This window comes from Entelurus aequoreus, linkage group LG06 (assembly GCF_033978785.1).
Source record: "Entelurus aequoreus isolate RoL-2023_Sb linkage group LG06, RoL_Eaeq_v1.1, whole genome shotgun sequence".
NCBI classification, from domain to species: Eukaryota; Metazoa; Chordata; class Actinopteri; order Syngnathiformes; family Syngnathidae; genus Entelurus; species Entelurus aequoreus.
Window position 1 is genome coordinate 45,980,061 of NC_084736.1, and position 144,179 is coordinate 46,124,239.

Sequence of the window (144,179 nt, forward strand, 5' to 3'; positions counted from 1 at the left end):
TTTGGTGTATTGCTGCACCATATTGAGGCCATTCAGAAGTGTAGTTGTCTGTGGCTTTATATCAATTTTTGCTTGTACTTATTTGAGTGATTCTTTTTTTTTTTTAATTCTTATTTTATTATTCTTTTTTTGGGTAAGGGGCAAATAACATTAGATTTGTATTGTATTGTACTTCTGTTAACAGTTTCGTCCAAAAAATTTCAATAAACATGTTTTAAAAAAGCGCTGCATAAATCTAATTCATTATTATTAAAGTGGGGTTTTACTTATATTCCTAATCATTGTAGCGACCTGGCTTTTTTTGTGATTGTCTTTTGCACCACAGGGCAAAAGAAATGTGTGTGTGCACGTGTCTACAGTGTGGCACAGTTAAGCTAGTTGCTGTTTTGTACTTTATTATTAAAGGGACAGTTGATCCATCACCCTCATATGTTTTTTTATATGAAGTATTATATAGCGCTTTATATTGTGTTCAAAGTGTACAAACTTTTACTATAATACGGACTTGTTTTGCAACTTATGGGCAAATGTTCTTCAATATACAAACTTTTCTATTTACGAACACTGTTTAAGAACCAAAAACCCGTAAATCGAGGTTCCACTGTATATTATTTGGTATATAAATTTAAATAAAACCTTTTCGTAACAGGTAACAAAAGCCTCTCTTGGCTCCTGACATATGACAAGTAAGCGCTGAGATGGCCTAAAAAACGTCTTTTTAAAAATCCATTTTTGGATTTTTCAAATTGATTAAGAACCGTAATTTAAAAAATAATCACAATTCGTATATGAATCAAGTTATTTCAGGCACCTCTATTTGTTTGTGATCGCTATGCTTCTTGTCGCTACATGATCAGTACCAGAAACACTATCAATTCTGTGTCACTTTCAATTTTTACCACAGAGCTTCTGTGACGTCGCATGCTGTGATATTGGAATTTTTTATTTAGCTTCTTTTTTTTTTTAAACACACATAATAAAAAAAAGAACAAGATAATATCAAAATGAACATGTGGGTGGATAAAAATAAATTATCATATATCAGGCATTTGGGTTTAATGATTCAGAACACCCAGAACCTAGTTTCTTTATCCATTCGCTACATTTCTATTGGGAGTAGTATTTCCACAATTTCCATCACTCCTTTCACTTTAATGTCATTGAACTGAAAGACGCACTCAGGCGTAACTGAATTCTAACAAACGAGGCTACAGGCTGACGCAAAAAGTCGACTTTGTAATTGCCAATATTTTGAATTGACATATCTGATGTCAATACTGTAGTATAAAAAGATTGAGAACATTGTCATTTGTAGAATTTAAAGACTGCCATGCACATTTACAGTCGTCCCTAGCCACATCCCGCTTCAAATATTGTGGCTTCACCACATCGAGGATTTTTTTTAATTTTTATAAACAGTCGTGGTAAAAAGTTTACATACACTTGTGAAGGACATAATGTCATGGTTGTCTTGAGTTTCCAATAATTTCTACGACTCTTATTTTTTTGTGATAGTGATTGGAGCACATACTTGTTTGTCACAAAAAACATTCATGAAGTTTGGTTCTTTTATGAATTTATTATGGGTCTACTGAAAATGTGACCAAATCTGCTGGGTCAAAAGTATACATACAGCAATGTTAATATTTGGTTACATGTCCTTTGGCAAGTTTCACTGCAATAAGGCACTTTTGGTAGCCATCCACAAGCTTCTGGCAAGCTTCTGTGTTGAATTTTTGACCACTCCTCTTGACAAAATTGGTGCAGTTCAGCTAAATTTGTTGGTTTTCTGACATGGACTGGTTTTTTCAGCATTGTCCACATGTTCTCAATGGGGTTTAAGTCAGGACTTTGGGAAGGCCATTCTAAAACCTTAATTCTAGCCTGATTTAGCCATTCCTTTACCGCTTTTGACGTGTGTTGGGGGTCATTGTCCTGTTGGCACACCCAACTGCGCCCAAGACCCAATCTCCGGGCTGATGATTTTAGGTTGTCCTGAGGAATTTGGAGGTAATTCTCCTTTTTCATTGTCCCATTTACTCTCTGTAAAGTACCAGTTCCATTGGCAGCAAAACAGGCCCAGAGCATATTACTACCACCACCATGCTTGACAGTAGGAATTGGTGTTCCTGGGATTAAAGGCCTCACATTTTCTCCTAACATATTGCTGGGTCTTGTGGCCAAACCGCTGAATTTTTGTTTCATCTTACCACAGAACTTTCCTCAAGAAGGTCTTATTTTTGTCCATGTGATCAGCAGCAAACTTTAGACGAGCCTTAAGGTGTCGCTTCCTTCTTGCATGGTAGCCTCTTAGTCCATGGCGACACAAAACACCCTTGACTGTGGACACTGACACCTGTGTTACTGCAGCTTCCAATTCATTGCAGACCTGCTTTTTAATGGTTCTCGGTTGACTCTTGATCATCCGGACCAATTTTCTCTCAGCAGCAGGTGATAGCTTGCGTTTTGTTCCTGATTGTGGCAGTGACAAAACTGTGCCATGCACTTTATTCTTACAAACAATTGTATGCACAAATGCTCTTGGAACTTTAAGCTTCTTTAAAATTGGCTCCAAGTGACTTTCCTGACTTGTTCAAGTCAATGACTCGTTTTTTCAGATCTGTGCTGAGTTCCTTTGACTTTCCCTTTGTCGCGTTTGTAACCGAGTCTAATGACTGCATCACATGAGCCCTATTTAAATGGGCTCAGAGAAGTCAACAGGTGTCGTTTATCATAATCACTCACATGAAGTTAAGAGGCCATGCCATGAAGCTAATTTGATTTGATTGTAACTTTTCTACTTCACCAAAATTGATAATGTATGTTGCTGTATGTATACTTTTGACCCAGCAGATTTGGGCACATTTTCAGTAGACACAAAATAAATTCATAAAAGAGCCAAACTTCATGAATGTTTTTTGTGACAAACAAGTATGTGCTCCAATCTCTCTATCACAAAAAATAAGAGTTGTAGAAATTATTGGAAACTCAAGACAGCCATGACATTATGTCATTCAAAAGTGTATGTAAACTTTTGACCACGACTGTATATTTTTTTAAGCGTATTTGGTCCTAAATGTATACTTTTTCAAGCATAAATTAATTAATCTTCTTTGAGTCCGTACCAATCTTAAATGTTGTTTTGCCAGTATCTCCTGGACTGCACCGGGGGGCATCGGCACATTGCAGTAGGTGGGACGTCCACAGCTGCGGTGTAGTTCCAGCCTTTCGTTACCTCCCGTGTTCCACACGCAGTCTATCACAGGACTTCCGGATTGTCTGGCCAAGGTCGTGGCGACACACGAGGCTTTCCGATGGTGTGATTCCTCTGTCCAGTCATTCCAGAGTTTGTGTGAAGTGAAGTGAATTATATTTATATAGCGCTTTTCTCTAGAGATTCAAAGCGCTTTACACAGACAGTGAAACCCATTTATTTATATATTTAAGCTACATTTAAACCAGTGTGGGAGGCACTTGGTTAAAATGTCTTGCCCAAGGACACAGCGGCATTGACTAGGATAGTGGAAGCAGGGATCGAACCTGGAACCCTCAAATTGCTGGCATTTCCTTACTTTCTTTACCATTCATCTTCCCAGATGTTGGTCCTTGCAACTTGTCTGCTTGTCTGGAGGGGCAGGACTTTAGCGATACTTAGTCTTCTGATGTGTGTGAGATGAATAATATCAATACTACAGTGGTATTGTGCACTTTAGGACACCAAATAAGTCAGAGCGTGCTGTTCAGTATCGTGGCCACTGATTGGCTCAGCCTCAGGCAGCATTGTTAAATTAAATCAAAAGAGTGTAAATGTGACTAAAGGTTGTTATTTCATGCCCAAAGTGCTTTCATTATGTTGAAAAACAACTTTGAGTATGTCATAAACAGTTTTTAATGCTATCTGTGAAAACATTTGATTTATAATGAATGATTCCTACTTTGCGACATTAATTTATCGCGGTCATGTCCTGAACCAATTAACAGCGATAAATGAGGGACGACTGTAAATACAGATTGGGTTGTGACAGTCGATTGTCACCAGGGTGACAGTGATCGTTGTGACAGATTGTATACTTAATATATGCTTAGTACATAGGGTTGTGTATTACATTGTTATTCAATGGTATTCTTGATATATGCTTACTATATAGGGTTGTATATTACATTGTTAATAAATTTGAAATTATTTGTGAAAAATTAAAACCATTTTAACAGCGAGAGAAAGTACGATCATGAACGAACATAACTGCCATAAAATAAGTCAACAGGAAGCGAAATAGACCTAGCGCATGCGCAGAACCAATTGTGTTTTTGGAGTGATACTTCTTCGTACTCCTTTTCGGACGTGTGTATTTTGGTATATGATATTTGTAAACATGAAATGTACTCCAATGTGACCTTGTATGTATGTGTTCATTTCTAGATTATTTCCAATCTAAAAGTGTGTTTCTGTGCACAACTAAAAAATGAATAAACCAAGTCACCAACAATTGGGCCGACAACCAGATTTGGCAACCGAGGACCGGGTCACCGAGGCATTCGCCTTTGACTGCTACCCAGTACACATAGCACTGGGGGGGTGTTCTACGTCTCTCTTTCGGGCTGTGCTCGGCCGGGCTCTGTGGAGGAAGTCCCGGCCACCAGGCGATCGCTGACGAGCCCCTGCCCTGGGCCTGGCTCCAGAGTGGGGCCCCGGTGTACCTCGCCCGGGCGAGGTGCGGTTCCTTGATTTTCCTTTCTTCATAAGAGTGTTCTGAATCGCTCTTTGTCTGACCTATCACCTTGGACCAATTTGTCTTGGGAAACCCTACCAGGGGCATATAGCCCCCGACAACATAGCTCCTTGGATTATTTGGGCACTGAAACTCCCCCACCACGTTAAGGTGGCGATTCATGGAGGAGCTCTCCTGTACGCCTCCCTGGTGAGGTGTTTCGGGCATGTCCAGCCGGGAGGAAACCTCGGACACGTTGGAGGGACTATGTCTCACAGCTGGCCTAGGAACGCCTCGGTATCCCCCTGTAGAACTACAGGAAGTGGCCAGGAACAGGGAAGTCTGGGCATCTCTGCTTAGACTGCTGCCCCCGCGAACCGGACTTGGATAAGCGGCGGAAAAATGGATGGATGGATGGATGGACCAACAATTGGCAATTAATACAGTATCATAATCATGAGGTCCATTTCCATTCTTTGTCCAGCTGAGACTGAGGGACTACTTCCTTGAAAGCCACAGCAAAGCTCCAATTGGCCCTGACGACATCATCAACATCTTCCCTGTTGTCAAACACGTCCACATGCCCACCACTGACGCTTCCAAAGCTTTCTATGCCGGACAGGACTCCCTCCAGAAAGGTGGAACATCCGAGATTGACATGCTGAAATTTGTGTGTTTAAACATTCACTGTAAAATTCATGTTTTCCCTCACTGCAGGTCTGTTGGATCGCGCCTACGAACAACTAAAAGATGCTGCGTATCTGTTCGGGAGAGTGTGCGATGACCTCCATCGCGAGGCATGTTACTGCCACAGCCTGTTGGCCAAGTTAGCTTTTCTGCAGGGGAAATCCACTGAGGTTGGTTAAAAATCCTCCTGCAGTAATGTGACTGTTATCCAGGTTTTCACTGTGAATTTTCCCTTTTGTTCTCAAGGCACGTAGTGTCCAACTGAGAGCCGTGGTCATAAGTGAGAGGGTGCTTGGATTTGACCATCCCCATACAATTTACCAATATGTGAGTAAGAAAAAATGCTTAATGAGGACTTGCACTTTTGTCTGGGAATTTTGCCTATCATTTATAAGACATAAACACATGTTTTTCTTTTTTTATACATTCTAAGTTGTAAAATACGGCACGTACGAGGTGGCTAACGATGCAGCTATTGGGAGTACACTATTCCGCCTATAAAGCCTTCTAAAAAAAACATCCAAAAAACGAATACTCAATTTATATCTCGTGACCTGGATATTAACCAAGTATTAGTGATAATAGTATTACAAGTGCTAACGTAAACAAACAATTTTTAGCCGCGCCGTGATCACAGAAAGCTAACTTGCTTATGCTGCTATATTGACGTATTGAGCCGGTGTGCTGCTGCGTTGCCTATGAGCTGGTGAAAGGTAATTCTACATTGTAAATCATGCCTATCACCTGGATAGTATAGAAGGTTGTTGCAATAAACCGAGAAGTTGGTAAACTTTGACATTCAACTACGACCCGGAGATGGCGAGAATGACGCGAAAAAAACTTTTTTTTTAACCCTTTGTGGGGATTATGATTATTTCTTTATCTAAACGGGAAGATGTGACCATCCCATCAGTCGGCATCCCAGTGAGAGCAGATATTGCACAGTAAGTGATTGTTTTATTACATTTGTAGATTGTATTTCTTGTTTAGCACTTAGTAATATTGCTATGTGATGCTTTGGTGTTTAACTTGAGCTGGATCTGTTTAGCACACAGCTTCTAAATCTTGGAGATCATCCTTTTTACATTCAGGCTCAAACATATAAGGTTCTAAATCATCATTTGTCCCAAAGTAATCGTTTTTGGCTCTCATGAAGTCTGCATGAGTAGTAATCAATTATGTCGTTGGAGGGAAAAGTGTCTGTGAAATTAATATGCAGCCTTATGCTTAAAATGAGCAAATATGTAAATATTAGATGCTTTGAGACTTGTTACTACATTACATATATACTTACAGCATGCATTTAACACAATGATGGAGTTTTTATTTTAAAGCGCTTTATATGCGGAATGGAACTACGCCCATCTACTCCATTGTTAGCTGACTTTTGGTAACATTTATTTACAAGTTAGAATGCATAAAAAAAGAAAAACATACAGTACAGGCCAAAAGTTTGGACACACCTTCTCATTCACAACACAACTGATGGTCCCAACCCCATTGATAAAGCAAGAAATTCCACTAATCAACCCTGATAAGGCACACCTGTGAAGTGAAAACCATTTCAGGTAACTACCTCTTGAAGCTCATCAAGAGAATGCCAAGCGTGTGCAAAGCAGTAATCAGAGCAAAGGGTGGCTATTTTGAAGAAACTAGAATATAAAACGTGTTTTCAGTTATTTCACCTTTTTTTGTTAAGTACATAACTCCACATGTGTTCATTCGTAGTTTTGATGCCTTCAGTGACAATCTACTATGTAAATAGTCATGAAAATAAAGAAAACGCATTGAATGAGAAAGTGTGTCCAAACTTTTGGCCTGTACTGTATGTTTTCTTGTCTTGCATAAGGATTGCGAATGTAAGGCAAAATTCCTAAAAAAAAATGCAGTTGCCCTTTAACTTTTTTATAATAGGAGAGCAAGTGTTAATGGTTTATCTGGGAGGATGGATGGATGGATGGATGGATGGATGGATGAATGAATGAATTGTATCTAAATGCAGTGACTGTGATTTCTGATGTAGGCCTTCTTAGCTGTGTATGTTTATGCTGGAGGGGAGACAAGCCTGGCTCGGAAGTGTCTGCTCAGAGCCCGCCTGCTCCTACTAACCATCCATGGAGAGGACCACCCATACATCGCCACGCTAGATGTAGGTTATCAAAACTGTATTCATGTCACCATTGCCAAATTAATGGCTGAATCCTGATGTTACTTTCCTGGCAGAGTTGTCTGGGGTTGCTGCTAACGGGTGACCAAGCAGGGCAGTACCTCAAAAATGCCCTTCGACTCAACACTTCCTTCTTTGGCCCAATAAATCTGAACACTGCTCTCATGTAAGACGTTTATAGCTTCATTGTTTGGCCACGGCATCACCAACATTGTTTCTTTATCCTCTTTCCTGTGCAGTCAGCACCTGGTGTCCCAGTGGCTGTGCATCAAAGGCGACTACAGAGGTGCTATGAGTCACGAGAAAGAAGCCCTTACTGCTTTTACATCCCTGGTCCGCATCATTTTCTTAGCGAGGATGATTAAAATGCAATGGATTTGCTATGTTTTTTGAATTAATAGCATTTGTTTTCCCCTCACAGTTTGATGAGAGTCACCCTCAGACAAAATGCAGCAAAGATTTTTTGTGCACAATAACCAAGCAGGCAGTGCAGGTCGAACGTTCTCTCAGACAAGCTGGAGCGGATGCGACAGAGCAAACAGTGGAGGTCAGACGCAGACTTTGGTCTTTGTTATTTGAATATAATCCGTTAAACTTGTTGCTCTTTACCTTTTTAGTGCCTATTGCCGACAAGTGAGACTGTTCTGGAGCAGATGGTTCTGATCACAGGGATCAAGAAGATTGCAATCAGGTAAATGGAGGTCTTGTGTTTTCGTATCAGTTATTTCAGGGGTGTCCAAACTTTTTCCAGCGAAGGTCGCATACAGAAAGATTTAAGCATACGGAGGCCATTTTGATGCATATATTATATTTAAGTTACTTAAATCAATATATTCATTCACAATCAATATATGTTAATCTATCTGAACAAAATATCCACATCTTAGCTTTGTGATATAGATAACAAAGCGAGTAAGTTTAGTATCTAATTCAGTGATTCTCAAACTGGTACGTGGGCTTCATCTCGTGGTATGTCAAAGAATAAGGGAATTAAAGTACTGTGTTTTATTTTCCTGTTTTATTTTCCTATATTCAAACACAGTGCTAATGTTCAAACTGTGTGTAATGTTACCGTGGTAAAAATATGAAATATACTTGTTAAATAAAGCATCCGTCTTGTTTTAATGAATACTTAGGCCTACTATGCTACTGTATTTTAATGTTGGTCATTATGGTGGTACTTGGACAGGTAAGTGTTTTCTGAGGTGGTATTTGGTGAGAAAAGTTTGAGAACCACTGATCTAATCTAACCCCCTTAAAATAATTTAATTTCTCCTTATTGTTATTCTTTACCAATATTATTATTATTCCGATCACCAAAACCTTTTTGATGTGTACACATGTTCATTATGACAGGACCCACGGAAATCATCAAAAACTATAAACAGTAAGATGTACATTTTGTTTTTCAGGTTGTATTTTTTGGGGAAGAGGTTAGGGCCAGTTCTAATTTGTTATGAGTTTTTTGCGTAATGTTTCAATTAAGGATGTGTTTATTTTGTCTTTAAAACTTGTCACCGGCCTATAAAAAATTAGCTGCGGGTCGCAAATGGACACTGAATACTGGACACCCCTGAGTTATTGTCCAGTACAGGGGACGGTAACCTTTTACTATTTTGGCCCCTCTACCACAAAATCAAAATTGTCTGGATCCGCAAAATGTAACACAGCCTATACAATAAAAAAAAACTATTTAAATAAAAAAAACAACATTCTAAATGATTCTACAGGCAAAGAAATCTGTCCATGCAGAATTAAATTGTGCCGACATCTCTTACTGCACATACACACTCTTCCCTTTTCCTTGCGCTCCTCGCATTCATTCAATCAGCAGTCAGGACACATTCACTGCCTCGCAGACAGTTGATACACATTTCCCCTGTATTCGTATTTAAAAATTAGCTACATGGTCTATTCCGCGCTCAATAATAACAATTTAACGAGCTAAATAAAACGATAAAGTGAAGACCAGCATGACTTATCAGTCAGCTAGTGGGACACTTTCTGGTTTCATTGTGACTCAAATGGCAAAAAGAGAAAACTAGCTCCCTCATTAAGTGTAGGTCTCCAACGAGCAATCGATTATATTGATTAATCCAATTACGGGGGAAAAAATGAAGGCTATGGCAAGCAGAAAAATGTTGTTTATTTCAACTACCTAAAATACGTATTGAACCTATAAAGTGTGTTTTATCTAGCTTGTCAATTACTTTAACAAAATAATCGATAGGTTACTCGATTACTAAAATAATCAATAGCTGCAGCCTTAATAGAGCGCTGTATCTGTGTCAAGTCCTTCCTTATGTTTGCAAGCTACTTCCTGGTTCATGGAGAGTGATGGCGGGCGTATGCCATTTTAAATTATTTTGCAAGGGAACAGTTTTATCTAAGTCAAACAAAACTACAGGTATATTTTTTTTTCTAACACAAGTGTATCGCTTGGTGTCCATATCTCAGCTAGATAACAAACCACTTTCTGCTTGATGGAGAATGATGGAAGACAAGAGGGCCATAATATCTTTAATTGTGACTGACACTGCCAAGATTTATCAAACAAAAGTGAAAAGAATAATGGAGCCATTTGTTTGTCCATATGTTTGTGAGCAGGCTACTTCGTAGTTTATTGAGAATACATAAAACGTCGGAATTAGACGGTCAAAATCGTTTGCATTTTGGATTGCAGAGACCTTCCATCCATCCATTTTCTACCACTTATTCCCTTCGGGGTTGCGGGGGGCGCTGGAGCCTATCTCAGCTACAATCGGGCGGAAGGCGGGGTACACCCTGGACAAGTCGCCACCTCATCGCAGGGCCAACACAGATAGACAGACAACATTCACTATTATACTATTATAACTAAAATGGCGAAAAGACAATCACAAATGTATAGTCTTTTGGCTTTTATGACAATAAAATTAAAAAATCTGACTGAAATGGGGTAGTTTTTCCCATTGGAGATTATTTAAATTCAATTCAATACATTCAAGAACAGAATAATTTGTGTTTTGCACACAGAAAGCAATGCAAATTGCATATAATTGACAAATTAAATGGAGGTTGGGGACAGCCTCACGAACGCCAGCTCTGTACTTTCCTACGATGTCTTTTTTGGATTCAATAGTGTTTCTCACCTTTTTATCAGTGCTGGCCCTTGTGTTATACGATATCCAAGAACGCACAGACAGCAGCTGTGTGTACACGTAACTTATTTGTTCAACTGATGCAACTGCTTGCATGCGTGACGTCACACATCTTTCGGAAGACTCTGAGACTCTTGCTGACTCTGATTGGACTTTTACTGTATGCCACAACTTTGGTTCTATTTGTCTATATATTTGGTTCTATGGTGGATTATTTTGCAGCTGCACTTCATTTAAAAAGCACAGAGACTGTGTCACTAACATGTGCATGATCTTACTAAACAAACATATTTTTGGTGAAAACCTTTGCCTAAAGCTGAATCATACTAAAACCGAGGTGTATTAAAACCAGGATACCTCGATTTACAAAGTTAATTAGTTTTTTAACAGTGTTTGTAAGTAGAAAAGTTTGTATATTGAAACAAAATTCTCCATAAGAAACAAACTGACATAAAAAATTTGCATTGGCAAAAGTCCATATTTTAATAAAGGTTTGTACACTTTAAACATTATAGCGCTATATGTACCCTGTATTAAACAAACATAACAAGATGGTGCTGGATCAACTAACTATTTAATAACAAAGCCAAAACAACAGCTTGGTGAACAGTCCTCCTCGTATTCAGCCGCCCTTCCGACACGCACACGCACTGTCACTAGCTTTGTGGTGCACTCACAGTTTGAAAGGAGGAAGGGGAGACAGTGTCGGCAACGCTGTGGATATTTCCTGAATGTTTCAAACCACATATTGCTTGTCCATTGCTTTCTTTGGACTCATATTGAGCTAGCATAACTAGAAAACTGCTGTAAAAAAGCTGAAAAACACTTAAAAGCACACAAAGTAGCAATGAGCTGTGCTTCGTAAATTGAAAAGTTTGTTTAATTAGGGGTTTGTAAATGGAGGTTTCACTGTATTTATGTGTCCTCTTGTTAGCAGCCCACTTGCTGGTTCTTAGAGGCTGTTGACAGACAATGAGACAGTACCATTTGATTTGCGGCTAAATTCAATGTTTAATCCCTCCGCAAAATGTTGTGATTACTGGTTTGTCAAATTCTGTTAAATAACATACTGCAATTTAAACAATACTTCTCATTTTGCACTTGGCAGGCGCATGAAGTCACTTTAAAACACTTTTTATCTCAGGCATCTGTATTCAAATCTATTCACAAATCTATCGTTGCATTTTTTTTTAGTAACCGGTTCCAAGAGTTGAAGCAGAAACATCAGGAGCTGAAGGCGGCAGTGGCAAAAGAGCTGATGAGCAAAGCAGCTGACGAGTTCTTGGAGGTCATGAATGGCGAGAAGAAGGAGCAGCCAGCTCAAGAAACAGGAAGTGGGAAGGAAGTTCCCACTGAAGGAAGCCCGGCTGAGGAAACAACAAGCGAGTGCCAGCAAGAACAGTCGGTTGAAGAAACCTCAGCTGAGACTGCGGCTTCAGCGATTGGTCACACAATGAAGGCTGAAGAGAAAACAGAGCCCAAGATGGAGAATTGTGCTGATGGTGAATGCATCACAGCCAATGGCGTCAAGACCGACGAAGAGATGCATTGTGATCAAACAAATGAGATGAAGTCAGGGTCAGCCCAGGTCACAGAGAGCCTCAAAAGTAAGGCGACTTGGGCGGATATTGTAGTCTCCAACACAACTGCGGTCAATGGAGAGGTAAACATATCCATCAATGGAACAGATCAAGAGTGAAAACATCAAGTAGCCAATGAGTGTAAGATAATGCTTTACTATGGGTTGATGCTGGGAGAAGTCTGTATGGTCCAGTGCTGTTTTTCTTTCAAAAATAAAGTTTTTACCATAAGGATTCGTCCTTTATTACAGTTAAACTATGACACAAGTCTCTACAAATGTATGTATCAGATAATCCAATCATTTTCAGGTATTTACTGATAACAAGCACTTTCATTTTGGGTTTTTGCTTGTAATATTAATAATTATACATTTTATTTGGTATAGCGCTTTTCAGAGTACTCAAAACAATCATAGCTGTTACTTGCCAGCACAACAATTTCCACAAAAGTATGTGGTATTTCTCAGTGAGTTTAAATTAACCCTAAAATATTATCTTAAGGATCTTTGAAATTTGTATTTAAGGGTAATAAACATTCCAAAGATCCACCAGAGCACCGTTTCAACTCTTAAATGAATTGGAAATCAAAATATTGAGGCAAATGGTAATTATTCATGATCTAATGTTGTCAACCGAAAAAAATTAGAGGCAACACACCCTCGTCTGTCTAACTCCTGTAAAACAAAAAGAAACGGTTTGCAAAACAAACCAGGCCTGTTTGTCCAACCCCAAAAATGTTAAGATTGCTACAAGATAAATGTGACTAAAACATTAAATACACTAGGAGTCATACAGACTGAGAAAATATACTTTTAACTCATTGCAAAAAACATCATTTTAAAAAAATACACCTGCAATGCCTCAGGTTTGCAATATTCTTTATAGTATTAAGTAGAAATAGTATTAAAATAACCATCAATGCATTTTAGAAAGATACAATCCCAAAAGTTTGACAGGGCCAAATTGATTTTGGATACAGCGCTTGTATTGGAACACAGTGGATTGTGTACATCAGTGCTTCTCAATTATTTTCTGCCACTTTTTTTCCCATGTTATTGAGAACTTGATATTTATTTCTCTGAACAATGCTCTGTGTGAGTTGCATTCTTTATATAATCATCTTATTATCAAAGTAGATGAATAAAATGAGCAGACATCTCTAACAAACCAATTTCCATGTTAAGTTTATCAAATCCATTTGTTACATCTCGACATTTCAGTCTCATCAATTGTCAATACACACAATTTAAAAAAACAAATAATTTAGTGTATTTTTCTAAAACATTAAAAATGTTTTAAAACTGTAAATATTGGTCAATTGTCAGCTTTAGCAGCTTATTTCTTATTAAAAAGAGCTATTGCCTTCTGCTTGTTCTGTGCAACATTATCAGAAGGGATAAAAATAGCCATTTTTACACTTTCCCTGAACATATTATCTATCCAGAAGACAATTTTAAAAAGCCTTCAACCCTAAAACATTTCCAACTGTCAACTATATCAATTTGAGTATTTTTTATTAAACACAAATAACTACAGTTATTTTGTATTGTGTGGCGATTTTTGCACCTTGCAATGCGGTGGGTGACTTTATGAGGGCTTTTTTTATTTATTTACCAATGTTGTTCTTACAAAATGATATTCATCCAGTTTTCGCTGAAAATAATTGAGTGTCCTATTGATAAAAGTAATGTGTATAAGCCGTCTTCATTTGTTTTGTTTTCATGCACACAGGTATTTCTTCATATCCTGTTATACATGCGGTGAATCCAAACCTGTGTGAAATGTGCCCCACCCCCACACCTTTCCCAATGGTTTGTGCGGCATAGATTTTAAGTTATTCTAAAATACATTTTCTAACTAGTAGAACACTTGTCGAAATCACCGCAAACTTGTCCCCCATTCGTTGGGAGAGAATTAAGTCTCTGGCTTGTGTCAAAATTAATTGATTTATGACCCGTGACGGTCAAAGGTCAAGTTCAAAGGTCAAAGTTCAAGGTCAAGTTCACGGTGTTAAATGATTTATGACCCTAGGGGTCAAGTTCAAGGTCAAATTTCACCCGGAAGCGGTTAAGACCGGAACCGGAAGCTAAAACCGGAACCGGAAGCGGCTAAGACCGGAACCGGAAGTAGCTAAAACAGGAAGTAGCTAATACCGGAAGTCGCTAATACAGGAAGTAGCTAATACAGGAAGTAGCTAAAACAGGAAGTGGCTAAAACCGGATGTTGTTAAGACAGGAATTTTGAACATGAATGGGTGTATTGTTGACGTGTGAGAAGCATGTGGTTGGGGGTAACAAAGGAGGAGGGGTGCACGCGGATGCAATTGACGAGTAAAGACTTTGTGAGTACGCTACGGAAACTCGATTTAGCCATGATTAACGAAACTCCGGTGACCATCTATAAAAATAGCGAGTCGAAAACTTACCTCGACGCCCCGCAGAAAAGCAGGATTTTTTTAAATTGTACTTCTTTTCCCTCTGAATGCGGGGTGTTTACACCGGTTGTGGTCGTCCCCATCGTGGCATGGCGCGAGCGTATGGGGGAAATGAAGGACGAGATAGACAACTTGTTTCAAAGCGGCCGGAATTGGAAAAGCATGCTGACGTTGAAAAGAAAATTGTCCTTTGAGGACACCCCCCGCTTCAGTTTCGAACAATCCCCTTTGATTTTAACACAGAGACCAATCCATAACAGATCTCCCGCTTTTTTGGATCGGTAAAGAAAATGCCAAACAATTAGACGCGTAAAGACCTGCCTTATAGCACAGACGGACAAACTCGAACCATCCATGAACATGACTAATGAACCATCCACTTCCATCACGAACCAATAAATTTAGATTGGGGTATGTTGTTTCTTTATGGGCAAAAATGTTAATGTCTCTTGTTTTTACGTTAGCATTTCAGCTTGCATGCTGGAACCAGTCATTCCGGGCAGTTATCAATAATTTTCATTTAAAATGGTAATACTAACCGTTTTAATATGGTTATCAATTATACCCTTTATTGTTACATCCCTAGTGCCAACTAACAATAAAGATGGCAACTTTGTTTAGAAATATTTATTTATACCGTAAATGTGCTGTTCGTTACGTTGTTACATGAATACTAATTACTCTCAAAGTTTTGTCCATTTTATAGCAATGAAAAGTGCTGATAAAAAAACTAGTAATCAATGTTTTGAGGATGGTCAAAATAGCGGCAATAAATACAAACAACACCAAAGCTTTCTTGATGTGTTAAGAAATGTAGAGAAAATTAGCCGGCAGACTTTGACTAAAAGTTGTTTTTTTTGTTTGTTTTTTGACTCAACAGTACATGTACATAGCTTCAGGAATCCATCAGAAATACAAAACACATTAACGTCTTACAAACAACACACGTTTTGCCTCTAACAATAAACGCTCTAAAACATTTACAAATTAAAACATATAAAGAAAAACATATTTTAAAACTCATTTAATAGTAGAAAAATGTTTATAATGTTTGTTCTGCTAAAGAAAGTATATTATATAGGTGTGTTGCTAATGTTTTATACATGTGTTTATTTATTTTAAATAACACTTTGTTAAAATATTTCAAGGTATTAGTTATTTTCGAGCACATTTGACAATTGATGATAACCGTGATATTTTGGTCACAATAACTGTGATGTGATTTTATTTTTTAACATTTCTAATTCACATAAACTTGTTGCAATGCCTCCATATTTGTTTTGTGTTTTAACATTAGGGAAAGTCTGTATTGTTTATTATTGTTGTTTGGCACAGTTTATTCCCAACACGCTGAGCGTTTTATTGAAGTACATCACAGATTAACACTCGGACACGTCCGAGAAGGAGTATGAAGAAGCGTAGCTAATTTACTGTTTTTGACCAAATTGCAAGATTTTGTGCCATTCTTTCCAGACAGACCCGTGATGAGCTGACATGGGCTACACTCCATATGTTAATGTGCATGGTGTGGTCCATCATCCTGTGTAGTAATCTGGTCCGTAATATTTCGGGGTGGATGTAAAAATGACAGAAAATAACACCGCACTACAATAGGAAAATTCAATAAGACATAAAGGAATGCTGAATAAATGTAGAATTTATTTTAATTTATATGTTGAGAGAGTAAATGGAGTACGGGGGTTGGGGGAATCCAACAGTTATGTTTATTGTGCAGAATTTTTATTTTTTTTAAGGAGTAGCTGATGCCCCATCTGTATTATGTTCTCTGAAGAGGCTTACTGTGCCAACCCCTGATCTATACTCTTTTGAACTCCCCTGGAAGTTGAGACATTTTAGTCCTCAACTTCTTCTAAATTCTTAACTTTGAAGGCCCCGATTCAATGAGTTTAAATACACTAACACCTTGCTCTCCGTCGCTAACACTTAACGATGGCATATTTTTCTCATGTTTAATTTCTCATTTAAAACCGCTAAATATGTTTGGACCGTGGACCAACCTAAATCAAGATGACTAATAGCCGCTCCACAAACAACAGAGGTGCCCCTCCCCAGAAGCACACCGCTGTCATGGGACGAACAATGAACTTTTTGTTTAAGTTTTATGGACTTTTAGGACCCATGATGTCTTTAACAGAATCTGTGAACAAATGTAACCCCTTTTTCCCCCCAGTAACACATTAATGACATCCTACGGTATTCACACATTAAAACTGGATTTTTAGATAGCAGGTCGGGAGGGGAGTTATTCTTATTGATCCGTCTATTAATGAATAGAAAAAACACACCGTCTAGCCTCAATGTGACTTTTAGGGAAAATTGTCGACATAAACAAAGATTTATTTTTATTTTTATTTTTTTAATGACTGTCATTATGGTCATTCTCCCCGGGGATACTTTCCACAGGGGAGCTTCACTATAGATTACTTATATTAAAAAGAAAAAAGTTTTTTAAAAAAACCCGGTGGAACCAGATGCACATGAATCAGGTAATAGATACGTTGAAGAAAGAACCAAACCAAACAAAAAGATAAAGTACGATGAATTGAGTTACAATGTATTCAACAATTACACATACACACATTTAAAAAAATGTTTTTTTTTATTCATCTTCCTCTATCGACACGCCGCTAGTATTGTCCCCATTCCCGCACACACAAACCATTTAGTCATGACATACGGTAGCTAGAAGCACTCCAGCGTCCGTGTATTTTACTCATTAAACAAATCATCGCAGTAACAAAATACAAATGGATGCTTTTTTTTTTTTTTTAAATCGAACGAATCAATTTAATCGACGAATCGTTGCAGCCCTTGAGTTTTTAATTATGTTTGTGTACACTCTAGTAATCGTGTTAGAACAATACACAAGACTGCGGCTATGTGGTAACAACGGTCAATATAATCAACAGTCTGCCTGTTCTACCCGGTAGAAGTAGTAAGTACACAGGAGCTAACATAGGCAAAAAGATGAAAAAGAAAAAGAAAAAAGAAGTTGTCGTCAGCAGAAAGCAAAACAATTGACGATAACCAGAATGAAAAGACCCGGAAGTACGACAAAGCATACATAGCCTTTTGGGTTTACCATAAATACGGTAGGAAATGAGGAAAGGCGGGTGTGTGTTTTATACCATCTACTACACTTTGTATCATCCTATCTCTTTGAGATGCCTTTTTCTTCCGTTGCCGCAATAAAAACAGTACAGATCTAATCTTAATACAGCGTTTGGTTCAGGAGAGAACCCACAGAAGCTAATACAAAAATTAAGAGAAGAAATACCGCTAGTTTGACAAAAAACAGACTATCCTTAATCCTCGGTAAAACTAAAATAATCTTATTTGGTAACAGTATAAGGAAAGTAAAACACAAATACAAATAGACGGAATAGACGTTGAAAGAGGAAATGAAATAAAATTGTAGGCGTAATGATTGATGATAAAATGAACCGGAAATCTCATATAAAAATATACAACATAAGGTGGCGAGACATACATCCGTAATGAATAAAGCAAAATATGTATTGGACCAGAAATTACTTTATATTCTTTACTGCTCCCTAGTCTTACCATATCTGAGTTGTTGGGCAGAAATATGGGGAAATAACTATAAAAGTATGCTTTAGTTATTAACCGTGTTACAAAAAAGATTAATTAGAATAACACATAATGTTGGATTTAGAGAAAACTCAAACCCATTATTTACTGAATCAAAAATATTGATATTTTTTGACATATTAAATTTGTAAACAGCTAAAAGTATGCACAAAGCAAACTATAATTTGCTACCCAAGATCGTACAACAATTATTCTCAACAAAAAAGGAGAAATAAAACTTCTGAGAAAAATGTAACTTTAAACCTTTGTATGCACATACAACACTTAAAACTTTTAGCAAATCGGTATGTGAAATTTAATTATGGAATGGATTAAGCAAATAATTTAAACAATGTACTAATATGATCCAATTTTTTTAAATAACTTTAAAAAATACAAATAAAAATTTAAAACTTTTTAAACTCTGTGTTTACAAAGTACATAGAAGAATAACCATGATAAACATTCTGAATTTATTGATAATCTTATTTATCTCACCATATGAAATGTAACTTGTAGAGTATATTGTGAATACATTGAGAACAGGAAGTGAACAAAAATGTTAGCAATTGCTATGTAATGGAAAAGGGGTAGGGTTATATAAGCTCTGCTTCTTTCTACTCCTTTTGGAGCATGTTGTAAAGGGAAACTAAAAATTGTGAAGTATCATGTTGTAATTGTATGCATGTTCCAAATAAACTCTAACCATAAACATAGAAAGAGTTAGGAGTTTCAATATCAAGTTTGAAGCCCAGATTTAAAAGCATGTGCAGTGCAAAAAAAAAAAGGTTTACTGCAGACTGAACTAAATACAAGCAAAATCATTATTTTGATGGCAAATTGCATTCATAATGAATGTGTTTATACAAATAAATATGTTCCTATAAATTAAACACTGTTAAAAAAGTTTGAAATAATTAAATTGTAATTTGGGTTTTATTAAAAATGCTCAAACTAATGCAGTGTCTGATTGAAATGTTCATGGGTCAAGCTTTTTAAAATTGTATTTTGGAAAAATTAAATGTTCAGGGAAAGTAAATGCAAAGATGCACATTTATTATGCAGGCTAAGCTACGATATAGGCTATATTAGTGCAAATTTTGCATTAAACAAAATAAAAAATAATAACATAGCTCTTTTTAAAAAAAAAAAAGGATTTTAATGCTACTGTGTTATGTTTAAAGAAGTGCACAACTTACTGAATCATTTACACTTTTTTTTGTGTATTGAAAATCACAGACACGGGGTCTGGTTTAAATATAGGGATGAGGGTCTTTAATTTAACCCGGTGTTGTACTCTGTCTCAAAGTGTTTACATGTGCTCCATGTTTCCTTACCATTATTGCTATGTTGTCTATTACCATTATTGCTATGTTGTCTATTACCATTATTGCTATGTTGTCTATTACCATTGTTGCTATGTTGTCTATTACCATTATTGCTATGTTGTCTATTACTTTTATTGCTATGCTGTCTATTATCATTGTTAAAATATTTATTATTCTCACATTGTTGATATAAATGATTGTTAGAGTGTAATAATTATTGTCACCTGTAGTAATGCCACTATGATACAACATTTGTATTATAATCCTTAAACAAAGTAAGTGCAAAACTCATATAAATAATCACTAAATGGAGAACTGGGGGTGGGTTTAAATAAATTACCTTTTTTTTTTTGTTGCTCTCTTTTAGGTAAAACTAAACAATCATGCATTACATACTATACATTACCTTTTGTTTTTATTTATGAAAAACAACACAGTACATCTAAAACATTTTGTTTTTATTTATGAAAAACAACACAGTATATCTAAAACAATTTGTTTTTATTCATGAAAAACAACACAGTATATCTAAAACAATTTGTTTTTATTTATAAAAAACAACACGGTATATCTAAAACATTTTGTTTTTATTTATGAAAAACAACACAGTGTATCTAAAACATTTTGTTTTTATTTATGAAAAACAACACGGTGTATCTGAAACATTTTGTTTTTATTTATGAAAAACAACACGGTGTATTTAAAACATTTTGTTTTTATTCATAAAAAAAACAACACATGTATCTAAAATGATAAATGATAAATGGGTTATACTTGTATAGCGCTTTTCTACCTTCAAGGTACTCAAAGCGCTTTGACAGTATTTCCACATTCACCCATTCACACGCACATTCACACACAAATTTTTTGCGCTCAATGAAGCATCTCCTCCTAACTATACGAATGCGCATGTTGCCCGCCCTCTTAAAAGGGGAGGGGGTGTCGCACTAATATACAATGAAAATTTCAACCTTACCCCTAACCTAAATAATAAATATAAATCGTTTGAGGTGCTTACTATGAGGTCTGTCACACCGCTACCTCTCGACCTAGCTGTTATTTACCGCCCCCCTGGGCCCTATTCGGACTTTATCAGTGAATTCTCAGAGTTCGTTGCTGATCTAGTGACGCACGCCGACAATATAATCATAATGGGGGACTTTAATATCCATATGAATACCCCATCGGACCCTCAGTGCGTGGCGCTCCAAACCACAATTGATAGCTGTGGTCTTACACAAATAATACATGAACCCACGCATCGCAACGGTAATACAATAGATCTAGTGCTTGTCAGGGGTGTCACCACCTCCAAAGTTATGATACTTCCATATACTAAAGTAATGTCCGATCATTACCTTATAAAATTTGAAGTTTTGACTCTTTGTCAACAAGCTAATAATAATAATAACTGCTATAGCGGCCGCAACATTAATGCTGCCACAACGATGACTCTTGCTGACCTACTGCCTTCGGTAATGGCACCATTCCCAAATTATGTCGGCTCTATTGATAACCTCACTAACAACTTTGACGATGCCTTGCGCGAAATTATTGATAGTATAGCACCGCTAAAGCAAAAAAGGGCCTCTAAAAGGCGCACCCCATGGTTTACAGAAGAAATTAGAGCTCATAAATTATCATGTAGAAAACTGGAACGCAAATGGCGCGCGACTAAACTTGAGGTTTTCCATCAAGCATGGAGTGATAGTTTAATAACTTATAAACGCATGCTTACCTTAGCTAAAGCTAAATACTACTCAAATCTCATCCGCCTCAACAAAAACGATCCTAAATTTCTGTTTAGTACAGTAGCATCGCTAACCCAACAAGGGACTCCTCCCAGTAGCTCCACCCACTCGGCAGATGATTTTATGAATTTCTTTAATAAGAAAATTGAACTCATTAGAAAGGAGATTAAAGACAACGCATCCCAGCTACAACTGGGCTCTATTAACACAAATACGACTGTATATACGACGGACACTGCCCTCCAAAATAGTCTCTCTATTCTTGATGAAATAACATTAGAGGAATTATTACAGCGTGTAAGTGGGATAAAACAAACAACATGTTTACTTGACCCACTTCCTGGGAAACTTATCAAGGAACTGTTTGTATTATTAGGTCCATCAGTGTTAAATATTATAAACTTATCACTTTCCTCCGGCACTGTTCCCCTAGCATTCAAAAAAGCGGTTATTCATCCTCTGCTCAAAAGACCTAACCTTGATCCTGACCTCATGGTAAACTACCGACCGGTCTCCCACCTTCCGTTTATTTCTAAAATTCTCGAAAAAATTGTTGCACAGCAGCTAAATGAACACTTAGTGACTAACAATCTCTGTGAACCTTTTCAATCCGGTTTCAGGGCAAATCACTCTACGGAGACAGCCCTCGCAAAAATGACTAATGATCTATTGCTAACGATGGATTCTGATGCGTCATCTATGTTGCTGCTTCTTGATCTTAGCGCCGCTTTCGATACCGTCGATCATAATATTTTATTAGAGCGTATCAAAACACGTATTGGTATGTCAGACTTAGCCTTGTCTTGGTTTAACTCTTATCTTACTGACAGGATGCAGTGCGTCTCCCATAACAATGTGACCTCGGACTATGTCAAGGTAACGTGCGGAGTTCCCCAGGGTTCGGTTCTTGGCCCTGCACTCTTTAGTATTTACATGCTGCCGCTGGGTGACATCATACGCAAGTACGGTGTTAGCTTTCACTGTTATGCTGATGACACTCAACTCTACATGCCCCTAAAGCTGACCAACACGCCGGATTGTAGTCAGCTGGAGGCGTGTCTTAATGAAATTAAACAATGGATGTCCGCTAACTTTTTGCAACTCAACGCTAAGAAAACGGAAATGCTGATTATCGGTCCTGCTAGACACCAACATCTATTTAATAATACCACCTTAACATTTGACAACCAAACAATTAAACAAGGAGACTCGGTAAAGAATCTGGGTATTATCTTCGACCCAACTCTCTCGTTTGAGTCACACATTAAGAGTGTTACTAAAACGGCCTTCTTTCATCTCCGTAATATCGCTAAAATTCGTTCCATCTTGTCCACTAGCGACGCTGAGATCATTATTCATGCGTTCGTTACGTCTCGTCTCGATTACTGTAACGTTTTATTTTCAGGCCTCCCTATGTCTAGCATTAAAAGATTACAGTTGGTACAAAATGCGGCTGCAAGGCTTTTGACAAAAACAAGAAAGTTTGATCATATTACGCCTATACTGGCTCACCTGCACTGGCTTCCTGTGCACTTAAGATGCGACTTTAAGGTTTTACTACTTACGTATAAAATATTACACGGTTTAGCTCAGCCTATCTCGCCGATTGTATTGTACCATATGTCCCGACAAGAAATCTGTGTTCAAAGAACTCCGGCTTATTAGTGATTCCCAGAGCCAAAAAAAAGTCTGCGGGCTATAGAGCGTTTTCTATTCGGGCTCCAGTACTCTGGAATGCCCTCCCGGTAACAGTTAGAGATGCTACCTCAGTAGAAGCATTTAAGTCCCATCTTAAAACTCATTTGTATAATCTAGCCTTTAAATAGACCCCCCCTTTTTTAGACCAGTTGATCTGCCGTTTCTTTTCTTCTCTCCTCTTCTCCCCTGTCCCTTGCGAGGGGGAGTTGCATAGGTCCGGTGGCCATGGATGAAGTGCTGGCTGTCCAGAGCCTGTGCATCGGTTGGGGACATCTCTGCGCTGCTGACCCGTCTCCGCTCGGGATGGTTTCCTGTTGGCCCCGCTGTGGACTGGACTCCCGCTGATGTGTTGGATCCACTGTGGACTGGACTTTCACAATGTTATGTCAGACCCACTCGACATCCGTTGCTTTCGGTCTCCCCTAGAGGGGGGGGGGGGTTACCCACATATGCGGTCCTCTCCAAGGTTTCTCATAGTCATTCACCGACGTCCCACTGGGGTGAGTATTTCCTTGCCCGTATGTGGGCTATGTACCGAGGATGTCGTTGTGGCTTGTACAGCCCTTTGAGACACTTGTGATTTAGGGCTATATAAATAAACATTGATTGATTGATTGATTGACACTGATGGCGGGAGCTGCCATGCAAGGCGCTAACCAGCAGCCATCAGGAGCAAGGGTGAAGTGAGCTATATTTGAGCTCATTTAGTTTCCTTTAAGTCATCTCAATTCAATGTATATGTCATGACACACTATTTGTATGTAATATGGCTTTTAATTTGTTGCGGCTCCAGACAAATTTGTTTTTGTATTTTTGCTCCAATATGGCTCTTTCAACATTTTGGGTTGCCGACCCCTGGTCTACCCGGCAACCGTAGCATTCGCTCTGCATGAACTTGTAGATGGCCTGGCTGAGGAGATGAAACACGGCCGTTTTCACCGTGGTGGCAAAAAACAACCACAGACCCCCATCGGTTTCATCGTTGATGTACAATGTGGGGTCCAAGAGTAACGGGGATGGTGGCTGGGATAATGGGGTAGTTATGTTTACGAAACAATTCTCCTTTTCCACCACCGTATCGTTGTCGGGCAAAGACTGTGTAACGTCGTTGGTTTTCATCCCTCGTCTGCCGAAGCATCTGCTGAAGCGACACGGCGGGATTGAAGGCGTTTTTTCGTCGTTCACATCCTCCGTCATCTCAGGAGGGTTAAAAATCTCTCTCAAGGTTGCTTCATCAGTCATGTTCACGGATAGTTCATCAGCCGTGTTTACGGATGGTTTAAATTTGTCCTGCGGTATAAAAGAGGTCTTTACGCGTCTAATGGTCTTGTTTGGCATTTTTTTGTTTGAGAGATCCGTGCGTTCAAAAAGGGAAACGATGTGGCTTAGTCAAAAATTGCAGGGTCGGTTTGTTTTTAAAGAAAATTTAAAAAAGGAAAACCGATGTGGATTGGTCAAAAAATTGCGGGTTGTTTTCAAAGGGGGAGGAGTCCTATAAAAAGTCTCGACCAATCAGACTATCGGAAGTGTTGTAATTTTTATTTTTTATTTTGTTTACTGCAAAATTTGCACTAATATAGCCTATATCGTAGCTTAGCCTGCATAATAAATGTGCATCTTTGCATTTACTTTCCCTGAACATTTAATTTTTCCAAAATACAATTTTAAAAAGCTTGACCCATGAACATTTCAATCAGACACTGCATTAGTTTGAGCATTTTTTAATAAAACCCAAATTACAATTTAATTATTTCAAACTTTTTTAACAGTGTTTAATTTATAGGAACATATTTATTTGTATAATCACATTCATTATGAATGCAATTTGCCATCAAAATAATGACTTTGCTTGTATTTAGTTTAGTCTGCAGTAAACCTTTTTTTTTTGCACTGCACATGCTTTTAAATCTGGGCTTCAAACTTGATATTGAAACTCCTAACTCTTGCTATGTTTATGGTTAGAGTTAATTTTACAATTACAACATGATACTTCACAATTTTTAGTTTCCCTTTACAACATGCTCCAAAAGGAGTAGAAAGAAGCAGAGCTTATATAACCCTACCCCTTTTCCATTACATAGCAATTGCTAACATTTTTGTTCACTTCCTGTTCTCAATGTATTCACAATATACTCTACAAGTTACATTTCATATGGTGAGATAAATAAGATTATCAATAAATTCAGAATGTTTATCATGGTTATTCTTCTATGTACTTTGTAAACACAGAGTTTAAAAAGTTTTAAATTTTTATTTGTATTTTTTTAATTTATTAAAAAAAATTGGATCATATTAGTACATTGTTTAAATTATTTGCTTAATCCATTCCATAATTAAATTTCACATACCGATTTGCTAAAAGTTTTAAGTGTTGTATGTGCATACAAAGGTTTAAAGTTACATTTTTCTTAGAAGTTTTATTTCTCCTTTTTTGTTGAGAATAATTGTTGTACGATCTTGGGTAGCAAATTATAGTTTGCTTTGTGCATACTTTTAGTTGTTTACAAATTTAATATGTCAAAAAATATCAATATTTTTGATTCAGTAAATAATGGGTTTGAGTTTTCTCTAAATCCAACATTATGTGTTATTCTAATTAATCTTTTTTGTAACACGGTTAATAACTAAAGCATACTTTTATAGTTATTTCCCCATATTTCTGCCCAACAACTCAGATATGGTAAGACTAGGGAGCAGTAAAGAATATAAAGTAATTTCTGGTCCAATACATATTTTGCTTTATTCATTACGGATGTATGTCTCGCCACCTTATGTTGTATATTTTTATATGAGATTTCCGGTTCATATTATCATCAATCATTACGTCTACAATTTTATTTCATTTCCTCTTTCAACGTCTATTCCGTCTATTTGTATTTGTGTTTTACTTTCCTTATACTGTTACCAAATAAGATTATTTTGGTCTGTTTTTTGTCAAACTAGCGGTATTTCTTCCCCTTAATTTTTGTATTCGCTTCTGTGTGTTCTCCCCTGAACCAAACGCTGTATTAAGATTAGATCTGTACTGTTTTTATTGCGGCAACGGAAGAAAAAGGCATCTCAAAGAGATAGGATGATACAAAGTGTAGTAGATGGTATAAAACACACACCCGCCTTTCCTCATTTCCTACCGTATTTATGGTAAATCCAAAAGGCTATGTATGCTTTGTCGTACTTCCGGGTCTTTTCATTCTGGTTATCGTCAATTGTTTTGCTTTCTGCTGACGACAACTCCTTTTTTCTTTTGCTTTTTCATCTTTTTGCCTATGTTAGCTCCTGTGTACTTACTACTTCTACCGGGTAGAACAGGCAGACTGTTGATTATATTGACCGTTGTTACCACATAGCCGCAGTCTTGTGTATTGTTCTAACACGATTACTAGAGTGTACACAAAAATAATTAAAAACTCAAGGGCTGCAACGATTCGTCGATTAAATTGATTCATTCGATTTAAAAAATAAAAAAAAAAGCATCCATTTGTATTTTGTTACTGCGATGATTTGTTTAATGAGTAAAATACACGGACGCTGGAGTGCTTCTAGCTACCGTATGTCATGACTAAATGGTTTGTGTGTGCGGGAATGGGGACAATACTAGCGGCGTGTCGATAGAGGAAGATGGCTCAAAAAAAACTTTTTTAAAATGTGTGTATGTGTAATTGTTGAATACATTGTAACTCAATTCATCGTACTTTGTCTTTTTGTTTGGTTTGGTTCTTTCTTCAACGTATTTATTACCTGATTCATTTGAACTTGACCTTTGACCGTCACGGGTCATAAATCAATTAATTTTGACACAAGCCAGAGACTTAATTCTCTGTTGGGTGCTGCAAATTTTTTTTGCCAGCCGATTATAGTTTTTAAGTTCTTAACGTTTCAAAATTCATAACCAGACCCCGCACCTTGTCAACATCTCCCTAAACCAGTTCCAATCGTTTGTGCTGCAAAAATGTTTGGCCTATTAGTTTTTTTTTATAGTTATTAACATTCTAAGTTTTTTTGTTAGCAATGATAACTAGACCCCAACTATGTCACAACCTCCCCAAACTTGGTCATTGGTTTGTGCTGCAAAACCTTTTGGTTTATTATAGTTAAGTTATTAACGTTTTGTGATTTACCTGTGTGAAGTTGCCGCCCCCCACCTTGTCCAAATTTCCCCAAACTTGTCCCAATCGTTTGTGCTGCAGAATTTTTTGTTTGTGCCGTTACGTTTTTTGAGTTATTTATGTTTTTTATGGTATTAATGTGTTATTATTCGTTACCAGCCCTCCAACTATGTCAAAATCTCCCCAAACTTGTTTGAATTGTTCATGCTGGAAAAAGTTTAGGTCTAACTAATATAGTTTTAAAGTTATTAACAAATTATAATTCATAACCAGCTCCCCCACCTTCACATAAAGTCCCCAAACCAGTCCCAATCGTTTGTGCTGCAAACATATTTGAACTAACTAATAATCGTTTAATGTATTAACATTTACTGTTTTTTATGTTATTGACGTGTTATGATTCATAATAGTCAAAATCTCCTCAAACTTGACCCAATCGTTGGTGCTGCAAAAAGCTATGGTTTAAATATGATAGTTTTTCAAGTTATTAACGTTTTATGATTCATGACCAGTGGATTGGTCAAAATCCACCCAAACGAGTCCCAATTGTCTGGCGACTTTGTGCAAATATTTTGGGTCTACTATAGTTTTTATGTTATCAACGTTTTATGGAGCTGGTTATGAATCATTCATTGTTAGTAACTTAAAAATTATGATGTGTGGGTTTTGCAGACAATTGGAGCACAAACGAATGGGACAAGTTTGGGGAGATTTTGACATGGTTAGAAGGCCGGTAATGAATAATTTCACGTTAACATAAAAACTATAAAACATTAATAACCTAAAATACCTAACGGAACAAACAAACATTTTTGCAGCACAAACCACATCAAACATAAGGTGGACGCAGGCAAATACTGCGGCATGGTCATGCTGGACCTTCAGAAGGCCTTTGACACAGTTAACCACGCTATACTGTTGGATAAGCTCAGAGCAATCGGATTTGACAAAACCTCATCGAGCTGGATGCAATCTTACTTGGAGGGGAGGGAACAGGTGGTTGAGTTGAACGGCATTGTGCCCCCCCCCCCTGTCAGTAAGCTGTGGAGTCCCCCAAGGCAGTATATTAGGGCCTTTACTGTTCCTAATATACATAAACGACATGTCATCAGCATGCGACTGTGAATTGTTCTTGTTTGCGGATGACTTTGCCCTGCTGGTATCAGACAAGGACAAGTCACAGGTGGAGAAAATCCTCAGTGCTGAGCTCTGTAGAACTTGCACCTGGCTCGCTGACAACAAGCTACCCATACACTTGGGTGAAACGGAATCCATCCTGTGTGGGTCCCACATCAACCTTAAGAAAGTCAATGACTTCACTATAAAAGTGGGTGACATTGTTATCACCAGGAAAGATGAGGTCACCTACCTAGGTTCCATTCTAGAGGCTAACCTTTCCTGTGATAAAATGGCAACCAAGGTAATCAAAAAGGTCAACCAACGAACGAGATTCCTCTATAGAATCTCCTCTCTGGTCAACAAAAGCACCATGAAGATTTTAGCGGGAACTCTCGTTCAACCCTTTTTCGATTACGCATGCACCTCCTGGTACCTGGCACCTCCAAACCCTCAAATCTAGACTCCAAACATCCCAGAACAAGATAGTCAGATTACTTCTAGACCTCCACCCCAGATCACACCTCACTCCTACCCACTAAAGTGGGCTGGCTCAGGGTGGAGGACAGAGTAAAACAACTTGCACTGAGCCTCGTCTATAAAATCCGCTACACTTTCCTGATACCGAAGTACATGTCAAACTACTTCCTTAACGTAAATGACCGCCATAACCACAACACCAGGGGGAGCTCCACTAACCACGTTAAACCCAGATTCCGATCTAACAAAGGTCTTAACTCATTCTCTTTCTATGCCACATCAATATGGAATGCGCTCCCAACAGGTGTAAAAGAAAGGGCATCTCTATCCTCCTTCAAAACCGCACTAAAAGTACACCTCCAGGCAGCTACAACCCTAAATTAACACCCTCCCCGGTTTGTTAATAATCAAATGTAGATATTTTTTCTTATACTTTCTGATCTCTCTCTCTCTCTCTCTCTATGTCCACTACTTACTGTACTTATCCTACCAAGTCAGACCTACACTGTTTCAATGTACATTTCTCTGATGATACAATTGTTGATGACTGAAGTGATGATAACAACCAAACCTAACCCTCCACTCCTCCACATCCCACACCCCGGATTGTAAATAATGTAAATAATTCAATGTATATACTCTGATGATTATCTTGTGTGATGACTGTATTATGATGATAGTATATATCTGATAGTATATATCTGTATCATGAATCAATTTAAGTGGACCCCGACTTAAACAAGTTGAAAAACTTATTCGGGTGTTACTATTTAGTGGTCAATGGTACGAAATATGTACTTCACTGTGCAATCTACTAATAAAAGTCTCAATCAATCAATCAACAATTAGGACAAGTTTGGGGAGATTTGGACAAGGTAGGGTGCGGGGAGGAGTTGTGGGGGGAAACTTCACACTAGTGAATCCAAAGGCTATGTATGCTTCGTTTTATTCTGGTTATCATCATTTGTTTTTTGTTTTTCTGCTGTGTACTTACTACTTCTACTGAGTAGAACAGGGAGCATGTTAGTTAGACTGAGCAATGCTGCCACCTAGCTGCAGGCTTGTGAATCGTTCTAACATGAATACTAGAGTGTAGTCACAAACAATAAAAACACTGGTCACTGTTGTGCCTATTATTAGAACTACTGTAGCACAGATAAACCTATTTTGCTTAAGCACTTTTTTCCTTTATTTAATTCATTATTTTGGGTAGGTTTAAAAAAAAAAAAAAGATACTGCTTCTCTAAATGTCCATGGTTATCACATTGCTGCTCTGGTGCATCTATCTATCCAGCAGTGCTTTGTGTCCACCATATTAAAAGAAAAAAATGCCACCCTTAACTGTCAGTCGTTTTTATGGGTTCGTTCTGTATTATCTCCAAATCCGGGCAGTGCTGATATAATGGTTCAGGCGTCTCTGTCCAAGTAGACTGTGGCAGACCGATAAGGGCGCTAGACTTAAAAGTGATGAGTGCAGTGTCACCGAAGACGTCCAAAAGACGAGATGGACAGGTTAGCGGTCTGTCCTCACATACAGTCACTGCCTGGCTGATGTATCTGTAGTCCCTCTGAAATTCTCTCTCAAGCATCCTGTTGGCACAACAAAATCAAATAAAATGCAAATTAACTTTTTTTTTTTTTTTAATCCAACATGTATTGTGCAAACCTCTCTCTCATGCTGCTAAAGCTGTTTCCTATTATCATCAAGAGGGGCAAACATTGTGCACTCCAGTTCTTCCACAGCAGGTTGTTGTACAAGGCTTTCCCACAATGCATCAGGTAAAAGAGGGTAGGTCTGGTGGCCAGTCGCTTCCCCTCCTACACACCATTGGGACAATTACTAATACTAGTAACAGGGTAGGTCACAATTTTAACAAAATATGCAAAAGCATTAGAGGAGGGGTGTCCAAACCACAGACCCCCGCACCAATAAGCAAATTGGCCGGCCATACAATTTACATATAGTCAGCAGTCTGATAGCTGCCATTTTGTCACCATTTAATGGCCAACTTGAGTACTTCAACTTCAAGTCAGTGGCCATTAATTGTACACCAATGTTTCTCATTGATGAGAGCTCAAACCACGCGTAAACGTTTTTGTGTGTCTGCATGCGGAGTAAAACTATGGAACAAACTGGACTGGACTTACAACACAAGCAATGCCAAACTATTAGTCGATTTAAACTACTATACAAAATCGGGTCTGGTTCAAATATAGAGATGAGGGTCTTTAAATTGACCTGCTGTTATACTCTGTCTCAAAGTGTTAACATGTGCTATGTGGTCTATCTATTAACATTGTTTGTATTTTGTCCCTTACCATTGTTGGTAAGGGATGTTCATTCTTCCTACATTGTTGATACAAATTATTGTTACAGTGTAATAATTATTGTTACCTGTGGTAATGCCATCGTGATACAACATTTGTATTATAATCCTTGAACAAAGTAACAGTGAAACTCAATGTATTAATCACTGAATGGAAAACTGGGGGCGGGATTAAATAAATTATCTTCTTCCCACTCCCTTTCAGGCAAAACTTAATCATCATGCTCACATACTCTATATTTATTACTAGAGATGTCCGATAATGGCTTTTTTGCCGATATCCGATATTATCCAACTCTTAATTACCGATTCCGATATCAACCGATACCGATATATACAGTCTGGAATTAACACATTATTATGCCTAATTTTGTTGTGATGGCCTGCTGGATGCATTAAGCAATGTAACTTGACCATGAATTGATTAACGTGGATCCCGACTTAAACAAGTTGAAAAACTTATTTGGGTGTTACCATTTAGTGGTCAATTGTACGGAATATGTACTGTACTCTGCAATCTACTAAAACAAGTTTCTATTAATCAATCAAAAACAAGGTTTTCCAAAATAAGAGAACAACTTCAACTCCAGTTATGGAAAAAAATGCCAACATGGCACTGCCATATTTATTATTGAAGTCACAAAGTGCATTATTTTTTTCAACATGCCTCAAAACAGCAGCATGGAATTTGGGACATGCTCTCCCTGAGATAATCCTAATTCCCACTACAACTATGGGAAATACTATACTTTGACTTTCACAAAGTGCATTATTTTTTATCTTTTTTAAACATTCCCCAAAACAACAGCTACAAAAACAATGAAGGCACACAGCTTCAGTCCAGAGTATACTAGACAATCCTACGTCCGTGTTTACCGGATATGTACCGCTCCGTACAGCGGCGTTTTAAAAAGTCATTAATTTTACTTTTTGAAACCGGTACCGATAATTTCGATATTACATTTTAAAGCATTTATCGGCCGATAATATCGGCCTGCCGATAATATCGGCTGACATCTCTATTTATTACCTTTTGCATTATATTAATTAGGGTCCGCATGTACCCTGTAAAAAGGACTCCCCCAGGGAGTCCTTTGTACTGGTTACAAAGGAACCTATTGAAATTGTAATGTTTATTATTATTATTATTATTATACCGGCCGCCTCTTCGAACAGCAATTTGACCCACTTAACATGCTCCAAAACTCACCAAATTTGACACACAAGTCAGGACCTGCGAAAATTGCTTGTTAATAACAAAACCAAACCCCAAAAATAAAAATTGCGCTCTAGCGCCCCCTAGGAAAAAAAAAAAACAAACTGCCTGTAACTCCCACTAGGAAGGTCGTAGAGACATGAAACAAAAACCTGTATGTAGGTCTGCTCTAGACCTACAACTCATAATGACACATTCTCGGGCGAAAAGCAACAGGAAATTGGCAATTTACCATTTTTGACAAAAATGTCCTAAAAACACTGTTTTTTACATCTTTGACCTCTAATTTGACCCCCTTAAAATACTTCAAAACTCACCAAACTTCTCACACACATCGGGACTGGTAGAAATTGCGCTCTCAAAAAATAACCGAACCCCGAAACTCAAAATTGTGCTCTACAGCAATTTTTTTATAAAACTGACAAAAAACTGCTCCTCAGAGGAAAACTCTGACAAAACTGCTTGTAACTTCCGGTAGGAACGTCGTAGAGACATGAAAAAAATACCTCTACGTAGGTCTCATTTAGACCTACATTTCATACATTGACACCCTTCAGCAAAAATCAACAGGAAGTTTGTTATCTCCATTTCAAAACAACATTTTTGTACCAAACGGTCACCAAACATCAAACATTATCTCCTCTGAGCGCGTTTGTCGTTTCGGCTTCAAACTGCTACAGGAGAGAGATTGAACCCTTCTGATTAAAAGTTGACGACGGATAATGATTAAGTGCTACCGTTTTGATTTTACGAGCCTTCAAAGACCCGCAGCACTGATGCTGCTACGGTGCCAAAAATGACAACGAAACTGCGATTAGACCTTCTTTGGCCTCAATACACACAATAGCCTATAATGACAATGTGAACTCAGACTCAACTTCATCTAACTCCCAGTACGAATATCGTAGAGACACGAAACAAAAACCTCTATGTAGGTCTCACTCAGGACTACCACTGGACAAAAGTATTGGACACCTAGGACTAGCACCTGCCAGAAGGCGGACCCGACCAATGCTGCTTGCAGCTTTAATTTATATTATTATGTGTTGTCTACCTTGCACTTTATTTTATGTCATTGCCTGAACTAAATACCATCCATCCATCCATTTTCTACCGCTTATTCCCTTCGGGGTCGCTGGAGCCTATCTCAGCTACAATCGGGCGGAAGGCGGGGTACACCCTGGACAAGTCGCCACCTCATCGCAGGGCCAACACAGATAGACAGACAACATTCACACTCACATTCACACACTAGGGCCAATTTAGTGTTGCCAATCAACCTATCCCCAGGTGCATGTCTTATAAATGAAAAATGAAACAGCATTCACTTATATGACCCAATCCAAACAACCTTCCATAGTCATGGTGCAGAAAAAAACAATTCTACCAGCACAAAAAATCAACAAACATGGTCACACATAACACATCCTGCTCATTGGACTTTGTGGATGTTATAAAAAATGTCCAATTAGCATTGAAAAAAAATTCCAAACTACACCCATCCAATATCCATTACAAGGGATGATGGGAAAAATGCAAAACACTCCCTCCACATTTATCCATGTTTGGTGCATTTTTGCTGCTTGATATTTCTGATTGATTTAAAAACTTTAAGGAGGTCGTTATGGAAGCAAACTCTTAATATTCTTAATAACCAATTATAATAATTACTAATTATACATCCATTATATGATTATAACAATATGTAATCATATATATATATATATATATATATATATATACACACACACACACACACACACACATACATAGTATGTATGTATTACATACATATAGTTATTCTGCATGCAGTCGGCTTTCGGCCCCAGACCAAATTTTTTAAGCCCAATGCGGCCCCCCCAGTCAAAAGGTTTGGACACCCCTGCATTAGAATCTACTCAACTGGCCTCATTTTCTGTGAGAACAGTCAGACCCAATGCTCTCAGGACATCTTTTTCTCCAGGGGAGAAAGCTGGATCAAAAACAAAACAGTCTTTGAGTAGAATCTGTTGGAAGAGAGACATTAAAGTTAAAGTACCAATGATTGTCACACACACATTAGGTGTGGTGAAATTTGTCCTCTGCATTTGACCCATCACCCTTGTTCACCCCTTGTGAGGGGAGAAGTGGGCAGCAGCGGTGCCGCGCCCAGGAATCATTTTTGGTAATTTAACTCCCAATTCCTTTGGTCCCATTTTTATAGTCTTTGGTATGACTCGGCCGGGGTTTGAACTCACAACCTACCGATCTCAGGGCGGACACTCTAACCACTAGGCCACTGAGTAGTAAGACATACACTTAGGATCAGGCTGTTCCGATCAGGGTTATACGCTGCCCATTCTGATACAGTTCCTCCATGAGTGAGATTGGCCAATACGGATCACATGTATTAAATAATGGGGCTGTTTGCAACATTTACACAGATGCCTATAGTGGGCGCACACTTTCCAATGTATTTCACAGTTTATCCCGCCCTCTCACGGTTTCAGGGACGGAATGATGTAACTATGTACCTACGTAACACAGGCACGCGCATTAGCTTTAAGTGTTGTTAGTTAATAATAGCAGTTATGGATAGCTAGCGTTAGCTGTCATTGAGTGTATATTCTATCATAACAACAACATGACTGCAAATTGGTCAGTGGTTCTCTTGGACTGTTTTTGTATGTGTGCACGCACACTCAGCGTGTATATGTTGACAAGCCAGGGTGAGTGACCGCCGTAAATAATTGTATCCAGGCCGGTAGAAAATTGTTATCACATAAACTTAGTAATTGTGAAAAATATAGACAATTGTTAAACAAATGTGTGTTGTTAAATCACTAATGGGAACATCCATCCATCCATCCATTTTCTACCGCTTGTCCCTTTCTGGGTCGCGGGGGGTGCTGGAGCCTATCTCAGCTGGTTTCGGACGGAAGGGGGGGTACACCCGGGACAAGTCGCCACCTCATCACAGTAATGGGAACATAAGCTAGCTAATTTAATATCCACACAATATTTAAAGTAGTTCCATATTCACTTTATTACATACAATTGTTTAAGCAAAACAAAGTCAATAGTACACAATAACTAAACAAAAGCAAAAACTACTATCTACTACAAATTTTATATTTTTGTTTTGCCCTCAAAAGTCCCTGTGTGTTCACGGAATTATTCCCCGAGTTTGTAAACTTGAAAGAAACAACAACAAAAAAAAGATTTTGAGAAAATAAAATGATCGACTTAATCACTGTAGTACCGAACATAAACTGATACTACCCATGGTATTGATGCCAACAACTTATGGACATCCCCACGCTCCTCTTACATGTTGTGTACTGATTGCGATAATGCAGACACATCAACAGTAGTTGTTATAGACTCTTATTAATCTACTCGTTAATTTCGTGCTAGTGTCTGCTTACTTTCTGCTCTAAAGTGGTTCTATCTACACTTCTTGACCTTTAGCAAGCACTTTTATCTAGGTATTGTTTCAAGCTATCTTAGGGGTTGCTTAGCTATTAGCATGCCATTAATTTTCTTGAAGGAATCAATAAAGTACTATCTATGCCTGCTCCTGGCTTGCTCTCTCGTTGTGTAACCTTTTTAGCCTCTTGATAACGACACAAAAAAATCTAGTTTATTTGAATTATAGAGGTGATTATTATTAGCTTAGGGGCATTGCTCTACACTGTGTATGTAGATACACATGATTAGCTGCCAGCCACTAAAAACAAAAACAAAAACAGCGCAAGCTAGAGGGGATCGATCGCCGTTTGTGAACGGCAATGGCGATCTCATACTTTTATCACAAAAATCGGCTGATACTGGTCGGTGGCCGATCGATCGACACGTCCCTCAATTAAGAGTCATTTGTTTGGACACAAGAGTGACAGCATTAATACATTTTACCTTTCCTGCATCCAGGAGCAAGAGCATCATGGCCAGCTGGTAGCGTGCAGACACACACGAGGAAAAGGTGCCCAAGCCATAACACACACATTGAAGTGGACTTATTTTGTCATCCAAACTCTCGTGGAATATTTCCGCTGAATCCTTATTGTTCTTGTGGTTCAAAGATGGTAGGATCTGATCTGGAAGACAAGATGGTTACAAGTTTACCAAATTATGGTTCTGACTGGAAAATGTTGCTTTGTTGTTTGTCTAGGCATGGTGCAATCATATGTGCTCAGTATTTGTTGCTTTTTTTGTTGTTTGTTGTGCTTTACTTTTAGTGCAATTAACTGTGCAATAACAGTGCAATACTTTTTCATAACATGGTCACTACTGCCTAGTTTCTCTTGTTATATTCTTATTTTTACTGTTATATTTTTATTCTTATTGTCGCTTTTTATTTTTATTCTTATTGTATAATTTTCCATTTTATTTCCATTTATACCCCCATTATTTACTTTTTAAATTCGATCTCAAGTCTGTACACTGCTGCTGGAATTTAAATTTTCCTGAGGTAACTCTCCTGAAGGAATCAATAAAGTACTATTCTATCTATCTACTTTTGTAGCTGTATGTACAAATGTCACCACTGAAGTGGCTGCTTGTTGCGTCATCTCCGTGCTCTTGAATGTCCTTTGATGTTTCCCTCTTGTTTTCAAGTGTTTTACTTTATTTTGTGGATTTTTTTTAAATCTGCAATATTTTTTACTCACCTTTCCATTCTTTCCAAACTTCTTCACATTTGAGTTCAGCCCTGCAGGAAAGAACGTGGAATTAGAATAGTTTAATGCAACTGAACAATTGCAGTTTTATTGCATACAATTCTTACACGGTTTCTTTGATCCGCTTGATAGTTTTACCGACATCCAACGGGGTTTGACAGCATGTTGGAGACACACGTAAACTCTTTAAACTTTTGGACGCACCTTTTCGTCGGCGTGCGACCTGCCACTCACCCCTTGTGTCAGACATCTGGATTAATTTAATTAGAATACAAAAATGTGAGGAATATATATTTTAAAACAGCTCTTTGCTGTTGTTGTTTAGCAACTGTATGATGCATCGGAATTCTTTACGTGTGGCACAGTTCTTCTACTTCCGGTGTTGTTATGACTTTGGCATTATTTTTCGCAAATAACTTTTAAACGTTTTCCTATTTTTATATATACTTTTATATAAACACTTTTACCGAATTCATTTTTATTTTAATCAGAAGACTTATTTTTTTGCAAAAATTGAGGCAGCATTTTAATTTTGTACACGTTTTTTCTGGAACATTTGAGTATACAAACAAAAAAAAGCTCTTTATTACCAATCTGACCATTTTCAGGATTGACAGTTTTACATACAAAATTAAAGTGAGTAGTAACTAAAAAGATACAATAAACCAAGCTTGTCTAAATCAAATTCATTGATTGATTGATTGATTGAGACAGTACAGTACATATTCCGTACAATTGACCACTAAATGGTAACACCCGAATAAGGTTTTCAACTTGTTTAAGTCGGGGTCCACGTTAATCAATTCATGGTAAATCGATCTACTTTTATATTTTGAAATGTTTCTCGTTTTTCTCAACAGCCCAATGTAAAAAATTTGTTTTTACTCTAAAGAAGGTATTTTTATGAACGAAAAATGTTCCTGACAAAAGAAAAATATTCTTTTTTTTCCGAAGACGTTCAACACCGGAAGTACTTTTCCTACCGGAAGTACCGGAAGTAGTTCACGTGTGCCGTACGTCAAAAAGCTAGCTGGTGTTAGCTATAGAACCTTATTTACTTCTACAAAAGAGAATATGCTCATTTAATCTACAAATAATCAGGTAATTGAAGAATACGTCTAAGCAAATCCTTATAATGTTTGTGTACATGTACTGGTTACGCTTTTTGCTTGTTCGTCACGTTATACTTGTTGGTGCTTTATAATATACTGTACTGTGGGTTTACTAATAATTCCACTTTTACTGTTAATGATAACAATCACGTTAGGTCTTATACGTTTTCTTGATTTGTACATTTCCAATTTAAATATATTGAACTTAGACGTTGGTTGATTGAGCTGATTATAGATGGTTAAATTGTTCACATTTGTAATAATCTACATAACATTGTAATATTTTAATCTTGATATCTGAATGCATTGTTCAATTGCATTTGTTACGTTTCCTGTGCTTTTTTTGTTGTTTGCCCTGTCAAGTATCTGTTGAGTTTTTGAAAAGCGCTCTGTTAATAAAATTATTTTTTTAAATTAATTTTAGCCGAAAGTGGGCAACATTATTATTAAAGTTACAAAATCTTTGGAGATACTAAGCAGATTGCCCATCAACTGCCTGTGCATGTTTACTGTTTTCCAGAATGTCAATGTCGCACCTGTATGGACGGAGAGGGGAGGCAGAGGAGGAAGGTGTGGAGATTGAAAGTTTCGAGATCACAGATTGGGACTTGGCTAATGAGTTCAACCCAGACCGCCGCAGGCACCGACAGACCAAGGAGGAGATGACCTATGGCATCTGGGCGGAAAGGGATTCTGATGATGATGAGAGGCCCAGCTTTGGAGGCAAGAGGTAAATTATGGCTTTACTTACATTGCAAGCCTCATTAACCTAAACAATCAACTGGTTTTAGATGTACATAATAAACCAGATGTATGTTTTTTATCTAGATCTAAAGACTATACTGCTCCAGTAAACTTTGTGAGTGCTGGGTTAAGAAAATCCGCAGCTGAGGAAAAACAACCAAAAGAAGAACTTGATTCTGATACATCAGATGACACTCCATTAGCACCTCCACCACCTCGAAGCTCAGCGCCCAAAAAGCTTCAAAAGGTACATTATACTGTACAGTGGAACCTCGATTTACAAACGTAATTGTTTCTTGAACATGGACCCTCTAGCTGCGGAAGCTGACTCTCCAATCAGCTAAACTGATTCAATAACTCCACCGTGATGTCTTGGTGAATTTACGAAACTGAAACAATAGAAAAAGAATGCCATTCTAAGTTAATATTACTAACACAGACACTGGTAAACGTGTTAGCATATTGAAAATGCTAACAACGCTAGTTTGATTACGTGGCGAAGTTGGTAGAGTGGCTGTGCCAGCAATCGGAGGGTTGCTAGTTACTGGGGTTCAATCCCCACCTTCTACCCTCCTAGTCACGTCCGTTGTGTCCTTGGGCAAGACATTTCACACTTGCTCCTGATGGGTGCTGGTTAGCGCCTTGCATGGCAGCTCCCGCCATCAGTGTGTTAATGTGTGTGTGAATGTGGGAATACTGTCAAAGCGCTTTGAGCACCTTGAAGGTAGAAAAGCGCTATACAAGTATAACCCATTTATCATTTATCATTTACATTACGATAGCACATACAAATATGCATGAAAACACTCCTATCACACAAGGGACGGTTTCGTAAGTATGCATTTTTTTAGTTATATTGTAAAACTTACAAACGTTGCTTGGAGTGATGAATGAAGAATCCTTTTGAGCAGAAATGCTGTAGACGAATAGTAGGCGAAATGGGATATATATTTCCAGTTCAAGGCATTAAACAGAAAGTACATTTTCAACCTGAAGCAAATTCATCCAAAAGATGGCACAAACAATAACACTTTTTCAGTGTTTTATGAAAAATATTAGTTGAATACAAAACATTATGGCCGTTTGCGGAAGAAAAATCCATAAATTGACTTCACCTTTTTGTAAGCCGCAGGGTTCAAAGCGTAGGAAAAAAGTAGCGGTTTATAGTCTGTAAAGTACAGTAGTAATGTACTGCACAGGAAGTGAGGTGGAGAGCTCCGCTTCCCAAAAAATGCTTTTGTTCATACGCAGAGACATGGTTTGCACATGGTGGCATATTTAATTTTCCTGAGGGAACTCTCCTGAAGGAATCAATAAAGTACTATCTATCTATCTATTTGGCTTGATCTAAAAGTTCTTTAATCGAAAAGTTCACAAATAGAGGAGTTCGTAAATCATGGTTCTACTGTACTTAGTTTGTTTTCTTATTACTCAATGCAGTGAAATTTATAATCATATTTAACATTTATTCACAGGGTAACATCCATGGACACCAGTCTCAGAGGTTTGCTGGTGGTATACACACTGGGCAAGGAATTGGTACGTGGGAGAAACACACCAAAGGAATTGGACAAAAACTGCTGCAGAAAATGGGATACCAACCAGGCAAAGGCTTGGGCAAGAATGCTCAGGGTAAGCAGAATTATGGGGTACTTGATATTAGGAAACAGAATTCCTGACTATTTTTCTCCTTGCTACAGGTATTGTCAACCCGGTTGAGGCCAAGGTTCGTAAAGGAAAGGGAGCGGTGGGGGCTTACGGCAATGAACGAACCCAACAGAGTCTTCAGGATTTTCCTGTGGTTGACTCAGATGAGGAGGAGGAAAAGGTAACTTTGCATTCACTTCCCCCCTAATTAACACACAAGTACAAATTGCAAAGGTTGTAATTAAATGTTTCCCTCATTTATCTCTGAAGGAGTTTCAGAAGGAGTTAGGCCAGTGGCGTAAAGATCCGACCACCTCAGGAGCAAAGAAGAAACCAAAATACTCTTTCAAAACCATAGATGAACTAAAGGCTAAAGGCAAGCTTGTTGGCCGCAGCGCTGTAGCATCTGCTGGAGAGCTGGCACAAGTCAAGGTGTGTTGTAGAAACAATTCTTCCACTACTCATCCTTTGTTTTTAGACTTTCTCAGATTTTATGTAATATTTACACAACATTAGGTAGGAAAAGCTCCACTGGATATGTTGTACGTCAGTTTCATTTACCAATGTAACCAGGTAATAGATATGACTGGAAGAGAGCAAAGGGTATATTCCAGTTACAGTCAGATGTCCAACAAGCACAGTGTGCCAGAAGAAGGGCCACCCAGCATGGCCACAAAGGATCAGAAGGGATCTGGCTTTGCACTTCCTGAACTGGAACATAACCTGCAACTTTTGATTGACCTCACGGAACAAGACATATTACAGGTACAGCAGAAGTTTACTTGTCTTACAAATGTAACAGTAGATACCAGGGATGTCCCAATCAACCTTTTTGACCTTCGATCTCGATCCGATTTTTTGACATCCGATCCGATTTCGTAGTTCCGCATAATTACGGTATATTAAAGCAGCATTAAGTAACTTTTCAACCTTCATAAAATATTTTCATAACTTTTGGGATGACACATCGACTTAAAACTAGTTGAATGACAACTCTGTCATGGCCTGAGGGGTCTGTATCGCTCTCACTGGCACTAAGCAACTTTGAGGAGGGTTGGCAGGAACCCTGCCACACAAAAAACAACAAATGTGCTGACTTGCTCGCTTCCCTCTTTTCCCATTTATTGTAAAGACTGAAGTCGATGCGAATGCCTGAAAACTAAAAAAAGAAGAAGAACGCCTACCTGCAATTACTGTTATCAAAGCAGAAGCTGTAAAACAACCAAAGAAACAAACATTTTTGCCTGAGGAAACAAAAATAAGAAAAAGGAAGGCGATCCTGATAAAAGGACAATCAAGGCTCAACATTTCCCCAGCTTTCACTCACTGGCATGAGCTCAAAGAAGAGGAGGGATTTCAGATTGATGCTGACTTGACTCCGTTTCTGCTAAACTAGTCAGTATTTTTCGATGCTCGAATGAAAATGATGCTAATGTTAGCTATCGGGAATTTGCATGGTAGCAATAAATAGCCACCAGCTTGATAGTTTGCAGTTCCACACTGACACGACCAGCCACGCAACAAACTCAAAAAGACTGTATAAAAAAACAATGCGATGACTGCAAACTGCAAATATGAAGTTTGAGTAAGATATGCAAGTTCCTACTGTGGAAAGATCAGTAATACTGAATCATTGTGGTATTATTGTGTCAGTTTGATGCTATATGCGCTAGTCCTCATGGTAAATGTGTTCTTCCTTCAGGCAAAACACTACCGCTTTGGTCCACTGGCGCCGCCAAAATCAACCAAAACTGAAAGTTCTTAAGTGGGGGTTTAAACTTAATTTACCCATCCATCCATTTTCTACCACTTGTCCCTCTCAGAATGGCAGGGGGTATCCCAGCTGCACTCAGGTGGGAGGCGGGGCACACTTATTAAATTTAGTATTTGCTAGGATTATTTTAATTTAGATGATGCATTAAATTTGTGGTTTTGAATGCTTTTTATTTGGTTTTGAATGCTTTAAATAATGAAGTGGCATGTGCACAATAACTAAACAAAAGTAAAAACTACTCTTGGCTCCCATTCAAATCATTTGGGTTTTGCCCTCATCGCCTTCCTGTATCCAGAGACTTACTCTGTAAGTTTGTAAAAAAATAACAAGAGACAACTTAAAAAATATTTTGCAATAATATGTAGAACAAGATCAATATCAATCTTTAGTATTGTGTATATGCTGATACGATACAAGTATAGATAGTACCGACATCTGGATACTTTACATCAGTGGTCCCCAACCACCGGGCCACGACCCGGTACCGTTCCGTGGATCGATTGGTACTGGGCCGCACAAGAAATAAAATAAAAATAAATTTAATTTTTTTAAAAATTTTTTTTAATTTTTTAAAATTAAATCAACATAAAAAACACAAGATACACTTATAATTAGTGCACCAACCCAAAAAACCTCCCTCCCCCATTTACACTCATTCACACTCATTCGCACAAAAGGGTTGTTTCTTTCCGTTATTAATATTTATGGTTCCTACACTATATATCAATATAGATCAATACAGTCTGCAGGGATACAGTCCGTAAGCACCCATGATTGTATTTTTTTATGACAAAAAAAAAATCACCCCCCCTTCCCCGGTCCTTGGGACAACTTTTCAAGCGTTGACTGGTCCGCAGATACAAAAAGGTTGGGGACCACTGCTTTACATGAAAGCTTTAACGGTCGTTTTGTCGTCCTGCTCGTTGTGTGTGTGTGTAGCATGCTTAGCCACTCAATTTCCTCTAGTCCTCCAGTGATATTGATTCGGGAAAGGAACATAGTTTTATTTTCTGCCATGGTGGGGCGGATATCCCACTGTGGATAGACGACACGTTCGTTGCAGCTTGCTTTCAAATTTGAGCAGTGGCAAGACACGCAACGCACCCTCCTGGAATTCATGAATCTCCTGCATGTGTGTAACAAGGAATATGGAAATGTAATTAAGTCTCTGAGTATGCATCTCTTTTCAAGGAGTTTTTCACAACAATCTTTAACCATGTAAACACTGGGACACAGCTGCGGCAAGGCTCAGCAGCTCATCAGCCGATCAGTTAAAAAAGTCAAATATTGGCCCCGATCTGATTTGATGATTGGGACATTGCTAGTAGGTACTTACAATCTAATGGGATACAGTAAAATGTATACTGTATTAGGGCTGGACAATTAATCAAATTTGTATTTTGAATTTGGCAACATAAAAATATTATAATTGAAAAAAAATGATTAATGGGCCGTGCATACAGATTCTTGAGCTTGTAATGGTAAAACGAATGAGTGAGCGTATAGGTGGGAAAAAAGGCCAAGTCTACTAGAGGTTGGGATCTCAACAGGGTTGCTTGTAGAGGTGGGGGAAATAATCGATTTTTAGACACATCGCAATTCGGACATGGAAGATTATCGAATTGATTAGTAAACGTCAATAATCAAAAATCTATTTATTTATTGTAAATAAAGTAATGCAGACAGTTCTAAAATTTGTCTGACTGCAGCGAGCCACCTCCCTGGGAGATCTGACCAACTCCTTTACCATCTGGCACAGATGGTGCAGTTTTGCAGACATTTTCATTAATTTAATAAATGTGGGAATTAATCCCCTTTTTTTTTTTAAAGTTGCAACTGATAAACGCTTATTTAGTGAAACAAAAATAGATGTAATACTGCATCAATATACATAAACTAAAGATGCATCAATAATCGATTTTTAATCGAATCGTAGCTCCTGAATCGTAATCGAATCGTGAGGTGCCCAAAGATACCCACCTAGTTGCTAGTTTTAATTTGACACAGTGCTAGTATGCCTGATCAATATTCACTAAACTCAACAAAAAAAGTACGACCATATGATTTCCGTGTTAACGTAATCGCGGACAGAATCACAGAATCGATCATTAAAACAGAATTCGCTGTAAAACGCACGATATCAGAGAAATTAACATAAGTGAGTGTCATTGTGAGGAGAAGAAACATTTCTTTGGGAAAATAATGTGTACGGGACCACTCACTCATCCCCGAAACACTCAACCGCGCCGTCCGGAACTTAACAATGTCGAGACGGCCACTAAAGCCACCAAGAACAATCCATACACCCACAACACATCTCATCTGCTCTTGTTGTTGTGAACGACATCATCAAAGTAAGATCAATATACAAACAGGACAGCAGTCGCAACTTGAGAGTCTCTCTTTTTTTTATTTATTTAAAAAGCCTAAAGTTGTCAGCTTAAATCCCAGAATGGCAGCACACTTCCTGGCTTCACAATAACAGCGCTGTGCACAACATCCTGTCTGACTACAAACAAAATAAAGTTTCAAAAAGGTACTTTAGATAAGCATAATGTACTTAAGGCACCTATTGATACATTTACAAAATTAGTATGCTTTGACTTAAAATACTGTTCAAAATTGTCCAAAGTTGTATTGCACCAATAAATTTAAGGATTTTGGCATTTAATTAACAAACATTTGTCGGTTTTGAGACACTTGTGATTAAGGGCTACATAAATACATTTTGATTAATCGATTGATTTTATAAAATTGTATTTATGACGCAGAAACACTCTCTATAGTGGTGAAATAAAGATAAAAAGGAGATTTAAAAACATTTCTATGGAAAAACTTTCATATTGTTATTGTTATTTTAATGTATGTTGTTACAATTATTATTTTATTTGTTGTTGTTTATTTGTTATTAATTTATATCCAGTTCGTTTGAATTATATTTAATGTTGAGTACAATACATACTTATGTTTTCAAATTAATGAATAATCATGGTATTACTCGTGATTTCAATAGCAATCAAAATAATCGTGATCATTTTTTTTGCCATAATCGTCGTCCTGTATTGTATGTAAAAAAAAAAACCTGCTGTTTTAAGATGTTTCTAAATTTTGTCCGCCATCGCTAAACAGGGTTCCCAGTGATACTGCTCTTGTATCCTGTCTCATTGAATTGCTCAAGTGTACCAAAAGTGTACTTTGTACTGACTGTTTATCAGCAAATGTTTTTCTCCATCGCGCACTAAATAATCTGCTCCGTGTTTGTGATCAACTTCATAGTCTGCCCGCCGCCTCCAGCATGAAAAAGACGTGGTTGTGTCGCTGAGCCACGAGTCTAAGGCACTACAGAGTCGACTAAAGGAAGAGCAAGATGCCATCAGCAAAATGGAGGCTGTGTTGGCCTTGGTGGACCGTTTTCCGTGTGGAGAGACGGCACCAGGGGAGGGACTCACTTTACAGGTCCCTTTTTTTGTCTTTAGCTTTGTTTGTGTGTTTATACAAAACACAGTGACAATTAATTAGTTTCCGACTGCTTTGTTATTAAAAGCACATTTTGTCTTTCATCAGGAGTGCGCCCGCATTTTTGAGACTTTGCAGACAGACTATTATGAAGAATACAAGACGATGGGTTTGGCTGACTTGGCAGCAGCTGTCATTCATCCTTTACTCAAAGAGAAACTTTTCTCCTGGAATCCATTAAAGGTATGTTCCTGCAGGTGTTTCTACTTCTTGTAGTTTTGCGTAAGTAAGTCACATTGCCTCTTTCTATTTTTGGATTTTTTCAGGACAGTTCTTATGGTCTTGAAGAGGTTGGTCAGTGGAGGGCAATTCTTGAATCTAGAAACCTGAATACTGGTGGCCATGATTCAAACATGGACCCATACCACAGGTAACAACGGATGAAAAAGCCCAATATATTTTATGTGGGGCTGTTAAAATGAACAAGTTAAAGGGGCCCTATTAGGCAAAACCAACTTGCCTTACCTATTGGTACCTACTGTTGTGTATTTGGGCTCTGCATAAGTCCCGAAAATTTTGAAATCAAACCGTGGAGGCATTACGGAGGTACTTTTTTATAAACAATCTTGCCTTCCTTCATACTTTCTCCAAATAGTCCGTTTGGAATTTGCACAACCTGTGATGTCAGTAGTTGGGAAAACTGTTACCGGATTATCCACATATGGTATAAATGTACCCAGAGTGTCTTGCACTCGTCCGCCAATATAGTCCACACTGTAGTCAATAAGCTCTCTTTTTTTTTTTTGCTATCTTTTTGTTGTGGAGCAGACTGGTTCATCCTCCGCTGTTGCCCTTTCCTAATATAAATTAGCATATAGTTCTCACTTTATATCTGTCTGTAGACTCGCTACGGAAGGGCTAAAAACTACAACAAAGATGACGAGGAGAAGACGTAGTCGAAGTGGAGGCACATCAATAAGACTGCCCACAAAACGGCGCATTTTGAAGGGACGGCCAGAAACCAGCTCTAAAATGGTCTGTACAACATCATCTATGCAAAATTTTGAACAAAAAAAACACCATTAAATATTATGTAAACCACAAGGAAGTGTATTAAATTTAGAGAAATACATGAACCCTTTAACTCATGTGATTGATCACAAAAAAATTATTGCATTACAGTATTTTCCGGACCATAGGGCACACCGGATTATAAGGCGCACTGCCGATGAGCGGGTCTCTTCAAGTCTATTTTCATACAAAAGGCGCACCGGGTTATAAGGCGCATTAAAGGGGTCATATGATTTTTTTTTTCTAAATTTAAAACACTTCCTTGTGGTCTACATAACATGTAATGGTGGTTCTTTGGTCAAAATGTTGCATAGATTATGTTTTACAGATCATCTTCATGTCCCTTTCTGACAGTCGCTTCAGGATGCGGCGTTTTGCGGCTGTTCTTATTTACGTGGCTCCACTTCGGCAGCTTCTTCTCCCCGTCACCTTTGTTGTACCGGTGTAGCGTGCAAGGACGGGAGTCGGAGTGGTCTCAAAAGATGGAGCTAACTGTTTTAATGACATTCAGACATTACTCAAATCAATAACGGAGCAGCATCTCCTCACTAGTGCAATACCAACACCGGAAATGTGTCCCGTGAAAAACCGTCGGACCGGAACTTTCTAATAACTAAAGTTCCGTGGGTGAATTATGTCAAAAACCCACTACACTGGTGGTTTTTAGTGCTTTCATAGCGAGTCTACTAACAGATATAAGTTAGAACTATATGCTACTTTATATTAGAAATGGCAACAGCAGACGATGAATACCCTATAACAAGACGATAGAGGAAAAACAAAAAGCTTATTGACTACGGCGTCGGCACGACTATAAAGGCGGATCTGTGCACATTTTCAGGACTTATGCAGATCCCAAATACACTTCAGAAAGTAAGACAAGTAGGTTTTGCATATTTTTGCGAAACAAAACGCCAGATAATATGTTTGCTAATGGGTGCCATTTTGCGGTCCTTATACACACACTCGTATGTTGAAGCACAGTACGTCTGACTACGGTAGCTGACAATCCATCAATCGGTGCAGCTTCATAGCTTACCAAAGTCATACTAAAACATTTTGACAGATTTTTGAGCGCTGTGTGTAATGTTCTATATTCTCAATGGAAGATTTAAAGTTTTGGTGTTGTTTACTGATATATGTGTGGCGACTTTTATTTTATTTTGTAATAGTAGTTGCGACTTCCTTGTTCATTTACGGAATCCGGTCAACTTCCTCTGTTTTCGCTTTGTCGAACTGCGCCTGGCAGTCGAGGCCACTTTTGGGGCCACATTGGGGCCACATTGGGGCCACATTGGTGCCTGTGTGCGTTTATACTGGAGTGATAAAGATCACATTTTACTTGCAGTGTAAAACAGTCATCTGATAAAGAATCACATTAAAAAAATCAGTATTGGCTATTGGGCCACTTTGACCTGAAGTGTAAAAGTAGTCAAAAATGAGTGAGGAGACTCAGACTGGTGTGCTCACTGGCAAAATTCACTCCAAAATATAGCCTGAAAGAAACCTTAGATAAAACTGTTACCAAGTTTTGTGAAAATGAATGACACACACTCAAGCAAAACATTTAAAAACTTTCCTGGATGACAATCTGACAACAAAATTGCATTTGTGTACAAACAGGGGTCTTTTCTTAAGCACACTTTTTAATTATTGTGAATTTGTGATTAATCATTAGTAATCCAAATTTCAGAATAATAATTCAGATGTAATGCATTTTTTTCTTCAAGGCTGCTGTGGGAGGTTTGGATCCCAGTGATGCGATCCTCTGTGTCAGGCTGGCAGCCTCGCACGGTGGCGCCAATGGTGGACTGTGTGGAAATATGGTCTCCTCTTCTTCCTGCTTGGATCTCGGATCACCTTCTTGAGCAGTTTATTTTACCTCGTCTACAGCGAGAGGCAAGCATATTCATATATTTTATGTTAAATGGTGATAATTTTGCATTGCATCTGGGGTTGCGCGATACAGACGATATAAATTATATATAGTATTATTATAGTTTTAGATAAACATTTAAGAAAACCTGGGACTGATACCTGCACTTTGATTAACTCACGGACTGACTGGCGCCAGCTCGCTAGCTAATATGCTAACATTCAAACGAAATACCCATTAAGAAGCGGCATCCACCTATCTAAACAAAGCTATTCAATTGTGCATATTGAACTTACAAGCTGTGCTCTCTTAGAACAGAGTGATCATTCTATACTCAGAATACGAGACGGGGGTATTTTTACGCTGCGTTCATGGACCGCTGAACAGAGTAGGATGCCACAATGCCTGCCAGATGTTCTTTTTATTTATAGATTTTATTTGTTACACACTTTTCTTTTAAATAAAGTGCTACATTACAAACAATATTAAAAACAATAAAAGCTTAGCCATTAAAACAGAAAAATACTACGACTAGAACAATATCAGTGAAGCATAAGAAACACAACACATGCAAAATAGTGGGTTTTCTAACAGTGTCTATTTATTTGTTATTTTAAAAAAAAACCTCGTCAAGATTTCAATGTGTGTAGAAGTACTTTTTGAGCAAATTCACATTCTACATGTGTCCCACAAATTTGACAGTGACAAGCGAACGAACGCGCATTCTCGCTAGCAGCTAATGTCTTTCCACAGTGCAAAGCCACTTCTAAATCAGCAATCCAAACCTCCACACTAGTATCATTATGACGGCAGGTTGAGAATAGCTAAACATGCTACAATACACATTATAGGAGGATATTTTAATGGCACGCTAGAGCTCTTGAATATAAACTAATATGGACCGATATATACACATATCGACAGTTTCGATACTAAATATAGCATCCAGGGTTTCCCCTTAATATAAATGAATGTTGCGGACCGCCACTGCATTTTTATTACCGCCACAACTTGAAAATATATATTTTTTTTTTTACTTGAAAGCAAATTAAATTAATATAATATATTGTAGCCCCCAAAATAAATTACACAACCTCCAACACTATTAACTTTTATTACCAATCTAATGACAACAAATGGCAAAATTCCAACAGGTTTCCAATATAACCCTGGACAGCGATCTACAAAATGTGCAAATATTAGGAGGACAATGGCGGCATTTAAGAAGAGAAAGTTCAACTGGAGCAGCGCGAAGCAAGTGTGATGTCATGCTTGCTTTAGCTCGCCTCTTTTGTCAGGGACATTGAGGGACAGAAGTTAAGAGTGTCTAAACACGACTACATTTTATAATAACAGCAGAAGAAGATTATATTTGTTGCTAATAGTTTTTAATTAAAAAAAAGTCATTAAAAGTCTCTGATTGACATTTGAAAAATTCTCTAAGTACATTGTACAATAAGCAAGAACAATTGAAAATGTGGAAAAACCATATAAAAACATATCTTAATCCTAATTAATAATAACAGATTTGTTTTTAAATGTATGTATAATTTTTTTTTAGCCTTTTTATCCAAACCATTCGACTTTATTTACATAGCACATTTTAATAAACAAAAGTTTCACAAAGTGCTGCACAGGTGTTAAAACACATTTAGAAGCAGCATATAACTAAGGAGAGTCAATTGTAAAAAACACTACTGATTTTTTTTTTTTAAGAAAATCTTATCATAGCAGATGAGGCAAATTATTCGATGACATTGTGTGACCACGCTCCCACCGCCACAAGTATCTTGGCAGTCTAGCGGAAACCCTGGCATCAGTATGCGGTCGTTACTACAGTGGTTAGATCAATATGTTTTATTATTTAAAAAATCTTTCGTCATTTTTTTGTTGCTGACCAACTTAGGAAATGAGGGCAAAAACCAAAGTGAAGCTAATAGAAGTAAATATTTTAATATGTAATTGATATATTTACACCCCCATCCTGTGTTTTTGTCCGATTATAATTGTGACCAAAAATGTTGTCATTCAATGAGCCTGAAAATTTGAAGCACATGTACTCTTATTCTTGTGTTGTTCAGAAACTTAACGTTAGTTTTTGGGTGATAATACAAATTTGGTATTGGATCGATACTCAGATTTGTAGTATTGCCCAAAACTAATGTAAAGTTTCCAAACAACAGAAAAATAAAATGCAAAATGCAAAGTTTAACAGAAGTGTAGATATAATCATTTTACAACAGAAAGTAACCAGCTATTAACAGTAAATTAACAAGTAGATGAATAGTTTTGACAAAATAATATAACTGAAAATGATGCATTATGTTACCACATACATCAGCAGCCAAATTCAGAGTCTTTGCAACCTGTTTTGAAATGGTTCTATTATCATTTGTATACCAAATAATGTATATTGTGATATATATTGCTATGGCAGGAGACTGCAATATATATCTCAATACAGATTTTAAGCCATATAGCCCATCCTTAATTGCATCCTCTAAAAGTGGTGCCTATCTACAATAAGTGGGTGTGTCACCTCTAAACTATGTTTTATGATTCATAGGTGGACAGTTGGAATCCTTTAACAGACACAGTTCCCATCCACTCCTGGATCCACCCTTGGCTACCTCTGCTCCAATCACGCCTAGAGCCTCTGTACCCGCCAATCAGGAGCAAACTTGCTAATGCATTGCAACGGTGGCATCCCAGCGATGCCTCTGCACGCCTCATCCTGCAACCCTGGAAAGATGTTTTCACTCCAGGAGCTTGGGAGGCCTTTATGGTGAAAAACATCATCCCTAAACTAGGTATAACTTCAGCTATAATGTTATCAAATATACTTCTTCTTTTTTTTGCCTTCATATGTGATAGTGTCTGTTTTCTCTCACAGCTTTGTGTCTGGAAGAGCTGGTCATCAACCCTCACCAGCAGCAGATGGATCCCTTTAATTGGGTCATGGACTGGGAGGGCATGCTGTCCCCCTCTAGCCTGGTGTCTCTGCTGGACAAAAACTTCTTTCCAAAGTGGCTGCAGGTAAGGAAACGTAATCATAAAGAGACATGTACTGTATGGATTAGATTTTTCTTCAGGGATTAACATTGATATAGAGTTGTACAGTGCATTTTATGAGCTAAATTGGTTCTAAAATGGCGCTCTTAACTCAAAACACGTGTATGTCCCATTCAAATTCATTTAATTGGTGCTTGGCCCCACCAAAACAGCCCAATTTTAACATGAAACATGCCTATCAAAATTTAACTTTTAGATAAGAAATATTGTACGAAAACAATACAATAAAATGCACTACAAACAACCATAGTTGTTTTATGAAGTAATGTAATAATAATGTACAGCATTTACTTTAGAGAGTGGAATTCTACAGTATCGGTAGCTGCTTCGCCGTCAAACAATTCATCAGCAGCGTTTTCATATTTTCATGGATAAATGTTAGCCATTTAGATATTACAAACCCTGTTTCCATATGAGTTGGGAAATTGTGTTAGATGTAAATATAAACGGAATACAATGATTTGCAAATCATTTTCAACCCATATTCTGTTTAATATGCTACAAAGACAAGATTGGGTATAAAAGTAGATTCCATGAAATGCTCAGTCATTCACAAACAAGGATGGGGCGAGGGTCAGCACTTTGTCAACAAATGCGTGAGCAAATTGTTGAACAGTTTAAGAAAAACCTTTCTCACTTTGCAAGGAATTTAGGGATTTCACCATCTACGCTCCGTAATATCATCAAAGGGTTCAGAGAATCTGGAGAAATCACTGCACGTAAGCAGCTAAGCCTGTGACCTTCGATCCCTCAGGCTGTACTGTATCAACAAGCGACATCAGTGTGTAAAGGATATCACCACATGGGCTCAGGAACACTTCAGAAACCCACTGTCAGTAACTACAGTTGGTCGCTACATCTGTAAGTGCAAGTTAAAATTCTCCTATGCAAGGTGAAAACCGTTTATCAACAACACCCAGAAACGCTGTCGGCTTCGCTTGGCTTGAGCTCATCTAAGATGGACTGATACAAAGTGGAAAAGTGTTCTGTGGTCTGATGAGTCCACATTTCAAATTGTTTTTGGAAACTGTGAACGTCGTGTCCTCCGGACCAAAGAGGAAAATAACTATCCGGAATGATATAGGCGCAAAGTTGAAAAGCCAGCATCTGTGATGGTATGGGGGTGTATTAGTGCCCAAGACATGGGTAACTTCCACATCTGTGACGGCGCCATTAATGCTGAAAGGTACATACAGGTTTTGGAACAACATATGTTGCCATCCAAGCAACGTTACCATTGACGCCCCTGCTTATTTCAGCAAGACAATGCCAAGCCACGTGTTACATCAACATGGCTTCATAGTAAAAGAGTGCGGGTACTAGACTGGCCTGCCTGTAGTCCAGACCTGTCTCCCATTGAAAATGTGTGGCGCATTATAAAGCCTAAAATACCACAACAGAGACCCCCGGACTGTTGAACAACTTAAGCTGTACATCAAGCAAGAATGGGAAAGAATTCCACCTGAGAAGCTTAAAAAATGTGTCTCCTCAGTTCTCAAATGTTTACTGAATGTTGTTAAAAGGAAAGGTCATGTAACACAGTGGTGAACATGCCCTTCCCCAACTATTTTGGCACGTCTTGCAGCCATGAAATTCTAAGTTAATTATTATTTGCAAAAAAAAATAAAGTTTATGAGTTTGAACATCAAATATCTTGTCTTTGTAGTGCATTCAATTGAATATGGGTTGAAAAAGATTTGCAAATCATTGTATTATGTTTATATTTACATCTAACATAATTTCCCAACTCATATCGAAACAGCGTTTGTATTTTAACGTTCCTGACTTTCCTTCAGTATGGTGCAGGCTTGCAGTGATACGCTTCAACTGTTTCACCAAGTTGAAGACACACTCTGTCAAGTTTTTGATCAGAGTGGAACCTCGATTTACGAACCTAATAGGTTCTTGAAGAGGGTTCGTAAATCGAAATGTATAATGAAGCAAATTTCTCCATAGGAAACCATGTAAATATGAATAATGGATTCCAGCCTTGATAAAAGTCCCTATTTTAGTTAAGGTATATACACTTTGAACACAATATAAAGTGCTATACAGTACTGTACATCAAACAAACAAAACAAGGAGGTGATGAATTAACTCTCTCTTTATTAACAAGCTAAAACAAAAACACTGACAAGCTGAACTGTGCCGAATGCTCTGCCAACACATGCACACACAGGGAAGTCCCTTTGTTACCCTCACAAACTATCAGAAATCACTAAAACCCAAACAGGAGAAAATTAGGCAGACATTTAACGGTTGTTCTGTGAAGTCTCAGGAACTATGGGGTGGTTTCTCAAAATATGTATAAGAGACTGATCCAAATTTAACCCCGATTGAAAAGTAATTGAAAGGTAGATAATTGATGAGCCCCTTGTCTGCTTTTGTGTATTGCTGCACCATGTTTGGCGACATTCAGGAGTGCAGTTGTCTGTGGCTTCATGTCAATATTTGCCTGTACTTATTTGACTAATGCATGTTTTTTTATTTTAGATATAATTTTTGTGGGTTACTTGTTTGGGGGAGAAAAAAAAAACTTTTGACATGTGTATAATTGTATTTCTGGACTGTATATGTCAAATATCCAATAAACAAATGTTTAAAAAAATAATAATCACAAAAACTCCTAACATTAACAAACTTCTTGCTTAAAAACGTTAAATCCACATACAGTACACATCGGCAAAGGAGTAGCTCACGGGAGGAGAAAAAGGAGCCGGAAGAGAGGGAAAGGGATGGGTCGCGGGGAGGGACCGTGTGTGTGCACACAGAAGCCAATCAAAAAGGCGCTTTAAAAGTTCATAAAACGAAAAGTTCTGCAAATAGAGGGTTCGTAAATGGAGGTTCCATTGTATTTCTTTCTTTAATTCAATTAATATAATCCCCTTCTTCTTTTCAGCACTGTCCTTCACACTCACTCTCTTTTTTTCCATGGTTTGAAAAACAAAGTTATGACAACGTATAGATATAAACTAAAGCTAGTGAGTAACACCAGGTGTTTTGGTCAGATCTCACAGCGTTCACCGTGACAATTACTATACCAACTAATGGCGGGGATGCTTGTAACTCAAATTTTTGCTTGCGACTTGGCAAAACACTGTTAAGTTAGGGCAATCCAATAATTTGTTATAGTTGACATTGTTTTGTCTGTTTCTGATAGGTCCTGTGTTCGTGGTTGAGCAACAGTCCTAACTATGAGGAAATCACCAAATGGTACCTCGGTTGGAAGGGCATGTTCAGCGATGTCTTGTTGTTACAGTCGGTCATAAAAGAGAAGTTCAATGAAGCCTTGGACATTATGAACCGTGCAGTTTCTTTAGGCATGGGTGGGTTTCAGCATTTATGAAATGATACTGTGACACAATAATATTGCTTCATTATTTACAGTTATAAGTGACACAACTTATTTCAACGTATTCTCTTTGTGTAGGTGGATACATGCAACCCGGTGCGAGAGAGAACATTGCATATCTCACTCAGACCGAGAGAAGAAAGGACTTTCACTACGAGGCCATGCAAGAGCGCAGGGATGCTGAGAGTGTCACTCACAGGGTGGCCGGCGTTACCGTACCCACAAACTTCAAAGATCTCATCCAGACCAAGGCAGAGGAGAACAACATTGTGTTCATGCCTCTCGTGGCCAAACGCCATGAGGGCAAACAGCTGTACACGTTTGGACGCATTGTCATCTACATAGACAGAGGAGTTGTGTTTGTGCAAGGAGAAAAGACGTGGGTTCCCACATCTTTGCAGAGTCTGATCGATATGGCTAAGTGATGGTGAATAATGAACTTATGTAAAAAGAAAGTAGAGTAAATGTTTTCATGTTTGTGGAAGTCCAGCAAATAGAATAACAATCATGTTTGTACACTTTTAAAAATTCAGTACAATTATGAATAAATGTTTTTGTATACAGTACAAGTGTTGTGTTTTGGCTTGGTAGTTGCCATTGATATTCTTTAGTAAGGTATTCAGTTGATGTTAACTATACCTGTCAACCACCCCACCCCCTACCCCCCGCCATCTTGTCAAAACCTCCCCAAACTTGTCCGAAACGATTGTGCTACATAGATTTGTCTTGTAGTGTTTGTCTCATATGCGTTTTATAGACATGTTATTATTCATAACAGCCCCCAGCCATGTCGAAATCTCCCCAAACGTCCCATTTGTTTGTGCTGCAAATGTCTTTTGTATAACTATTATTTTTTGTTATTGTGTTATGATTTAACTAGCCCTCCCCCCTTCCACCCTGTCAAAAACTCCCCAAACTTGTCCAAATCGTTTGTGCTGCAAAAAGGTTTTGTCTAACTGTTAAAGTTTGTATGTTATTAGTGTGTTGTTATTAATAACCAGCCCTATTACATGAAAACTGTAATCAATGGACAAAAAAATGCAGCACAAACCAATGAGACAAGTTTGGGGGAGATTTTGACATAGTTGGATGCTCGTTGTGATGTATAATGACATGTTAATAACATAAAAACTAGCATTATAACTAGAGATGTCCGATAATATCGGTCTGCCGATATTATCGGTCTGCCGATATTATCGGCCGATAATTGCTTTAAAATGTGATATCAGAAATGATCGGTATCGGTTTCAAAAAGTACAATTTATGACTTTTTAAACTGCCGCTGTACATAGGGAGAAGTACAGAGTGTCACACCGTGGTGAGGGAAGTCCTGTTTTGGGGTTGTCTGGCACATTTCCTGTTTTATTTTGAAAGTTCTAATCCTCCTCTCGTTTCAGGCCACTTGCCCTTCCTCCTGTGTCACTGGTCTGATGTCTCTCCTGATTGCCTGATTGTGTCCACCTGTGTCACCCTCCCTCATGTGTATATAGTCCTCGTCTTCCCCTGTCTTGTTGCCAGAGTATATCGTCTCGCTACGTACCTCCAGCCTTGTCCACAGCCTTGTTCACAGCCATCAACCAAGTTTGTTAAGTATTGTCTCGCTTTGTTTATTGATTCCTTTGTTCCCTCTGAGAGAGTGATTTTCTTTTGCTAAAGTTTTTGGTCAAGTCTTTTGTATCAATTTTCATAGTGCCTTGTCTTCCTTTTTTTTCCCCTCCTTCTGGAGCGCTTTTAGTTTTCAGGCCTCGCAAATACTTTATACATACTTTCTGTTTATAGCGTCTCAACCTTTTAGCATGAGATAATTTCCTTTTTGTAGATCATTATAGATTGTTGGTTGTTTTTTTTTGTGTATTCGACTCATATAACTTTTTGGCTATTGCCGGTTCCTCCTTATGGAGTGATTTTCTGTTTATTGCCTTATGTCCTATGCTAATACCCTATAGGTGCTTGAATATATCTTAGATAGATTTTGTAGCCACTTTCTTTAATCACTCTGTCCTAGAGATAGCAAGGAATTATTTAAATAAAGGTCTGAGTCAATTGTCACTCCTCTGCATCTGAGTCCTCATTTACGCCTAGACATAACACAGAGCGCCAATAAACCTTAAAGGAACTGCCTTTGCGTGCCGGCCCAATCACATAATATCTACGCCTTTTCACACACACACAAGTGAATGCAAGGCATACTTGGTCAACAGCAATACAGGTCACACTGAGGGTGTCCGTATAAACAACTTTAACACTGTTACAAATATGCGCCACACTGTGAACCCACACCAAACAAGAATGACAAACACATTTCGGGAGGACATCCGCACCGTAACACAACAGAACAAATACCCAGAACCCCTTGCAGCACTAACTCTTCCGGGACGCTACAATATAGACCCCCTCGCTGCCCCCTACCCCCCCCCAACACCTCAACCCTGCCCCGCCCACCTCAACCTCCTCATGCTCTCTCAGCAAAAGCATGTCCCAAATTCCAAGCTGCTGTTTTGAGGCATGTTTAAAAAAATAATGCACTTTGTGACTTCAATAATAAATATGGCAGTGCCGTGTTGGCATTTTTTTCCATAACTTGAGTTGTTTTATTTTGGAAAACCTTGTTACATTGTTTAATGCATCCAGCGGGGCATCACAAGAAAATTAGGCATAATAATGTGTTAATTCCACGACTGTATATATTGGTATCGGTTGATATCGGAATCAGTAATTAAGAGTTGGACAATATCGGATATCGGGAAAAAAGCCATTATCGGACATCTCTAATTATAACTATAATAGACAAAAAGGCATCACAGACGAATGGGACAAGTTTGGGGAGGTTTTGACTAGATAATAAAACGTTTATAACATAAATACTATCACGGTGTGCCGCACGAACGTAACGCAAACAGGTTTGCGGCGATTTTGATACGGATGACGTCACCAGTCAGAAAACGTATTCTAGAATACCTTAATACCGTAACGCCACAAACGAAAATGTTTACAACCCAAACGAATGGCACTGTTAAAGTTCCCCAAAACAAGTGTAATAAACCAGTTAATAACATTATTTTATACAAATGTTTACGTGGTGCAATTTCTATTTTTCGCCCTGCAAAAATGACTGTACATTCCTCTAGGTGGCAGTGTTTGTTTTTACACTGTGCTTAGACAATTTTAGCAGAGCTCGGCTTCCGTCCATGTCCGCTGACAGACGCTCTCGTTTTGACCTGCACTCAGACTAACGAACGTTGTACATTTGCAGTATTCCACCTTATAGTACAACACCAAGGTATGCAGTTGATATGTTATGAGATTCTTAAATGTGTCAGAATGTATTGGTGCTTGGCTATTATTGGTAAACGCACTATAATGAGCCGAAAGCTAACGTACCGAACGTGTCGAGCTAGTAGCTAGCTCCATTGTTAGCAGAGAAACATGTTTCGCTTCTCAGTAGTAGATGTTGTAGTTACTTGAAGCCGTATAATAGTTTGGATTTACATAGTGTCGCCATTCACCCCCCCCCCCCCCCAGCCAACAATGTCTGCAGACCCGCTGAAGAAGCGAAAATCGAAGGTTCTTTGCAATGAAGCGGCACCGACTGAGGTGAAGCGAGGCAGAGGTGATGGAGAACAGGTAATTGGATTACAAAGCAGTGTTGCCTACTCTTTCAGTAAAAAAAAAAGTAGCTATTGGCTGTCCTGAAAGATGCTCAAAGTCGCTAGAGGACGTCATCGCCTCATTTGCATTATTGATTGAAAGTTAAACTTAACTACCGTGTTTTTCGGACTGCAAGGCGCACTTAAAATCCTTTCATTTTCTCAATAATCGACAGTGCCCCTTATAACTCAGTGCGCCTAATGTACGGAATAATACATTTTGGTTGTGCTTACCGACCTCGAAGCAATTTTATTTGATACATGGTGTAATAAGTGTGACCAGTAGATGGTAGTCACACATAAGAGATACGTGTAGACTGCAACATGACGCCAGTAAGCTACACCAAAACATAGAATGTTCCATTGATAATAAAGAACATTACACACGGTACTCAAAAGTCTGTCAAAATGTTTTAGTATGACTTTAAAGCCACACCGCTTGATGGATTGTTGGCCCATTACGGCTTCCGTAGTCAGGGATACAAGTATTAGTATGGTACGTGTGTACAATTTAAAAAATAAATAAAATTGATGTACTTAAAACCAGACATTATGAAGCAGTTCTTGCAAAGATGATTCCAGTGATATAAGTATAATTTCCCTGTAATAAATATTACAAAAGTTATGAGCTTTTAAAGCCAGTGACAATGCAGTAATTTATGGTCAACATCTTTAAAACAAAGTCCTAAAAAATACAATCATGTGTGCTTACGGACTGCATCCCTGCAGACTATATTGATCTATATTGATAAATAATTTAGGAACCAGAAATATTAATAACAGAAAGAAACAACCCTTCTGTGCGAATGAGTGTGAATGAGTATAAATGGGGGAGGGAGGTTTTTTGGGTTGGTGCACTAATTGTAAGTGAATCTTGTGTTTTTTTATGTTGATTTAATTAAAAAAATTTTTTAAAAAGTTTTTTATTTTTTCTTGTGCGGCCCGGAACCAATCGATCCAGGGCCCAGTGGTTGGGGACCACTGCGGTAAAACACGGATATAAACCCAGTCAGCAGCCCCTCCCCTCTCCCACACACAACACAGGAGTTGCAGCATGACTGCAGCATGAGAGGTTTACTGGCGACGCTTGATGACCTCATCAAACCGCCGCGAGCGGAGCATAACAACAAGAGTGTGTTGTTGCCGGTGCTGCAGCCTGGCTAACAAGCGAGCTCGCTCGGTGACTGACTAACGACACCATGTCTATGGTTTGGGATTATTTTAAAGTGTGTCTGACAGATAAAAAACTGGCAATTTGCAATGACTGCAACAAGTTGGTTATGCGAGGAGGAACCAAGACGTCTTCCTTTAATGCGAGCAAGTTGATATCCCACCTCTTCAAGAATCATAAGGAGATACGCGATGAATACAAGCGGAAATGGATGAAAAGCAAACACAGAAAAAAAGTAGTACCACACAGTTGTCGCTTAAAGACTCCGCCGAGAAAAAACAAAAATACAACAAAAAACACCCCAGGGCGAAAGCTCACATTGTGGTCAGGGACAATGCACGCAGTATGGCAAAAGCTACGGTGGAGTTCGGTGTGGATAGTCTGCCCTGCATGGCGCACACTTTGCAGCTTGCAGTGAACGGAGGTGCCCTGTCTCAAAGCAGCATTTCAGAAGTTCTGGCTGACTGCTAGGCCACTTCAGGCACTCACCACTAGCTTGCAGCACATTTGTGTTACTCATACAAATACGTTAGAGCAGGGCAGATTGAGCCCAGTTTATAATTTCCTGTTATACAGTATACCAGGCAGTCTTGCACTAAATGAGGACTATGTTATTGTTTACTTTATTACTCTAGTATACTCTGGACTGAAGCTGTGTGCCTTCATTGTTTTTGTAGCTGTTATTTGGAGGCATGTTTAAAAAAAAAAAAAGAATAATGCACTTTCTTAGACTTAGACTTTGTGAAAGCCAAAGTATAGTATTTCCCATAGTTGTAGTGGGTATCAGGATTATCTCAGGGAGAGCATATCCCAAATTCCAAGCTGCTGTTTTGAGGCATGTTAAAAAAAAAAAAAAGAACTTTGTGACTTCAATAATAAATATGTCAGTGCCATGTTGGCACTTTTTTTTAATAATTTGAGTTGAAGTTGTTCTCTTATTTTGGAAAACCTTGTTACATTGTTTAATGCATCCAGCAGGGCATCACAACAAACTTAGGCATAATAATGTGTTAATTCCACGATCGTATATATCGGTATCGGTAATTAAGAGTTGGACAATATCGGAATATCGGATATCGGCAAAAAAGCCATTATCGGACATCTCTCGGTGTAACCTTTTTGTTAAAAACCTCAGAACTTTGTTAATATTTACCCCATTTTGAAAATGTTGGTATCATTGGATACTTTCGAAACAAAGAAACAGAAAAAATAGGTTTCACAAGAAGTTTCACACTTACTGTGTATTTTTAATTTGATAAATTCATGAAATTAGCAACATGGCTGGTCGGACTCGACTTGTGAGTCACATCACAAATGGCCAGGCATTTGGCGGGTTCAAAAAATCACTGTGTGAATCGATAAACTTAAGACATTTGGCAGACTCACAGATAAGTCTATAACTTACAGTATATCAAAAGTTCTCAAACTTTTTTCACCAAGTACCACCTTAGAAAACACTTGTCTCTCCAAGTACCACCATATTAAAGTACACTAGCTTAGTAGGCTAATCTACGATTTGACTCCCCAAAATGGCCTTGACGCTGCTCAAAAACAGAAGAAAGGCTGTTGAAAAACATCCCAGAAGGACACCTCAGCGAGGGACACTCTGATTACCCTCCCTCCCTCCTCAACAACACCTGGGAGTTTAACTTTTCTTGCACCCCCCGCAGAGCGACTCCGGTCCTATAGACACAACAACAACTCACCCTGAACGATGGGCATATGCACACACACACACACTCCCACACACACACCACCCACCAACCCCCACGCCACTGCTTATTTCCCTTGGGGCAATGGATGGAGCGGCGGCGCTTACAGTAGTGGCTGGCCTTCGTGGCCCCTCACGCTCCCCTCTGTTGTGAGCTTTATTGATTGTATTTGTGTGTGCTATGGCTATGAGGTTTTTTTCCTTGGCCTCAGTCTGGACCCCCGCTCTGGAGTCCAGCCTTTGACTGAATATTTTTTTACTCCCCCCCTACGTATACCTGTTTCTCACCTTTTTTCTTGAAAGGGGCGCTGGACTGTCTGGCTGACCCGTCAGCGATCCTTTTTCTGTCTCCCTGTAATGTTTTGTCTGATCTTGAATGGGATTGTGCTGAAAATCTAATTTCCCCTCGGGGATCAATAAAGTACTATCTAATCTAATCTAATGTAGGCCTAGGTATTCATTAAAAACAAGGCAGATGTATATTTAGTATTTGTTGGCCACTGTAACATTTCACGCAATGCACAAACATCAACATTAACACTCCATACCCAGTAGATATTTACAGACTTCTTTGGCGTACCACTAGATGAAGGCCACGTACCAGCACAGTTGACTTTTATTATAATAGGGAATCCAATTAACATTTTATTAATCGTCAATTTTTTGCAGGGCAGCTTTTTCCAGTGTAAACTTGCCAAATTTTGTTGAATCTTTGTAACCAGAGTAATTGTCCAATCCAAAAATTTTGATATTCTGGATAACTAGGTTATGTGTTCTACCTTATGAGTATTGGTGTATAGTGGTGATGAAAACAACTCTAACGCAGTTGAACTCTGAAAATAGCGGTCTAGTCACTACTCACGATGGCGCGATCAAGCATGAAACGGTCTCGAGTGACCACTGCGAAGATCCAACCAATGGAAAATACACGCGTACCTTTAATTATGTGTGTTTCTATGTTTCCAGGACTTACGTGTTTACAATGAAGAAGTGGAGTTTGAAAGCAGGAACCCTGAGCAGGACTTCCACCAGTATAAAGAATCATGTGAAAGTCTGGCCAAACTAATGGATGAAATACATGAGCTTAAAGCCAATGGAGCCAAAGAGGGGGTGAGACCTATGTGTACAAAGCTGATTGAAAGACGTGGAATCACTAGCGCCTTACTCATAAAATTAAGTGTTTTTCACAGTGTTACCTGAACTTACAAGTTATTTCAGATACTAGCTGTCTCTCTGCTTTTTTTTATGCTTCACCACCACAACTGAAAAAGTTAGTGCGAAGGAGAAGAAGTGGACAACTGAATAAGGGATACAAACCATTAAAAACATGTCCTACCTGGTTACTGTCAGTCTGCATTACACAAGATGAAGCCACAAACGACAAATACTTATCCATACAAATATTGAGAAGCTGCGGATGCTGTGTTTGACATGTTTTGTTCTGTCCACTCCTGACTCAACAAAATGGACAGTCAAACGTTACCTTTGGTACACAGTAGGGCTGTAACGGTATAGTAGATAGCGCGGTATTTTGATTTCAAAGTCTTTAAAATACTGCTATGATGGTATCAAACGAAAACTTGGTGAGTTAATTTTTTTCTGGCGCTTTAGCCTTTGCTGGGTCAGAAAATAAACTACATCTCCCAGAATCCTTTGCGCAGCGCAGGAGCAGTAAAGTGGGGTCATGGAACGCTGTAAGCAGGAAGTAAATGTCCGTAGTAGGTAAGAGGAATTGTTGTGTTTGACACTACCGGAAAATGTCATCAAACTCCGTCTGTTTGAGTTATGTTGCTAACAAACAGACAAATAAACCCTGCTGAAAACATAACCTCCTTGGCAGAGATAAGAAACAACTTTTGTCTCGAGCGACACAGTCACTGCGCAGCGCACGGAGGGAAATCACCTCAAACAAATCCTGTTCACATATAAGGGGCTGGAGCTTATCCAGCTGCACTCGGGTGGAAGGCAGTGTACACCTTGGACAAGTTGCCGCCTCATAAACCATCACTCAGAAAATATATTTGAAGCCAGCGAAGCTAAACATCAGTAGATGTTTACATCGTCACTGTAAAGAGATCAGCTGTAAGGTATTTTTTTAAATATTTGCTTCAAACAAATGTTCCTACACAATTATTTGCACTTAAAGACATGTTTGTGGTAATAAATATGATTAGAACATTTGAGCATTAGATTTGTGTTCAATTGCAGTACGTGTGTTTATCCTAAACTTTCTTGCCACTTTATTTTACACATTATGGCATCTTTTTTTTTTTACATTTACCGCAATAGTACTGTACCGTGGCCTTAATACCTTCCGGTCCGTCACTAAAATATGTCTGTTTGCAACATGAAGATCAATTTCCTAGTTTCTATTGTTACACGACGGAGAAGCAGATGGTAACACACTCCTACAATTAATGCCAAACAATTTTATTACATTTCTTCATAACTTCCTGTGGTTGTGTGTACATGCTATCGTATTGCTTCTCAAACAATATTTATCAAAAAGTTCTGTTATGGGAGGGCCAAGAATGAAATGCATTGATTTAAATACATATCAACGGCTGAGGCTTATTTGAGACAAGTGTTTTTGAGTTACCAGCTCCGTTATGGAACACAATGTGCTCATAAGTTGAGGTACCACTGTATTTAAAACGTGTAACGTCTAAGTTTGTTGCCAACTATATTGCTTGCGTTTACGTCCGCAAAGGTTACTAACCTGTGATTTTTCCTGCAGTCTGCTGAAGTCGAACGGAGACGGTTGCAGAGCTGCATCCACTTTTTGACTTTAAAAAAACTTAACCGACTGGCTCACATGCGGCTAAAGAAAGGCAGAGACCAGACCCATGAGGTAACTCCCACAGATTTTTTGTTTTAGTCATAAACTGTCTTATATCATGTCAGAATTTATTTGTACTGTAAAGATAGGAAAAGTTGATGGGCAAGCACTTGCCTTACATCCCAAACTTTTATCAGATTCAAGGAATGCACATTGAACTATGTTCTTGTTGAGCATGAGCTCTGATTCACTGGATATATCTGCTCAATGTTGTTTTGCAGTGTCTTTGAAATTATACCTTGTCCCTTGCTTTGTTTTTGTCCAACAGGCCAAACAGAAAGTCGATGTGCTGCACCTCCAGTTGCAGAATCTCTTGTATGAAGTTATGCATCTTCAGAAGGAAATTAGCAAATGTTTGGAGTTCAAGTTAGTATTAACACCCTTTCACTCTAAATATACTTGAGTGCTTAAAGCAGGGGTGTCAAACTCATTTTCGATGAGGTCCACATTGTAGTTATGGCTGCATTTAGAGAGCCGCCTGCAAAAGCGAATTTACCTGTATATAAATTAGGGCTGGCAAAAATAACATGTTTACTTAGACTTGGACTTAGACAAACTTTTATGATCCACAAGGGAAATTGTTACACACAGTAGCTCTGTTACAAAGGATGGAAAAGCACAATTAAATACTCACTAGGGAACAAAAAGAGTACGAAATAAATAAGTAAAAAGTAAACCAAACATTTACCATTTAAAAGAGATAAATGTTAAGTTTTTGGTAACTCATGTTATTAATCACAACATTTTTAACCTGTAAATACGCAGAATAATCACGCAATTTATTTTGGCTGTAAATGCTCCTTGACCTTGACTGCAAATGGTTACCTGAAAGGCGTCACATTTTTTAATACGGCCAGTGATCAGGTCAAGGCATATATCAGTGCAGAGATAAGTGAAGAGACTGTCTGTTGTGCTCGCTGGTAAATTTTACTCCAAAATTCACTCCAATTTAAGATCAAGCTGTTACCAAGTACGGTAAATGACGTGCATTCAAGTAAAACATGAACAAATAACGTCTGGATGACATTTTGACAATAAAATTGCATTTGTGTCAAAATACTGGTTGTTTTTTTTTAGGTTAATTTAAAATATGCAAGCAAGTAATAACCTGATATTAATCTGGATTAATACAAATTCAAAACTTTGATTAATCTGAATAAAAACAATAACCATTTGACAGCACTAACAATATTATTACACAATTGCCAATGTTTTTTATTATTAGATATATTTTTTATGTACAAATTGATGGATAACTTTCATTGAAATCACAGGTCAAGGTGACAATCAGATATTTAAGTATTTGTATTGTTTTATTGTAATGCAGTTGCATGAGCAGATTATATTAATGTTTAAAAGATATGCAATTTAAAGCATTACATTTTTTCTGTCAGAATGGAAAAAAACATACATCTAGTAAGAAAGATTAAGTACTTTATTGATGCACATTTTTGTCATGCTTTCGTGGGCCGCATAAAATGAAGTGAACCTTGAATTTGACACCTGTGGCCTAAAAGCTCTAGTCAAGATTAAAAAAAACAACTTGGTTTTCTGTTAACCGTAATGTCATTTTGCCTTCCTTTAACAGTATTTTTTAAATTTAGGTCTAAACATGAGGAAATTGACTTGGTGACCGAAGAAGAGTTTTACCAGGATGCACCTCAGGAGATTTCCAGGCCACAACTCACCAAAAATGATCCTCACCAGCTGACACTGGCGCGATTAGACTGGGAGCTTGAACAGAGGAAAAGGTAATCTAACATCTCTGCAACACAGCTTAGTTATTAATACGTGTTTGTTTTTCGACATGAACAAGATGCTGAAAGTTAGTGCAATGATTGATGCAGGTTGGCGGAGCAATACAAAGAGTCTCAGGCCACCAAGGAGAAGATCCAGAAGAGTATTGAGGTCAAGAAAGAACATCTGAGGAGCTTGCAGCCTGGCCTGAATGCCATCATGCAGGTAGGATTGGTATTAAATTACTGAATCTGTTATTTTAAGATGTAGATTCACAGATTTTTCCTGCCTTTTGTCACTTGGAAAAAGTTAGACAATGCCTGTATTTTGAAGGATTTAATAGTTAAAATGTTTAATTTTAAGTGGTAAGGGACAAGCGGTAGAAAATGGATGGATGGATGAACAATCTTTTTTTCTTTTTCCATAGGTCATAAACTGTATTGTTAAACGTTTAAGTCAGCATCTGGCTGCAGTTAGCAGTGTTTCCCATATATTAATTTATTTTTGGCAGGCCTGAACAAGTACATTCAGGGCCACCACACATTAAAGACAATAATATATGTATATTTTTTTAATATTTTGCAATACAGGAAGGTAAAAAGTCACCTTCCAGGTGGTAAATGTGCTGCCATCTCATGTTATACAAAACCGCAGACAGCAGCAGACTGGCTTGGTAGTATAAAGATAGCAGTCAATACTAGTTTGTACAGAGTTTGGTGGCTATATGCCTCTAAGTAGAAATACATTTGTTGTTTTATCGCAATTTTGTTCCGTTAAAATCTAATTCATAAAACATTTATACCATTTGAAAACGATCGCAATGCTACTTTTCCTTAGCCAGTCAATGAGCTGGTCCATTGTACGTTAGCATTAAGATAGCTGCATGAGAGCCGACATTTATCCTCTATGGTTGCATTGCTTATTTTCAGTTTATATAAAGCTGTATTGTTGATTTAACACGATTCTTACATGTACAGTACAGGCCAAAAGTTTGGACACACCTTCTCATTCAATGCGTTTTCTTTATTTTCATGACTATTTACATTGTAGATTGTCACTGAAGGCATCAAAACTATGAATGAACATGTGGAGTTATGTAGCGGTACTTAACAAAAACATTTTAAATAACTGAAAACATGTTTTACATTATAGTTTCCAAAATAGCCACCCTTTGCTCTGATTACTGCTTTGCACACTCTTGGCATTCTCTCGATGAACTTCAACAGAAATTGTTTTCATATCACAGGTGTGCCTTATCAGGGTTGATTAGTGGAATTTCTTGCTTTATCAGTGGGGTTGGGACCATCAGTTGTGTTGTGAATGAGAAGGTGTGTCCAAATTTTAGGCCTGTACTGTATGTGCACTTCACGTGTATATTAATGTACTTTCCTTTTGTTTTGATTTATTTTGATGGTTATGGCTTCCAGCTTATGAAAACCTGTAAGCCATGATCATCAAAATTGTAACAAAGGCTTGAGATATCCCACTTTGCATGTAATGAGTTGATGTCACATATTTGTTTCACATTTGAAATTAATAATAATAATAATAATACCTGGGATTTATATAGCGCTTTTCTAAATACCCAAAGTCACTTTACACGTGTGTGGGGGGGGATTAAAACAACTTTATTAGGAAAAGAAAAAAGAAAAAAATAATAAAGAAACACCAAGGGCAGGGTCAGTTTGGAAAGGCTAATGTGAAGAGGTGAGTTTTTAGGGTGGTTTTGAAGGTGGGGAGGGAGGGGGCATCTCTGATGTGCCTGGGGAGAGCGTTCCAGAGAGAGGGGGCAGCCACGGAGAAGGCCCTGTCGCCCCAGGTTCGGCGCCTGGTCTTGGGGACCTCCAGGAGGCCAGCATCACTAGACCTGAGGGAACGGGACGGGATGTGTGGCTGGAGGAGGTCAGAGAGGTAGGGTGGAGCCAGGTTATGGAGTGCCTTGTAGGTGGTGAGGAGTATTTTAAAGGGGATTCTGTATTTGACAGGCAGCCAGTGGAGGTCATGAAGGACAGGTGTGATGTGCTCTCTGGAGCGGGTTCCGGTGAGCAGGCGGGCAGCGGAGTTCTGGACATATTGCAGTTTATTGAGGGTTTTAGAAGTGATGCCGTAGAGCAGGGGTGGGCAATTAATTTTTACCGGGGGCCGCATGAGCAACCCGAGCACTGCTGGAGGGCCACACTGACAATATTTCAATTAAATTTTGCTCAAATTATTTTTGATATACCGTAAGATAGATAATAATAATAATAATATTTTCATTTAACCTAACTTATCTTTATACAAAAGCAGATGGCTTTTGATGGTTTTATTTTTAACACTTTCTTACACAACACTTCCTGATGTATATTACAATACACAAATTTCAATTTCTGTCACTTTATCCTGCATCCTCTTTGTTGTAAAACCTTTATTTAACCAGATAAGAAAACGTTGTGAACGTAGCACGTACGCCTGTAAGGTGATTGGCGAAGAAGGAGGAAGCGTTGCTGTTGCGGAAATGAGGAGTGAGGATTGGTTTTCCTTTTGGAAAGAACGAGATAAGTTGAGCTGTGTTAGTATAGCATGCTCAATAAAAGTTTAAAAAGTGCATCAGACTTGGTGTGCACTTCTTCTGGACGCTACAATTGATGTCAGAAGTGGGATGAAATGCCTCCCAGTTCGCCTTGCCATCAAACCTGGGAGTCTTCATTGAGGGCGGAATTCCCCCCGTGGCAAGCAGCGTGGCTGCACCTGTAAACGCTCTCTCTCTCTCTCTCTTTGCGGCGAGCTCCTCACGTGGCACGTACCTCCCGATGACGTAGCACACAAACAGTGCAGTATGCGCAAAGTTTTACTTCTGCCACCAATTGTAGCGTCCAGAAGAAGTGCACATCAAGTCTGACGCTCTTTTGAAACTTTTATTGAGCCTGCTATACTAACACAGCTCAACATATCTCGTTCCTTCCACACGCACGTCTCCTCACTCCTCATTTACGCAACTCAAGAAGACAACATCTACTTCAGCAGGTCGTTACACTATATTCTTTAAACACAGCAACGTGTGTACCACAAATAAGCACACAGCTTTACCTTTACTTGTCTTGTTGAAAACACGCCATTCGTCATCAACTTTTCTCTTGTGCGCCTTCCCTCACAGGACATACGCACATATAACACTTTTCAAAATAAAAGCAGCACAGTTGTATTGCACGCACGACAAAGATGTTTTTTTAAATTTATTTTGTAATTTGAGATTGCCGCTGCGCGCACGAGCATACGTCCACACGGAAGTAATACAAATAACGCTTTTCAAAACAAAAGCAGCACCGTTGTATTGCACACTCGAAATAGATGCTTTTTAAAATTTATTTTGTAATTTATAATTGGCCTCATGCGGGCCGGACAGGGACGTACAAAGGGCCGGATGCGGCCCGCGGGCCGCACAATGCCCAGGTCTGCCGTAGAGGATGCTGTTGCAATAGTCTAGCCGGGATGAGATGAAGGCGTGGATGAGGGTTTCGGCAGCAGAGGGTGTGAGGGAGGGCCGGAGACGGGCAATGTTTCTGAGGTGGAAGAATGCAGTTTTGGTGATGTGGTTTACGTGGGGGAGGAATGAGAGGGTAGGGTCGAAGATTACACCTAGATTGCGGATGTGGGTGGATGTAGTGACAAGGGAGCCGTCGATGTTTAATGAAAAGTCCTGAGTGGAGCAAGTGAGGGAGTCGGGGCCAATTATAATTATTTCAGATTTGTTGCAGTTGAGTTTTAGAAAGTTTTTTTGCATCCAGGTTTTTATGTCTGTGAGGCAGGTGGAGTGGGTGGCTGGGGTGATGGTCGTGGTGGAAAGGTATAGTTGTGTGTCGTCGGCATAGCAGTGAAATTGAAGGCCGTGGTGGCGGAGGATCTGACCGAGGGGCAGGAGGTAGATGGTGAAGAGTAGGGGGCCAAGTACTGAGCCTTGGGGGACGCCATGGGTGACTGGGGCAGTGGAGGAGGTGCAGTTGTTGATTGAGATGAATTGCTGACGGTCAGAGAGGTAGGATTTCATCCAGGAGAGGGCAGTGCCGGATAAACCAAGGGAGGAGTGTAGGCGTGATAGGAGGATGGAGTGGTTGATGGTGTCGAAGGCAGCACTGAGGTCGAGGAGAATGAGGATGGAGAGGGAACCAGAGTCGGCGGAGAGGAGGATGTTGTTGGTGAACTTGAGGAGGGCAGTTTCTGTGCTGTGGAGTGAGCGGAAGCCAGATTGGAACGTTTCGTATAGGTTATTGTGGAGAAGGTGGGATTTGATTTGGGAGGCAACTGCACGTTCGAGAATTTTAGAGAGGAAGGGGAGGTTGGAGATGGGCCTGTAGTTGTTAGGGAAGTTGGGGTCGAGACCGGATTTCTTGAGAATGGGGGTGATGGCAGCCAGCTTGAGGGCAGGAGGGACAGAGCCAGTGGATAGGGAGGAGTTAATTATAGTGGTGATGAGAGGTGAGAGTGAGGGGAGGCAGGCTATAACTAAAGTGGATGGGATTGGGTCGAGGATGCAGGTGGAGGCTTTCATACCAGAAGTTATGGAGGATAGGTCAGTTGTGGTGATTTCGGAGAAGAAGTTGAGTGGGTGGTTGGAGAGTAAAGGGGGGGCATGATCGGGGGTAGGGGAGGAGGTGGGAGAGGAGGCGGCCAGTTCAGAGTGGATGGTGTTGATTTTTGATTGAAAAAATGATAAAAATTCTTCACATTTGCTGGTGGTGAATGAGGTGGTGGTGGTGTCCATGGGTTTGAGGAGTTGGGTTACGGAAGAGAAGAGTATCTTGGAGTTGTTGCTGTCGGATTGTATGACTGAGGAGTAGTGGGAAGTGCGTGCAATTGTTGAATTGAATTGCTGACATGAGTGAAATGTTGCACATTATTCTAATTTGAGTTTCATCTGTATATTTATGAAAAATGTTGGCCTTAAATTAAAAAAAAACATACATTACAGCAATTATGCAAATTATACAACGTCATATTGACACCATCCGTGCTATGCCCCCACCACTACAAATAAATTGGCAATATGTGGGAAACACTGATTAGAGTTAGCACAGAAGATCTTGTGCGGTGTGTATTTTTTTTAACAGCATGGCATTGTAATTTGTGCTCACTCTCCTTGTGTAGGCCTCTGTCCCAGTGCAAGACTACCTGTCTATGCCTGTCGAACAAACACAGAAACAAACAGAGATTGCCCAGCATCTGCCGCCACCCCTCTATGTCCTTTTCGTACAAGCAAATGCATACGGCCAGGCGTGTGGTAAGCAAGGTTCTGAGAGTTGAGCCCACCTCCATTTACTGTAATTTGCATCATTGGCTACTGGTTGATTATATATTTTTATTTAGACAAACACCTGAGTTTGTCAATCAGTGGGGATGTTGATGAGGCCAGGGCTCTGTCTAAACCACAAGAGGATTCTCAGGGTAAGAACATATAATAGTTATACACACATACATACATACATACATGCACACATATACTGTGTTTACTTTGTTGTCTTTTTGCTGATACCATTTTTCTTTGTCATGCAGATGATGACAGTGACTCTGACGCAGAGGAAGAGCAAGAAAAAACGGTACACACACACACACTGGACAAATGAATGATGGAGGCAAAAGTGATAGCTTCCTGTATCAGAATGAGTGCTAGCTGAGGGATTTTGGTAACCCTCCTTAGAATGGCTGACTCGCTGTAACCAGACACTCCCTCTCCACATCCACACTCTGATCAAATCCACACTCGTTTTTTTTACTTATTGGACGTTCTAAGCATTTTTTTCTCATTTGTTTATGCTACCTGCCTCACATACCTCAGAAACCTTATTTTCTATGTATTGCCTTAAAATAATTTAAGTTGTTTCCTAACCTAAAATGTGATGCAAATTGTTTAGAAAAAATTAGTTTTTCCTACCGCAATATCATAAACAACTGATTTTACAGAAGAGGAGAAGGCCAACTGCTGGCGGCCAGCTTGATGACAAAAGACGAGAAATGCTGAAGAGGCACCCACTGTCCCTCTCTCTTGACCTGATGTGTAAAGGTAACCCACTTTACATTGTATTTGGCTGGATATGCATGTAGGGCTGCACGACTATGGCCGAATGATTATCAATCACAACCATTATTCATGATTATTCATTGTTAGCTAAAACATAATGTTGAAGTGGTGAACGTGGACTCATTATAATATTAATGCTTATCAATTAACCTTATTCCTTATAGTTAAAGATGAACTGCATATTTTGGGAAATGTTGCCTATAATTCACAATCCTTATTTAAGACAAGAACAAATGTTTTTCATTTTTTTATGCATTCTAATTATTAAATAAATGTGATCAAAAGTCAGCTTACAATGGAGCTTATGAGAGCCACTTTAGTCAGCCTTTAAAAGCCCTTAAAAAAACACCCAAACACTTCCATTGAGGTGTTATATACCTACTGTAAGTATATATGTAACGTAGTAACAGGCACATTTATAATAACATGTAATATTTATGTATTTTGATTATTTTAAGCATACGCGGCGCATTTTTTTAAAAAACGCATCACAAAATTTGCTTTTTTTCCTCACTACATCACTGATTTCTACCCACTGCAGACTTTATGAGACCAAACAAACATAATAAAATATCACTTACTGTGCAATGTCTGCTGTTATTAGGATGCTGAGTGCTAGGATGTTCATATATTCCCGTTTTTTAGATGAAAAATGACTCATAATCCTCACGAATAAAAGGAGGGTGGAACTCCGCGTCTTTTTGTGTCGTTCTCACCATTACCGGGTCTAAATTGGCTGTCAAAGTATACCAACTTGTTGGACTATGTCTTCATTCTTCTACTATCCAGGTGAGAGACATGATTTATGGTCTAGAATAAACTTTTACGAGCAAAGGAAGCAAGGAAACAGCTGACCACTCGAGGATGTTAACATAGACGCACACACTAGCGATCACGGCGCCGCGATAAAAAGTCTGTGCGTTAGTGCTTACAATTACAATGTTACTAATACTTGGTTGGTATTCAAGTCACAAAATGTAAATGGAGTATTATTGGCGCTTTTTGGATGGTTATTTATTGGGTTTAATGGGAGAATAGAGGTATTCCCATTGGCTCCGCTGTAAGTGGACTTTTGTTTACATGTATTTTTTAATTAGAATGCATAAAGAAAATACATCCGTCGCTATGTATTTCAGAATGATTGTGAACGACAGGCACAATTCCAGAAAAAGTGCAGTTCCCCAAATCTGTGTTTTTGTTAATGATTAGTTATCACATTTGATTTGTTTCTCATTAAATGATGACTTTAGCTACAGTTGGGACGGAAAGTATTCAGACCCCTTTAAATTTTTCGCTCTTTATTTCATTGCAGCCATTTGCTAAAATCAAAAAAAAAATCATTTTATTTCTCATGAATGTACAGTCATCACTCATCTTGACAGAAAATAATTTAAATGTAGAAGTTTTAGTAAATTTATAAAAAATAAAAAACTCCAAAATCACATGTACGTAAGTATTAAGACCCTTTGCACAATACTTTGTTGATGCAGCTTTGGCAGCAAATACAGCCTCAAGTCTTTTTGAATACGATGTAATTGCTGCCAAAGGTGCATTAAGAAAGTATTGAGCAAAGGCTGTGAATACTTATGTGTATGTGATTTTTGAGGTTTTTTTTAAAAGTAAAATTTCAAAAATGTCTGCATTTCTGTTTTTTCTGTCAAAATGGGGTGCTGAATGTACATTAATGAGAACTAATATGAACTTTTTGAATTTTAGCAAATGGCTGCAATAACACAAAGAGTAAAAAATTAAAGTGGTCAGAATACTTTCCGTACCCACTGTATATTTATAAAAATTTTTGTGGGGGGTTTCGGTGCCCTTAAAAGACAGCCCTGTTCGGCGAGTGCCCCGCACGGCATCAATTGGACACCCCTGCTTGACATAATCTTACATTTGATTGTTTTAATGGGAAACATGTAAATTAAATGACAAAATCGTATAGCGTTATTCAGTAAACTCACGTGAAAGAGTCGTTCAATGTCCAATTACATTTCTGTATTCCTTGAATTCATACATGTGCACAGATGCAAGGAGTACATGAATTTAAATGGGGAACATATTCTGCCAGAACACCGGCGAGAAATGTTGGCACTCAATGGAAAAGTGTCTCCAGATTCTATTTAGCACAATGGCTGGCCGTTAGTCCAAGGAGACAAGCAGAGCACCGTGTTGTGCAAGCATCCACACCTGTCGCCTTCTCATAACAGCGGTGCGGTCTTTAACACATGCCGAGTTAGACTTAAGGAAGTGAAAGGAGGCGACCGACTGCAGCAGCCAGGAGAAAGTTTAATTCCGGCCTGCAAGTCAGTCGCTCTGCAGAGCTTCAAGATGAGCCGCTTTTTATTTTCTGTTGCTGCGGGCTGTAAAAAGTGCTTAATTTGATATGCAACGTAGCCTGCTTTTTTAATCGTTAAATTTGCTAATGATCACCCCCATCTAACTATGGTGGCCGTGATCATGATTAAAATTTGATACATTTTGTAGCCTTAATGCCAATTGTGCTGCATAAAATGGCATCTGAAAATTCTCTAAACAAACACTGCCAGTGACTATGCAGTTTTCCTAAAAAAGTATCTTTAGTGTTTCCACCCTTGCAGGCATATTGTAAGGTAATGTGTTTGATGGGTAAAACAAGCAAGATCCATTGTGCTTAGTTATGCAATTTATTTAGCCTCATGTTCCCTCTGCTTGTGACTTAAGGAATATAGTGAGCTCTGCATTGCAGGCTTTACTTACCTAAAGGGGGAAGAGAGGGGGGCTTTCATCTCTGTGGGTCTGCAGCATTTCAAGGTGCTGTGTGCACAATTTCTCATTGGCAACTTTTGCTGAGCTCTCATGCCTTCTACAGCCTCGATTGTTTTCTGCCAGCTGCACTCTGGCAGTGTTTGTGGTTGACAACAGGTCATGACGGTCACTATGACTGCAGTGATTAGAGCATGAAACATGACCATCAGCATAGTACGTGTCCCCTGTGGCTGCATCAGAACTATACCTTGTTTTCACTGATGCAGCAGTGGGACAGCGGCAGCACCACAACTAGTAATGTGCAAATAACCAAATTGTTGTTACAGATGGAAGCGTCCTCCATCTTTTCTTCTACTACCTGATGAATCTCAACATTATGACCGTCAAGGCTAAGGTGTCTGCATCCACAGACGTCACCACAGCCATCAGCGCAGGGTACATGCAAAAGTGCTTAGATCGGAGCTATCATCCAATGTGTTAATCATGACTTCTCTACTCAACAGAGAGCTGGTAAAATCCGATACCCTTTTAAGCTGTCTGTACGCCAACGATCATGGCAGAGAAACACCCAATCCAGCCAACCGCTATCAGTTTGATAAAATTGGGTAAGAGTTTCATTATTTCTGACATAATGTTAAGGAAAAACATATATTTAGCAAAATGACGCCATTCATCATAAGCATCACGTCATTCTTCAGGATTGTGTCTTTTGCTGACTATGTGGAGGAGTTGGGCCATGCCTACAAGTGGGTTCAGAATCTTGGGGGGTTACATTTCCCCAGTGATTCCTCAGAGGTGAGTGTATATAAGCATATACGATTTCAATTAGTACAAAGGTATTATGCGGTACATTGCAACATTCGTTTTGATGACAAATAAGGCTCAATAGAGAGGTTGCAACGCCCAAATGGGCTGCCATTTTTAAATTGAAAAATATTGTGAAAGCAAGATGAAATGTGGTGTGGAAACGTTGGAACTACAGTAGTACCTGAACTTAAGTGTTTTGAGATAAGCGCAAGTGCAAGTAGGGCTGGGCGATATGGCCTTTTTTTAATATCTCGATATCTCGATATTTTTAGGCCATATCGCGATACACGATATATATCTCGATATTTTGCGTTAGCCTTGAATGAACACTTGAACACAGCAGTATGATGATTCTATGTGTCTACATTAAAACATTCTTGTTCATACTGCATTAATATATGCTCATTTTAAACTTTCATGCAGAGAGGGAAATCACAACTAAGTCAATTTAGCAAGTGTATTTATTAAACAGTTATTAAGCAGTGGCACAAACATTCATGTCATTTCCACAACAGAAAGTGCAAGATTGTCAGAGACATTTTAAAACAAGCTATAAGTGCACTTTTGGGCATGATGACACACAAGATATTTCAATAAGTGTCACATAAAAATGAGCTGCATATCAAATAGTATATGTCCTACGGTGTTGATGTGGAAATAGTTGCCTCTGCATTTAGTTGGTGTGGCACCGAACAGAGATGTTGACATGTAAAGACATATTCCCTCTTGAAGCCAAACCACCATCAGACGATGGACCCCGTGCTTTTTCTTGGGAATTAATTATTCCTCCATTTGTTACCAGATTCGCACACCTTCTTTCTCTCGTATTACCACTCAAACCACACCGTTAGCTGTTAGCATCACAGCTAACGTTACCATGTCGCTACTTGTCTGCTCCGCGGGAGCGTGTGACGTTGCTCACGTGACAGTATGTGACGTATGTAAGAAGGTGCACTTGTTTTAGTCTCTGTGAGAAGGAGAGACAGGAAAGAGTGAGAAAGGCATGCAGTTTAATGCCCCGCAGCTAAAAGCAACTGCGTGAGAACGTATACTCTAATATCATGATATAGTCATTTTCTATATCGCACAGAGACAAACCCGCGATATATCGAGTATATTGATAAATCGCCCAGCCCTAGTTGCAAGCAAAACTTGAGGTACTACTATTCATGCCATTAGTTGGCATAGCAAATGTCACAGTAAACCCTATAAGATCTGACCAAAAACACCAATTGAATGTATTTCAATTCATTGTCTCAATGAGAGTCGATTTGACATAAGTGTTTTGAGTTAAGAGCTCCGACTGTCAAAGAAACAATTAAGTTTGTACTTTGAGGTACTACTATACAAATACAATTACCTTTCATTGTAAATATTGCTGTACTATTACAACATATGGTGGAAAGTGAATAGAGTGATGTTCCCCTCGTCAGGTTATCACTTTGCAGGCTGCAGGACTGACTGGTTACTGTACTGTGCTGAATTTTTCATGTGTTCGTAATTTTCAACAAGAATCCGTTGACAGGAATTGCTCAATTGTATTACAGTTACAATTGACTCCTGCATTTGTTCATGAAGAGGTTTAGGTCATGCCTTTAGAAACGACTTAGTTTTATAAGTGTTGCCTTTTTCTCTTTTTTTTTTACAATTGTTAAAACGATTGTTAGATTACAATTTTATATTGCAGTTAACTTTTTGTTCAGGAAAAAACATTTCCTTTTAGGTTTTTCTTCAATGATAATTAAATTATTTCCCCTTAAAATCAATTAAGGAAGTCCTTGTTTGTTTCTGCAGGGTGCACTCATGGGCAGTTCTTTGAGTGCCAGCCATATGGAGAACACCATGAAGCTTCTGAGGGGACGGATCTTGTCCCGCTTGGCCTTGCAAAAGCAGTTTGCCTCACTTGGTAAAGTAAAGCGACTACTGACCGCGCACGCACACAGAACCACTCAATTGTAGCTAAGGACGTTTGTTCTTCTTGTCATAGAACACAGCATCATCCCCATCACCAGTGAGTGTCTGCACCTCTTTCCAGCCAAGATACTTTCCCGTTTAACTTGTTGGACCACCATCCCTTACGAGGATTACCTGGTATGCAAACACAGTCAATATTATGCATACATTATATATAATTTAAGATGACCTTTTTATGAAGTCCAGGCAGTCCCTGGTTTGCTGTTTTGTGGTCACAATGTACACAACCGTTAATTACTTAAGAGCTAAGTACCATCATTAAGGATAAAGATTGTAGCCTTGAGTATGTGAAGTTGTCTTTTTTTAAGTTACAGTGGAACCTCTATTTACAAACTTAAATGGTTCCTGAACACAGTTCGTAAATAGAAAAATGTGTATGTTTAAGCAAATTTCTCCGAAAGAAACAATGTAAATATGAATAATTAGTACCAGCCTCAAGAAATGTCCATATTTTAGTAAAGGTTTGTACACTTTGTACACAATACACCCCCTCACCCTACTTTTCAGCCCTGTCCCTACATTTTGCGTGTTCCTGTGAAAGTAGTGGTGTCCCAATGACTCTTTGCATGTAGGGGTAGTGGGCATAACGAGGAGTTGGGGGTATGAATCTAGCCCTTCAGAGTGAGGCATTTCAGATGCTAAATCGCTCAGGTAGGGCCAGAGAAAAGTGGAATAATGACAAAATAACAGCAATTCTACTGGTTAATAAAAAGGGTGCATGAAAGACAATATGAAGGTATTTGGGCTTCAGAACTGTCCAAAAAGATTATGTTTTAAAACATGCCTCGCCAAATGTGTCAATACAGCATTACCATCATTGCTTCATATTTAGGTAAACATTTAAATAAACATTCAGACCTGCACAGTGAGTTTAAAGCGTGGCAGGTAATATAGTTAACAGCTTCCCCCGTGCATATATACAGTAGATACGAACCAAGCATACAGCTGGTGTATATGTGTGTGTATATAAATACATACGTATATAAGGACCTCCTTTATGAATCATAGTCATCATGGGAGGATTCCGGGTAGGATACATTACAGTTGTCTGCTACCAGGCATTTCTTGTCCTTCTTAATTCTGTCTTGAAACTTTTTGGACAATCGCATGCTTACAACTTTGTATGTTGAAGGCCCATTTCTGTTGTAGCATGACTGTGCCTCAGAGTAGAAAGCAATGTTTCATAAAAGAAGGGCTTTAGAGCCCTGATCTTAGAACACATTTGTAGATGTACAATTAGAAAATGTGCACAGGGTTCAAACTATATTTTTGTTTTGTGTAATGTCTGCATGTTTTGATTTGTGTAGGACATTTTCAAAGTATTTCTATAGCAGCACCCATAATGTGTCTGTTCTCTGCTAGGCTCTGCCATTTACCTGTCATGTTACTGATGCCGGGCTGGCAAAAGAGACTGACATGTATTTTTCTGCAATGGTGGAGAGAGGGACAGGTAACATTTTTATTTATTTTATTTTATTATTATTTCATGTACATTTACAAACCTGTTTTCTCTTTCTTATAGCTCGTCTCCAGGCTGTGGTGGCGCTGAATCCCCGTTACCCAGAAATATGTCCTATCTTTTCCCTTTTGCTCAACTGGAAGGGAGAGCGCAGCGGTCGCACTGATGACAACCTTCGGGTAAAAGCCGTTTATATACTAATCGTCTTTCATTTTGTGTTTTACTGTTTCCAACCCAACTCATCTCTTATGTGTTTAGGCCATGGAGAGCGAAGTAAACGTGTTTAAAAAAGAACTACAGGGCCCACGTCCCGGCCATCAGCTCCTGACCAATCAGATTGCACGCCTCTGTGTCATTCTGGATGTCTACCTGGAGACCGAAGAACAGGATGATGGCGTGGAGGGGCCACGGGAGTTTCCCCGAGAAAAGATGTGCTTGCGCACTATAAGGTGCGTACTCACGCACACAAAATCAATTGATCACTTTATTATGCTACGCTCACGTTTGACTTGTCTTTTTGGGTTTCAGGGGTCCAAATCGTCTGAAGCCTTTCAAATACAACCATCCTCTGGGCCTTTTCACTCATCGTTAAAGTGGGTCTGTGAGTCCCCATCACAAGCTTTTAGTTATCACAGCTATGTTTAAAACCATCCTGGATATTTCATAGATCTTTCCAATAAATTAGAAATAAAAAGTCCATCCTGGCTTTGATATGTCTAAATGTATGTGTTTCATCTGTCTGCACCTCACAAGCACAATTTTTATATTGGTGATGCACCAAATGTTTGGCAAAATATGGATTGCATGTTTGCATATGCCTTTTGTGATGACGTAAGCAAGAAGCATGCGCTTGTCTAAAGTGGAGGCAATATGTCTGCCTTGTGGACATACTTTCAATATTTTCGAAGAAAGACTCGCAGACAGCGATCTGCAAAACGTGCAATGTGGAAATAGCAAAAGGGGAATCCTCTGCAAAGACAATCTCCATGTCGGGTTTTATCACCTGAAATCCAAACATTTTGATCACCATTTTGATTATGTGAACAACACCGCACAGAAAAGGAAAGTGCCACTCAGCGCTTTGAGTCCATCAGTGGCGCCATTCAGTATTAGGAATGTTTCGATCAGGGTTTTATGCTGCTGATTCTGTAATCGATCATCCATGAGTGAGATTGATAATATTGATACGGATCACATGTATTAACTGTAAAAAATGTTATTTATTTATGCTGGGCACTATTGAAAGATGACATATACCGATATGGATCACATGTATTAACTGTAAGTTTTTCAATTTATTTATAGTGAGTGCTATTGAAAGTTTAACAATATCAACATTATATTTAAACTACTTTTTATTCTCTTTTATTAAATCCAATTGTTTGAGTAAAACAAAGTCAATAGTACACAATAACAAAACAAAAACTAATATGTATGTATTATTAATTTAAAAAAAATAAGTTTTGCACTCAAGTCCTCCTGGTTCCAGGGAATTATTCCCTGAGTTTGTAAACATTAAAAAAACAAAAAAAATTATTCTGAGAAAATGTAAATACCGTCCTTATCACTCTAGTATTGTTTATATACTGATACCACTGATACGACACAACCATATTATGAGTCGATCTGCCCTTGCCTTACTTCTGGCTGCGATAATGCTGACAGACACAACAGTTGTTAAATGATTATCTCACTAGACTGTAATCTACTTTCCTGTTACTAGTTGCTCACTTTCTGCTGTAACACGATTCCATCTACATTTCAAATTTACGTAACAATTATTTATTGGTGTTGTTTAAAGCCAGCTTTGCAGTTAGCTTAGCTATTACAAAGCCTACTCATGTTTAGCCTCGTCCTCCAGCGTGACGATACTTAGGATACTAAGAAATGCAGTTTGTATTCTGTAATGGAGGTGATTATTATTAGCTCAGGGGTGCGGCTCCACACTGTGTATGGAGACACTGCTAGCCACCTGTCAGTCGGGGGACTAATAATAAATGCAGTGTTAGCCTGAGGGGATCGGCATTAATCGGCAATGATGACCACATACGTTTTCACAAAAATCGGCCATATTGTTGTAATACCAGTGGTATATATACATTTTATGATTGTTTATTTTTTGAAGGAGACTATTAGTTTGTGCAATTGCAATGTCTTGGTTTTAATTAGGTTGTTAGGTCGTAAATGCAATGGTAATAATTGGCAAGATTTATTTTGGTGTTTGGTGAGTTCATTATGTGATTGTTGATTATATTAGTCAGGTGCAGTGAGAGGTGTTGATTGTATTAGTCAGGTGAAGCGAAAGTCAATATATAGAATGAAGAGAAGATATAATTTCAATGTCAGCCAAAAGGGTGTCATGCATTGCAGCTAGAATAATTTGAATTGGAAAAAAATCAAAACATGCTGCGCTAGCATGAGAATCCAAATAGGATTGTTATTTGCAAATTAAAAGGAGCAAAGAGTGTACTGTGCTGGCTTCTGCCATGTGTGTCTGTGATGCAGAATTAACTCACGACCAAACAGTTACGCATATGTGCTGCGCTGCTCCTGATTTATACATGAGCATGGTCTGTGGGACGTTAGGATGGGTGCAGTATCTCCCCCTTTTCCTTCCACTGCAATGCAGTGCAAGTCCTGCAGCATTTAGGCACTGAAAATGTCTTTTTGTGATGAATTCTGGCCGATAAGTTCAGAATATAAAGAAATGCTTTGCAGACTTGAAGCCACAACAACTATTTCTCTAAGTGTATTTTCTTTATTTTTTTGTGTGTTGCATATTGTCAGTTCAGCAATTAACAGCACAGTCATCATTGTCAGAGCATTGCGGGCCAGAAGAGTGAGACATCTCATCTGTGATAAGCTGCATTAAAGTGCACAGCAAGCATTCAAGTACTGTATGTCTTAGTAATATCTACTTTTGTATATTTATATATATTATAGACATTTGTATATAATCATATATTATCTGTAGTCAATTGGTTCAGCTTGACATATCTGCCCACAAAGGCCAGTGCAGGTACATTCTAATAAATGCACTTACTATTATTGAAGGGCAGCTGTCCCATTAAGGAGCTTGGTTATCAGTGTTGCCTATACGCTCATTTTAGCATATATACTTAGAGCAGCGTAATAAAAATAATGTATGATCTTTAATTTCACCTCCCACCCTCATGAGTTGTTTGTGCAACTTCACTTCATGGCCTTCTCCTCGCTTTCTTTAGACTCATTGCCCAAAGATTTCTCCACTTTGTCTGTCTTCTCTTCATTGTTACTCCCAGATACTGCTTTACTGCTTTCCTTTTTCTCCTCAGGCTTCTTGCTCTCTGCTTTCTCAGGTTCAACTTTGGGTGTAGGCTTCTTTTCCTCTGGCTTCTTCTCGTCGGGCTTCTTCTCGTCGGGCTTCTTCTCGTCGGGCTTCTTCTCGTCCGGCTTCTTCTCGTCCGGCTTCTTCTCGTCCGGCTTCTTCTCGTCCGGCTTCTTCTCGTCGGGCTTCTTGTCCGGCTTCTTCTCGTCCGGCTTCTTCTCGTCCGGCTTCTTCTCGTCCGGTTTCTCTGGTGTTTTCTCCTCGGGCTTCTTCTCTTCAGGCTTCTTCTCCTCTGGCTTCTTTTCTTGCTGTTTCTCATCTGGCTTCTCTGGTTTCTCCTCCTTGCCCTCTGATTTCGGAGCAGAGGCTTTATCCTTGGCTGGTGCACCAGGCTCCTCTTTAGTTTTGGGATGAGGTTTGTTGTCAGCTAGCTTTGTAGGTTCTGGTTTTTCCTCCTCCTTAACTACTTCAGTCTCTTTTTTGACATCAGGTTTGTCATTGTTGTCCTTTTTATTATCTGTTTCTTTCTCTTTGTTGTCCTGCTTCTTCTCTACTACTGGTTGTTCCTTATTTTCCTCTTTTACAGGCGGAGGCGTGTCTTTTTCGTCCTCTTTTGGGGCAGCAGGCTTGATCTCCTTCTCTGGAGGTTCAGCCGTCTTAGGAAGAGGAGATTTAGGACGTGGGGATTTGCTGGGAGGGGATTTTGATTCTGGTGACTTTTCAGGTGTATTATTTACTGGGGATTTTGGCTTTTGAGGAGTATTTGAAGCAGGAGATGGAACTTTCTCCGGTGAATTTGACTTCTCATCTTGCTCATTTCCTTCTTCTGCTTCTTCTTGTTTCTTCTCGTTCTCTTCTTTGGTTTCCTCGCCTTCTTCCTCCTGTTCTTCTTCTGCTTCTTCCGTCACTTCTGTCACTTGGGTCTCATCTGTCTGCTCTTGCACAATCACTTTATCTTCTTTCACTTTCAAATGAGCTACAATTCTGTTGTCTGGGTAGAAATAGGGGCTTCCTCCAGACACAAGGCGGCTCTCTTCTCCCTCTAGTAACTTCCTGTTGTTGGACATGAAAATTACATTATCACAACAATCCGCATGAATCAACATTACCAGGACACAAACCTGTAAGCAGCTATCTCAATATCTAAAGCCATCTTCACATTCAGTAGTTCCTGGTAGTCCTTTAGTTGACTGGCCATCTCCCATTTTGTGTTTTTCAGCTCTAAATCCAGATGATTGATCGTGTCCTGCAGAATAATTGCACACAATTTCTCATGTGTTAAGAACAACATATTTTGGAGAGCTCAGGTGGTTGTTTGTGTTGGTGGTTGGTTTCCTGCCTGTAGTGAGCTGAGGTCGTCCTGGTGTCTGTCCTCACACTCCATACGCTGCCTCTCCAGAGACTCCTTTGTTCCTCTGAGAGTCTCCAGCTCGATGGTGCGGCTCTGGAGCTGACGACGGTATTCTAAGATGTCATCTTGGGACCCACGGATGGCATCCTGATTGGACTTGGCGGCCTCTGTCAGACGTTCCAGGCGCACTAAAGACCAATTATAGGTTAATATTAGGTCATATCACATTGTAATACTTTATAATCCCTTCATTTGAATTTCAAGTGCCATCTGAAAATACAAATATCTCAAATTTATAACCGTCATGAAAACACACTCTCAAATTCAATATTATACATTACCATATTACATAGTATTTTATGTGCAAGAATATAGAAACATTTGGCAGTGTTCCAGTGGAAAATTGCCCATAATTTTTTTTGGAATTTGGTAGAAAATAACCGCTTCACAGCAACAAGGACAAAAAAAAGTTTTTTAGTGCTAGTTTTTGTTTTTATCGCTCTATGACTTTACAGATGCACTTAATGTCTGACAAAGCGTCCTCCTCTTTGAAGCATGAATTCAGGAGCCACACTGCTGCAGTCAGCAGGACATCACACGGAGAAGGTCAAACTAGTGTTTTGTTTTGTACAAACGGGTTAGAAAGATGCTTCTTTCTACAACATATACAAGACTTATAAAAAAACAATCAGTTCCCTCCAAACACATCCAGGATCTACATAAATGCTTAATTTTTGTCATGATTAATTTCTCTCCTTTCAAGCGCTATTTTATTCTACACTACTACTAATAATGATGATGATAATAATAAAAAAGAGAATAATGATCTAAATCTAAACCATTAAAATCAAGCTGTTGCCAAAACATATGAAGGTCACTGCACCTTGCGTCAAAAGTGACCCTGAAGCTATCGCATTTATAGAGATTGACGTTCAAAAGCATATTTGTCAGTCCGAATAGTGGGCAATCATGTAAGCCGTGAATGCTGCAGGGAACACAAAAGTCACCTTTAGTATTTTTAGGAAGTATTTCCATGTATTCTATATGTTGGACCAATTATACTATGTTTTTAATTAAAATTTGTTTCACCAGGAAAATGTTAAGGAATGAATATTAAAGATGTTCAAAAAAATTCCTATTTAGGTCAATATCTGAGCATCTTAAGTGTAGGTGACAAAGCAAATCAGTGTAATCTATCTAATATCTCATTGATATACATATTTTAGAAATATTTTTTTGTGAGCTGCACTTTGGGCAGACACGCTCTGCTTTCCCCCATTATTTAATAATTTGTGCTTGTGAATTTTTGACATGTTCTAAATCAGTGGTCCCCAACCTTTTTGTAGCTGCGGACCGGTCAACGCTTGAAAAATTGTCCCACGGTCCTGGGGGGGGGGACCGTATCCCTGCAGACTGTATTGATCTATATTGATATATAATGTATATATTGTGTTTTCTATTATGTCTTTTTTTTATAAATTTCTTGTAGGGCCGCGGCCCGGTGGTTGGGGACCACTGTTCTAAATAGTGGACTAAATGAATCCCCCAGATTTGTAATGTTATTTGTAAGGTGCCTTTCTAAGCACGTAAGAAAACCGTACAGAAATAGGGATCACTAAAAACATGAGATAAGAAACTATAATGTATTTCCAAAGGTGACTTAAGTGTAAAAATAAGTGTGCACCGATGCGTCACCACCGATGCGTCACCTTCAGACGTCCCTACCTTTGAAAGTGTCCTCAGCCTGCGTGACCGTCTTGGCAGCGTGACAGTCAAGCTGGGCTCGGATCTCCCGCAGGGCCGCCGTCACGTCCACCTTGACCGCATCCCTCAGGTCAAAGGTCACCTGCCCGCCCTGAATCTGCGCCAGGAGCTCCACCACCTCCTCCTCGTGGTTCTTCTTGAGGAAGGCGGCCTCCTCGTCCAAGGCTTGGATCTTCTTGTCCAACTCCAGCCGTCCCAGCTGGCACTCGTCCACGTACCTCTTCATGGCCCGCGCTGCAGACTCAAGCTCCTCTCGGCTGCGCGCCTCCTCCTCCAGTCTCGCCCCCAGTTGCTGGACGTCCTCCTCCAGGCGCTCGGACTCCACAGCGGCGCGACCCTTCTCCCCGCTCAGCTGCCGAACGAGACCCCGGAGCTCGTCCAGCTCCCGCTCGTAGTACTCCCCGACCGAGGCGCGCCCGCTCTGGCTCTGCCGCAGCGCCTCCGCTTCTGCCTCCAGGTTGCGGTTGTGCATCTCCAGGCTGCGCACCTTGTCGATGTAGCCGGCGAAGCGGTCGTTGAGCGCCTGCAGAATCTCCTTCTCGCTCCTGCGAGACATGTCCCCGGTGAAGGCGTCCAGGCTGTCCGCGGAGGACGGCTGGCTGTGGGCGAGGCGGCGGCGCTGAGAGTGGAAGCCGCTGGAGGTCACCGAGGCTGGCCGAGTCTTGCGGAGCCCGCTCGGGCCGAATAAGTGGCTTTCGACCGTGAAACTCATAGTGGGGAGTGGGGACTGCAGCAGGAGGGGAGAGAGCCCGCTTTATATAGCAGGGTCGGAAAGTCACCAGTCAGCACCAGAACTATTTAAAGAGATACTTTCCCCCTACAAAAAATAAATAAATCATGAAACCTCACATTTCAGCAAGTATTTTACTATATCTTCTCAAGAGACCTAAACGGAAATGTTGTTTGTGGCACCATTTTTTGTCTTTAATATTGCTTATTTTTAATAGTTATTACTGTATTGGACTCCTGGAGGGGCCCATCCCACCCTAAGCCTGACGTCACATGCCCCCCACACGCACGATGTTACATGCATTACAAATATGGTTGAAACGCTAGCTTTTTAACCTTAAAGGGGACGTATGCAAAACCAACTTGTACCTGCTTTTGTGTATTTGGGATCAAACCGTGAAGGCATTGCAAAGATAAAATAATCTTGCCTCCCTTCATACTTTCCTCTAAACGAGCTGTATGGAATTTGCTCTGCCCTGTGATGTCAACGGATTATCCATATATGGTAAAAACCTACCCAAAGAGCGTTGCGCGAGTCCAATGCTGTAGTCAACAAGTTCCTTCCTTTTCTCTCTCCTCTTGTTGTGGGGCAGACTGGCTCGTACATGGACGTGCATCCTCCGCTGTTACCATTTTCTAATATAAAGTAGCGTATAGTTCGAATGTACAAACCCCGTTTCCATATGAGTTGGGAAATTGTGTTAGATGTAAATATAAACGGAATACAATGATTTGCAAATCCTTTTTAACCCATATTCAATTGAATGCACTACAAAGACAAGATATTTGATGTTCAAACTCATAAACTTTTTTTTTTTTTTGCAAATAATAATTAACTTGGAATTTCATGGCTGCAACACGTGCAAAAGTAGTTGGGAAAGGGCATGTTCACCACTGTGTTACATGGCCTTTCCTTTTAACAACACTCAGTAAACGTTTGGGAACTGAGGAGACACATTTTTTAAGCTTCTCAGGTGGAATTCCTTCTCATTCTTGCTTAATGTACAGCTTAAGTTGTTCAACAGTCCGGGGGTCTCTGTTGTGGTATTTTGAGCTTCATAATGCACCACACATTTTCAATGGGAGACAGGTCTGGACTCCAGGCAGGCCAGTCGAGTACCCGCACTCTTTTACTATGAAGCCACGTTGATGTAACACGTGGCTTGGCATTGTCTTGCTGAAATAAGCATAAGCAGGGGCGTCCATGGTAACGTTGCTTGGATGGCAACATATGTTGCTCCAAACCTGTATGTACCTTTCAGCATTAATGGCGCCTTCACAGATGTGTAAGTTACCCATGTCTTGGGCACTAATACACCCCAAAACCATCACAGATGCTGGCTTTTCAACTTTGCGCCTATAACAACCCGGATGGTTCTTTTCCTCTTTGGTCCGGAGGACACGACGTCCACAGTTTCCAAAAACAATTTGAAATGTGGACTCGTCAGACCACAGAACACTTTTCCACTTTGTATCAGTCCATCTTAGATGAGCTCAGGCCCAGCGAAGCCGACGGCGTTTCTGGGTGTTGTTGATAAACGGTTTTCGCCTTGCATAGGAGAGTTTTAACTTGCACTTACAGATGTAGCGACCAACTATAGTTACTGACAGTGGGTTTCTGAAGTGTTCCTGAGCCCATGTGGTGATATCCTTTACACACTGATGTCACTTGTTGATGCAGTACAGCCTGAGGGATCGAAGGTCACGGCCTTGCCGCTTAAGTGCAGTGATTTCTCCAGATTCTCTGAACCCTTTGATGATATTACAGACCGTAGATGGTGAAATCCCTAAATTCCTTGCAATAGCTGCTTGAGAAAGGTTTTTCTTAAACTGTTCAACAATTTGCTCACGCATTTGTTGACAAAGTGGTGACCCTCGCCCCATCCTTGTTTGTGAATGACTGAGCATTTCATGGAATCTACTTTTATACCCAATCATGGCACCCACCTGTTCCCAATTTGCCTGTTCACCTGTGGGATGTTCCAAATAAGTGTTTGATGAGCATTCCTCAACTTTATCAGTATTTATTGCCACCTTTCCCAACTTCTTTGTCACGTGTTGCTGGCATCAAATTCTACAGTGAATGATTATTTGCACAAAAAAAAATGTTTATCAGTTCGAACATCAAATATGTTGTCTTTGTAGCATATTCAACTGAATATGGGTTGAAAATGATTTGCAAATCATTGTATTCCGTTTATATTTACATCTAACACAATTTCCCAACTCATATGGAAACAGGGTTTGTATATCTGTCAGTAGACTCGCTATGAAAGTGCTAAAACTACAACAAAGATGACGGGGGAGAAGACACCGTCAAAGTGGAGGCACGTAAATTAGACTGCACACAAAATGGCGCCTCCAGAAAAGAAAGTCAGATGGTCTGTAAAACGATGCCAAATTTTGATCAAAGAGCCACCATTCCATGTTATGTAGACCAGTGGTCCTCAACCACCGGTAAGGGGACCGGTACCAATCCGTGACGCATTTGCTATACCGGGCCGCAGAGAAACATAAAATAATTTATAAAGGACTGCATTTTCTCCGATTTAACTTTTGCGTGTCCCACTAGACACACCAACAAGCTTGTTTATAGACTTACATTAACACTCCTCATAGTAAGTAAGTTGCCATTTGTTATATTTGTTATAGCTTTGTGACATGATACAATGCACATTAATGAACATCCATCCATTTGCTACCGCTTGTCCCTTTTGGGGTCGCGGGGGGTGCTGGAGCCCATCTCAGCTGCATTCGGGCGGAAGTCTGGGTACACCCTGGACAAGTCGCCACCTCATCACAGGGCCAACACAGATAGACAACTGTAGCGACTACTCTTGCTTTCCAAAAAGTTCGAAAAAATAAAAATAAAGTAATGCAGAGTAGTCTTGAGGAGGAGGTGTTTGACTCACTAAATTCCTTAATAAGTACTCGCGGAGATATTTCTAGATTCAAAATGATCATCATTTATTTTCACAAACAAAAAATATTCTCCGTGGTTGACTTTCAACATAATCAAAATAACTTATTTAGCGTGGCTTCAAAATAACTTGTTTTAGCGTGGCTTCAAAATAAGTTGTTTTAGCGTGGCGTCAAAATAACTTGTTTAGCGTGGCTTCAAAATAAGTTGTTTTAGCGGTAAACAAACTGTTTCACTCCTCACTCCTTCAACATGATAGACAGACAAAGGGCACCCAGCTGTCCTGTCTTTGTCACGACTGGGTCTATGGCGTGGTTTGTTCTCCCAGAAGGCAAAGGAAAATTGGCGTGGGCAAGGCGTGAATTTAAATACATTATTTATTTTTTTAACACTAATAAACTACAAAAAAAGGAAGCAAACAAAAGGCGCACACAAAGGCGGAAATACAAACTTGCAGAGGTGGGACCAAGTCATTGCTTTGCAAGTCACAAGTAAGTCTCAAGTCTTTGCCCTCAAGTCTCGAGTCAAGTCCCGAGTCAAGACAGGCAAGTCCCGAGTCAAGTCCAAAGTCAAGACTGGAAAGTCTCAAGTCAAGTCACAAGTCCTGCATTTTGAGTTTCGAGTCCTTTCAAGTCCTTTTGACCACAGACTAATATTTTTACACAGATTGTGTATGCTTTTAAACCGCTGTATTTATTTATTAAAACAAGTGCATTTGAAATAGCAGGAAAGAAAATAGTACTGACATTGCAATTCATAATAGCACTATTAACCAGTCATTTTAATAGTTTAAACAATTTTAAACATTTAACTCATTCCTTTACAGAATAAACACATTTGCAAAAACAAGTGCAACTGTACTTATTTGTACAAAAGTGTTAACATTGTATTTCCATGGCATATTGCATTGTAACTAGTTCCACAGCAGTTTCTATTCTGTTCTTACCTTATCTCATTGATCTCATCTCATACTTTATGTGTGTTGATGTGTGCGTACACATGAAAAACATAACAAATACATGAACATAACAATGAACAGAGTTGTACTTTTTAGATGTCAGGGCCCTATGCAATATGTACACATATTCTTAATATGGTATATATTTTAACTGACCTTTATTTGACTATGTTTGTCTTTTTGTAGGTGGCTAAAATACGCGGTGCTGCTGACCGCCGTCTAACGTTATGTTACTGTGTGTGATACATTGACTAACGTAACGTTATGTATAGGTACCTCATGCAACCCTGCTTAAAAAATCACTTGACAAAAAGTATGAATAAGGTAGCAAACTGCAGTGGACGCAACATATTGCCGTGTTTGAAATGACGTTATAACCATAAACATCTTATATGTAGACGCAATATTGGTTGCTGTGACGCGAGCAATTTGCATCTTGAAGTGGTGATGAGGAGCCGGCGAGTAGCCTAAACTGACAGTTGACAGGTAGAAAACAAAGATGCTGGTGTTCAGCGTTTTCCTGCTCAAATGAGCGGACTGTTGAAAATAGGAATCGGGGGATTACTTTTCACAAGTAAGATTTAACATTAATGTACTATTGGTTGTATTTTATGAAAATAACATTACCACAGAGTTGAGAAGGAGCAAAGATCTTCAATATTTGTATGTGAAAATCACAAATAAATCTTCTGGGGGAGGATGACGCCCCTACAGGGGTTTGGTTTACAAACTTTCTGCCCCACCTAAAACAAAATTCACCAGCCGCCATTGATTATAATGCATTCTCATTTTAGGCAAAATATAAGACAATACTTTCTTAACAGTATAATTGTAACCAGGAATAAGTCTTCAAGTAACAATATTCAAATACTAACATTGTTGGGTAAAACAGAATTTGGTTTTATTCTGAATCCAGTGAAAGAGATTGGTGGTTTTAGCTGATATAAAGACTTTCAGGTGTTTATATATGTTTAAGTATTTGGCAGACGCTTTTATCCAAAGCGACATACATAAAAAATACATATATAACAATCACTGTAAACATGATCATTTAAGGGAAGAATGTAATACAAAATATCAATACAAAGTGTCACGACAGAATAAACTCTCTGCTGCTGCAGCAACAGAGATACAGTCTATAAGATATATAGATATCTAATGTATTCATACATTGTTTATGTAGCATGTATATATAACGTAATCATATTGTTTCTTCAATTTAAAAATAGCTGACCGTTTTTTCCCCCCTTCTCTGGGATTATATTCCCAGTTTTAATCTTGGACGTCTGGTCACTTATAGCGTATAAGAATATTCTATTACTGTTAAGCAAACTATGAATAATAAAACATGTGTCCGTTATCATAGCTACACGTATGACAAAAAAGCGCGTGAAAATGAGTGGTATTCAGTGAGGTAAAATGAATTAAATGCGTTGACAGTTCATTGCTCCTGCCAAATGAATTGCACTGAGTGGAGCGGATCACCACTCCAAGATGGCGGCCCCGCGTCTCGTCTGCGCCAGTAGGCAGTAGCGCTCGATGCTGTGTACCCTTATAAGATGTCTATGGTTATAACGTTAGCAGTGAGTTTACAGCCTCACTGATTTAACTACACAGCAAATAAAAGTCATGTTACTTAGCCAATAAACGTTATCTTACATTCAAAACTTACTCTTCTTTGTGCAACTTCAAATGTCGAACGAAGTTGGAAGTTGTTGCGTCTCCGTCTGTAATATTCCAACTGCGTGATTTGCATACGGCAATTCGTTGACCAAGTCGTAGTTTTTATATCCGAACGAAACCAACTTTGGTATAAATCTTTCTCACTGGCGCGTTGTTTGACAACTCTTGTTCATTGGTTGTCCTGCAATTTGATTGGATGAATGCTGTGTGATGAAAACAATGTAGATCTAATTTGATTGGCTGTTGTGCTGAGAGCACACACGCTGACACGCAGCACACAAGCTGATAGACAGACAGACACGTACAAAATGAAAGCTACGGAGCGCTCCCAAATAACTTTTTAAGCTTTAGGTTTTGGGGAAAGTAGCAAGTCATGTCAAGTCAAAAGGCTCAAGTCCAAGTGAAGTCACAAGTCATTGATGTTAAAGTCTAAGTCGAGTTGCAAGTCTCTTTACATTTTGTCAAGTCGAGTCTAAAGTCATCAAATTCATGACTCGAGTCTGACTCGAGTCCAAGTCATGTGACTCGAGTCCACACCTCTGCAAACTTGACTATGAAACAAAAGACATGCACGTGGGCACAAAAACTATGAACAATAAAACAAAAACACTAACTGTGGCATAAATGAACAAAACTTACTTGGTAAAGAACTGTGACAAGACATGGAGTAGAGTGATGAAATAGTGTGATGTCGCCAGGACGAACAACAGAAACAGACAGATTTAAATAGTGACGTGATCAGTGAAAACAGGTGCGTGACTCGAAACAGGTGCGTGACAAGACAGGTGAAAACTAATGGGTGACCATGGAAACCAAACCAAACAAGGAAGTGCAACCAGGAACTAAAAAAAGAGCCCAAAACCCAAGCAAAACAAAAACATGATTAACACAGACATGACAGAGCCCCCCCCCTTACGGACAGATCCCAGATGTCCCAACACAAAAAAAATGAACAAGAGTCATGGGGGGGCGGGAGGGGGACATGGCGGTGGGTCGCCAGGCCAAGTGGCCCCGAATCCACCGAGGCATAGTCATGTGGCGGCAGCGAGTGGAACGCCGCCACCACAGGCGAGGTGGGCGACCCGGGAAGGGCCACATGCGTGGCCGACGAAGAGGTGGGCGCACTTGGCGTGGCGGACGACCAGGCAGTGGCCACCTTCGTGGCAGACGAGGAGGCAGGCGCGTCGTCATCATGGCAGGCGGCGAAGCTTGGCGTGGCGCGTCAGGCGGCGAAGCTTGGCGTGGCGGGTAAGGCGGCGAAGCTTGGCGTGGCGGGTAAGGCGGCGAAGCTTGGCGTGGCGGGTCTTGGTCTTGGCGGGGTTCTTGGTCTTGGCGGGGGTCTTGGCGAGGGTCTTGGTCTTGGCGGGGGTCTTGGTCTTGGCGGGGGTCTTGGTCTTGGACTTGGCATGGTTGGTCTTGGACTTGGTCTTGGTGTTGGCATGGTTGGTCTTGGACTTGGCGTGGTTGGTCTTGGTCTTGGACTTGGCGTGGTTGGTCTTGGTCTTGGACTTGGCGTGGTTGGTCTTGGTCTTGGACTTGGCGTGGTTGGTCTTGGACTTGGTCTTGGCGTGGTTGGTCTTGGCGTGGTTGGTCTTGGCGTGGTTGGTCTTGGACTTGGTCTTGGTGTGGCGGTGCTTGGACTTGGTCTTGGTGTGGGGGTGCTTGGACTTGGTCTTGGTTTGGGGGTGCTTGGTTTTGGCGTGGAGCTGCGACTGGCGGCACTGGGCGTCGTGGAGCTGCGACTGGCGGCACTGGGCTTCGTGGAGCTGCGACTGGCGGCACTGGGCGTCGTGGAGCTGCGACTGGCGGCACTGGGCGTCGTGGAGCTGCGACTGGCGGCACTGGGCGTCGTGAAGCTGCGACTGGCGGCACTAGGCGTCGTGAAGCTGCGACTGGCGGCACTTGGCGTCCTGAAGCTGCGACTGGCGGCACTTGGCGTCGTGAAGCTGCGACTGGCGGCGCTTGGCGTCGTGGAGCTGCGACTGGCGGCGCTTGGCGTGGAGCTGCGACTGGCGGCGCTTGGCGTGGAGCTGAGACTGGCGGCACTTGGCGTCGTGAAGCTGCGACTGGCGGCACTTGGCGTCCTGAAGCTGCGACTGGCGGCACTTGGCGTTGTGAAGCTGCGACTGGCGGCGCTTGGCGTCGTGGAGCTGCGACTGGCGGCGCTTGGCGTGGAGCTGCGACTGGCGGCGCTTGGCGTGGAGCTGAGACTGGCGGCACTTGGCGTCGTGAAGCTGCGACTGGCGGCACTTGGCGTCGTGGAGCTGCGACTGGCGGCGCTTGGCGCGGAGCAGGTACTGGTGGCGCTTGGCGTGGAGCAGGTACTGGTGGCGCTTGGCGTGGAGCAGGTACTGGTGGCGCTTGGCGTGGAGCAGGTACTGGTGGCGCTTGGCGTGGTGGGGCTTGGCGTGGAGCTGGGCGTGGAGCATATAAATTAGACTGCACACAAAATGGCGCCTCCTGAGAATAAGGTCAGAAAGCAGATTGAAGATGGTCTGTAAAACGATGCCAAATTTTGACCAAAGAACCATCATTTCATGTTATGTAGACCACAAAGAAATGTTTTAAAATGTACAAAAAAATCACAATATTACGTTTTTTTGCATGCAGCTTGTAATGTTTCCAATATTTTGTAAAGAAAATAACTTTGATAAGATTTTCGACATTTAAAAGCTGCGTGGGATTAACATATCAAGAGTATGTGATTGAAACCAGTCCCTTCTTCCATGTATACAATCCCATGTTTGTCTTTGTTTCATCAATAATGTTTTTATTTTAAGCAGCCAGAATGTGAGTTTTAATAATCATACAACCTGTCAATATTCACTTAAATATGATATAAATATGTCAAGTTTCCCTTTATTTCATAGTGTAAATTAGAGATTTGATGAGTCATGTAGGATTATGATTATCATCAGTGGATAATAATCATATCATCTTTATGTTATTATTGGTGCATTAATTTCCCTGTCGAAAACTAGTGACGCCTCTTTTTCTCAACTTTAATCAAGGTTCCTTTAACGCACCACAATTGTGTGCTGTGAGATGCAAAAGTGAAATTTAAACATAACTTTGTCCGACTCTGCCAAAAATCACATTTTTACTTTTTTTATTCTCTGCTTCAGAATGTCACAATTCACGCTTCTCTCAATGGACCGCAGCTCCCGAGTGCCAGCAGCACTCATGCAGCCCTACCGCCACCATGCTTGACTGTAAGCGCAATTATCTTACTCCTCACTTTTATTGCTGGCTGTTTACACAATTATGGTTGTGGGAATACTAAACTGCTATATAAGCTGTACACTGGCTACTCCAAAGTGCATCTAATTGCTTTCGTTTATATAGTATTGTCCCCTGAGAAGATATAGTATATACCAAAAATGGTTGGTGAGTGGTAATGGATGCACTTACTTTTTATACTGTATAGGAGCCACAATACACATATTGAACAACTAAATGTGTGGAGGCCCAGCTCATGTAACTTTATTTCATTTTTGACCATATTCCATGTTGTACCAGGAGTTTTTAGCGTACAATTTTCAAGTACATAAATTATCATTCATTTTAATTTTCCTTGATTTAACCAGGTAAAAACTCATTGAGATTATAATCTCTTTTACAAGAGTGACCTGGCCAAGAGGGCAGCGAAACAGGTTTCATAAATACATATAACTACAAAAAAAACAACAGTCGCACACTTTAATTAAGAAAAATACAAATGACTAACAACAGTAACATCAAAAAACACACAGTAGGTAAAAAATAAAATGTTTCAGTAAAAACTATTTAAAAACAAGTTTAAAAAAACGGTGCCCAATAGAACCAGTTTTTTTTATCCTTTAAAATGGCCTGAAATTCCCCCAAAGTGATGAGTTCAAATCATTTTGAAATTCATTCTAAGACTATGAAGTAGCATATATAAAGGCTTTTTTTTAATTTCTAAAATGTTTTTTTAACCAAGGTTTAGGTTTGGAACCAATACGCCAAGGATGTCCTGTGACCTTAAACTGTATAGACTCCAGTCTCTACACATATAAGAACATAAACACATAAGAACATAAACAGGTGGGAACCAGTCCAAGAAGTGATGTGTGTGTGTGTGTGTGTGTATATATACATATATGTATGTATATATGTATGTATATGTGTGTATATATGTAAATATATGTATATATATGTGTATATATACATATATCTATGTATATATGTATATCTATAGATATACTTACATATCTGTATTAGGGCTGCAACTAACGATTAATTTGATAATCGATTAATCTGTCGATTATTACTCCGATTAATCGATTAATAATCGGATAAAAGAGACAAACTACATTTCTATCCTATCCAGTATTTTATTGAAAAAAAAACAGCATACTGGCACCATACTTATTTTGATTATTGTTTCTCAGCCGTTTGTAAATGTTGCAGTTTATAAATAAAGGTTTCTTAAAAAAAAATTTTTTTAAATAAAAAATAAAATTAAAAAATACAAAAAAAAACAACAAAAAACTCTGCGCATGCGCATAGCATAGATCCAACGAATCGATGACTAAATTAATCGGCAACTATTTTAATAATCGATATTAATCGATTTAATCAATTAGTTGTTGCAGCCCTAATCTGTATATGTATGTATATATGTATATACATATAAAGATATACATATATATATATATATATATATATATATATATATATATATATATATATATATATATATATATATATATATATATATATATATATATATATATATATATATATATATATATATATATATATATATATATAGTATATACACACAGATATATATATACTGTATGTAAATGTGTACATATATTTATTCTATAATTACATATATACAATATATATATATATATATATATATATATATATATATATATATATATATATATATATATATATATATATATATATATATATATATATATATATATATATATATATATATATATATATATATATTCATATGTATGTGAATCTTTGGGCATCTAACAAAAGATTCAGAATCGATTCTCGATTCAAACTGTTTCTCGCAATGTATTATTTGGTATAATAATTGGCAATTATCTTAAGATGAGTTTTAAAATGGTATTCTAAACATAAAACATATCAAAACATAACTCTGGCTGAGCCATGCATGGCCTGTAGAGGATCTGAATGGTGTAACTTCCTGTGGATCATGTGACTTTTGCAATATAATACAAAATTCACAGGGGGCAATGTACTGAAATAATAGGACAAAACTAAAACAAAATTTTACACTAAAGCAGCACCTCATTCATCAACAAAATGGATGATTATTTACACAAAAACTTGTTCAATTACAAATTAATTACTAAGACAATTGTTTTTCAACACTTTTTGTGTGTGAAACATACTGTAAATATTAATTGAAGGACAAATGTGATTGTTCTTTTGCACAAGACCTTCAAGTTTTTTTTTTTAGTAGTGCACATTGTAATATTGTTTTTCAAAGCCTTCTGTTAAGCTCTTTGGTCTGGACCCCAGGATGCAGAGCAAGGAAGGCAATGTGAAGGCAAGAAGTATGTTTTACTAGGCAAATCACAGGTAGTGCAAAACAAATCTAGTGCAGCGTGAGAGTGCACAGAAAACAAAAGGTGTTAAAGTACAAAAGTACAATGACCCCGCACTGGCAAGGTGCAAAAAGTAAAAACTAAATAGGCTGGATCAGTGATTCTCAAATTGTGGATCTCCATCGAGTGGTACACCAAATAATCACTTAAATAAATATTGTAAAGTAATGTGATTCATTATTTAGGTACAGTGTTTTATTTTCCTATATTCAAACATAGTGTTGATGTTCAAACTGTGTAAAATATCAAATATATATACAGTATATATATATATTTTTTCAAATAAAACATCCGCCTTGTTTTTAATGAATACCTTGGCCTACTATGTTACTGTGTTTTAATGTGGGTCATTATGGTGGTACTTGGGGAGCCAAGTGTTTTCTGAGGTGCTATTTGGTGGACAAAGTTGGAGAACTACTGGGCTAGATTAACTGATAAAAAAAAATGTGCTGGCAGGAAACCGAACAGAAAGTGAAGGTGCAGCAAAACAAGGAAAAGGAAATAGGAGTACCAGGACAGGAAATTATACAAAATGCAGGAAAATATAGCGAACCGAGTCAAAACTGTAATGACACTGTCATGACACTCTCTGTTTAAAATGGATGGATATATACATTTTATAGTTTTAATAAAGATGCAGTTTAGACTACATTTCCATCATTTTGTCATATATATATATATATATATATATATATATATATATATATATATATATATATATATATATATATATATATATATATATATATATATATATATATATATATATATATATATATATATATATATATACACACTACTGTTCAAAAGTTTGGGGTCACCCAAACACTTTTGTGGAATAACCTTCATTTCTAAGAACAAGAATAGACTGTCGAGTTTCAGATGAAAGTTCTCTTTTTCTGGCCAATTTGAGCGTTTAATTGACCCCACAAATGTGATGCTCCAGAAACTCAATCTGCTCAAAAGAAGGTCAGTTTTATAGCTTCTGTAACGAGCTAAACTGTTTTCAAATGTGTGAACATGATTGCACAAGGGTTTTCTAATCATCAATTAGCCTTCTGAGCCAATGAGCAAACACATTGTACCATTAGAACACTGGAGTGATAGTTGCTGGAAATGGGCCTCTATACACCTATGTAGATATTGCACCAAAAACCAGACATTTGCAGCTAGAATAGTCATTTACCACATTAGCAATGTATAGAGTGTATTTCTTTAAAGTTAAGACTAGTTTAAAGTTATTTTCATTGAAAAGTACAGTGTTTTTCCTTAAAAAATTTCAATGTGACCCCAAACTTTTGAACGGTAGTGTATATATATATATATATATATATATATATATATATATATATATATATATATATATATATATATATATATATATATATATATATATATATATATAAATATATATATATATATATATATATATATATATATACATATATATATATATATATATATATATATATATATATATATATATATATATATATATACATATACATATATATATATATATATATATATATATATATATATATATATATATATATATATATATATATATATATATATATATATATATATATATATATATATATATATATATATATACAATAGGAGTTGTTGGAGAAATGTGTTCTGCTGATGCTTGAAGCTTTACTGCTGCAGTGTGAGTTTGCAGATCCACACCAGTCCCATAGGGAGCCTTGACACACACACTCGAAACTGCATTTCATTGTGTTGTTTCTACCCTCACGATAAACTTTCAGTATTTCCATTTGTGTTGAATATTTTTACCCCATATGAGTTCAGACTGCAATATGCATTAAACTGCATGAACATCATGGTGAGAATACAACTTGTTCCTGCTCATTCAAATACTGTGAAAATATTATCTTGTATTGTTGCACCTGAACATTATAGTGTTCATTTCTCATACCTTCATAATTGTTTGTCCTTACATTTACGTTGAAGGGGAAAAGGATCAGCACATTACTACATCAGCCTTTTTTCCATCCAGGAGATGTCAATCTTTCTGCAAATAACCTCAGCCTGTCTTTGGACGCTTCAATGAAGCGACAGTGTTTCCACACTTTGACCTTCTATTTTCATAAAACACACTGTTTCATCTTAGCACATCTATGGTTTATGTGAGAATGGCTGGGGCTTTCTTGCACGGGTGCAAAATAATGCATAATAATAACAATGCAAACACAAAGTTTACATGGTTATTGGTTTGCAAGGCCTATTGTATGGTCCTGGTTCATGCATGTTGTTTTATTTAAAGCATACTTTGATTAGAGAAGGTTAACACACACGCACACACACACACACACACACACAAATGGGACGCCGCAGACAACAGGGGTACAAGATGATGAGGCAGTGACGCATGGATGAAAGACTAATAGGGGAGACAGGAAATGGGAGAAAAATAAGAGTCACCTTGGCAGAGTAAACGAGAAAATTGGCTGTCATAGCAGTACCAACGATGACTCAGCAGTAATTTGATTAAGGCCTTGGCTTTGATCTGCTTTGCTTTGAAAATGTCTGTGCATGAATTAATGTGCACGGGGATCTCACAGCACTAAAAGGAACAACATTGATTGATTGATTGAGACTTTTATTAGTAGGTTGCACAGTGAAGTACATATTCCGTACAATTGACCACTAAATGGTAACACCCGAATAAGTTTTTCAACTTGTTTAAGTCGGGGTCCACTTAAATTGATTCATGATACAGATATATACTATCATATATACTATCATCATAATACAGTCATCACACAAGATAATCACATTGAATTATTTACATTATTTACAATCAGGAGTGTGGAGGGGGGGTGGGGTGGGGGGGGGACACATTCATGCAAGCATTATTAAATGTGCTCGGTGAAGGGAATCGTAGAACAGAAATACCAGCAACACGTCATTAAAGTACTCTGGCGCCATCTAGTGTTATTATTATTATTATTTTTTTAAATTGGTGATTTTTTTTATTTTAATTATCAGCCACAAGGGGGCAGAAGCTACTACATGGATCTATCAATGTTTACTTCCGGATCAGCACTTCCGGTTGTTTGACAAACGAGGGAAAGTTAAAAAGTTGTACTAATGTCCACGAAACGACAACAGTCACCTTCTGAATTATCAGACACTTGGATACAAGAGAACAACGAACTCGTAAACAAATGGCAGGTAAGTTAAATGACCTCCTTTAGCGTCTTCTCAGCTCTAAATAGCTCCACGGGAATAAAAATGTACAGAAAAACAGTAGCATACTACTATGTGCTGTAAACGTAGCGCGTGTTTTGCAACAGGTATAAAGGATGCATACTGTATTGGTGTTTACAGTATTAGATTGTTGTAGAAATGCATTGTACTTGATGGTTTATTGAACTGTTATGGTTATTAATGAAGTGTACAAGGACACTGTATATCATTGGTGTGCCGTCAGGGCCAGCAAGGCCTTCTCTGCTTGCTTAACATAACCAGAAATCATGATCATCCATCCATCCATCCATTTCTACCGCTTATTCCCTTCGGGGTCGCGGGGGGCGCTGGAGCCTATAAAGACAAAATTATTTTTTTATTTACTTTCCCTAAATATCTAAAATTATTCATATTCTTTTCATGTCATGTTATGCTCAGTGCTGAACTCTGTAGAACTTGCACCTGGCTCACTGACAACAAGCTATCCATACACTTGGGTAAAACGGAATCCATCCTATTTGGGTCCCACATCAACCTTAAGAAAGTCAATGACTTCACTATAAAAGTGGGTGACATTGTTATCACCAGGAAAGATGAGGTCATCTACCTAGGTTCCATTCTAGAGGCTAATCTTTCCTGTGATAAAATGGCAACCAAGGTAATCAAAAAGGTCAACCAACGAACGAGATTTCTCTATAGAATCTCCTCTTTGGTCAACAAAAGCACCATGAAGATTCTGCCGGGAACTCTCGTTCAACCCTTTTTCGATTACGCATGCACCTCCTGGTACCCTAGCACCTCCAAAACCCTCAAATCTAAACTCCAAACATCCCAGAACAAGATAGTCAGATTACTTCTAGACCTCCACCCCAGATCCCACCTCACTCCTACCCACTTCTCCAAAGTGGGCTGGCTCAGGGTGGAGGACAGAGTAAAACAACTTGCACTGAGCCTAGTCTATAAACTCCGCTACACCTCCCTGATACCGAAGTACATGTCAAACTACTTCCTTAACGTAAATGACCGCCATAACCACAACACCAGGGGGAGCTCCACTAACCACGTTAAGCCCAGATTCCGAACTAACAAAGGTCTTAACTCATTCTCTTTCTATGCCACATCAATATGGAATGCGCTCCCAACAGGTATAAAAGAAAGGGCATCTCTATCCTCCTTCAAAACCGCAATAAAGTACACCTAACCCTAAACTAACTCCCTCCCCGGATTGTTAATAATCAAATGTAAACAATCAAATGCAGATACTTTTTCTTATGCCTTCTGATCTCTCTCTCTCTCTCTCTCTCTCTCTCTCTCTCTCTCTCTCTCTCTCTTACTACTACTACTACTACTACTTGCTGTACATATCCTACCAAGTCAGACCTACACTGTTCCAATATCCATTTCTCTGTTCTCAATTGTTGATGACTGATGATAACAACCAAACATAACCCCCCCCTCCACACCCCGGATTGTAAATAATGTAAATAATTTAATGTGATTATCTTGTGTGATGACTGTATTATGATGATATTATATATCTGTATCATGAATCAATTTAAGTGGACCCCGACTTAAACAAGTTGAAAAACTTATTCGGGTGTTACCATTTAGTGGTCAATTGTACGGGATATGTACTTCACTGTGCAACCTACTAATAAAAGTCTCAATCAATCAATCAAACTGTTATGGTTAATAATGAAGTGTACAAGGACACTGTATTTCAGTGGTATGCCGTCAGTGCCAGCAAGGCCTTCTCTGCTTGCTTAACATAACCAGAAATCATGATCATAATTAAAGATAAAACATTTTTTTTATTTACTTTCTCTTAATATCTAAAATGATCCATACTCTTTTCATGTCATATTATGCTCCTTCCAGTGCTGTTGTTTTTAGGTTAGAGTTTTTATCCAATCAGAATTCAGCTAGTTTATGTTACCATGCTGTACAAAATCTGCCCGGGACCTTCAGAATCAACAATGCGGGCGTCTGTGCACTGTAAGTGAACGGGCACATACAGTTGATAGATAATTGCGATAGCCAATCAGATCACGAGTTGTTATTAGTAAGGCCTTCCAGCTGGCCTCACATTGAACGTGACCTTTACGCGTCCTGTGATTGGATACTCACTGGTTTGAGCCGCGGGGGTGCTATGCAGATCAGCAGAGCCACACCCGTGACCAGCGCAGTGGTCCCCAACTTTTTTCCACCAAGGACCGGTTTACTGTATGCATTATTTTCACGGACCGGCTTTCCACGTGTGGCAGATAAAAACAGCAAAAAAATAAATGAGCATGAAAAATCAACTCACTATAACAATGAAGTTGTGGCAGCCCTAGGCTAATTCTTTGCGAAGAGAAGGTCCCCCGCATGTTGATGTACTGTATACTGTATACCAGTGTTTCTTAAAGGCCTACTGAAACCCACTACTACCGACCACGCAGTCTGATAGTTTATATCAATGATGAAATCTTAACATTGCAACACATGCCAATACGACCGGGTTAACTTATAAAGTGCAATTTTAAATTTCCCACTAAACTTCCGGTTGAAAACGTCTATGTATGATGACGTTTGCGCGTGACGTCGATGGTTGAAACGGAAGTATTCGGACACATTGTATCCCAATACAAACAGCTCTGTTTTCATCGCAAAATTCCACAGTATTCTGGACATCTGTGTTGGTGAATCTTTTGCAATTTGTTTAATGAACAATGGAGACCGCAAAGAAGAAAGCTGTAGGTGGCTGCAGCAACACAACCAGGAGGACTTTGACATGGATATCAGACGCGCTATCCGACGCTAGCCGCCGACCGCATCCATGATCGGGTGAAGTCCTTCGTCGCGCCGTCGATCGCTGGAACGCAGGTGAGCATGGGTGTTGATGAGCATATGAGGGCTGGCGTAGGTGGAGCGCTAATGTTTTTATCATAGCTCTGACGAGGTCCCGTAGCTAAGTTAGCCTCAATGGCGTCGTTAGCAACAGCATTGCTAAGCTTCGACAGGCGGCACAGCATTGACCGTGTAGTTACAGGTCCAGTCTTTGGTTCGGTGTCTCCTGATAGTAGTATTGTATCCGAGGTGGTTTAAAATACAAATCCGTGATCCACAATAGAAAAAGGAGAAAGTGTGGAATCCAATGAGCCCTTTTACCTAAGGTACGGTCAGAGCGAAAAAAGATACGTCCTGCACTGCACTCTAGTCCTTCACTCTCACGTTCCTCATCCACAAATCTTTCATCCTCGCTCAAATTAATGGGGTAATCGTCGCTTTCTCTGTCCGAATCGCTCTCGCTGCTGGTGTAAACAATGGGGAAATGTGAGGAGCCCTTCAACCTGCAACGTCACGCTACTTCCGGTACAGACAAGGCTTTTTTTTATCAGCGACCAAAAGTTGCGAACTTTATCGTCGATGTTCTCTACTGAATCCTTTCAGCAAAAATATGGCAATATCGCGAAATGATCAAGTATGACACATTGAATGGATCTGCTATCCCCGTTTAAATAAAAAAAAATCATTTCAGTAGGCCTTTAACCATAGGTTAACCAGTGTTGAGCCGCGAGCGCCCCCCCTAGAATGTAATTGTGGAGAGGCGGGGCCGGCGAGCAAGCAGCAGGGCAGGGCACGCCGGGGCCCGGCCCAAGATGGCGGCAAGGAGGCGTGGACGGCGAGCGAGCGGAGAGGCGGGGCGCGCCGGGAGCGACACCGCAATCGTGCCCAGGTGTGTGATCCGCGCACCTGGGCACGATCATCTAATCTCCTCTCGCTGAAGAAAAGGGGAGCAGCAGAGAGAGATGAGGGAGGGACTGGAAGGAGCCAAAGTGAAGCTGATACGGAGCGAGAAAGGAGGAGAGCCCGAGACAGACGACGACAGGCGCGGCTGAAAAGCAAGCGGGACGGACGCGGCTAAAAAGCAAGCGGGACGGACGCGGCTGAAAAGCAAGCGGGACGGACGCGGCTGAAAAGCAAGCGGGACGGACGCAGCTGAAAAGCAGGCGGAGGAGCGAGCAGGAAAGGGCAAGTGCTGAAAAGCAATCCGCAACAGACTTTGTTTTATTGCAAAATAAAGAAAGTCTAAACCTGCCCGCAACATGTCTTTCCTCGATGGTCATGAGAACCCGAGCGACAGCTGGAGACTGTCACATTTGGCACCCAACGTGGCTGGACCATTGGAGGCGGGGGAGGACGATCTCCTGTGGGCCTCGTGGGGGCGTTCACGGAACTGGCGGCAGGCAGCCGCCAGCGTCTTGAAGAGTCCCGCCGACAATTGAGGCTCCTGCAGGTGTTGGCGGACAAAACCGGGGTGGGCGGCGAATGGACCCCCGAAGGTGATGAAGAAAAAGACCAAAAAGACAAAGATGAAGAAAAAGAAAAAGTTGAAGAAAAAGAAAAAGTTGAAGAAAAAGAAAAAGTTGAAGAAAAAGAAAAAGTTGAAGAAGAAGAAGAAGACAAAGGAAAAGACCAAGAAGACAAAGGAAAAGACCAAGAAGACAAAGACAAAGAAAAAGACGAAGAAGACAAAGAAAAAGACCAAGAAGACAAAGAAAAAGACCAAGAAGACAAAGAAAAAGACCAAAAAGACAAAGAAAAAGACCAAGAAAAAGACCAAAAAGACCAAGAAAAAGACGATGAAGATGAAGAGGGGAAAAAAGAACAGGCGGAAAAGGAAGAAGACACAGAAAAAGAGAAGACCGGGGCCACAGAGGGACATGGCCGTCCTCATTTCCCGCTCCCTCGGAAAAAGGGGGTGGGGGGGTACGCACAGCCGGTCGGAATCCCGGCTTGCGTTTGGCGATGGAGGACTGTGGACTGTGGAGAGGCGGGGCCGGCGAGCGAGCAGCAAGGCAGGGCACGCCGGGGCCCGGCCCAAGATGGCGGCAAAGGCGTGGACGGCGAGCGAGCGACGCCGCAATCGTGCCCAGGTGTGCGATCCGCGCACCTGGGCACGATCATCCAATCTCCTCTCGCTGAAGAAAAGGGGAGCAGCAGAGACAGATGAGGGAGAGACTGGAAGGAGCCAAAGTGAAGCTGACGCGGAGCGAGAAAGGAGGAGAGCCCGAGACAGACGACGACAGACGCGGCTGAAAAGCAAGCGGGACGGACGAAGCTGAAAAGCAGGCGGAGGAGCGAGCAGGAAACGGCAAGTGCTGAAAAGCAATCCGCAACAGACTTTGTTTTATTGCAAAATAAAGAAAGTCTAAACCTGCCCGCAACATGATGGTCATGAGAACCCGAGCGACAGCTGGAGACTGTCACAGTAATATTTGTGTTTTTCAGCTGTGGTCCGTATAGGCAGCAGCGGTACTCAGTTGTAATACACTTTTCCACCACTTGTGGCAGTAATGACAATGTAAAACAAACAGAAGAAGTCTGGCGCTAATGTCAGAGAAATATCTTAAGCGCAAAAATTATGACTAAAGTGGTGAAGCTGTATTTTCATTTGCGCTGTAAATTTATTGACAATTTAGTTAAGAAACATATGTATTATTAATTTAGTTTATTTATTTTAGCACAACATATTGTATGTAAATGTATTGTTTTATTTGGTTAGTACTTATTTTTCAAATCGGCCTGACCTTTATTTGTTAAATTGATAATATAATCTTTGTGATTAACACATGCTTTTATATCATTTGACAAGGTAGTAAACTGTAAGTAGGTTAGATATAATTATTGAATAGGCTCAAAATCAAGAATAAGATGACAAATTTAGTGTTAATATTGGAGTGGTCCCCGGGCTCCTCTGTATAGAAAAAGTTGGGTACCGAGGTCAAAAAGGTTAAGAACCCCTGCTATATACATCGACCCTGTAGGGCACTGCAGATGGAAATTCACCTTTGGCTACAATCTGGCACATTAACATTTTATATGTCCATTAATGTGCATTGTCCCATGTACTATAACAAAGTAGTTGTAATATACATCTATTAACAAGCTTATTGGTGTGTTTAGTGGGACAGGCAAAAGTTAAAATGTGGTAGTTTATAAATTAATTTTTTTTTCTGTGCGACCCGGTAGCAATTGCGTCATGGACCGGTACCAGTCCCCGGACCGGTGGTTGGGGACCACTGCGTTAGCGGATGAATTTGAGAACACATACAGTTGATAAGACAGTTGCGATGGCCAATCAGATCACAAGTTGTTGACAGTAGCCTATCTAGGTAGCCTGATGTTAACGAGACTGTGATTGGATACTCGTCATTCCAAAGTGAGTATCCAATCACAAATTGCAATTTAGCAGGAAGCAAGAAGTGTTGACCCACAAAGAATGAGAACAAAATGTACATTAGGTGGCAGATATATATTTGCAAGGCCTTTTTCAAGAAGGATATTTAAAGAGAAACTACATATTGTGAGACGATGTCGGCGATCCAATGGGGAAATGCCCACCATTTCCACTCAAATCAACAAACTACGAGGGGTACCACTGGCTAATACAGCGTCGAATGGGTGCTAAGGATTGAGTTAAAATATTTTATTTCTTTAATTTTTCACATTTAATGTTTTTTGCAATTTTAATTTTGACAGCATCGCATAAGATATGTTTTAATTGCTGATGCGGGTTTATTGATTTTTAAATGCGCCAGAAAATAACCCGTGTTGTACACTGTTGAGGTGATCAATGCCCAGTAGTGCGTAAATGTGTTTCTGTATAGTATTTCTCCAGCAATGGTCATGTGGTGACATCAATTATGGTATTTTGAGAGGTAATCTTTGAAGTCGGACATCACTGAAGTCCTAGGTGGGAAACGCACGGCCTACCACTGCTGTATATGCATATAATCTCAGGTCATTCAATCGATCGCAACTGGACTGTTTGGTTTGTCTTAGAAGACGTTTCGCCTCTTATCTGAGTAGGTTTCATCAGTTCATGCTCATAAACTTAGTATAAACCTCAGTATAATATAATATTGGTGTATAAATATTTGGGGTTTTGGCACCAGCTGCGAGACTAGATCTGACCAATCTAAGTCTATGAGCATAAATGATAAATGATAAATGGGTTGTACTTGTATAGCGCTTTTCTACCTTCAAGGTACTCAAAGCACTTTGACAGTATTTCCACATTTACCCATTCACACACACATTCACACACTGATGGCGGGGGGTTTTGGAATTGGATTGCATTGTTATGGTAGTGCTGTGTATTGTTTTGTTGGATTGCTAATTAAAAAAAAAAAAAAAAAAAAATGTATTTAAATAAAATTAAAAAAAATCGATTTAAAAAAAATTAATCGATTCTGAATCGCACGTGAGAATCGCGATTCGAATCGATTTTTCCCCACACCCCTAATAGACATATGCATATACGCTAGTACTCACTGTACATACAATGCATAGACCAGCAAGTAGTTGATAGGGATGGGCAATACGGCCAAGAATCTATATCGCTATACATATATACAGTACATATATTGCAACCTCCTGTGATACGATATATATCACGATAAAACTATTTCCAAAACGGGTTACAAAGGCACATAAGTTGGCTTTTGACGTATATGATAACATTGTGTCATTTCAGGTTGTATTATTTCCTCTGAACTATTATTAATATAATAGTTAGTTAACAGTTAAAAGCAGTTTGCGTTCTGTTGTAACATGGTTTCATCTACACTTTCAAATTTGGGTATCGATCCAATACTAAGTGTCAGGCCTGGTCAAGAATCGTACTCAGATGCAGAGTGGAGAACAATCCGTCAGACTTTTATTTTGAAATATTCACTTTTCACCTCTTGAGTCAGGGCAATACAACAATGGCTATAAACTCTGACAAATGGGCGAAAAGGTTTCACAAAAAGTGAACAAACCGAAAATCACTCCGAAAGGAGGAAACAAAAATATCAATCTAACTACACTAGCGAGGAATATAACTATGAAATTTAAACAACAATAAACACTCCAGAAGGAGGGAAAAACAATGGGCTATAATGCTTCTACACGGTTTCTGGTCTAGAAAAATAATTAACAAAAAGTCACTCAAAAATGAGGAAAAGAAGAGACTGTAAAAGTAAACTGAACTCACCACTTTAACTTGAAAACTTTACAAACAAAAAATCACTCTGCTTAAGAGGAGAAAAGGAAAACTCAAAATACCAACTTGGATATTCAGGAGCTGGATAACTCAGGACAAGACGAGACAAGGCTTGGGCATGATGCACGATACAACGAGACATTCTGGCACAGAACAAAGGGAGGCGTGGACTTATAAGACACATGGGGGTAATGGGGAACAGGTGGAAACAATCAGTGATCAGGGATGACGTCAGACTGATGAAATAAGAGGAAGGGCAAGTGACCTGAAACAAAATGAGAATTACTTTTTAAACTAAAACATTAAATTCACAAGACAAAAAAAACCCAAGACAAGACATCCCTCACCACAGTGTGACACCAAGTAGTTACAGGGGCAGTATTGGTTATACCAATACTGATACTTCAAATTTTCAACATCATTGAATGATTAAATTTTTGATCACAATTATGATCAGGCAAATACACAGGATGTTGGCGTTACAATATAAATGTAATATTTATTAATCAAACCCATATTATTTCTTTATTTCCTTTTTATTAAATTTGATATTTTGAGAAAAATAACGTAAATAGAGCAAAAATTACTAAACATAACTACCATTGGCTCTGATTTAAATCCTCTGGTTTTTGCACTTAAAGTCCTCCTGTGTCTTTCTTTTCTTTCTGTGACTTCTTTCCTAAGTTTTCAAACAACAACAAAAATGACAAAAAAAGATTTTCCGATAAAGAATATCGATCTAATTACTGTAGTCTTAACCATATTCTGATTACTGCTACTATACTTGGTATCGTTACTGTTCAATATTTGTATCACGCCGCCCATTCCTGTTTACATTCAAGAGCTCTAGCTAAGCGGTTAGCATGGCCTCTTGCATCCTGCTACGGTGTGTAGTCTAGCATGTTTAGTTGTTCCTTGCCCTCCAGGGATATTAAAACTTGTGGGAAACTGTTTATTTGCTGCCATGGAGGTGAGGATTAATGACTCGCAGTGTCGCGCTTTGGAAGGATGTTAACTGCTGGCGAGGATGCTATGTTGTGGGACACAGCTGGAATGTGTCATTAACATGCATTATCACGATATGAGGATAATATTAAAAGCTTTATTGTCGACCAAATTTATATTGTATATTATCTTTTTTATTGTCTTCTTTTGCCCAAATAATATGTTTGACATTTGACCATTTGTTTGACCTTTTTAGTTACAAAACAGAGACCAGAACCACACCAGATTGTTGCTGTCAGAGTTTTGCAAACTCATAAGAAAAATACAAGGTACCTCACCTTACAGCATACTTTTGCTGTCAATCCTCATTGATTAACTTCTTTATTCTCAATCTGCTTCTGCAGGTCTTCCTCCTCTTGAAGATCACTGTCAGTTGGAGTTGAGTGCAGTGTACAATGTGTGCCTGCTGTCCATTGTGCTCTCTGAGGTGTCAGAGGCTCAGACGCTCCTCACACAAACTATGGACAGAGGTCAGTTCTGTATATGAAATGACTACATAAGCAAAATACACCATGTTATTGTCACTTTGAATTTAGTCCAACTTTTTTCACGCAGTTCTCATGCTGACAGGATCAGACCCGGTGGCTTTTCATTCACCTGTGTTTTGGCGTACAGTTCTCCAGTCAGTGGAAAGCAGTGAAACGATGAAATCTTGTATACAGAAGCTTCTCTGTGTACAATGGGCAGTCTGGTTGGCCAACTGTTCTCTTCAAACAATAGAAGGGCATCAGGTAAGCAGGACCTTTCTTCTATTGTGTGCTGAGTCTACTCTGAATTAAATAAATATTAGTGATGTAAAGCGATTGAAAATATGAGCGCTTAGTTAATTATGATCTGTAATTAATTACTCCTTTTTTAATCTCACCTAAAAATGCTGAAAAAAGCCCTTGACTTGAAGTATGATCATTTAAATTAATTTCATTATTGTAAAGATAGATATATAAACAAAACAAGTGGCTGTAATTGATACGGAAAAAAAACGTATTGTCTGCTCTAATGATTCTCAAACTATGGTGGGCTCCTTATAGTGGTATGCCAAAGAATCGCTGAATTTGATATTGTAATGACGTGACTCGAGCCGTTATCAAAGGTTTATCATCCTAAATGAAAGTCGTTACCATCCGACTACTGTAGGCCGTAGTAGATGCCAAAATAAACAATTAAGAACCGTCTTACTTTGTAATTTCTCTTACCCAGCACGCATGGGAACCGAATGTTCTCGACATTCTTCGCTTACGCCTGCCCTTTCTCAGCCTCGCAGCCAATCAACAGGCAGAACACATTGGCAGGGAATGCTGCACGTAACAGGGCCTTCAAGGCCATTGGAAACAACATCTGTTAAACAATAAATAAACTACACGTGGAACATAACATAGGACCCAATCTGTTACAATATACAGTATATTAAATAAAAAAATATTGAAAATGTTTTTTTTTTCCTATATTCAATCACAGTGTTACTGTTCAAACTGTGTTTAATGTTCAAGTGGCCACAAATATTAAAAATACTTGTTAAATAAAACCTCTGCCTCGTTTTTAATGAATAGTTAGGCCTACTACGCTACTGTATTTTAATGTTGGTCATTATGGTGGTACTTGGAGAGCAAAGTGTTTTCTGTGATGGTGCTGAATGAAACAAATTTGAGAACCACTGGTCTACTCTATTCTGAAAACAAGACAACATTTAAACGTATACCAACCATAGACACACTTCTGATACAGTATGTCTTAAAGGTTTTTGTGAATATAATACACTATTTGTTAGATATAATTCATCCTATCCCCATAATATAAAGCCACTAACATCAGTCTTGTGACAGAGTGAGACCTCTTTTTTGCAGTGACTACATGTTATCTTTGTGTCATATGGTGGTATTGTTGTTGCACTCAGTCAAGCACAAAAAGGCGAGATAACTTGCTGGCATACAGAGACGGTAACGTTAGAGATTAAGAATTATATTAACGTGATTAAAAAACATAACGTGCTGAATATGACTGTAATTAATTGATCACAATTAAAGTGATAATTTGACACCCCTAATAAATACATTGAAGAATTAAGCTATTTTTGTCTGTCCTGCAGGAGGAATTTTCTTCTCTGTCTACTGGAGTTGATCAAGACATGCCAAGCATTTTGAGGCAAACAAATTCAAACATTCCACTGTTGGTGATGGAACCAAGACGTTTTCTTGAATTATTGCAAATTTGCACTTTGATCACAAAAGGTGGGACATACTTGAAATACCTTCATAGACATTCTGTCGCTAAAATGATCCAGTCAGGCTTTTTGTGGCCCTAAACAAGATTTTGTTTGTGGCCCCATTTAGGTCTTTAATATAATTTTTTTAACACACTAGGGGCTCTAGAGCTGACTGCAGCCCAGTGAGTATTGTAATACAGTTGTCCTTCGCCCTATTACGCTTTGAAGTATGCGGCTTGTAAAGTTGACTATGTGGGCATTATTTTATGTCTAGAGGGCTTTCTTAAGGTGAATAACCATATTTACAAAGTCTTAAACAGTGTTTTATAATTTATAGTTATTGACTCCTTCTTTGCGAAAATTCATTTACCACTGGCAGGCCCGGAGCCAATTAACATAGATAATTGAGGATTTACTGTATTACTCTTGGCGACCAGTGTGTGCGTAAAAGACACAACCTATGAAAAGGCAATTTAAGTACATTTAGAATTACATTTCAGAAAATCACGTTTTATTGATGTTTTACAAGTTATGAAAATATTTGTATTTACTTTAAAGGATCCATATGTAATCATTTCATGTCAAGTCATCATTAAATGGCCCTGATATGTCAAAAGGGTTTACTAAATAATGTTCTTTTCGAATACCTCTATAACTGATAACAGTAGTTCAGCCGGGATATGCTCATTTCAAAATTAGATTTACAGCCCCGAAATACTGTTATTGTTTTCATTTAGATGTCCCGCCCTCAACCGTTGGACCAACTAGAAAGTCCGTGAGTGTGTCACGTCGAAGTTGCCAGTTATGCACCGCCAACTTCGTCTAGCTACTGCCACTGGTAAAGTTACTAAACATGTCAGACCTTAGTAAATCTAAAAGGCCTCGTTACGATTCTCAACTTATTCATGACAAAGCCAGGAACAAAAGAAGGATTTGTATCGGGATGCCTTTGAAAGATGGAGACGATTGAAGGCGTGGAAGATTTTTTCATCTGACGCCATACTTGATAATTTCCTCCTTGATAATTTCCTCCTTGATAGGTAAGTCAGGTAGAGATGTCCGAAAATGGCTTTTTTGCCGATATACGATATTCAGATATTGTCCAACTCGTAATTACCGATTCCGATATCAACCGATACCGATATATACAGTCGTGGAATTAACACATTATTATGCCTCATTTTGTTGTGATGCCCCGCTGGATGCATTAAACAATGTAACAAGGTTTTCCAAAATAATTCAACTCAAGTTATGGAAAAAAATGCCTACATGGCACTGCCATATTTATTATTGAAGTCACAAAGTGCATTATTTTTATTTTTTTAACATGCCTCAAAACAGCAGCTTGGAATTTGGGACATGCTCTCCCTGAGAGAGCATGAGGAGGTTGATGTAGGCGGGGTTGGGGAGGGCGGGGTTGAGGTGGCGGGGTAGGGGGTAGCGGGGGGTGTATATTGTAGCGTCCCGGAAGAGTTAGTGCTGCAAGGGGTTCTGGGTATTTGTTCTGTTGTGTTTATGTTGTGTTACGGTGCGGATGTTCTCCGGAAATGTGTTTGTCATTCTTGTTTGGTGTGGGTTCACAGTGTGGTGCATATTTGTAACAGTGTTAATGTTGTTTATACGGCTACCCTCAGTGTGACCTGTATGGCTCTTGATGAAGTATGCTTGCATTCACTTGTATGTAGATATTATGTGACTGGGCCGGCATGCAAAGGCAGTGCCTTTAAGGTTTATTGGCGCTCTGTACTTCTCCCTACGTCCGTGTACATAGCGGCGTTTTAAAAAGTCATACATTTTACTTTTTGAAACCGATACCGATAATTTTGATACCGATAATTTTGATACCGATAATTTCCGATATTACATTTTAAAGCATTTATCGGCCGATAATATCGGCAGTCCGATATTATCGGACATCTCTAAAGTCAGGCATTTACGTTTTCTTATTACTTGTAATAAATGGAAATGGACATTTCATATGTAAACTATATTATCCAATACAGACAAAGCTAGTATTGTCATGCAACAAATGCTTAGTGTGATGCTTCGCTCCTAGTGTAATGCTTAGTATGCGAGCCCGGTCAATGACACATCGACATATAGACTAACGGGGGTTACATATGCCCGTTAGCCTGTATGTCGATGTGTATTCCAACTGACAGGGAAAGATATATTTTCGACAAATAAAAGCTATGTAGATATGGGTGATGTCAGTGCTTATTTCATTCTCAATATGCTGATACGCTGAGGAAATGGGTTCCAACATTAGCATGGCTGTCATCATGGCAATGTGAAACGTATGGAGACAGCCAAATCACATAATAAAATAAGTCCTCATTCGTGTAGTGTATAGGCATACCTTGGTAAAGTGTCTCCTCTTTAGTTTTGGGCGTACATTAGGCTGCTAAGCATGCTCTACTTATTTTCAACAGTATAACCATTGCTAGCGTTTGTTTTAGTCTTTGTTTTACGATAGTACTGACAATAACCATATGATTGCCATTTGTTGTGATATTGTACGCAGGCATGATGTACTTCTTCCTGAAAATAGCCTAATTACCGTGTAAAATGTGTTGGTTAGAGATTTGTTATTGACAAAACGCTTGTCTATTCAGCTATTATGGCCCTGTTGGTTAGAGATTTGTTATTGACAAAACGCTTGTCTATTCAGCTATTATGGTCCCAGCACCTCAACTCCTAGTAAGAGGCAGTGGAAGTTTGAAGTTCCTTGGAGTAGCCCAGTCGATCGAGCTGGATTTGGCTGCGTATCTGGCAACCTCAGTCAAGGAGAGGGGACTACAGAATTTTGACTGGGATTGCATTACCATTTCTGGCCACATTATTACATAGGGCTCCTTTAAATAATCACATATGAACACTAAACAAAAAGAACACGTTGTCAACTCCAATTCACTTCCACCCAATATGCTCAAGAGTCATGTGTTTATATTCCAGGTAATGTCCAAAGTACCTTGATAGGTTCAAGAGGAAAGAAACATATTCACCATCTGCTTTATATATCTCCTTTAGCATTATTAAAAAAGCAATCAAAGTACAATTGATGGGGCAAAAACTATGAAAATACAAATGTTTAGACATGTTCTCTTTCGGAAAAAGATTCAGCTACAATATAGACTTAAATAGTACCGGTACAGTCCTTTTAGAAATAGGGCCATAAAAGGGGTGCTGGAAGTTGGCAGACCCGTCAGCGTTCCTGTTCGTGGGATGGCATGGCTTGGTTGTTAAAGCAGCCTTGCCAGCAATTTGAGGGTTCCTGGTTCGATCCCCGCTTTCGCCATCTGAGTCACTGCCGTTGTGTCCTTCAACCACCTGCTCCCAGCGCCACCCACACTGGTTTAAATGTAACTTAGACAATGGGTTTCACTATGTGAAGTGCTTTGAGTCACTAGAGAAAAGCGCTATATAAAAAAAAATTACTTCACTGTTCTGTTGAACGAGATTTTGCTGAAAATCGCAATTTTCCCTTGGTATTAATAAAGTATTTCTGATTCTGACTGATTCTAAATCTGTCATGACGAGGGCGTTTCAAGCGATGCCAGATTCGCAATGACCTCTAGGGGCTTTTAAATGGATGTGCCCGCGATGCTGCTAAACTCAATTAAAACTTTTACAACGTACGTGTTGACTCACCGCTAAATAAACGTTTAGCAGAAACAAAGTCCATTGAAGTAGAACAAGCAAACGCCTGTAGAGCATGACGACCACCACGTTGTTGATCAGCTACTGAAGTGACCGGTCGCAAGTGTTTTTGCAGGGGCTGGCCCTGGATCCAGTACGAGAAACATTTTAAATCTTTCGTTGATACAAATATAATGATATTCAGTGTTGTTTGACATGTCATTTTAATGTATTATTGTGGTTGAATTTCACAGTTGTACTACATCATACTGAGAGCTGTTTGTAATATTTTGCCCCTCTCATGTATTATATAACTTTAAATTGAAGGATTACTGAAAGCGTAATTTGCCAACATCCCCACAATGTACAATGTTAGCAACCTGTGTACCCAGAATTTTTGTGAACGGGACTAACACATGCAGCGGAAGCAAACATTAAATTGAGATATATTGTTTTCATTCCCAAACTCCAAGTCCTTATGTTTTATTTTCATAAAGACAGACTTTTTTTAACAGCTCTTGTAGTTTGATGACTTCCTAACTGTTTGATAATGTCCTGCTGCTTTCCCTGATGCATTCAGGTGCAGAAAAGCTGAATGAGGGTCAAAGCGCAAAGGCAATAACTGATCTGCAGGCTGCTTCCTCGCTGCCCGCTCCCAGAATTCTTGTGGCATACACACACCTCCTGTCTGGGTCCTGTCTAGCCCACTCAGTAAGATGGCTTCCAAGTCTGCGCATACAGAAAATAATTGCACGGATAAGGGGTGTTCTGTAGATGTTTTTTTTTTGTATAGGGTCGCCCTCAGATGGCACTACAGTGCTACAGGACAGCGCTGGAGACAGACTCCCAATGTGTTTGTGCTCTATACCAGAGTGTGCTCCTCTTCAGACGCCTGGGCAACGCAGAAGCCGAGATTCAAGCCCTTCGTTTGCTGCACTCGGTTGGTAAACCACCACTACACATATAACGATTGGGGTTTTTTGTGAAAATCGAAAATATGTTTTTGTCCTACAGACACTTATGTTGCCCGACAAGCCAGTTATGAGTTGTGATCATGTCGTCTCCCCGTCCTTACTACTACGGAGCCAAACACTGAGCAGCCTGCTCTCCGTCCCGTCTGCCTTTTGTGTTCTTCACAGTTTGGCCCAGAAGTGTGTCCTGCAGTCAAAGTCAGTATCATTCCATAGTACGACTCTTCTAAACTCACACAGCTGTTAATAAAGCATGTCTAATCATTTTGCTTTAAAATATAGTGGAACCTCGAATTACGAACTCAACTGGTTCTTGAATAGGGTTCTTAAATCGAACAGTTCGTATAGTGAAGCAAATTTTTCCATAAAAAAAACAATGTAAACATGATCAATGGGTTCCAGCCTCGACAAAAGTCCATATGTTTGTGAATCTTTGTACACTTTCAACACAATATAAAGTGCTATATAGTACCGTATATCAAACAAACATAGCAAGGAGTAATGGATCAACTTTTATTTAATAACAAGCTGCTGTTCTGTATGCAGCTGCTCTGCCAACACGTGGACACACACTCGTCCCTTGGATGCCCTCACAAACTATCAGAAATCACAAAAATCCTTAACTTTAACAACCATATTGATATAATAATAACCATTTTAAAAAAAAAGGAAAATTCACTTACCGTATTTTTCGGATTATAAATCGGGGGTGCGATTTATACTCTGGAGCGACGTATGTGTGAAATTATTAACACATTACCGTAAAATATCAAATAATATTATTTATCTAATTCACGTAAGAGACTAGGCGTATATCAGCAATCGTCACACACGTCAACCAATAAAAATTTGGCGGGGCGGGTCCTGGCAGAAGTGCATTGTGGGTCATGGCAGACGTGCATTGTGGGAAAAAAAAGATGCTACCTGCTACTACTTCCGTAGCTATGAAAATGGATCATTTCAACATTGGCGGTAACTTATAAAAACTGAGAAGGGCTGAACAAAAATGGCACCGAAAAGGAAATCATATACTGCAGGTTACAAGCTGGACGTAGTGAAATATGCAGCAGAAAACGGCAATAGGAAGCGGCGCATTGTCTACCTTTGGAGTTGGCAGAGTTGTTTAGAAGCGACACTGAGGAAGATTTCATCGGATTTAGCGATTAGGACTGACAGATTGTTTGGTAAACGTATAGCATGTTCTATATGTTATAGTTATTTGAATGACTCTTACCATAATATGTTACGTTAACATACCAGGCATGTTCTCAGTTGGTTATTTATGCGTCATATAACGTACACTTATTCAGCCTGTTGTTCACTATTCTTTATTTATTTAAAATTCCCTTTCAAATGTCTATTCTTGGTGTTGGATTTTATCAAATAAATTTCCCCAAAAAATGCGACTTATACTGGAGTGCGACATATATGTTTTTTTCCTTCTTTATTATGCATTTCGGCCGGTGCGACGTATACTCCGGAGCGATTTATAATCCGAAAAATACGGTACATTAACATTGGCAAAGGAGGAGTTAAAGAGAAAGAAGGGGCTGGGTGTGTGTCCTCTTCGAAAAGGCGCCGCTGAACTCTAGTCTTCTCCTCTGCTGTGAAATAAATCTGCCTTAGCATCTTTTTCCAGAAAAGTTGTGTCTTATCACAATTAAAACTTGGTGTGGTACGAAGCCTGCGTTGTCGATTCTTCCACACTGGTGAGCGCCATCAACGTACTCCTCGCAAATTTATTTATTTTTAAAACTCAACAGAGATTCCCTCCTTTTTGCCATGCTGGTCTGTTGTCTTTTGGGGACTCCTATTGAGTGAGCAAAATGGAAAAAAAACTTGTCAAAAGTATAAAAAAACACAGAAACGGCACACACGCTGAAGCGCTGAGAATTGACTATCAGTGTAATGTACTGCGCAGTAAGTGATGCGGAGCCCTGCGGTACAAAATGGCTGCAGGCGGGTGTCAAAATTAATTAATGAATGAAGCGTTCTTACACAGAGACATGGTTAGCACACCAAGGCATATTTGGCACGATCTAAAAGTCCGTAAATCAAGGTTCACTGTAATAAGTAATTTCATGAAACGTTTGATAAATAGGCCCCACCCTATAGAAGAAGTTTCTTTTCATGCAAACAAACAAAAAATGTATTTTCAATCCCAAAACAATTTGCAAACAAAAGTATATAATTAGGTCTTAAAATGCCTTGAAAGGGTAAAATCCAATAATTTAAGTTATTTCTAAAATGCTATTAAAATCTCATAAAACATTGACAAAAAAGATTTTGAAAATGTAATACCATTTTTTTTTTTTCAAATGCATAAACATCCGTCTAACTTTTAAATGTGGCGGTTTTACCCACAAAATAGAACTAAAGTACTGTAGCTGTTCAACTTTCACAACTTTGGGCACAGTAGTACTGTGGATGTTTTATGTGACAGTTAAAAAAATGCAAAGGTAATATATTTTAGTTTTAGTAGAGATGCTCACAGTCCCTCCCACAGACAATATATTGCTTAGCATGTACAATGGCCGGCTTTTTGGTTGTTGACATCACATGAAAATACTTGATAGGAAGCATACAGCCGCTTCTGCAAGAAACACTTTGAAACCTGGAACATTGGGCATGAAGGCATTGGAATTTCATATCAAATCAGAAAAATGTCTCTGACGATGGTTGCCAATATTTATTTTACCATTTCAAAACAATGTTAGTTAAAAGTAGAGAGGCTTCTGGTTTTTTGTTATTATAAGAATGTTATTTTCCAATGTGAAAGAGCAGTGTATGAATTCATATAGTTTACCCTATTTTATTCATGTTTCTGTTCTTTTCTGTCTATATGGATGTTAAATTGTCCTAAATTTAATCCATCATGGTCTTAAAAAAATTTTTGAAGTCTTAAATTTGACTTGTTGAAAACTGCAGAGACCCTGATAATAGATTTAAAAAAATATATATTTATTTTATTATTTTATTATATATATTTATTATTTATTTGTAAATAATCTTTTGGGTTGTAAATAATTTTTTGGGTTGAATATAATTTTTTAGTAACAAAATGTTTTTTTGGTTAAGATTTAACTTCCATAAAACTAAAACATATTTTTTTTAACTAAAAAAAAAAAGATTTGTAACCAAAACAAAAACATTTGTAACCTGAAAAAAACATTGGTAATCCCCAAAGATTTGTAACCCAAAAAATTTACATCCAAAACTTTTTTTGATTTAAAAATATATATTTTTGAATATTTTTTGTTGCAAATCTTGTTTGTGTGGTTGCAAAAACATACATTTCTCTCCATACCACTGGTAGAAATAATACCAAAAGGAGGGTCAGTTAAAAATTAACTCTGACTTTGACCCCTAATATTGGTGGATCAGCCAGGACACCCCCTGTGGTGTATTAACAGTTTGAACTCAGAAATACATTTTTTGTCACTACTTTAAAATTCTGATTAGGCATCTTTGACATGATGATGTATGTCTTTCTCTGCAGAGTGTCAGAAGGTGTAGAACATTATCTGGACCTGTTGGCTGCTCTTCACTCTGACCAGCACGGAGTAAGACCAAACACTTTATACACCTCGGCAATAGGGTTGCGCGATATAGGCATACGATACGAATTATATAAATATGGCCGACAATAGAGCTGTTAATATTGTTGTCATATTGTGAATGCAGCAATGTAGAGACATCCTGAATGAAAACCAATCCTTCCCATCCAGTCTGATGGAGCTTTAGGGGTGCTTCAAAGGGAAGGGGTGAAACTGCCCAAAAATAGGTGTGCCTAGCTTGTGGCATCGTATTCAAAAAGACTTAAGACTGTAATTGCTGCCAAAGGTGCATCAACAAAGTATTGAGCAAACACTGTAAGACTTTTACAAAAAAAAACCCTGAAAAAACTGTTCACATTATCATTATGAGGTATTGTCTGTAAAATTTTGAGGACAAAACTGTTGTAACATAACAAAATGTGGAAAAAGTAAAGCGCTGTGAATACTTTCCGAATGCACTGTATATTGCGATATAGATGTTAGACCATATCGCCCGTCCATACTACGCAATATTGTAACACATGATCATTTGACCTATTGTAAGTAAAAAGTGGGAATATTTTCCATAAACTTGGAGTGTGCCATCCAGAAACACATTCATGAGGTCAGGGGTTACTAATGCTGCACCTGAGGGTCGCAATGTCTGATTTAGTTCACCCCAAAGTTGTTTAATAGGTTGAGGTCAGTGTTTGGCCAAATCAAACCTAATCATATAGACTTTGCTGTGTGTACTCATGCTAGAACTTAAAAATGTTGAAAGCATAGAATTGTCCCAACTTAATCAACCCTTCACTGGTTGTGTTGATAAATATGTCTTGTGTGCTTTCTCAGGTCTGTCCTGAGGAATCTCACCTTCCCAGGCTACCTGAACTTTACCTGGAGGCCGGCGCCGCCCTGCTCATGGCCCAGCGGCCCTTGGATTGCCTGACGTTGTGTGACGAAGTCATCACCACAACACTGGATCTTCTTCCCGAGAAGGTTGTGCTGGAGGACGGGGAAGCTGCAGATGTGTGCACTGGCGGAGACGACAAGGTGGCGATGTTACTTTGGACGGGCGCGGCTTACCTCCTTCATGGTCATAGTCACTGTCACCAGCAGGACTGGAAACATGCTGTAATTCACTACACAAGGTTTGTGAGGCAGCATGTCTTCTACCATGTCTTTATTCTACCAACCTGAGACTGTATTGGGATTTATAGATGTATCAACCTGCTGGTGAAGATGCACTTCAGAGAGAAAGGCAAGTACTTGTTGGAAGCTTCAGACATGCATGTACAGTGGAACCTTGATTTACGAACCCCTCTATTTGCGAACATTTCAGTTTTTACAAGCTGTTAGATCTCGTCAAATATGCCTGTGTGTATGAACTATGTCTCTGTGTACTAACGCTTCATTCATTAATTTGTGTACCGCTGGTAGCCATTTTGTGCTTGCTGGTATTGAAGAGAATGAGGAAGCTAGGTTTGTACCAAAACAAGTGTGTAATTGTGATGAGAACTAACTTTTCTGGGATAAAGATGCCAAAGCGGACTTATTTCACAGTGGCGGAGAAGACTGCCTCTCGTTCAACGGGACCTCTCCCAAGAGCACACAGACATACACTCTCCTGTTCCCCCTCTGTGTGCTCTTTTCGCTTCTCTTGGGATGCCAATGTTAATCCCTCTGTGTGCTCTTTTCGCTTCTCTTGGGATGCCAATGTTAATGTAATGTAAGTGGATTTTGCTTTTTAAACTGTTTATTATTGTAGCGATGTGGTTGTTACAGTTAAGGATTTTTGTGACTTCTGGTCGTATGTGAGGGCACCAAAGGGACTTGAGTGTGCGTGTTGGCAGAGCAGTGCATACAGCACAGTTTAGCTTGTCGTTGTTGTTTTAGCTTGTTGATAAAGCAACAGTTGATTGATCAGCTCCTTGTTGTGTTTGTTTGATATACAGCACTGTATAGCACTTCAGTGTGTTGAAAGTGTGCAAACCTTAACTAAAACAGGGACTTATGTCGAGGCTGCAACTTAATATTCATATTTACAATGTTTCTCATTGGGAACTTTGCTTCAATATACAAACTTTTTGATTTACGAACCCTGTTCAAGAGCCAATTAAATTCGTAAATCGACGTTCCATTGTATATTGTCTACGGAGAGAGAAGCTCACCTGTTTTACTTTTAGGTGGCCGACCTCAAGTTCCCAGCGCAGACATGGTTAATGAACAAAGAGCAGATCTTGGAGTCCTACAGAGGTTGAAAGGAATCTCGCTAGCTTGGAGGGGCATTAGCTTCATGCAGTCAGACGAGCCCAGAAACGCACTGAGAGACCTCCAGCTCGGCCTACAGGCTTTCCCAGGTAGAAAATACAGGTGTTTTATCATTGTGCTTGCAGTGTGCAATAGTGTAGAACTGCATTGCATCATACCGAGTGCTGTTTCTTATATTTTGGTTACAATCCTTAGCTGCAGGGAGGAGAAAACTATTTGAAACAGTGCTTGCACAAATCTGCAAACTACAGCCACAATATTCTGTAAAGGCAGCTCTCATATTGCATCGCATAGCTTGCAAATTGAGAATATTATAGAGTAATAATACTCTGAGGATGTGAATCTAAAGTAATACAATATTTCATAGTTTGCACATATTTCAGTTATTGATAAGACAATTGATTGCTGTAAACCTAATAGCATCTTGTTTTCCCCTGTGTAGAGTGTGTGGGTGCAGGGCTCTGGTGTGGGGAGGTGCTGTGGAAGCTGGGCAGGAGAAAAGAGGCCGCTTCCTGTTGGGAGAAGACGTGGAGCATCACCAGACACACGCCAGCAGAGTAAGACACAGTTTCCATAAGCTTTAATATACAGAAATGCATGTTAACAGAGCTCCATTCGGTGTCAATTCACCAAAAATGCCCTGAGAAGAATTTTCATATAGTATAAATTATTTTTTGCTAAGGTTTACAGTATATGTTTTTAGGCTGTCAAAGTTAACTCATGCGATTGATCACAAAACATATTGCATTAATCATATATAAAGGCAGATTAATCATACTATTTACTTTGATCGCACATGCTCCTTCACCTTAACCACTAAAGTTAGACTATAGATAAAACTGTTACCAGGTTTCAAGCATAAAAAAATGACTTGTTCATGTAAAACATTTAAAAAGTGTTTTCTGTATGACAAAAGTTAATTCAAATTATGCAAATGAGTGTTTTATTGCGATTAATCATGATTAATAGAAATTTAAAAGTGTGATAATCACATGTTTTTTATTATGATGTTATTATTTTACAATTTTCCATTTTGTTTTGCAGTAGCATTCCTGTATATTTAAGGGAACCTCAAACTGGACCCACGTTGGATTCAGCAGCACTTCGCCTAAGAATATCTGAACTTGATCTCACTTAGTGCACCTGAAGCGGAGCAGGAAAAGAAACACCTGCAGGTGCTGGCAAACTCTTCCAATGTTTTGTGGAAACAGGCGTCAACAGACAAGAGAATATTGTACCTGCTTGGAAATTGTATGTAAAGTTATAATGTAAATACATGTATTTTACAAGTAATATTGGTGAACATGTACCTTATTTAATTGTATAACTATAGAGAAAACATCTGTCATGTTGATGATCCTTGACTGATTTTTGCAGTCGATTCTAAAAACAGCACAGCCTCCTGTCACATAGAGCAGTGGTCCCTAACCACTGGGCTGCGGCCAGTGGGCTGCGATCGATTGGTACCGGGCCGCACAAGAAATTAAAAAAAATAATAATACTTTTTTTTTTTTTATACTCATTCACACTCATTCGCACAAAAGGGTTGTTTCTTTCTGTTATTAATATTTCTGGTTCCTACATTATATATCAATATAGATCAATACAGTCTGCAGGGATACAGTCCGTAAGCACACATGATTGTATTTTTTTATGACAAAAAAAAAATTGGTCCGTGGGACCAATTTTCAAGCGTTGCCCGGTCTGCAGTTACAAAAAGGTTGGGGACCACTGTCATAGAGGATCTTTGGCTAGCGGTTTTGCAACAGAATCCCTAAAATCAGCAGTGTTGTTGACATATGGAGGATATTTGATTTGCATAAACGCCTGCGTTTCAATGTCTTCATTTATGACTTTTTAACTCTATTCCTAACTGCCATTTGGTGAGGTCAAATAGTTAAGATACAGCAGAGTCTAACATTGACATGACAGTGCATACACAAAATAAGGGTAATAAAGAAGTTGTGCCTTCTGACAAATGTGAAATATTGAATGTACAAAATCAACGGTTTTATTGTATGTGCATTCAAAAAGCAACTTGTTTCATGTGCCCATTAGGAGTGAAACTCTTGAGTGATAATGATAATAGTGTTACATGTAATTGGCCAGCATTAGAATGTATATTTATACAATTTGAAAGGAATTAAATAACGCATGTGACATTGTTAGTGTGAATGAGTCACACAATTGTAAGAGCAAAGAAGTGTTTTGAGTTCACTGGCTACACTGTTAAGTTAAAGTACCAATGATTGTCACACACACACTAGGTGTGGTGAAATTTGTCCTCTGCATTTTACCCATCCCCTTGTTCACTCCCTGGGAGGTGAGGGGAGCAGTGGGCAGCAGCGGTGCCGCGCCCGGGAATCATTTTGGTGATTTAACCCCCAATTCCAACCCTTGATGCTGAGTGGCAAGCAGGGAGGTAATGGGTCCCATTTTTTTATAGTCTTTGGTATGACTCGGCCGGGGTTTGAACTCACAACCTACCGATCTCAGGGCGGACACTCTAACCCAGGGGTGTCAAACTCAAATACAGAGTGGGCCAAAATTTAAAACTGAACAAAGCCGCGGGCCAAGGTTGAACAAATTAACCTTTACCGTACTCTACGAGATGTCGTCACGTCCGCTTTTCATCCATTCTAACATCGTTCAGACCCAGTCACAAGATATGTGCGGCTTCTGTATGCACACACGAGCGAATGCAATGCATACTTCATCAACAGCGATACAGGTTACACTGAGGGTGCCAGTATAAAAAACTTTAAAACTGTTAGAAATATACGCCACACTGTGAATCCACACCAAACAAGAATGACAAACACATTTCGGGAGAACATCCGCACCGTAACGCAACATAAACACAACAGAACAAATACCCAGAACCCCTTGCAGCACTAACTCTTCCGGGACGCTGCAAAATACACCCCCGCTACCACCAAACCCCCCCCCCCACACACACACACACCTTGTGGCGTCCCGGAAGAGGCGGGCGTTTGGAAGACTCCCGGTAGGATCGGCGGGCCAGCTTTAGTGTTAATTTGATATCGCCTCAAGGGCCAAATTTGGCCCGGCGGGCCAGAGTTTGACACCCATGCTCTAACCACTAGGCCACTGAATAGGTTATTATGCATGTTTGTGGTATGAAGTTTTTGCAACAAAATCACCAGGACGTCCTCCTGACGTGCCAATTTAACGACCACGTTGTCCTCCAAATACACAACAATCAAAGCGCACACATCGTGCTAACGTCTCAAACGTCACCGCTGGTAATACAAACTAAAAACATATGTGTCGTCTGTCCAGACAAACCGGAGGTGTAGCGGTTTTTTTTTTAACTACGGCAAAACAAGCATCGCTTAACTGAAAACAAGTGTGGGAAGTGGTTTTAAATGTTTATCAATTCTTTAACGCGGTGCGCACTCATTGGTTTACTGTATTTCTACTGACTGACAGGTTTTAATGGCCAATGAACGAAGAGAAGGCGGGGCGTAGCTGCATCGTACAAATTTGCAATTGGCCAAAGATAGTCGTATACGTCGTGACGTCATATTCCCTGTTTGCTATTGGTCGACAAATTTGATGACCAGCACCAACCAATAGGGGCCAAAGATGCACCCAGCTTTCTGTACACCAGTATAGAAAACCACTGAAACCCCTCAACACTTGCGTGATATTAGTCCAAGTAGGAGAACGGAAGACAGTGAAACATTGCATATTTAGCTAGATTTTCTTTATTTATTTACTGTAACCCAGGTGGACAACAATGGCATCGGGAGGGGAGTAAGTACACATTATTTTTTTTAATGCGACATTTATCCAAAAGTAATGCCAGCGTGTCGTTATATTACAAGTTTATCAAAGTTAGCCGCCGGCTAACATATTAGCAATACAGCTAACGGGGTCAGTTACTTCATAGCGAACGTCATTGAAAAAGCTACTATTTCCCGAACATTTGATGGAAGTTGTCAGATTAGTGTTATTTCTCCCTGCTGTCGCTCTCCGGCTAATGGCTTTGCGCTAACTTGCCGTGTGCCAACGACTTGACAAAGCGCAGTCATTGCTGTCCGATGGATGCTAAGTGTTAGCATAGCAACACCATTGAGGCCAAAACCACCCACCGTCACACAGAGGTGGCCTTTATCCCGACACCAACTCTATTTGTTTGCTAGCCTATCTCTTATATTTGGCGAGGGAATGAAATGGGAGCGTTATTAACGTAACTACGTGGTACAACTAAGCTGGCCGCGTCACAGCACTGCCGACAGTGCGTGAAGCGAACTGTCGAGCTAGCAGGCTAACCTGTTTAGCCTTTATGCTAAGTGAGCCCATTTAACTGACAAGATAACATCAACGGTTAAATGTTGTTTTGCCCGACGAATACACGCTACAAGTTGGAAGCTGGCTTGAACTATACCACAATGAGCAGTTAAGTAGAAATATCTCTTTTTAAATAGGGATCTGCAGAGCTAACCGAGTTATTCCTCTTGAGTCTTTTGCTGTGTCATCTGGGCTTGTTTTCTCGCCAGTCGCTTAGCTCAAAGGCTAACATTAGCGTACTAACGACATGGTAATGAATTCTATAAAACCCAGCCCCGATTATTTTAGAACCACTACAAACGTGAGTTTGTCATTTTTTAAAAAGTCATTATTTTCAACGGCAGTCGTCTTTTATGCTTATATGCCATGAAGGGATTGGGATGAAGTGAAATGTTTACTCAATTCAGTATTTTTTTTAAATCACAACTGAATATTTGTGTTAGATGATTGATAAATATATGTTCAGTCAAAATGGGAGGTATATACGGACAACATTTGTTGAAGCAATGTAAAAACATTAGCTGCCTAAACACATGCTATTAATATACCTACTGCATTACTGTATACAGGTAAAGTTAACCCTTCATTACATATTGTGTAGGCTTGAGATACGTAAGCAGTGACAGATGTTTTAATTAAAATATAAAGTAAAATTAACATGATTTGTTAATTTAATCCTTTTCTCCACTCAGAGCAAAGAATGATGATTTAGCCACTGCTATTCTGAAACAGAAGAACAGGCCCAACAGACTGATTGTGGATGAATCCATCAATGAAGACAACAGTGTGGTCTCGCTCTCTCAGGTATGTCGATTTGAAAGGTTAGGGATTTTAACTGTGGAATACTAAAATAGGGCAATAATGTTTCCAGACCAAGATGGACGAGTTGCAGCTCTTCCGTGGAGACACAGTGCTGATGAAGGGCAAGAAAAGACGTGAGACCGTGTGCATCGTGCTCTCTGATGACACCTGCTCTGATGAGAAGGTTCGGATGAACAGGGTGGTCCGCAACAACCTGAGGGTCCGACTGGGTGATGTCATCAGGTGGGGGCGAAACTTCACAGTTGACCTTGCTTCATCCCAAATACGGATTAAAAAAAAAGTGCATTGCTATTGCCTCCAGCATTCAGCCATGTCCTGATGTGAAGTATGGCAAGAGGATCCATGTCCTCCCGATAGATGACACTGTAGAAGGAATCACTGGCAACTTGTTTGAGGTTTATCTCAAGCCGTACTTCCTGGAGGCTTACAGGCCAATTCGCAAAGGTTAGTGGGTGCAAGGTCCTGATGATCCAAAACGATTTCATGTAGGGTGTGAATTTGAACATGTTCTCGTTTTACTGTGTGAAGGTGATATTTTCCTGGTCAGAGGAGGCATGCGTGCCGTGGAATTCAAAGTAGTGGAGACCGATCCTTCTCCCTACTGCATTGTTGCCCCCGACACAGTCATTCACTGTGAGGGAGAGCCAATCAGGAGAGAGGTGGGTAGTAGCAGGCGAGTCTGGTTGTACACGAGTTGACCAAATTCACACTTGGAACACTCTTCATGCAGGATGAAGAGGAGTCTCTGAATGAGGTTGGCTATGACGACATTGGCGGAGTGAGGAAGCAGCTAGCTCAGATCAAAGAGATGGTGGAGCTGCCTCTCAGACACCCTGCACTCTTCAAGGCCATCGGTGTCAAGGTATGGATTTACATGGCTCCACTTTCCCTTTGGAATGTTGCTGCATTTGCGTCTTAGTCCTGATGCCTGGGTTTGGAATTACTTCAAGTTATGATATTACTGTGTACATGTCAAATAGCTTTTTTTGTAGGGATGTTTTGCTCATGAATTTATGCTGATGATTCCAATACATCAGCCGATATCCATACCAAATCACTGTACTTTTTTCAATGTATTTACGGTGAGCGCTATTGACAGTTTAACAATATCAGCACACTATTTTAACTAGTTTATTATTCTCTTTTAATACATATGATTGTTTGCGAAAAACAGTTAAAGGTAAACATTAACTACCGGTACACAAAATCAAACTCTATTACTCATTGAAATAATTTTGGCCATCAATGTCCTCCTATTAGCAAAAACAATAAAAAAATGATTCAGAGAAAATAAAAATATGGATCTATCCATTCTAGTATCGGAACATATACTGTTACTACCCTTGGAAGGCATTAATCGGCAATGGCCATCACATACTTTTTCAAGAAAATCATTGGATACTGATCAGTTGGCGATCGATCTGCACATCCCGACTTTTTGGTTATAGATCTAATATATCCTCAAATATATTGATTATCTTAAAACAATCCACAATGCTTGGCCTGTAGAAACATTGCACAATAAGCATACCAAAATGAAGAAGAGTAATTGGAATCAAACACATTTTTATTGGATTTTTATAATTTGATGTATTACATGAATTATTTTTGGTTACTGTATATTAGGGTTTTTTGTCAGTTAGCATTAAAGCTCAAAAAGGTATGGGTGGATTTTCATTACACTTTCAGTACATTTTCAGTTTTATCATCTGCTCATAACTATGTTCTCTGGGCGTATTGTTTAAAAATGGCATACTTTAAAATGCTCACAGGATAAATTGTCCAAGCTGGGATTCTCATATTTGTTGCTCAACTTTTAGTAGGTTGAAGTTTATTTCGACCATGTATGCAGGCTCAATATGATACATCAGAAATTTTTAATTTCTCTTAACATGCCCGAAAAGGAGTAAGAAGAAACAAAGCTTATTAATCTTATCCCCTTTCCACTTATTAGCAATTACACAAATGTTTACTTCCTTTTATCAATTTGTAACACAATTTATATAATTGATTTCTAAATACAACAGTTCTCTTAGTAGGTAATTCAGTTATGATTCACTTAATGAGATGAATGTTTTTTTCAATAAGTATCATCATTTTTCTCTCTTACTTTGTAAACACTTGTATTTTGAACAGCCTCTTATACTGGATTATATTCATACATTGACTTCTTTGCTTATTTAATCAATTCCATAATTTAAGTCCTCATACTGTCAGCGATAGATTGCAAAGTAGAACTACATTTTCCACAAAGTTCATATTAATGTATTACAATAATATTTTACATCAACACCGCCCTAGGGTTAGTTAATTTCGGATATCTTATAATATGAGGGCAATACATGGCTCACAGCGATGGATATAAAGTTAACCAAAGCGATTGTTACATTTGTAATGATTAGTATAAAAGTAACAAGACGATATTCGTTCTATCTCATGTTTATGTTGCGCTCACATTGCTCGCACATTGCTGTCACTTGATTCAGGAAAACAATTTTTTCCTGCCAAGTGAAATATATATTGTCTCTTTTTTTTTTTTAATACTCCTATGCTGTACAATGACAAATTGCAATGTACCAAGCACAGTAGTGTTATTTTACACAATTATTATTTTTGTAGCCCCCACGTGGAATCCTTCTTTATGGACCCCCTGGAACTGGAAAGACCTTGATTGCAAGGGCTGTAGCCAATGAAACTGGAGCTTTCTTCTTCCTTATTAATGGTAGGGAAATTCAATACTTGTCTGCATGTTTATGTATGAATGTATTGTTGTCAGAACTGGCTGGACTAGTTTTGCTTGTTGTTGTTGACTTGACCATCTCAAAAACATATTAAGAGCCACCTATTTATTTGAATATGACTACTCAAAACCAAAACTAAAAACAAAGTATTTGAGATAAGTCTGGTTGTCATTTCACAAATAACCATATGTACTTCAATAACAAATAAGGCTTGTATATAACCCATCCCACACATTTTCAAAAATTAAAATGTTTTTGTTTTTGAAAGGCCCTGAAATTATGAGCAAGCTGGCTGGAGAGAGTGAGAGTAACTTGAGGAAGGCATTTGAGGAAGCAGAGAAAAATGCTCCTGCCATCATCTTCATCGATGAGCTTGATGCTATTGCCCCCAAGCGTGAGAAGGTAAGCCTGAGTGGTAAATCGATGCACAATTTTTATTCTTAAAAACAAATCTGCACTTAAGAAGTTATACGCATCTGTATACTGTATTAGTTTGTAATAGTAGATAGACTCTCCGATGTGAGTAAACCTGCAACAATGTGTTTTTTGTAGACTCATGGGGAGGTGGAGAGGCGCATTGTCTCCCAGCTGCTGACTCTGATGGATGGCCTCAAACAGAGAGCTCATGTCATCGTCATGGCAGCCACAAACAGACCCAACAGCATAGATCCAGCTCTGAGACGATTTGGTAAATGACAGTAATTTCCGTCCTAATCCACAGTTTCATGTAAAATAGCTTGATTTATTAATTGTTTTTCAAGTCTGGTATAGAGTAGTCAATTGCGTGACATTGCTTGTACATCTCCTCTATTGTCAAAGCTTTAGATGAAACCAAACATTACAAAGTTAAACGTTGATGACAACTTTGTCCAATGGAAAATATTTTTGATTTTGCAAGCTTTGAAGTGTAGATGCAACTGCATTTGAATCTTTTATCGACATCATTGCGAGGGCTGCACAATTACTCTAATTTTAATCATAATCACGATTTTGGCTGCCACTAAATTAAGATGCTTGTCAACAAAGTTGTTTAAAAAGCATATCAAAGCACTTTTAAAGCCTGCGCTGCCATGGAAACAACTGCTTTTGTTAGTCTATTTGATTAGAAACTACATTACATAATGTTCGTGATACGCTCTGACTTAGCACATTTCAGTAGGATTTACTGTATTTATAGTCTTATTTGGAAGAATAATGATGTCACACTTATGTGTAGAAAGTTATGGTGTAAAACTGATTCTGCAAACATCACGTTGGTGACACACTGTCAAACAGAAATAGTCACACCCTCTGCCAATGGTGCTGACTGCTGAGGGCGCTAAGATACACTTTAGCTTACTTGTGCACTAAAAAAAGAGGGAATCCTTGCCACCACGCCTGTCTGGTTTCTACCTTGTTAAAAGTCCTGTGTATATGGAAATAGGCGCTTTTCACTCATTGTAAGTTGGCTACGCACTAAGCAACTGTGAAAGCCTATAATGGCATCCTCATATTAGGTTTCTTTATCTGTGTATGATCAGGAAATGTGCACGTTTTGTGATTTTTACTTACAAAAATGTTAAACAATTGTAATCATACAGACAATTAATACATTTATAACAGTTTAGTGGACAAATATGAATTGTTGTTGGTATTATGCTTTGCTTGCCCTGACCACGTTACCCGTTTCTCAGCCTGTAGCTTATCGTTAATTCAGTTCACCGTTGGAATCCATATTGACTGTACAATACAGTACAGTTCATGGTCAAAATAGATTCTCTGTACATTAAGCCTTTCAAACAATGATTGCCTGTGTTGCAATCGAACAAAAGCTACATTTGAACAATGATTACAGTAAAATACGCAGTTAGTGTATTTAATATTCCGATTTAACTGCCTGTCATATTGTCTCTAGTGTGTAGCTAACAAGAATGTTTGAACCCCTTCAGGCCGCTTTGATCGAGAAGTGGACATTGGCATTCCTGATGCCACTGGAAGACTGGAGATTCTCCAAATTCACACCAAGAACATGAAGCTGGCTGATGACGTGGACTTGGAACAGGTCTGTCAACACTATTTTGGTTATGTAAATAGTTTACAACAGCACACGTTATTTAGCTGTTTTGTGTTACATCGTACAATGGGTAGGGAAAGTATTCAGACTCCTTTAAAATGTTACTTCTTTGTTTCATTGCAGCCCTTTTGCTGAATCAAAAAAGTTAATTCTATTTCTCATTATGAACACTCAGAACCCCATCTGGATAGAAAAAAAACAGAAGTGTACAATTTTTCGCGAATTTCTTAAACAAAAACTGAAATATCACATGGTCATAAGAAATCAGACCCTTTGCTCAGTAATTATTGAGTAGAAGCCCCCTTGTGAGCTAGTACAGCCATGAGTCTTCTTGGGAATGATGCATGAAGTTTTATACACCTAGATTTGGGGGTCGTTTGCGGTTCTTCCTTTCAGAGCCCCTCCAGTTCTGGCAGTTTGGATAGTGAACGTTGGTGGGCAGCCATTTTCAGGTCTTTCTAGAGATACTCAGTTGGATTTAGGTCAGGGCTCTGGCTGGGCCAGTCGAGAATGGGTACAGAGTTGTTTCGAAGCTATTCCTTTATTTTAGCTTTGTGCTTAGGGCAGGGTCTGCAACCTGCAGCTCTTTCATGCCCCTGCCCTGGTTCCCTTTGGCTTGCCTTTGACACAAAATTTCAATAAATAACGGCTATTTAATTTTAATTAATTCTATTTTAGTTAGTTTATTTTAATATTACAGTTGTTATTTTGTAGAGTTCTGGGATTTTGTCATCTAAAAATAAAACGTATTTTAATATTTTGTCGATCAAAATGTATGTCACACCCCTTATGTGTCATCTTTTGTTGCCAAGCAATTGTATTATTTTTTTAGCGGTCAACATCCGGTAAACTAGCAATTGATGGAAAATACAACATTGAATGCTTCATGGACAGATTCATTTGCCTTCACTGTTGACTAGTTTGGTTCATGTGTGTGCTTTTAATATGTGAGGAGACAATAGCAAACAACCAAAAAATCAAATGTCGAAGACATTTCCAGAACAAACACACAGCATTTGCGAAAAAATACCCAGCTGGAGATGACCGAAAAAGAGCTGTTTTGGAACTGCTGCGGAAAGCTGATCAGAGCAAATAAACTTGGTAAGTCGTTTTCTGTCTAGTATTTGATTTCATAAATGCTATTTCATAAGTGGATTGAAACTACAAGTAGTGTTATCGTCATTTTTGGGATCAAACAGAGTTTGTGGCGCTCGATGGGTTTTATTTGGTGGAAATGGGCTCAAATGGCTCTTTGTATGGTGAAGGTTGCCGACCTTGGCTTAGGGTCATTGTCTTGTTGGAAGGTTAACCTTCGGGCCAGTCTGAGGTCCCGAGCACTCTGGAAGAGGTTTTCTTCAAGGATATCTCCGTACTTGAGCGCATTTTATCTACCCTTCAATTGCAACCAGTCGTCCTGTCCCTGCAGCTGAAAAACACCTCCATAGCATGATGCTGCCATCACCATGTTTCACTGTTGGGTTTGTATTGAGCAGTTGATGAGCAATGCCTGGTTTTCTCCACACATTGCAGTGGTAGTTGCCTTTGTGGAACTTTCTCCCGTCTCCCTACTGCATATCTGGAGCTCAGCCACAGTGATCTTTGGGTTCTTCTTTACCTCTCTCACCAAGGCTCTTCCCCCCGATTGCTCAACGGCCAGTTCTAGGAAGAGTTGTAGTCGTCCCAAACCTCTTCCATTTAATCAAATCAACTTTATTTATAAAGCACATTTAAAATTTACCACAGAGGTAGCCAAAAGGATTATGAAGGCCACTGTGCTCTTGGGATCCTTGAGTGCTGCAGAAATTATATTGTAACCTTGGCCAGATCTGTCTCTTGCAACAATTCTGTCTCTAAGCTGCTTGGATAGTTCCTTCGACCTCATGATTCTCATTTGCTTTGACATGCACTGTGAGCTGTGAGGTCTTATATAGACAGGTGTGCCTTTCCTACTCAAGTCCAATTGATTTAAACACAGCTGGACTCCAAGTAATGAGCACAACCATCTTAAGGAGGATCAGAGGAAATGGACAGCATGTGTAAATACGAGTGTCACCGCAAAGGGTCTGAATACTTATAACCATGTGATATTTCAGTTTTTCTTTTTTTAATAAATTTGCACAAAAAAAATAATCAAAATTTCAGTTTTTTGTCAAGATGGGGGGCTGAGTTTACATAAGAAATAAAATGAACTTTTTTGACTTTAGCAAATAGCTGCAATGAAACAGAGTAAACAGAGTGACAAATGTAAAGGGGTCTGAATACTTTCCATACCCACTGTACATGGGATATTTCTGTTGAGTCCACAGTTTACAGTACTTAATTTCATGCATTGAGTGACGGGCTGTGCGATATGGCAAAAAAAATTATCCAGATTCATTGTTTCATATTATCCGATCTTGAATAATATCACAATTTTTTTCAATTTTAAGGCGGATGGTCCTGTGTAGGATTATACGGAGTACCATTGCATACCTACTGTTTACTACTGCAGTATTTTGTAAATGACATTTCCGCCATGCTTGATTGGGGTATATACATTGACTAACAGCAGACAACGGTCATTTTGTTCAGATCTTTGGTTGTGTCTACTAGATGTAACCCACGCTACAGTCAGTACCTCTGTTTTAGGGCCATGGTTTAAAGAGAAGAACTTTTTTCCCTCCCGGAAGTTCTTTTGTTATTTTGTTTGTCACCAACTTGATTTTGCAGTAAACACAGTATCATGTTGTGTATTAAAATACTATAGTACTTTTATTTCAAGTTTACATTTACTAAACAACACATTCAAATTGTAAATTATTTTTATTCTTTAATTACCTGCGTACATCAATGCTTCTTACCATTGCTTTGGCAAATGGCAAGCAGTGACCCAGATTGTGGAGTTTAAAAAACAAATCTAATACTGTATCTTATATGTAATGTGCACCAACACATAAAACTCATTTAATGATTATTTCAGGAAGAAAATGTTTTTATCCGCATTTTCAAAAATGATTTGAACAAAAAATGTCTGCAGAGTTTTTTTTACTACATGTTATGTCAGAGGAGTTGAATCAGAGAAAACACATACAAAAAGTTTGAAAAATATGAAAAATATTTAGATGTATATAGGGCTGGGCGATATGGCCTTTTATTAATATCTCTATTTTTAGGTTATGTATACACGATATATATATCTCGATATTTTGCCTTAGCCTTGAATTAACACTTGATGCATATAATCACACCAGTATGATGATTCTATGTGTCTACATTAAAACATTCTTCTTCATACTGCATTAATGTATGCTACCGGTAATTTTAAACTTTCATGCAGAAAGGGGAAATCAAAACTAAGTCAATTTACCAAAAATGTATTTATTAAACAGTTATTAAGCAGTGGCACATACATTCATGTCATTTTACAACAGAAATTGCAAGATTGTCAGAGACATTTTAAAACAAGCTGTGAGTGCACTTTTGTGCATGTCACTAAAAGGAAATTACTTATAAAAACAACACTAAATTAAAGTGCACTTTTTGTACAGAACGCCACTACAATATTTTAAAACAAAGTGCACTTTTGTGCATGATGTCTCGCAAGATATTTCAAAAACTGTCAAATAAAAATTAGCTGCATAATAGGAAATCAAATTGTGTATGTCCTTCGCTACGTGGTAGGTTCCTGCGGACGTTATCTCCTGTTTTTGACTATTTTTTTCATAGGGTGTTGATGTGGAAGTGGTGTTGATGTGCAGGTTGCTTCTGCATTTTGTTGGTGTGGCACTGGCCGAGATGTTGACATGCAGAGTTTCAAGCACTCTTCATTATCTAGCGGGTGACTTTTCAAATGATGCTACAAATTAGTAGTGCTGCTACATTTTTAGTAGCAACGCTTTTGCCGCATACTTGACATATTTTTGGTTGTCTGTTCAACATCTTCCCGCTTGAAGCCAGGCCACCGCCAGACAAAGAACCCGTGCTGTTTTTCTTGGGAATGAATTATTCCTCCATTTGTTACCAGATTCGCACTTGCTCTCTCTCGTATTACCACTCTCACCGCTCCGCTAGCACCACCTGCCACAGCTAACGTTACCCATACCGCTACCTCTCTGCTCCGCGAGGGCGTATGACGTTGCACGCGCGACAGTATGTGACGTATGACAAGGTGCGCTTGTTTTATCTCTCTGTGCGAAGGAGAGACAAGAAAGAGTGAGAAACGCATGTAGTGTAATGCCCGCAGCTAAAAGCAACTGCGTGAGAACGTATACTGGAATACTCACGAAATAGTCATTTTCTATATCGCACAGAGACAAACCCACAATATATCGAGTATATTCGATATATCGCCCAGCCCTAGATGTACTGTATGTCTTTTTTCCCTCCTTGAATTAGGTGTGTTTATTCTCCCAGTCGGGGACCAATGCGGTAGTTCAGTCACAAACACATTCTATTCTGTAAGTGCCTCTGCATCGAGGACAGGCTTACCGCATGTACCACAATGTGAGCTGCAGCAGTCAGGGAGACTAAAGTCTGTCATGAAGTTGATGCTCCTTCTCAATGTTGTTTCAACTTCTATGCTAGTGTTACACACACGCAGACACAAGACCACGGTCAATAAAGGCAAATTGTTTCGTCCAGGATTATACCAAGTACCGTTGCATCCCTACTGTTTACTACTGCAGTATCTTCTAACAGACATATCGACTTGTTCGATCGAGGTTATGCTAACAGCTGATCGCTGTGATCAAACTGAAATTAATAACGATCATATTATGGTTTGGCCCTACATTAAGTGTTAAGATTGTCACTATGGCACAATGCAGCACCTTTAGCACTATTAAGCGCTACGTATCCTGTGGCAGGTTGCCAATGAGACCCATGGTCACGTGGGTGCAGATCTGGCTGCTCTGTGCTCCGAGGCGGCCCTGCAGGCCATCAGGAAGAAGATGGACCTGATTGATCTGGAGGATGAGACCATTGATGCCGAGGTCATGAACTCTCTCGCTGTCACCATGGATGACTTCAAGGTACAAACATCTTGGGGGGTGTTCATCTAAATTTCCAATTATTGTCAATAACTAACTCAACACTGTTGTGCAGTGGGCTCTGAGCCAGAGCAACCCATCAGCCCTCAGAGAGACCGTTGTTGAGGTTCCCAACATTACCTGGGAGGATATTGGTGGTTTGGAAGATGTCAAAAGGGAGCTGCAGGAGTTGGTGCAGGTATGATCCAAGCATATTTAGCAATGCATTCCATATTATTACAAACTACAAGCTTTAAAATGTGGTCATTGTTCTTCATCAATCTTTTTCTTCAGTATCCAGTGGAGCACCCAGACAAGTTCCTCAAGTTTGGCATGACCCCATCCAAGGGTGTGCTCTTTTATGGACCCCCTGGTTGTGGTAAGACACTACTGGCCAAAGCCATCGCCAATGAGTGCCAGGCCAACTTCATCTCTATCAAGGGACCCGAGTTGCTCACTATGTGGTTTGGAGAGTCCGAGGCCAACGTCAGAGAAATTTTCGACAAGGTTGGTGATGAGGATTTCTCAACGTTTAAAAGTGTTTGGTCTGACAAACTGTGCCTTCCCAGGCTCGCCAAGCAGCCCCATGTGTCCTCTTCTTTGACGAGCTGGACTCCATAGCTAAGGCCCGTGGCGGCAACGTGGGAGACGGCGGCGGCGCAGCTGACCGAGTCATCAACCAGATCCTGACAGAAATGGACGGCATGTCCAGCAAGAAGAACGTCTTCATCATCGGCGCCACAAACAGACCGGACATCATTGACCCCGCCATCCTGAGACCCGGCCGTCTGGACCAGCTCATTTACATCCCCCTGCCCGATGAGAAGAGCCGAATGAGCATCCTGAAGGCCAACCTGCGCAAGAGTCCTATCAGCAAGGTGACAAGTCACGCCTGGATTTATTTTATTCCAAAATTAACAACCAACATGTGCAAAAAAGAAAAAAACGCTTAGACAAATATACGCATAGTGGTAGAAGCTAACTCGCGCTTATTAGCATGCTAATAAATGGTCATTTAGTTGCTAAAACTATGACCTAAGACAGATAGAAATATAATCTCCTTGGCAGCGTTCAGAAGAAATACGTAGTTGACATGAATTATAAGTGCAACTTAACTCAATAAGAAAATATTAACTGCAATAACAATCGACAAAGGAGTCATTGATACTCACGTCACTGAGGCGCACAAAGGAGAAAGGCTAACACAGATCTATGACTTGCCTTGACCGCTACAAATGAACACACTTTAAAGTAGGGGTGCACAATTTTAAATAAAAACCTAATTGCGATTTTTTTTTTTCTCCAAAATTGAGATTTTTATATTTTATACATAAAAATGCATGAAAGTGCATAAAATGGCGAAAATAATGAGTAAAGGAAGACATGTTACTTTTAGATGGTCAATCAACATATACTTGTCTCAAGGTACTTCACATTAGAACAATATGTAATAACTGCCTTTTAACAATATTTGGCTTATGCAGACAGATTCAAAGCTTTTGTCTACATCATGCTCTTAAAATGAAGAAATAATTGAGGAAAACTATACAGTATTTATAATGTAATGTAATCAAAAAATATAATAATTCAAGTAACTAGAGGTGGGAATCTTTGGGCACCTCACGATTTGATTACAGTTCAGGAGCTACAATTCGATTCAAAATCTATTTTTTAATGGATCTTTAATTTATGTATATTGGAAGGTAAATAACTTTATCGTAATTTAACAAACACATAAAATTGACAAATTTTTGCAGGCAAAAAAATATATATTACAAAAATTTTAAATAGTTAAAAATAATACTGAAAATCTTAAAAAAAAACATTGTTTTCCATATTTGTAAAACTAAGTCATATGTTGTCTTTGTTTGCTGCCACCCCGTGATTACAGCATTCTTGCTCGTTTGTCTGTGTTGTAGGGCTAATATAGCCCATCAGAATTGAAGCTGAAATATTCCCACAACAGGTCATTTGGCTTTGTAGTCATATTTTCTACTCCTAATTCTGTTTCTTTGCGGCACTTCTAACTAGTGGTTCGCGATTAGGAAGGCTGTCTGTACTTGCTTTCTGTGTGCGTGTGCACGTGTCTGTTTAAAGCTGGCGCCTTCTGCCCTCCAAGACAAAGATGACTGGAAAGAGGACTCACTGCGTTCAGTTAATGCTACTGTTAAATAAGTGCGCTCAGGTGCTGAAAGCGATTCACAGAGTGTGACATCTTTCTCCCTGTTTGAAGCGAGAGACGAACAAACACTGATTGGTGAACATGTCGGCCACTCAAGCGGTGGAGGAAAAAAAACAAAAAAAACTTCAGCCTCTTGTGGTTAGGCTAATTAAAACTTTGATGTCAATTAATCGTGCAGCCTTATTGTACATTTGAACAATGTTGAACAATGTTTGAATTATGTGGCTGACTTGGACTCGGCGTGTGTGTATGATTGCGGCCCCGCCCTCCCAAACAGACAAAGATAGTAGATGACAAGAGCGCTCACTCCATTTTATATTTTCTATGGAACAAACTCAGCCAGGTGCTTAACCCGGTGCACTCTGTCGTTGGCTGTTTGGAGGCAAGAGATGAGGACAACAAACAAGACCTTAATATTGAGGCTGGCAAAATCATTGCGTTCATTTTTGTCGACTGTTTGATCCCAGGCCTAAAGACAACATTTTGGCAGAAAAACAAAAAAATACATGGACAAATCACAACCCCGTTTCATCTGACCTTTTTCTTCATTTCAACCCAGGATGTGGACCTTGACTTCCTGGCCAAGATGACCAGTGGCTTCTCTGGGGCTGACCTCACAGAGATCTGCCAGCGGGCGTGTAAACTGGCCATCAGGGAGAGCATCGAGAACGAGATCCGCAGAGAGAGGGAGAGGCAGACCAACCCCTCAGCTATGGTCAGTCTGTCACCTCCTCCTCCTTGCTTTGCCTGGGCATCACCTTCAGTTTTTCCTAACACTTTTTGCTCGTCACAGGAGGTGGAAGAAGATGACCCTGTGCCTGAGATCAGGAAGGACCACTTCGAAGAGGCCATGCGATTTGCCCGTCGCTCAGTCAGTGACAATGACATTCGCAAGTACGAGATGTTTGCACAGACGCTGCAGCAGAGCCGTGGCTTCGGCAGCTTCAGGTAAGTTTTTTATCCTGTTCTGCACGGTCAGAGCAACGCAGTGAAGAATCCTTTTAAATGTGTCTTCTTTGTCAGGTTCCCCACAAGTACAACAGGCGGCAGCGGTCCAAGCCACGGCACAGGAGGAAGCGGCACCGGCCCTGTTTTCAATGAAGATAACGACGACGACCTTTATGGATAAGTCACACACTGCCCCTCAGTGGTCAGCACAGGGATAATACCTGTACAAATTCTCACCAGATTCCACCTTTTTAGGACTTTGTGCTTCTTTCCTGTGTACCTGTTTTTTTTGTATGATTTCCCTCGGAGACAGCATGTAGCCACGTTGTTTGCCCTGGCTTTGTTGTGGGAAGGGACAAGGGAATATTTGCAAATGGAAGGTGAGTTACCGAGCTTTTCCAGTGGGGTGGGGGGGATTTATCGAGTGGCCTCGTTTTCAGTATATGATGATACATTTAGTGGCAGGATTCTATGCTTGACCCTAAGAAAATGGGGAAAGAAACATCGCTAAATTACTTTTTTTTTTTAATAAAACAGTAGCATATAATGTATTACAAATTTGTCAAGGTTATTGTTGAAAATAAAATCTCACAAAGTGTTAATAGTGCTTTGTTTTGAAATTATTACATTTACCCAAACAAGTGCGTGAGTAATTGTAATACTGACCACACAGTGGCGCTGTTAACGCACTGCTATTTTGATGGATGATGAAAGAAAACTGATGTGACACTTCATATTATTGCTAGGTAAACATTTAATTGACTTACAAGCATTTACCTAAGTTAGATGTTGAATATACAGAGAATATTTTTTTTACATGCACGCTCAGTTAAGGATGAAATGATTTGAGGGTGAATGATTCTCATGGGGAAGTCAATCAGGTTCTAATCCAGACGATTATTCATCCTCAGTAAAGATCATGAAATGGAAAATGAGGATGTGCAGCATCTCTCCAAACTCTCTTGCCATCCCTCTGAGGAAAAAGCAAATCTTGAGTTGCTGTAAATAATTTAAAGCATTAACGTGCTCAATCACCTCCACTGTTGGTACGATGAAACGCTTGCTGCAACTGAAGGAGTCAATGAGCTTCATGTCCTGCTCAGACAGGGTGAAGTCAAACACTTGCAGGTTCTGCTGGATCCTGGAGGGGGTTACACTTTTGGGGATGCACACAACACCCCTCTGAATGTGCCACCTGCATATAAAATATACAATTCATTTCCACAGATGTAACATTATGCTGTAATAACGCCTAGACCAGTGGTCTCCAACCACCGGTCCGGGGGCCGGTAACAATCCGTGACGCATTTGCTACCTTACAAACTACCGCATCTTCTCTGACGTAACTTTTGCCTGTCCCACTAAACACACCAATAAGCTTGTTTATAGATGTATATTACAACTCCTTTTGTTACGGTACATTAATGCACGTATAACATGTTCATGTGCTAGATTGTAACCAAAGGCACATTTTTTTGCTGTTTTTATCTGCTACATGTAGAAAGCCGGTCTGTGAAAATAATGCATACATTGACCCGGTCCCTAGCAGGGTTGTACAGTATACCGGTACTAATTAATCAAAAACGATACTATACTCTGTTTGGGCATGACATTGCTGGTTTTACGAGCAGAGGAGCATGTTCGGCAGCGCACAATCATTGAGTACATACAAGCAGGGAGAATGGACGTTTTTTGGCTTAAAAACTAACGATAAAGGTGAAGTTATAACACTGAAACGCCCTCAGAAAGAGGTGCTTTAAGACATGGCTAGCTAGCAGGGAACGTCCAGCCGCAGTCGGCAGTGTTTTAGCTACTTCTAAATCACTAATCCTGGTCTCCATGGCGACGAATAAAGTAAGTTTCTTACAAGTATCATCATGAGGAATAGCTAAACATGCTTCACTACACTCTGTAGGAGGATATGGTAGCTCACCGGCGTTACCGCTAACAAAAGCTAGTGCGCCTGAATGTAAACAAATGCCATGGGTGGATCTACACCTGACATCCACTGTAATGCTGGCGTATCTAGTCGATACTACTTTGATGACATCAATATGTTTTACCAGCACATCTTTTTTCCTTTTTAAAAAAAAAATCATAAATGTTTATTAACTCAGTAAATATGTCCCTGGACACATGAGGTCTTTGAATATGACCAATGTATGATCTTGTAACTACTTGGTATCGGATCGATACCTAAATTTGTGGTATCATCCAAAACTAATGTGAATTATCCAAACAGAAGAATAAGTGATTATTACATTTTAACAGAAGTGTACATAGAACATGCTAAAACATATTAACAGTAAATGAACAAGTGGATTAATAATCCTTTTTTTACAGCTTGTCCCTCATAATTTTGACAAAATAGAATGATAAATGACATAATGTTACTGCATATGTCAGCAGACTAATTAGGAGCCTTTGTTTGCTTACTTACTAATAAAAGACAAGTTGTCTAGTATGTTCACTATTTCATTTAAGGACAAACTTGCAATAAGAAACATGTTTAATGTACCCTAAGATTTGTTGTTAAAATAAAGCTAATAATGCCATTTTTTTGTTGTCCCCTTTATTTAGAAAAGTATCAAAAGTATTGAAACAACATTTTGGTACCGGTACTAAAATATTGGTATCGGGACAACCCTAGTCCCTTTTAGTGGAAAAAGGTTGGGGAACCCTGGTCTCGACCTTATCTGTGAAATTAAGTTAATTGATCTGCAATTTTCAAGTGACTATTTTGATTACACTTCTTTACAAGAAATCTGCGTTCAAAGAACTCCGGCTTATTAGTGATTCCCAGAGCCAAAAAAAAGTCTGCGGGCTATAGAGCGTTTTCTATTCGGGCTCCAGTACTCTGGAATGCCCTCCCGGTAACAGTTAGAGATGCTACCTCAGTGGAAGCATTTAAGTCCCATCTTAAAACTCATTTGTATAATCTAGCCTTTAAATAGACCCCCCTTTTTTAGACCAGTTGATCTGCCGTTTCTTTTCTTCTCTCCTCTTCTCCCCTGTCCCTTGCGAGGGGGAGTTGCATAGGTCCGGTGGCCATGGATGAAGTGCTGGCTGTCCAGAGTCGGGACCCCGGGTGGACCACTAGCCTGTGCATCGGTTGGGGACATCTCTGCGCTGCTGACCCGTCTCCGCTCGGGATGGTTTCCTGTTGGCCCCGCTGTGGACTGGACTCCCGCTGATGTGTTGGATCCACTGTGGACTGGACTCCCGCTGATGTGTTGGATCCACTGTGGACTGGACTTTCACAATGTTATGTCAGACCCACTCGACATCCATTGCTTTCGGTCTCCCCTAGAGGGAGACCACATATGCGGTCCTCTCCAAGGTTTCTCATAGTCATTCACCGACGTCCCACTGGGGTGAGTTTTTCCTTGCCCGTATGTGGGCTCTGTACCGAGGATGTCGTTGTGGCTTGTACAGCCCTTTGAGACACTTGTGATTTAGGGCTATTTAAATAAACATTGATTGATTGAAATCTTTTCTACCCCAGGTTGCATCCTAAAATAACTAACGTGCTTCCATCTGTTGAAAAGCTATATGGAATTATTTTATTTTCCAGCATGATCTGGCACCTGCCCACAGTGCCAAAACCACCAGTAACTGGTGTACTGACCATGGCATTACTGTCCTC

General features: G+C 39.2%; 8 protein-coding genes across 16 annotated transcripts in view; 5 read left to right on the forward strand and 3 right to left on the reverse strand.

Annotated features, from left to right (window-relative positions):
- si:ch211-166a6.5 (clustered mitochondria protein homolog) overlaps positions 1-12,514 on the forward strand; it is a 31,499-nt gene extending 18,985 nt beyond the window's left edge. For all 3 annotated transcript variants that reach the window (XM_062050829.1, XM_062050827.1, XM_062050828.1), the window contains exons 21-29: positions 5,194-5,347; positions 5,427-5,566; positions 5,643-5,723; positions 7,420-7,545; positions 7,620-7,729; positions 7,803-7,896; positions 7,985-8,110; positions 8,181-8,254; positions 11,898-12,514. In XM_062050829.1, the coding sequence (XP_061906813.1) occupies positions 5,194-5,347; positions 5,427-5,566; positions 5,643-5,723; positions 7,420-7,545; positions 7,620-7,729; positions 7,803-7,896; positions 7,985-8,110; positions 8,181-8,254; positions 11,898-12,402 (1,410 nt within the window). In that variant the 3' untranslated portion in view covers positions 12,403-12,514. The remainder of the gene's footprint in view (positions 1-5,193; positions 5,348-5,426; positions 5,567-5,642; positions 5,724-7,419; positions 7,546-7,619; positions 7,730-7,802; positions 7,897-7,984; positions 8,111-8,180; positions 8,255-11,897) is intronic.
- Positions 12,515-24,631: 12,117 nt separating this feature from the next.
- srrd (SRR1 domain containing) lies at positions 24,632-37,414 on the reverse strand. The gene is made up of 6 exons (XM_062050837.1): positions 37,117-37,414; positions 37,001-37,041; positions 36,246-36,427; positions 34,259-34,357; positions 30,475-30,626; positions 24,632-30,398 (listed from the first exon to the last, which is right to left on the reverse strand). The coding sequence occupies exons 1-6, from the start codon at positions 37,257-37,259 to the stop codon at positions 30,146-30,148; spliced, it is 870 nt and encodes a 289-aa protein (XP_061906821.1). The 5' UTR covers positions 37,260-37,414; the 3' UTR covers positions 24,632-30,145.
- Positions 37,144-55,683, forward strand: tfip11 (tuftelin interacting protein 11). Of its 2 annotated transcripts, none has more exons than XM_062050835.1 (15): positions 37,144-37,288; positions 38,642-38,851; positions 38,950-39,112; positions 40,341-40,497; positions 40,566-40,693; positions 40,783-40,944; positions 41,086-41,277; positions 45,563-45,742; positions 45,851-45,985; positions 46,069-46,172; positions 48,544-48,712; positions 51,256-51,499; positions 51,583-51,725; positions 54,922-55,087; positions 55,192-55,683. In XM_062050835.1, exons 2-15 carry the CDS (start codon positions 38,643-38,645, stop codon positions 55,536-55,538), a joined length of 2,499 nt encoding a protein of 832 aa, XP_061906819.1. In that variant the 5' UTR covers positions 37,144-37,288; position 38,642; the 3' UTR covers positions 55,539-55,683. The 2 variants fall into 2 exon arrangements, with proteins under 2 accessions (XP_061906819.1, XP_061906818.1); XM_062050834.1 differs by lacking the exon at positions 37,144-37,288 and adding an exon at positions 37,963-38,110.
- A 2,568-nt stretch (positions 55,684-58,251) lies between these two features.
- On the forward strand, positions 58,252-79,979 carry thoc5 (THO complex 5). The gene is made up of 20 exons (XM_062050839.1): positions 58,252-58,393; positions 58,636-58,737; positions 62,609-62,752; positions 64,380-64,493; positions 64,750-64,847; positions 66,086-66,232; positions 66,329-66,443; positions 71,343-71,475; positions 71,562-71,639; positions 71,748-71,791; positions 72,156-72,255; positions 75,345-75,453; positions 75,522-75,623; positions 75,717-75,813; positions 77,620-77,731; positions 77,813-77,916; positions 79,162-79,249; positions 79,322-79,437; positions 79,517-79,707; positions 79,787-79,979. Exons 2-20 carry the CDS (start codon positions 58,642-58,644, stop codon positions 79,848-79,850), a joined length of 2,052 nt encoding a protein of 683 aa, XP_061906823.1. The 5' UTR covers positions 58,252-58,393; positions 58,636-58,641; the 3' UTR covers positions 79,851-79,979.
- Positions 79,980-82,391: 2,412 nt separating this feature from the next.
- LOC133652268 (neurofilament medium polypeptide-like) lies at positions 82,392-86,422 on the reverse strand. Its single transcript, XM_062050838.1, has 4 exons — positions 85,642-86,422; positions 83,905-84,104; positions 83,687-83,811; positions 82,392-83,618 (listed from the first exon to the last, which is right to left on the reverse strand). Exons 1-4 carry the CDS (start codon positions 86,390-86,392, stop codon positions 82,451-82,453), a joined length of 2,244 nt encoding a protein of 747 aa, XP_061906822.1. The 5' UTR covers positions 86,393-86,422; the 3' UTR covers positions 82,392-82,450.
- Positions 86,423-100,441: 14,019 nt separating this feature from the next.
- fancg (FA complementation group G) lies at positions 100,442-124,421 on the forward strand. 2 transcript variants are annotated; one of them, XM_062049550.1, is made up of 14 exons: positions 100,442-100,795; positions 110,044-110,116; positions 110,192-110,317; positions 110,418-110,578; positions 111,931-112,072; positions 116,267-116,397; positions 116,480-116,626; positions 116,701-116,855; positions 120,157-120,220; positions 121,046-121,344; positions 121,414-121,454; positions 122,380-122,553; positions 122,907-123,021; positions 123,509-124,421. In XM_062049550.1, the coding sequence occupies exons 1-14, from the start codon at positions 100,712-100,714 to the stop codon at positions 123,600-123,602; spliced, it is 1,806 nt and encodes a 601-aa protein (XP_061905534.1). In that variant the 5' UTR covers positions 100,442-100,711; the 3' UTR covers positions 123,603-124,421. The 2 variants fall into 2 exon arrangements, with proteins under 2 accessions (XP_061905534.1, XP_061905533.1); XM_062049549.1 differs by having other exon boundaries at positions 110,403-110,578; positions 123,509-124,419.
- A 1,657-nt stretch (positions 124,422-126,078) lies between these two features.
- vcp (valosin containing protein) lies at positions 126,079-141,135 on the forward strand. Its single transcript, XM_062050840.1, has 17 exons — positions 126,079-126,244; positions 127,474-127,585; positions 127,653-127,825; positions 127,905-128,047; positions 128,132-128,262; positions 128,334-128,465; positions 130,223-130,325; positions 130,613-130,746; positions 130,897-131,032; positions 132,273-132,385; positions 137,242-137,406; positions 137,480-137,602; positions 137,698-137,910; positions 137,973-138,281; positions 140,145-140,300; positions 140,379-140,533; positions 140,609-141,135. Exons 1-17 carry the CDS (start codon positions 126,228-126,230, stop codon positions 140,712-140,714), a joined length of 2,421 nt encoding a protein of 806 aa, XP_061906824.1. The 5' UTR covers positions 126,079-126,227; the 3' UTR covers positions 140,715-141,135.
- akr1a1a (aldo-keto reductase family 1, member A1a (aldehyde reductase)) overlaps positions 139,675-144,179 on the reverse strand; it is a 15,844-nt gene continuing 11,339 nt past the window's right edge. The window contains exons 8-9 of one of the 5 annotated variants that reach the window (XM_062050843.1): positions 141,569-141,728; positions 139,675-141,506 (exon numbers count right to left, since the gene is read on the reverse strand). In XM_062050843.1, the coding sequence (XP_061906827.1) occupies positions 141,441-141,506; positions 141,569-141,728 (226 nt within the window). In that variant the 3' untranslated portion in view covers positions 139,675-141,440. The remainder of the gene's footprint in view (positions 141,507-141,568; positions 141,729-144,179) is intronic. The other 4 variants (XM_062050842.1, XM_062050841.1, XM_062050846.1 and 1 more) reach the window with 4 other exon arrangements.

Coding starts and splice junctions, on each gene's coding strand:
- srrd (XM_062050837.1), bottom strand. CDS start 37,259: ATGTCTGACACAAGGGGTGAGTGGCAGGTCGCACGCCGACGAAAAGGT. Junction 37,042..37,116: donor AAGCGGATCAAAGAAACCGT/GTAAGAATTGTA, acceptor TCTTTCCTGCAG/GGCTGAACTCAAATGTGAAG. Junction 30,399..30,474: donor TTTAGCAGCATGAGAGAGAG/GTTTGCACAATA, acceptor TTGTGCCAACAG/GATGCTTGAGAGAGAATTTC.
- tfip11 (XM_062050835.1), top strand. CDS start 38,643: ATGTCAATGTCGCACCTGTATGGACGGAGAGGGGAGGCAGAGGAGGAA. Junction 40,498..40,565: donor CTTGGGCAAGAATGCTCAGG/GTAAGCAGAATT, acceptor TCCTTGCTACAG/GTATTGTCAACCCGGTTGAG. Junction 51,500..51,582: donor AAACATCATCCCTAAACTAG/GTATAACTTCAG, acceptor TTTCTCTCACAG/CTTTGTGTCTGGAAGAGCTG.
- thoc5 (XM_062050839.1), top strand. CDS start 58,642: ATGTCTGCAGACCCGCTGAAGAAGCGAAAATCGAAGGTTCTTTGCAAT. Junction 62,753..64,379: donor CCAATGGAGCCAAAGAGGGG/GTGAGACCTATG, acceptor TTTTTCCTGCAG/TCTGCTGAAGTCGAACGGAG. Junction 75,814..77,619: donor TCCCCAGTGATTCCTCAGAG/GTGAGTGTATAT, acceptor TTGTTTCTGCAG/GGTGCACTCATGGGCAGTTC.
- LOC133652268 (XM_062050838.1), bottom strand. CDS start 86,392: ATGAGTTTCACGGTCGAAAGCCACTTATTCGGCCCGAGCGGGCTCCGC. Junction 84,105..85,641: donor GGCTGAGGACACTTTCAAAG/GTAGGGACGTCT, acceptor ATTGGTCTTTAG/TGCGCCTGGAACGTCTGACA. Junction 83,619..83,686: donor ATTGAGATAGCTGCTTACAG/GTTTGTGTCCTG, acceptor GTCCAACAACAG/GAAGTTACTAGAGGGAGAAG.
- fancg (XM_062049549.1), top strand. CDS start 100,712: ATGTCCACGAAACGACAACAGTCACCTTCTGAATTATCAGACACTTGG. Junction 116,627..116,700: donor CCCTTCGTTTGCTGCACTCG/GTTGGTAAACCA, acceptor TTTGTCCTACAG/ACACTTATGTTGCCCGACAA. Junction 121,345..121,413: donor GCTGTAATTCACTACACAAG/GTTTGTGAGGCA, acceptor TGGGATTTATAG/ATGTATCAACCTGCTGGTGA.
- vcp (XM_062050840.1), top strand. Junction 130,326..130,612: donor TTTCTTCTTCCTTATTAATG/GTAGGGAAATTC, acceptor TGTTTTTGAAAG/GCCCTGAAATTATGAGCAAG. Junction 130,747..130,896: donor TTGCCCCCAAGCGTGAGAAG/GTAAGCCTGAGT, acceptor TGTTTTTTGTAG/ACTCATGGGGAGGTGGAGAG.